The 144,179-nt window shown below is 44.8% G+C and overlaps 3 protein-coding genes across 3 annotated transcripts; all 3 read right to left on the bottom strand.

The window, feature by feature from the left end:
- Positions 1–37,619: 37,619 nt before the first annotated feature.
- Positions 37,620–63,985, bottom strand: LOC136945317 (MORN repeat-containing protein 1-like). Its single transcript, XM_067239079.1, has 14 exons — positions 63,979–63,985; positions 63,662–63,733; positions 63,398–63,496; positions 63,076–63,186; positions 62,882–62,972; positions 62,431–62,518; positions 59,325–59,421; positions 56,286–56,396; positions 56,026–56,149; positions 55,277–55,512; positions 47,280–47,383; positions 47,096–47,166; positions 39,793–39,863; positions 37,620–37,834 (listed from the first exon to the last, which is right to left on the bottom strand). Exons 1-14 carry the CDS (start codon positions 63,983–63,985, stop codon positions 37,692–37,694), a joined length of 1,425 nt encoding a protein of 474 aa, XP_067095180.1. The 3' UTR covers positions 37,620–37,691.
- Positions 63,986–64,690: 705 nt separating this feature from the next.
- Positions 64,691–69,508, bottom strand: si:ch211-251b21.1 (uncharacterized protein LOC571720 homolog). Its single transcript, XM_067240005.1, has 10 exons — positions 69,427–69,508; positions 69,012–69,078; positions 67,712–67,743; positions 67,358–67,537; positions 66,921–67,144; positions 66,647–66,744; positions 66,278–66,495; positions 65,708–65,927; positions 65,299–65,549; positions 64,691–65,105 (listed from the first exon to the last, which is right to left on the bottom strand). The coding sequence occupies exons 2-10, from the start codon at positions 69,067–69,069 to the stop codon at positions 65,007–65,009; spliced, it is 1,380 nt and encodes a 459-aa protein (XP_067096106.1). The 5' UTR covers positions 69,070–69,078; positions 69,427–69,508; the 3' UTR covers positions 64,691–65,006.
- Positions 69,509–71,698: 2,190 nt separating this feature from the next.
- plch2a (phospholipase C, eta 2a) lies at positions 71,699–103,524 on the bottom strand. Its single transcript, XM_067239077.1, has 23 exons — positions 103,236–103,524; positions 100,049–100,089; positions 98,702–98,888; positions 95,030–95,273; positions 93,446–93,575; positions 90,993–91,163; positions 89,211–89,304; positions 88,575–88,778; positions 88,308–88,428; positions 86,739–86,910; positions 85,090–85,197; positions 83,841–83,996; positions 82,770–82,868; positions 82,553–82,650; positions 82,351–82,439; positions 81,934–82,119; positions 81,703–81,810; positions 81,442–81,566; positions 81,241–81,325; positions 80,310–80,456; positions 80,099–80,178; positions 76,739–77,111; positions 71,699–74,295 (listed from the first exon to the last, which is right to left on the bottom strand). Exons 1-23 carry the CDS (start codon positions 103,522–103,524, stop codon positions 72,671–72,673), a joined length of 4,932 nt encoding a protein of 1,643 aa, XP_067095178.1. The 3' UTR covers positions 71,699–72,670.
- Positions 103,525–144,179: the final 40,655 nt, after the last annotated feature.

Genomic DNA, 144,179 nt, shown 5'->3' with positions numbered 1-144,179 from the left:
TCTTCATTCCTTGGAATACGAATAAAGTATGTCGAGAAATGAAAAATGTATTGAACTCTTGCAAACTTTCTCGGAGTTGCATTGCCACTGTAGGTAGTACATTTTAGCATGTACTCCTATTCCCCGTCTGTTAATACAGATTGACATCTACGATGATTGAGACGAGATAGAATACAGCTTTGTAAGGTGTTCGAAAGCTACTCAATTTGTATTGTGGAATATTTAAACCTTTCACCTTGTGAATTTTTTCAACCTGTCCTTAAGAGGGAAATATGGAAGTGACAGAGGTATGTAAGTTAAGATTTACACTTGGAATACATGGACCCATTCAGAGAAAAAAATCCACTTCTACATTGTGTGTGTACAGTGTGTGTCACCTCACACATTACCTGTGTTCAGTTGAGTGTAAATGAGGGGGATTGACGTGGCCTGAGAAGCTTTCAAGCACCCTTAGAATACATTGTACATCTTGGCTGTTTGTCAACAGCTTTGCCAGGTACCACTTCAAGCGAGACACTGGTGACTACTGGGTCTGGCTGCTTCTGAACAGGTACATGATATGCCATTAAAGGCAAAGAGGGATGCTCCCCCTCCTCATGAACTAAAATGGTGCTTCTGAAAGATTTATGAGCAAGACACAGGGTGTACAAAGTTCACCCAGCTGCTAAGCAAAAACAATGACTGAGGAGAGTGAATGACAGGGAGAATGATAGACAAAGCCAGAGAGTGAAAGAGGAGGCTTTCTCAGTAAGAGAGAGGAAGAGTGCAAGGGAGAGAGTGTGGATGAGAGAGAGAGAGAGAGAGAGGGATGGGGAACTGCAGAGAAAGAGAGAGGTTGTGAGCCAAAGTGTGTGGGATCCAGACATGGGTCAACAGTTTCTTGATGCATGCATATACAGATCAAGTGGGGGGTGATAACCCAGTTGTTGAGAAACATAGTTGAGAAGCCTGTGCTGAAATCTTGTCAATTCATTTGAGCTCTGTTTCCTTAGGTTGACACATGCTCATCAGACACTTTCCGCTTCAGTTAGCCTCCATGCCTCAGGCACAGGAGATACACTCCTGGGCTCCGGCACACACGTGTCATGGAAAGAAAAATGATTCGAACTTTGAAGATCTTGGTTTAAGATTATAAATCAACACACACACACACACCACACATACTCTCCAGGTGAAAACTTAGACCTGAGTGATAAACGTTCAATGTAGGGATGATAAAATGTCAGTTTAAGTCTACTGTCATCTTAAACAAGACAAATTTGGTATATAAAAACCTTGAGTTGGGAAAAGGACAATTATAAAAACCACTGGGTATTCCTGGCATTTATGCGCCCACATCATGTTTACAAAAAGTGTTTACAAAGGGCTCCCATGTATCCTCTCATGATCAGATCTATGCATACTAAATGCACGTGTGTGTGTCTTCATGTGTGTACACAGCTGTCACAGACACTGAACTGAAGGTGTACTGTTTGCGCTCCTCCTGATTAAACACACAGTGATAAAACTCTAATTTACCATAAGACACAATCAATACTTCTAAAACATTGTAATTTGACCATGGCAACCATTCTGTTTTTCATGTATCCATGAATAATCTTATGCTAACTAAATATTTACGAGTTCCTGAAATGTGGGCATTGCACCACTGCTATACAAACTACTATTGTCTGTCCTTGAGGAAAGTACTATAAAACATTAGAGGGATACCACCGAAAAGCCACAAACTTACTAATAAAGACTTAATTAATTAATAAAGACTTCATTAATCCCAGACATAGGGACTAGCATCACATTTTTGAATGAAAAAGTATTCCCTGTGATGCAAACAAAGCAGTTCAAGCAGTCCTTTAGTTTCAGGAGACAAGGAGGAAAGGGAGGACCGAGGAGACCATGTGACATCTAATAAGAAACCGCTAATTAGAAAAAGAACAGTGGTAAAGTACATAGACTCACATTAAAAACTTCACTGAAATAAACCAGACACTCTGTCAACCTCTATGCTCCTCTCTGCATGTCAGCCAGCAGTCATGCAGCTTGTAGGTGGGCACTCGAGCACAGCCAGAACACATTGAGATGAAGCGGGAGTGGAAACAGCTTGTGCAGCTAACACAATCCCCACACCCCCCCAAGTCGCATTAAGCAGCCAGCTAATGAAGTGGTGGGGGGTGTCTAATTGATGTGACTTTGCTCCAGTCCCCAGAGGGGACCAATCAGCCGAATGGGTGGGGCTTCAGTAGGGGAGCAAGGTCACAGTTCAGGGAGCAGCGAAAGGTGAGCTGGTTCCTGGAGCTGAAGACACTGCATGTAGGGCAGTAAACAATGAAATGAGGATAAGGTTAATGTGGATCACATTGGATTGAGGAAGGAGTGAAGAGATGAGGGCGAGATATAATGATGGTATAAAGATAGGCCCTAGCACAGAGGATGCGCTTGGAGAATAGAGGTGGACTTATGTGGAGGAAGGTTAAACCACTTTGTAGACCAGTTACTCCAAAGGTAATTTTTGTACAGTGCTTTAAATTCCGTGTATAGTACAGGCCAAAATGAAAATGGGCTGAAGTGAAAGGGATTGTAGAAACAACAGTGAAAGAAAGACACCAGAGGCAGAAAGACCGAAATTCCATGAAACGATAGAGAAGGTGTGTCTCAGAGAGGAGAATAAGAAAAGGCTGAAATTGCCCAAAGAGGATGACAAATGGAATTAAAGAGCAGAAACACAGTACTTTCGAGCTCAGTTTAAAATTGATGCACAACCCTAACAAGCAGAGATAATAGAGCGGATGGGGAAATTGCAGACACGGCTGTCTAGCATGCAAAGCCCTCTCAAGTCCTGTGAGTCACATACCCAGAAGCCCGGTCTCTATGCAGTAGCCTGCCTCTGTCCAATGAGAGGACAGCAACTCCTGAGCTACTATGAGCAAGGGGATGTATAGGAAAATGACAACAAAAACAACAAAAAGAAGCCTGATGCTTGGTGTGAATCATGTTCCTATCTGTGCTTTCTCTCATCCGCCAACTGAACCAATCATGTTTTTCCCAAACATGCAGATTCCACACACTCAAAACTTCAAGTAGACTCACAAAAAACCCTTAGGTGAATGAAGGAATTTCTTCATGATCACAAATTCTCATACATTATTACCCATCTGTGGTACACAGGCGATGACAAATGCAGATCTGGCAATGGTGTGTGTATGTTGTGTGTGTTTAAGCTTAGATCTGCACATTGGGATGATGTGTTCCTTTGGTGTGGTATCTGTCTCCACGCCAACACCAATGTCACACCAGGGCAACAGATGAGGTACTGTGTGGGGCTGGGCCTTCCTGTCTCTGTGGTAAACAAAGTCTATATATGAAAGTCTCTCTGACCTGCAGATCTAAGCTACATCAGATTTCTTTACCACCAGTCTCATTCTGTGTCATTACTGTACATTTTCATACTGTACACATTTTATGAACATTTGATTGTGTAGCACAGAGATGTTTTCCATTGAAAGATTTTCAGTCGCGCAATTTGTCTTCCTACATGCAAGGAAAGATTCACTCTAGATTTCCAACACTATTGTGCAACACTAATTTCAATATCTGTCACTCAAAACAAATAGCGTGGAAACAATCGCATTGCAACATAGTTGTCAGTGAACTCCTCCTGTATGGACAAAAGGTTGTGGACCTCAACAGCCACCACCTACACAGAAGCCTGAACTTGCTGTCTAAACTTCTGTTAGCCAGTGACCCTGTGCTAGTGGTAGATATCTGTGGCACAGGAGGGAAAATGTTCTATAGACACATACCATTGTAATATTTAGACACCAGACACTTAGCAACAAAACACATCTTTCTGAGCAGAGCAGACACCTTAACGGTGCACAGCTACATACAATATTTGATTCTGGACAGGTATGCAAAACAAGGGGTGGTGCTGTGTGCTTGTGCATTTCCCATGACCGCCACCATTCAGTCAGGGCCAGGTGCTGTCATTCCTCTGCCACATTAATCAGAGCAGAGCTCCAAGGTGCAGGCTGTGCTTGGGTAGATGTCTGGGCCTGTCACGGAGCCGCGAGCAGATCTGAATGAGAAGCACAGGATTAGGAACAGGAGTAGATTAGAGGGAGAGAGAAGAAGGGAGGGAGAGACACACACAGGTTAAGAGAGAAAAAGGAACGAGCAATGGTGGAGACATTACATTTACATGTAGTCATTTAGCAGACGCTCTTATCCAGAGCGACTTACAGTAAGTACAGGGACATTCTCCCCAAGGCAAGTAGGGTGAAGTGCCTTGCCCAAGGACACAACGTCATTTTGGCACGAACTGGCAACCTTCAGATTACTAGCCCGCTTCCCTAACCGCTCAGCCACCTGACTCCACATGAGACACTGCTTCAGAGAAATATAACAATGTTCCCTGATATACAGCATATAAAACAGCACAGGAGATCTATTTGTTTTACATTCTGCCTAGCCGGTCTCAAGCGTGTTCACAGTATTCAGACTGAAGCTCCCATTCATGAAAAAGCTTTCAGAGATATCCATCATCTGCACACCAACAGATAAAACCGTCAGTAGGACATGACCAGTCCAGCTCATCCCAGTATGCTTATGCATGTCACCTTTTATCAGACATAATTTCTAAACAAGAAATACCATTGCGGCACGGTATGACGCATGCGCAAAAACGGTCGACAGATTCAAAGAGAAATGTCTGCACTGTACAATACAATAAATTTACATAACAATATAATAACTTATTAACAATCCTGCCACTTAAAAAATGTTAAGCCAAGCGGATCAGTTATTTTGATCAGATTTGTATTTAAAGAACAAACCATTTAAGGGTACATAGGTATTCATTATGTTTCAGAACATAACAACGGGAGAAAGCGTGTCTTGTTGCAGTTGCAGATCGGCCATTGGTAGAAGTAAGGCTAGTAAAAAGACTTGGCTAACCCAAGAATTAAAAAATAAACACACAACCAAGAATTTTTGCATTAAGAATTGCATATTATTTTTGGGTGCACTTCATGATTCAAGGCTGAATGTTGCTGTGAAGAGTTTCTGACTCATCTATTGCTCTGCTTTTTGAATTAAATTGAACTGAATGAACGTGCTATTTCCCAAGGGAGCTGGCAATGTTTTGCATCTATTAGAGATGTGTCTGGACAGGCTGTCACTAGAGCCTTTGTGTCAAGATTGTTTGTCACACTGTAAGACAGTGAGTGACAGGGAGAGACACACCTCTCATGAATGGTTTGTCTTCAACAACATTGTGGTTTCCTTAATTTCCGCGGTTTCTCCATTTCACAATGCTAGTTGTTTATGTCAAGTTGATGAAACCTCATAATTCAGAAGAATGCGTGGTAAGCATGTCTACTGGAGTTCTACAAGCTGCAGGGCATCCCACTGAACTGTGGGTCAGACAGGACAGGACTAGGCCATTCTTGTGGTGCTCCACTACGGGCGAGACCGCTGTCCGCCGGGTGTATGGGCTGCCATCCTCGCTCGCTGGGCTCCTGTAGGGACAGATGGACGTGACGGGGATGGCTGCTCGTTTCTATCTCCACCCCCCCCAGGCCATGCCAGGAGCATCCATGGAAACTCCATGGCCAGACTCCCATTGAACTGTTGCAGCATCTGCGTCTGTCTCTTGATGAACAGAGCCGTCGCAATGCCAGGACGCAGCGTATGAAGGGTCGGTATTCACTCCAACTGTGACAGTCGGGGCCCCCCAGTCCCCAGTTACCTCCCCCTCCTTCTGGACCTCTTCCATCCCCCAGGCAACCAGCCTGTGATTCTTAGGGGGAGGGGTGTGGTACGAGGAGGGGGGACTGGCACCGCTCCAGACCATAGTGCTGGAGGAGGAGTGCTAGCTCTCTGTCTTGTTGCCTCACAGTTTCTTAAGAGGAGAGGAATAGAGACAGACTGTACAGCGGACAGTGCCTTATGTCACTTATGCCACGGTAGCAGAGCCCCATAAGCTCAGATGCTTCTATGGTGAATGAATAGGAAGCTTTGTTCCTTGTTATTAGTTAGTACAATTTATGTCAATGAAGGTCAGTTAAAGGACTGATGTCGGGGTTGATATATAGTGTGGGTAGCACCATAGCACTAACCTCTTTCAAATGATCCTTTCTCTTGAGCTTGATCACCCTTAAATGAGTGACCTCTCTTGTCCACCTTCTGCCCTACAGCCTATAGTATTTTCATATCACAACACATATCAAATGTCTGCAGAGATTGATCAGTAGGGTAAAGCTGTTGCATCAGTGATATCTAAAAAAAAAGAAGAACAAATTTGCCAAAGCCTTTAACAGAAGTCTTGTAAATGCGCTGGCAAAATGGCCGATCCACATTTTCTTTTATATCCTCCCATCTGTGTGTGATGGGGAGCTCCACCTACGTACTGCAGAAAAGAATGAGATGACATGCAGAGAGAACTAGGGAGGAGAGAGAGGCATCTGTTAGGTCCCATTGTGTAGATGATTGCTCCCAAAGAATCTTCCCTACGAACACTTAAGTCATTCCTATTTCTGATGGCACATGTACGGTCCACACTGAGAAAACAATCCCACATAATGACTCATGCAAGCCTTTTCACAGATAATAGTCCTGTACGGAAGATAAAAATACAAAATGATAATGACATAAATACTAAATGTCATTATGTCTTGAGGAGGTCAACCAGTGAATGTACAGTAAGACATCCACTTTGCTTAAAAATAAAAGGTGTCCACATTCATACAGTAGAAACAATAATAAGTGAAAAAACAAATCCCCATAATGGCGAAAATGCCTCTTCTCTTAAAATACGCACACATACACAGGTCATGACATGTCCCACAGCAGTCCATCCAGTTCTAACGGATACAATATCTTTCAAATCCAAAAATTTTCCCTCAGCATGTCTATGTGCTCAGAATGGTCTGTGATATCTTATATCAAATTTATGAGGGAGTGAGGATTATGCTCTGCTAGGCTCATGGGTAATGTTGAGACTGACATTTGCAGCTCACTGTGCCATATGGTGGCATTGATCAAGGGCAGATACTGGCAGCGCTCCCTTTCCTGTGGCACTGCTTCAGCCCATATGAATGTCATTCATGCTGCTTCTCTAGACCCCCCCAACCCATCGACAGGTCTCAGTGCCGCACTATATCACACGGCACACCAGGCCGGAGAGCAGTTTCTTATACATCTGTGTAATCTTAACTCAGTCTAATCTAAAGTGATGTGTGAGAGACAGGTCGATAAGTATCAGCAATATGAGAGCTCTGAGCAGCGTGAAAGCTTTTGAAGAAACACCATCACTGACAGGGTATGTAATATGGGTTCTCTACCACCCAAGTCATAGTGGAATATTTAGTCCTTCTTGTGAGGGCCCGATATCGTCTTGGCAGAATGGTGGTGTCTACTTCTCCTCAGAGAGAACTATTTGCGGGGAGGGGTGGGGGATGGGTGGTGGGATTACACCGATGGTGAGTCAGTCTGGACTGATTCCTGAACAGGTGCTGGAGCTGTAGGTAGCCTACCAGGTTCCTGCCCCAGACAGAGAGGTAACCAGCGGACACTTCTGAAGACAACTCATCAGTAAATCTAAAGGGGTTTATTGAGGAGTTAAAAGAAATCACCATCTCACCCATCACTCCACTCGTTTCGTGAACCATGCTTTTGAACTCACCTTTGATCAAAGCAGATTTTTGATTGAAATGATGATGGCTAAGGCCTCCTTTAGGCCCAGTAGCACAATAGCAATGCTATTTTAATTAGCCACTCTTTTACAAAAGAGGAGAAGGAAAAAAACTTCACCATATAATGATATTCTGTTCAATTCTACTCAGGTTTAATCTCAACACTGACCACTCTCTGGTCACTATCTGGTATCCTAGCACTCTTCTTGTATGTTCCAGGAACAAAGTCACATGCCCCTCCTCTTCCATCCCCAGCTCAAGAATAAGAAACCCCAAAACAGGAACCCACGTTCGTACATCATCAGGCAACATTCAACCAGTCAAACATTGCTCAAAAGTGGTATGCAACCACCACCCTCTATATGAACTAATGCAGTTCAAAAGACTGTTTCCCGGCCAAGAGAAGGAAGTATTTCCTGAAACGCAGCCTACATCTTACGTAAGTGGAATCAAAGAACAGAATGTACTACTGCTCTATCTCATATGAATGCAACCTAACCAGTGAAGACACAAGGAAACCACAGCCCAACTGGAAACTGAGGAGTGAGAATGAGCATGCTGGCTCTTTAGCCTGGATGACACAGAGGGGACGTGCACTCCCAAGATTCAACCGCCGCTGCCTTATCATAAAATACTTCCCCCAGAAACACCCTCTTTGATGAATCTAAGGACCTTATGTACTAGTGGACAGATCAAATGAAAGGAATCTTCAGACCAACTCCCGATGACAAACATTGCATCAAAGGAGGATTCTTTTTTAAGTCGGATTAGAATTGAGTTTTCGTTTACGCCAGTATTTCAATGTGACTCTCAGAAAGGTTAACTAGAAAAGGTGGTATATTTTATAGAATGCATTGCAGGCGGAACCAAAGGCACTTGGAGACCAGACATCCATCCCCCCAATCCTCATTCACTCACTCTCTCGCTCACACATCAAAACGCCCACGCACACACACTAAGGCTGTGGTGTGAGGAAGCAGAGCGAAGACGTGTTACCCCCCTCTGGCATGCTAAAGCCCACGCGGGGGCTGTGTGGAGGTGCCAGAGCTGCCCAGACAGGGGCCAGGGCAGCATATGGTGGGAATCTGCATCGAGCCATGCCAGACCTCTCTCCATGGAGTTCTGCCATCGCTATCTGCCTCCCTTCCTCCCTCCATCCTTCCCTCCTTTCCTCCCTCTGTCTGATGTGAACACAATCCATGTGCAACCATGTGCTGAAATACATATATAGACATGAATGGACACGTTCTGTGTGTGCCCAAGAAGACACACGGCAGGCCTGCAGACAAACACGCACACACACTTAGGCACATAAACTCAAGCACGCACGCACGCACGCGCACACACACTCACAGACTCTTAGACATGAACCAGGGGGAGCTGGACCATTACTGCAAAGCCATGCTGTGATGAGCCTCAGCAGGTTGCCACTCCATGAAGGATGGGCCGGGAAACAAACGACATCAGTCTGCACTGAACAAGCACTCATCAGTCTGCAGCGGGAGCAGGGAGATTAGCAGGGGGGGTCATCAAGGACTATTCAGAGAAGGGTCAATATCCCCAAACTCTCTCAATCAGAGACATACCTGCACTGTGCATGTAAACATGTACTCCTACACACAAACATGCACTTGTCGTGGAAACACATTTACACATAAGTGGGCTGTTTAGGTGTCAGAACGACATGGTAGGCTACAGTTTACCTGTGGATGGTTGGTAAGAGACTGGTTGTTTTGCTATTTTATGCTGTCAGATTTTATGTTCATGATTAAACTGTTTTTATATCAAAATGCAATACCCTACTGTAAGAAATGCGTGAATTTATATGTTTGAGTCTGGATCAAATGATTTACACATGTTCAAACAGGCAAATCCAAAGCTTACTTCTTTATCAAAGCCACAAGGAAATGAATAACCCAAATCCTGCTGACATCCCTTGTTTCACACAATGATGACGTGATGACAAGGTCCCTGGGCCCACAGTATTAGAAAGCGGAAAGCTTTTTGTCATCGCATGAGCAGTGGTCCATTGAGTTTGGCCCAGACTGGCGTCGAAGAGTTAGGCTAGGTCCTTGTGCTTTTAGAAGTGGCAAATGAACAATGCAAATTAAGATGTGTTGATCTCAGCAGGTGTCTGTTTCCTCTCTAGATATCCCAGGACTGGGTTGAAAAATGCATGAATGTACAGTATTCACGTTAAATTTTTACTGTTTTTATACTGTGTTTTAGCAAGTTCATGTGTGCAAGTGTGTGCATGTGTCTGTGCCAGTGTCACACTCAAGCTGTTAGGTGCATCGCCTCACAGGGACCTGATTGGCATTTAGGCAGAATATTCCCACAAGCCAATGTGTAATTAATTAGCCTGCTGTTCACAGCCTCAGCCAGTTCTCCCCCCCCCCTCCCTCTTTCCTGCCCACCCCCCGTCTACCAAAGTTAAGACTGGGATAATCAGATCCACTGGGTCCCTTTCTCCTTTCCCACCCCATCTCTGTCTTACTCTCCCCTCCTCTTCGTTTTGAGTTGCTAACATGTCTGTCGCGCATCCAGCCCTTCACTTCCTTATCAATGACATATTTGGCTGGCCCCGTAGAAGAGCACTCAGCTGATTTGCTATTCTCCTTCAGAAGATCAAATACAGAGCCCTAACTGTGATTAAGACAGAGGACCCGGCCCCTACTTAAGATGGTTGCCTGGATCATTACGGTTAGGAGTTAAGTGGTTAGATGAGGATGGAAATATACTGCCTCTGGAGAAGGAGTGTGTAGTATGGAAGGGACAGAGCTCCACAGGGACTAGCTCCCTGTCTCTCTCATTAACCTTATCATGTTACGCAGCAAAGGGAGGCCTGGGAGTCGGCTTTTTTCAAGGTGATGTCAGAGGATTGCTGACTACAAGTCCCAGGGTGCACGAGGGAGGAATTAGTCCAGTCTCACATGAAGGGTCTGACCCGGGCTTGTTCTTCAGGACAGATTAAAGCGAGTGAGCCTGAAGACTAGAGGGAGATAAAGGGCAAAGCTTCTTACACGGCTGTAATTTGAGGAGAAAAACCTACACCTGACACCTATGCTCTTGTAGTGCAGAAGAGCCATGCATTCTGAACATGGGTTGGGAGGATGGCTGTCCGACATTTAACTCCTCCTGGTCACTCCTTCTGACTGACATAGCCCTTTAATCTAAAGCCTACAGTATGTATGACATATACTACAAGTGTGTCCTCGATCCTGAATATTCACATTAACATTGTGGTGTCACTGCTGTGAGTTGTCTGTGTGTCTATGTCCAATACTGCACATTCACCACTCTCTGCCCTAGGCCAACTCTTTGAATATCTTATCACACAGTCGAGACAGATCATGGGTGTTAAGCTTTGATAAACATGCTAAATATGCAGGCTGATAAGAATTCCTCTCCCACAGCGCAGAGACAGACTGGTCTCCAGGAAGGAGGAAGGGCCTGGATCTCATTTGGAGCCACTGTACCAGTCTCCATGACAACTAGACAAGCGAGCATGTGGGAGTGGGGCTGAGCACAGTTCTCTAGGATGGTTGGCACCTGGCTTTTATTTTTCAAGATTGTTTTACTGATATGTTGCAGGCTCAACTTCACCCGGGTTGATTTTACATACCAAGAGACTAAATGTTTTCTTCGTAGCAGAACATCAATATTGTGTGATGGCACACTGGAGAACCAGCTAAACAGAGAGGGGTGGCAGATTTTGGGAAATCAACCAAAAGACGTCCATAGAGCATTTCCATGTTTATGTAACCAGCCTGTAACGTTGTGATAAGATATCTTTGTAATTAGGACCATGTAAAAAGTATATTAGTATCATGTGTCATTATCAGATAAATGAAAGGAGCCTGCACTACCGTATCCAGGGGTGTATCGAACAGTAAAAGCATGTAAATTGATGTTATCCTTTTTAGTTTGCTATGGGCAAGCGTCTGTCAGCCATGTCCGGAAAAAAAGACATGTAAAGTACTGGGTGTATGCACATGTGAACATGGGTGCACACAGGCACTTGAGGAAGTGGTACTATAATGCAGCTCCTGCCTGGCTGGTAAATAAACCCCCCTCCACACAGCACCTGCACTGTGTTTACTAACAGCAGACCTGTGGCTCTCCATTCCGCATGAATTATTTGCCCAGACAAAACACAAGGGCACTTCCAGACATCGCAAAGCCCTTCGTAACCTTTAACTCCATTTGCTGTTAAACTCTGAGTTACCTGCCCTGGCGGGAGACCCAGTGCTGGGCCTCATGTTGCCTGCTGTCCATCTTGGCTCAGTCCAGACGCCACAGAGAGAGTGGGCCTCTGTTCTGTGAGGAAATGGCTGTAGTTTAAGCCCCCCTCCTGCTCCCTTTTCCCTAAAATGAAGAGTGTAAAACTCCACACATGAAGGACCTAATTGCACCCAGACCCCCCTTAAAACCAGAATCAGTCCACCTTAATCATCCACTCTCCACAGAACATAAACAGTGTGGCTTGGGTTACACAGGCATATGATCGTAATGGAGGACAAGTAGCATCAGAGAGAGACACAAGTGGGTGAATTCTTTGTATTTAAGTCTACTTATGAAGAAAAGGTATTGAGGATAATCAATATATCATCTCTGATTTTGAGGTTAGCAGTTCAGACACCAAAGGGTGTCTGCGAGGCCTGGCCAAGTACAGTCAATTGGAGAAGTCTGGCTTTGACGCCTCACTTAACATTCCCCTCTATTTGCTGACCTTGAGTTACCCAATATTATTGACGTGAAATAGTGCAGCACCCTGAGGTCGAAAACACACGAAATTGTAGTCTTTGAAGGCAGCCCCCCCATGACCCCCAGGGGGATTGGAGGGGCATGTGCACGCTTCATGTGCACGCTTCATGTGCACGCTTCATGTGCTCTTTTTCCTTCTTATCCGAGGCAGTTCTGATTTCCAACTCCCTCCAAAAGGCCTCTTCAGAATGCGACAGCCCCAGCAGGAGAGATGAAAGTAGTGATTTTTTCCTCCCTCCATAATTCTAGCCTTTTTTGTCCACTATATGTCATTACAGGGAGCTGCATCTAGTTATTTGTGTCCTGTGGCCGGATACATGTGCACAGAGGGAACCAATTTGTGTGGGAGGTGGATCAGGACAGAGCCGGTACTGACTTCAGATCAGTGAGTGTGCAGGGACACCTGGGGCCTGACTGCCCTGGAGGATGTCAGTTTAGAGCTGCACAACACAACACATACTTTAACGAGCCTGAGAATGTTCTCCTGTCTGTGGAAATCTAGACAAGTAGTGAAATCTTAGCTACAAAAACAAATGACATATTTAAATAAATAATGCTATGCAGGGCTATTAATTAGTAAGCAGCAACTATCTGAGTCTAAACTTTCCATACTGGCCTGTACGAACCCAAAACAATCTTCCAAAAGTTCTACAGACTCTTATACATCCTTGTTTAAGAAATGTTAGTTTTTGGCTATGTAGAATGCAGACCTTATGCAGAAGAGTCATTGCATGAAACTATTATAATTTCCATCCATTTTATATCTGTGACAGAGAAGTGAGAGATGCTTGAGGGCAAAAAAAGAAAGGAAAACAGAGAGACAGAAGGAAAAAGGAGAGAGGGAGCAAGGTTACGGTAGTCATCAAAGCTCTCTCTGCCCACATTCAGTGGCCTTGTTTTCATTCCTTTTTATCTGTCTCTAACAAGTCAGTGCTCCAGAGTGCTGCACGGAAAAAAAAGGATACAAAATTATTTGTATGATTTTTCCTTTGTCAGTATAGTGTAGTGCCAGGCTGTTGCCAGACCATAACGATATGTTGGTTTAGGAGACATTTTTATCCAAAGCACTGTACAGCAGGAATTTGAATCTGTGACCGTCTGATCTGCAATCAAGTGCTTTAAAACTGAGTTGTACCCACCTCCCTGATAATGCAAAACCTTCCTTAAGACTTGTTCTACCAGCTCTTAACTTGGACATTTCCTTAACCGTGTTCTGTATGACAGTACTATTTCTATCCCTCAGTTGAGGAGCTTCATACATGGATGAATGCCTGAAGTGGAAGATGACTTTGTCAATAGTCTCATTGAGTAGTAATTCAACAATCAATCTAGGAACACTGACCAAAGATTTACACTGTAACACCCAGAAACAATCACCTTTTACTGGGCCAAAATGTATCTTCACATTACTTTTTAAATCTATATGAGGCCTGAAATTGACATCATAACATCCAAGATTGCTCTGGAAAAAGCTCTAGGCCATCTCGATTAAGGAAACAATGACTTGGTCACTCCAACAATGGACTTTGTTTAGAAGAAACTTCCCCCATCATACAGAATTTCATGTCTAAAATGATAAAAACAACCGAAATATCCTCCATTCTTTATTAATCAAATCCCAAAATGAGAATCCTATTGTTAGAAGCAGCTGAATAACCAAGCGGTGTGTTCTGTATTTGGCATATCCTGTCCCTGTCCCTGTTGGCTTGTCTTTCTGTCGACTCCTCTCCCTGAATAGATCAGCAGATAGGCCCCAAGACACTAGAGCATCCTGCCTGCACGGCAAGAATGTAAACAGCCCCTCATGTTATGTCTACCCGATCCGGCCTGATTTCATAACCCAATCTATGGCTGGCTATGTGTCATACTGTACACAGGCTCGATGGGAAACTGCCCTCTCCTCCAGTAAGGAGTCACATGCAGGAAGCAGAGGGCACAACTCTGGGAGGTGCTGTTCAAATGGAGGGCAGGAGATTATTTAAAAAAAACTTATTACTTTTGACATACTACCAAATGTAGGTCCACAGTGTTTCAAGGTGGTAATGGACGCCCACATGGGTAGACACACACTTTCAGCAAATCCTCAGTATGGGACTCCTCTGAGACCTAAAGTTTAGACAGCAGGAGTTTGGGGAGGGTAACTTTTCAATGAGAAAAAGCATCCCTGGGCAAGTGAATGACTCATTCTGCTTTACTCAAAGCTAATTTGACCCTGAGCTTTAAGACTTGAGTTCTTGGTCCATTTCTATAGGCAAATAAAGTTCTCCTTAAGACTTTATATGGGCACTTTCAATCAGTAAAGCTCACTTTTTACAGCATCTTTCATCTCCTAGCCCGTGGAGGTAATTATCAGTGTTGTCACGGCATTGTGATTCGCTAATGAAGCTTTCATCCCTAGCTTTATGTTACTGTCGGGGCTCTCTGCTATTCACCGACTTAATTAGAGCTAGCAGCGCTCCTCACTTCAAAACCCTCAATGAGAATGTGATCTGAGGCGGAGTAGAAGAGGAGCAGACAAGGGCCAGGTCCCAAAAGTCTTTGATGGATCCCTCGTCTTGTCTCGTACCCTCCTGCATCTTTCAGAGGACATGGTGTAGAAGCAACGGTGTGGGGATGTACACCGCGGATCTTCAGTTCTACACGCGAACAGTGAAGACTGAGTGCTGGTTAGCCAAACATGTCTCAAAAAATCCACTTGTCACAGTTAAGCTCTCACCACAGTGTGTACGGTGCCAAGCAGGGACACGTTTGTGCTTCCCGTACAAAGCGAGATGGATTGTTAAACCCCTGCTGGAGACCATGAACACAGTCACTTCCTCGTCTTAATCCTTCGTATGGCATGAATGAATCAATAAAACCTTATCAAGTTTCTGTCAGATCCTGCTCATCCCTCACTAACTGACTTTGGCCTCCATCTTGATGTGAGTCACTGTGAGTTCAGTGGCAGAACATGCTCGTGTCTAGGTCCATTGTGTAATCTACGGTGGCCATTTCATCAACCACAAAGTCCCAGACAATGATTCACCATGAGCTGTGTGAAATGCAACACATTGCAGTGGCAAATACCATGTGTAAGCCTTCACCTGCTGTTCTACACTTCAATAGAAATGTGTGCCTGTAAGTGTGTGAGCACGTGTGTGCATTTACTGTCGGTGTGTAAACTCGTATGTCTGTTAAATGTGTTGGTGTGATGCAGTACGGGGGTGAGTGCAACGTTTCTATTTGTATGAGTACATGTGAATGTGTGTTGTGAACACATTACAATACACTGAGACATACACATAGAGGACTTTTATGTGAAATGTTCATATTGAACATACAGTTGACTACATCTGTTGGTTTGTGCGTGTGTGTGTGTGAGAGCATGTGTTTCCACACTGCACCACAGTACCCAATGACCTCACCTATTGCAGTGTGCTGCCAGTGGTTGAAATACAACCCAGGGAATAGGGGAGAAATGAATACCATATTTTCCATCCTCCATAGAGCATTCACAGTGATCCACCCCTCCCTTATGAGCCCCATTTAGATAAATCTGATGCCCACTTGCCAAAAATGTGTTGCTGTAGAGGAGGAAATAGGGCCTGGGTGATTTAAACACTGCACCACGAGAACTCTCTGGACTGGAGAGTGGCTAGGCTCTCCTAGCTGGGAATGCTTCATGGCACACTCTGGACATAGGAGGGGTGGAAAGGACTGGACATTGTTTATGCATGAATCATATGGAGGAAATCTGCAGTTATCATTGCTCTCAGTGGAAGATGAGATGGATTCTTGGGCAGGAATAAGGGCAGGCAACATATACAGTATATGGTATACCCACTGTTAGAGTGTGTGTAAGTGTGTGTGTGTGTATGAAGGCTATAAAGAGAGTGAGTTGCAGATGTGAGATGTTATGTTGTACGTGTGTTTTCCATGTGTGCGCAGCCCCCTCTTAACCCACACACACAGGCACACACACAGGCACACAAACACACACACACACACACACAAACACACACGATGAGAGGAAGACAAAGGAGGAAGTCAGTTTTCCTCAGGTTGAGTCTGGCCCAAAAGTGTGTGTGTGTGTGTTCCTCATTATCTCCGTTCCAAGTATTGTCTCAGCCTCTCTGCCGAGCCGGTCTCTGGCTGTCTGCTGTTGCAAAACAAGGCCCTTTGTGTAACAAAGACCAGCTGAAACACAAACATGCCGGCAGCGTTCCCTTTCAACTCCTCCAAACTCAGCTCTATGGCAGTCCACCTCAGACTTCAGCTTGCTCCTCACTCTTCTCACTTCCCTGTCCTCGACCTCTAGCCTGGGGTCATGTGCAGGACCGGTCCCTAGCTCCTCTGCACTGGACTCCTGGAGAACTACGGAAAGACCGATTCTGATTCGGACAAGGGGGTAAGGTACTGACAAGATGGCAGGAGCTCTAAGAAGCACCGGGCTTCTACCTAGAGTATTGTATGTAATCCTATGTAAACTAGGGTCTAGGATGGAGGGGTTTCGGGACTGGACCACACACTTATTGTAAGATTTAACAACCTACATTTTGGTGTACATTATGGTGATTTTTCACTTGTTTGTTTGGGATATCTGTATTTGATGGTCTTTGGACCATATCCTCTGGCTGGTGTTGAGCTAGCACATCTTTCAGGCGTTGACCTAGCACAACGTGTTCAGTACATGGAATTTTTATTTTTTGGATTGATTGTACGGTACATTAGGTATGTCTGGATTCAATCCAGCTGTGTTTTTAGAACGTCTAGCTGGCAGACAGTCAGTAATAACTGATGCTTGAGTTGTAACATTGCTAAGCAGGTTAGACGGTAGTTACTGCATTTGGGTGTTTGGAATTTTCTTGCACATTATGTGGCCTTGATGTCCCAGACAGGCAGAAATACAGACAGACAGACAAGCACACACAGGACACACACACAATCTGCAGAGGCAGCCATGCGAGGCAGTGCAGGAATGTTTACTCAGCAGGTCCAGGTGTTCACCCCCTCCCCACACCACAGCCCCCGTCTCCACATCCACCAGTCTGCCCTGCTTATGCCATCATCATCATTACTGCCAGCCAGCCAGCCAGGATAACCTTGTCTGTCTCTCTGTCTCCCTGCCATGGGGAAGCCAAGTCATGTACAGAACAGATCATTCATCACACACCATAATAGAAACAGAAGGGTTCACAAACAGGGTCGGGTATGAACGTTGCCGCATTCGTCTTATCTCCCAAGGTCATCATCCGTACATCAGGTCCTATCCACTTATTAAAAGACGTATCCAGCCAACTCCTTCTTCACGCTGTACCAAAGCATCCGATGACTTTGAGATGAGAAGAGATATCCAAGTCTGGAGCTTGATTAATCTCACACTTCAAACTGCAACCGGTGGTGTGGCAGTCCACAGAGGCCCTGGTCTAGAGGCAGGGGTTGGCACTGATGCTACAGGCTGCCTGAGAGCGAGAGGTCTCGGTGTGGATGGAGAAGGTGAGGGAGAGGAGCGAAGTGAACCACTAAGCATGCAGTACAGTTAAGCCCCTGAGGGGAAAAGCATATTTAACTAAGGCTGCATGAGGAGTTCTGACACGGAACTTCTTTCATATTCACTGCCGGTCCACCCCTCCCCCGCCCTCCACACCCCCCTCCCTTCCTTCTTCAAAGTGCTATTTATGCAGAAACTGGTCGAGTTTCCCTGTCCTCCTCTCCTCCCCCGAGGCAATGTTTTTTTGGAACACGCCTTTTTTTTGTTACAAAAAAAGGAACGAAAACAGAGGCCTCTCTCCTCTGTCTTTTCCTCTTTCGTTCTGTCTGTCTTCTCATCTTCCCTCTCTCTGTCTATAGTCTTCCCTCCCACATTCTGTCTCTCTTATTCCCTGCTTCACTCTCTCTCAATTTCTGTCTGACTTCCTCCCACCCCCCTTCCTCTTTTTCTCCCTCTCTCCGTCTTCCTCCCACTCTCTCTGTGTCTTCCTCCCTCCCTCCCTCCGTCCCTCCCTCCCTCCCCTCCACCCCCCCCCCCCCCGCCCTCCTGGCTTCTCCTTCTCCTCTCTGTCTCTGCAGCTGCGATCCTCAGAGCTTTAAGCCCCACCCCCTCCCCTGTGTGCTGGAACGCTGTCCAACAATTTAACCGCAGCTCTGAAACAATCGAACATCTGTTTGGAGCCCGGCCCGGGTGCTGGCTTCCTGCTGCCAGTGCACCAGCCGCCACCGCCGCCGCCACGGAGTTAACCCCTCGTGTATCGGTCAGGATGCAGCTATACGCGCCGCAGTCCGCCACGCCAGCACACACACATGTACATACATAGAGTACGTACTACTCAGGCAGAATCCAAAAGTCTTTGCAGTGATAGGAATCTACAAGGTCAGCACTGTGTGTGTGTGTGTGTGTGTGTGTGTGTGTGTGTGTGTGTATGTATAAAAAGGCTGGGGTGTGGGTGGGATGTGTTTGGTGGTCCTAAACAAATGTTTATGAAGATATATAAAAAAAATGAATAGAGGGGCTAATAATATACCAAAATACAGTGTACAGTCTGAACTCCTAGAAACTTCAACATCTCATAAAAGGTAACCAAGATTAACATTTATTTACAGACATTCAGAATGAATGTGTCAAATATAACTCTGCAAAGCACCTACTGAAAGGTTATAATATACAATTATAACCATTACGTACAACACAATAATTTTATCTTGAATCTGTTACAGTTCTTCCAAAGACAGTAAGAATGTATTTGGAAATTAGGCTAGGGGGAGTCGAAGAAGTCTTAGCAGTTTGTTTGTTAGACTGTGTTCCTACTGAGACTCTGCAGCCAACACCTCGGGGCTATTATACAACATCCTAGAACTATGTACACACACTTGTTCACACACACACACACACACACACACACACACACACACACACACACACACACACACACACACACACACACACACACACACACACACACACACACACACACACACACACACACAGACACTAACACACACACCCACACACCCACAGGCCTTCACAGACTGGTTGTGAATGGGAGTTCAAGTTCACAGCTGCAGATGAAAGGAAAAAAGAGAGAAAGAGAGGAGGAGGGAAGAGGGTGCGGGTAGAAAGGTATGTGCCCAAAGCGATGACCCTCAGCACTGTAGCCCAAGGTCTTCTCCCAGCCCCAGCCTGCTCCTTCCCTTTCCCTCTCTCAGACAGGCAGACAGAGGGAGCCATGTCGGCCTGGAAGCAGCTGACCCAGTCAGGACACACTGAGGTCACAGCCTGGGGATGGCTGAACTGACCCTCTCACTCTACAGGTCTAGGGGGAGGATAGGGTCATATCCTTTACAGAGGTACGTCCTGGACTCACCCCCCCCCCCCCCTTCCCCCTCACCCCCACCCCCACCCCCTGGGCTTTAAAGGAATTTGTCATTAAGTTCACATGTATAGTACGCAGCCTTCCCTGAACATCCCTCTGGTGTTCAGAAAAGGCATCTTCATCATTGCAGGAAAACATGTTGGTTTCAGAATACAAGCCTGTCCCAACATGAGACGAAACAAAATGAGTCACCAGAAAAAAAAAAAACTTCTACGGAGACCTGAATGTGGGCCACCTAGACTTGACTTTACGCAACACAACCCACATCATGCACTGCAACATTCATTGACAAGTATCTGTGAATAGCTCTTCAGTTGGATGACAAGTGTGTTTGTGTTAATGTGTGTGTGTTAATGTGTGTATGTATGTGTGTGTGGGCAGGGGAAGGGGGTGAGCAGGAGCTCCTGTTGCATTTCCATGGTAAAATCTGTCTATGACTGTGTCGGTCTCTAGGGTTACTGAGAGGAAGTGTCAATTCCCTTGACATAACGCTTTCGTACCAAATGCAAATGTATATATGCAGACATACAGATTAGTTTTACTCTCAGGCTAATAGAGAGCAGATGAATGGATGTGGAAGGGGAATGTGTATGTGTGTGAGTGTGTTTCGGTACTTTTGGGTGTGGGGGTGCCCCATCGGCAGCAACAGGAGAGACTAAGTTGTAACATACATGAACACACACGTGCCCCCACACATTTAACTGTGTGTGTGTCTGCCTCCATTAGTGGTTTGGAATGTTAACAGGCTCCAGATGTGGGGAGGTGAGAGAGGGAAGCACGGTGCTTAATGGTGACTCAGTGGAATTCAACACAGGTCCTTTATTTTCATTCACATTTTAGTTCTTTTGTCTGACCCTCTTGTTTTTGTTCAACATTCCACCATTCGAATACGACATCCAACAGTACTGTGTACTAGTATTCTGTAATAGTACTCTGTGATAGCACTCTATAATGGTGCTTTGTTATAGTACTGTGTTAGTACTCTGTCATTATAGTCTGTGATAGTACTCTGTAATAGTAGTCAGAAATGAGTGGGGATCAGTGTAACACAATACTTGACAGTCTAGTGGTTCCAGATCAAGCGGCTCCAGAACAGTGTGTGTTTGTGTTCTCCATTCTGGTTAGGAAAGAAGGTTATATAAAATTTATAGAGAGAAAGTCTCCTTTGGCTCCACTCAGCAGTTTCTGCAGTGGACTACTAAACTGTTGAGCTGGTCTGTGCTGATCCGTCCTGTCCTACCCTGTTCTGTCCTACCCTGCTCTGTCCTGTCCTACCCTGCTCTGTCCTGTCCTACCCTGCTATGTCCTACCCTGCTCTGTCCTGTCCTACCCTGTTCTGTCCTGTCCTACCCTGCTCTCTCCTGTCCTACCCTGCTCTCTCCTGTCCTGTCCTACCCTGCTCTGTCCTACCCTGTTCTGTCCTGTCCTACCCTGTCCTGTCCTACCCTGCTCTGTCCTGTCCTACCCTGCTCTGTCCTACCCTGCTCTGTCCTGTCCTACCCTGTTCTGTCCTGTCCTACCCTGCTCTCTCCTGTCCTACCCTGCTCTCTCCTGTCCTGTCCTACCCTGCTCTGTCCTACCCTGTTCTGTCCTACCCTGCTCTGTCCTGTCCTACCCTGCTCTGTCCTGTCCTGTCCTACCCTGCTCTGTCCTACCCTACTCTGTCCTGTCCTACCCTGCTCTGTCCTGTCCTACCCTGTTCTGTGCTGTCCTACCCTGCTCTGTGCTGTTCTGTCCTGTGTTCTGTAATCCAATATAATTACCAGAAAACATTGAGTATTTTTTGGCCCTGGTTTGTCATATGAAACGCAAAATCCCACCTTGAGGTTGTTTGTATCTGGCTTTGCTTCCTACACAAATTAAAACCTAAAACATCCTAATGTACACACAGTGGGGGAATGGCCTAAAATAAACAACGACAGAACATGACACTATGTGTGTTGTCACTGACTTATTGCATTTGTACAAGTGAGACACATTCCGTTCTGCCTTTCTATCGCTACCAATCCTCAGAAGAAAAATGTCCGCCAATCGAAGCATTTGGGATTCCGTCTTTGGACCTGGAATGCAAAATATTTGCAAAATCCTCTTTCTTTCCTCCATATTTTCATGTTAGGATTGGGATGTCACAGCAGCGTGGGCTTGCCATGGCTCGTGGTTCTCTGGGCATGGCCGCTCGCCACGCTCCCCACATGTAGCCTCACAGGGTCTGGGCAGAACATGTTCCCCCTGATTCAAATGTCCCATATGAACACAGCCCAGATTGGAAACACATTTCTGGCAACCTGGTTTGTCTCACTGAGGGAGGGGAGAGCGGGAGGGAAAGCTGGAGGAGAGGTGGGAAGACTATCAGCAGACTCAGGTCTTTCCAAACAGTGGATTCAAAAAGAACAGGCCCCTGAACTTCCACCTCAACTGGACCAAAGTCCAGGAAATCACTTTATTATCACTTCTTAAGATTAACACACTTCAATGCTGTGCGACTTGAACAGAACACAGATAGCGAGACATTGAGGCGAAAGTACACAAACCACTTCCCCTATGTTTTTACTCAAGTATAACAGAAGCCAGTAACGAAATTACTGTCGGAATAGAACTCAGTATTAAAAAACTGACTTAGCCTACTAAAGCTCTGATTTATATTCACAATAGAGCCAGTAATATTAAACAGCCTAACTTGTAAATGGTCTGTTGTAAAGTAAGATCCAATCTATGGTGTAAGGGTGGAGACGCCTCCAAGCGGGTGTTAAAGATGGGCTATTTCACATATCAAACCAGGGAGGCAGCCATTACGTCATACAGTTTCAAGAATCACAAATAGGTGAAGTCTTTATTGATAACGGTATTTCTGCAGAATGACGGCCTGCAGTGAGGGAAGCTGCAATACCAACGGGTGACAGATTGACCAATAATACTGGTGACCCGAGGGTTAAACCAGTGCCATGTAGATGGACAGAGCCTTCGTTATTATGATTCAGATTTATACATTATAGTCAGTCAACGATTTACTTGCCAGACACATCTGGAGCTGGTTTTACCTTTACTACCCCCCCCCCCCTCGGTGCTGCCTCTGGGGTGTTGAGGGTTAGACCCCCTGCAGTAGAACACTGGTAAACTGGATCTGGCTTCTCCCCATTCTCAGCTGGGGAGATACTGGGGATTGAGACCAATGGACAATTAGAGAAAAGGGGAGTAAAGGGGAGCGAGAGAGAGCAAGATGGAGTGAGTGAGAGAGAGAGAGAGAGAGAGAGAGAGAGAGAGAGAGAGAGAGAGAGAGCAAGAGGGTGACAGAAAGCCAACGAGCCTCGGTTGTTTCCAGAAGCATCCACCTGATGGTTCACATCTCAGTTTATGTACAGAGGACATCAAGGCACCTTCAAAAACAGGTTTCCTGTACTTTTCTCTAAATGTAAAGCCTTCTGGGTTTATGCCTGTCTTTAACTCTCTGAAAGCTAACATGGAAACAATTAACAAGCCAGGACAACATTTTTGGCAACGCTCAGGAACCGCACAAGTTTGTTTACAGTGTTCGGCACAAACATGGAGAGTCCAATGATACACACTTAGAACTGTCAATAGCTCACAGATGTCCAAATACGATTAAAATTGGCTTTAACATTGGTGATTCTGGATAACATAAAGGTAAAGAATATGTGTTGCTGGGTCATTGTATTTAACCAATGACTGGAGGGGGAGTTTTAGTCCTGGCAAGCTAGTGAGCCTCCAACAGAGCTCCCATTCCCCCCCACAAACCAGCTTTGGTACACCCTGTCCAACACTAATCACTGGCAGGTGGCAGCGTACTTTAATCACCATCATTGTGCTCCATATACTTTGTATGTTTTAACTGAGAATAGGATCATGGGAAATATGCCTCATATAGTGTGTGTATCACTTTTAATTAAGGGTGGAAGTGAAACCATAGGAAGAGTCGACTCGGCTAAACATGAGCCTTCTACAGTAAGTAAGATGTGATTAGTGAGTAAAAATGTCAGCACCACCACATCACAAGCACACACAGCACCTCTTGCTGGACAGTGTCACAAGCACAGGCCTGTTCCAGAGCACATTGGGGGAACTTGGGAAACCGAGAAGATAGATGACAGATTTATCCCAACACAAACAAGCTATTAAATCCACACAGGTAGTCTCCGAAGATGTAAAACAAGTGGAGCTGCTCCCAAACTCATCAACGCAGATCTCTTCCTTCTCTCTCCGCTGTCTGTCTGTCGGCCATGCTTTAACGGCCGCATCCTCCTCTGTTCAGAGCACATCTATAAAACTGTAGATTCCCAGTCTTCTCCGGAGGGGGAAGCAAACTGCTTCCACATGTGCTTTTTCCATATCCCGCTGCTATTCTGGAATTTCGTTTATGTACATTGTCAAACTTCTCACAGTATGAGAATAAAGGAAGAAAAGCAATTAGGGGCCAGGGGAGTGGAGAGAGGAAAGTGGTGGTGGATTGGGGGGGGGGGATTAACCTCTTCGTCAGTGTGGTACCAGCAATTGAGGGGGGGGGGGAGGAAAGTGGTATATCCCAGATACAGAGTCTTGTTCCTGGGCCCGTTCACACGGGAAGAGGCTGCTGCATCCTGCTTCTGGAGCCCCCCCCCCCCCCCCTCACGGCAGCCACAGTGATAGCTCAGGGGCTCAACATCCCTCTGACGCTCGCTCGCTCCCCCCTCCATTTCCCCAGCCCACGCTCTTCCCAGTGCCCCGCACTCATACAGGGGTCCTGAGAACACACAGACACCCCTGGCATGAGGCGTCTCACGTCAACGCCTGTCCCCCCTGCAGTCTCCCACACCCCATCATCCCCACCCTCATCACATCTCAATCAATGACATGAACTGGCCAGTCGGAGTTTGTTTGTCCAAGCTATAAAAATACAATCATAAAATGACCCCTGCCTACACACAGATGCACAGACATCACAACCACAGATCTGTAGAGGCTTTGTTTTCATGGCACCATCAATATTTGTATGCTTAACATACTCAGAAAGTGTACTTAGGCATGCATAAATAAACCGGGATTCTATCCGAATTTTTGGATCCTTGTTTCAACACATTAAGGCCCGTGGCTATTTGTTGGTCAAATAATTCATGGCTCAAACACACTGGGTCTTGGTGTGTGCTGTAGTTCTAGCTAACTCTTCACTTGTGTGGTCGAGGCAGCGACGGGGATGAAGTGAAGCTGCTGTATACATGAATCATTCCGAGGTGAGTTTGTTTCCTTTTGGAATGAGATCCAGTACAGGGCACTTGTGGGAACATGTCACTGGGGTGGCTCAGTGAACTGAGCTTGCGCAATTACCAACCTTGGCATAGACAGGAATACTTGCACCATCTCTCCATGTTACCTCCTGGGCTTTATTTCAGCCAGCTTACAAATACGTGAAACTTATGCTCCAAACTGGACAGTAACACATCTGTCCTCACTTATACACACAGCTTGCCTCTGATAAAGAAAGTGTTTTGTCTGTCTCTTCATAAACGGAGTGACTAAGTTCAGTTGAGTTCTGGATTTTAATAAGTATTTATCAATCTGCAGATTGGGAGAGAAAACAAGTCTTCTGACCATAAATGACAACACAACACCAAGCTTAGGTCTCAACCAGGTCTCTCTCCGCTCCGAAAGCCGGAGGACCATCTTTTATAGGGCACAAGAATGTAAACATAGATTGTGACAGTCAGGCAGTAATGACGTTTCAACAGTCTCAGAGAAAGAGATTCACTGCTCCCAACACATGACAACTCTCACACTAGAAAATTCATAGTTGGAGCTCTCCTTGTAGTCATGACAAGGAACGTTTAGCCAGTACTTTCTCCTGACCCCGAACATCTATTAACCCTGACACAGACACAATATACTCTTATTAATAGCAAGCTTACATGAAAACGTACTAACTAGTATCCAATGACTAGTTCTATTGATTAGTGAATAATGTAAGCACACAGGAAATCCCAATTTCTTCCACACCTCCAAGCACAGGACAATGACCTTTGGTGTCACCTTTGGGGGACCTCTCAAGGTCCTAAAGGGTCTTTAATTAAGGTGTGAGAGGGGGGGGGGGGACTTGGGCTGTGTGTGTGTGTTGAGTTTGATGAGTACAAGGCTCCTTGTCTGCGATGCACACTGACTCCCTGACCCCCCCACCCTCCACCAGCACCACCCCAGGTCACACGCCGCACCAGAGAACATTCAATATATACACTTCCAAATTGTGTTCTCCTGGGGGCAGGAAGGCAGAGGAACCCCACGCCACATTGCCAATAGATTCCCTTCTGTGATTACAGACTAAACAGAAGTCTGACTGATAGACAGACAGACAACACACAGTCCAGTCAGGCTCGGTCCTCAGTGGGTGGAACGACGCCCTTCTGGTAGAGACAACAGGACAGTCCGGCCACAGGGTGCTCGGAGGAGAAGACCCTCCCGCACCCAAACAGTCGCCCTCCACAGACGGCGGGGCTGCAGCTGGAGGAGGGAGGGAGGGAACGGACGGAGCCGGGGAGACAGGACTGGAGGGAGTGGGAGTGGGAGAGAGGCCTCCAGATGTGAAGGCTGAGTGTGATCACGGCCCCGGATGCGTAAGCTGGAGAGGAAGAACAAAGAGAGGGTTCTGCACTCCCACCGCCCACCCAAACGGCCTTCTTTTCACCACCTTCCTCTTTTCTTTCAAATCAAGGCTGATGATGAGCAAAAGCCCAAACTTCCCCCTAAGCTATAATTAGCAACCCTCAATTTAACTCATCATGCTCACAGTGTGTGTGTGTGTTTTATGTGTTTAACCCTGACAGAGCTGTCATGTCAGTCCTTTGAGCCTGGGGAGGAAGTGAGCTCCTTCCAAACAGATGGGACTTCCAGGTCCTTCACACTGGCTTGCATATGCTTATTGCATGAGTGTGTCGGATTTCTTTAAGGTGAATGCCTATGTGTGTTAAAACACATATAATATGAGACCGCTGCATGTGAAAAGTTACTGGATTACTGTACGTGCTCGGTGCTCACAAGTGTAACCTACCATAACACACATCATACATTAAAAATCGAAGAATTTGATTGCTCATCCGATGGCTGTTCCCCAAATGTAGAATGTAGAACTAGTGGTAAAAGTGATTCAAATATTAAAGTTAGAGTAAAAAAAACTCAAGCTTTGCTTGACGTTAAACGCTAAAGAATGTTATAAAGAAACGACTATGGGAGGAAGGAAACATTGCTGGGAGCTATGCTTTGGCTCCTTTCAAACATGAGTACATTTGACGTAATGAAATTGACTTCTGACAAAACGAATCTCCAAATTGAACAAGACTTACAATTGCTTAAGTTAATTCTTTACTGTATAATGCCCTGAAGTAATTCTTCTTCAAATTGTACCATTATTTTTATAAAGAGCTTTCCCATGCTCCATTTGTCTGTTTAATACTGCACATCTGGTGAGTACATTCTCCTCTCTCCTTGTGAAAAACTATCTGTCATAGTGGCTTGAGGAAAGAGCAGAGAAGTGAGAGAGTGGAGGAAAGGGAGAGAACAGGGGAGAGAGCAGAGTAGAAGAGGAGAGAGCAGAGTAGGAGAGGAGAGTAGGAGAGAGCAGGGGAGAGAGCAGAGTAGGAGAGGAGAGAGCAGAGGAGAGAGCAGAGGAGAGTAGGAGAGAGCAGAGTAGGAGAGAGCAGAAGAGAGAGCAGAGAGCAGTTAGGAGAGAGCAGGGGAGAGAGCAGAGGAGAGAGCAGTTAGGAGAGAGCAGAGGAGAGAGACCCTGCAGCCTCTCGGGTGACTGCAGATCCAGCTTTACGAGTGATGGGAGGCTTGGACAGGTCTGCCAGAACCAACCCCAAGCCAGTGGAACACATTGTCATGGCAACATCACACAGAGGGTGTTTAGGCTACACTGGCCTGCGCAGTGAGGTAATGCCTGTGACGCAACTTCAGGGGAGGAAAAAGACAGACGAAAAAAGCTAAGTAGTGAGGAGAGTTATTGGTGGCAGCAGTGGGATGGGGCGCTAATGTTCGTCAGACGGGAGACAGCTAGCGCCAGGCAGGAAACAGGAACATGGGGGGATAATGGCATACCCACCTAGTAACGGGTACTCTAAATCACAGAGGGCCAAGGTTGCTGAGTGACAATCATGAGGTCACCAATACCGGGCCCTGATGCACCTAGCAAGACTCAAAACAAGGTTGTTATGCTACTTCCATCAAAATAACTGTGCCTGCTTACAATCACTAAGGCATTTTCTCAGCTGCAGAGCACATGTACTTTAGTTGGCCCTTCGGAGGCCTCACTCTCTGCTAATTTAGCATTCCCTCAGACAACCAGACAGCGGGAAAATTACTGCAATGCCTTCTTAGCAGAAAATAGAAATATGTTTCGTAACCCCAATCTCAAACATAGCACTACTACTTATGTTGTTTTTGACTGCTCTGTTTCAATTTGCCGTTCTTTTTTTCTTTCGGGCCGTCAAGAGTTTCTTCAATCATCTTGCCAGCAGAAGCGTGCGGCCAAGTCGAGCAGCAAAATTACCCACGAGAGCTTTTCCTATTCGTCTGTCTGGAGAACAGCCGCTTCGCTCTGGGTGTGCCCCTCTATTTTCTCCACTTGGGGACATGGCTGTAATTGCTTGTTTAAGGGTAATAACAAGGGGAGACTCTCTGTGGAGCCCCACGCCGCAAACGCCAGCCTCTAGGCAACCGCCACAACCGCAGTGCAGTGTGACGGGGATAGAGAGAGGAGGAACGAAGGAGAGGGAGAGAAAGGAAGAGGGGAGGGGGGTTTGAGAGAGGAAAAAAGGAAAGAGACAAGACTAGGTAGTAATTAAGAGCTTATTTTTCCTGCCGACTGAAGAGCATCTGTACTGTACAGCTCCCTCACCTGCTCATGGGGAATGTGTTTATCTGTGAGCGTGCGAGTCTGTGTGTGCATATGTGAACATGCATGTGTGTGTGTGTGTGCGCGTGTATGTATGTGAACGTACGTGTGTGTCTGTGTGTGCGGGTGTCTGATCATGAAAGGCTGGCCTCCACCGCCTCGTGTCTCCCAGCGGTTCCTTGACAGGGTGAGTGTGTGTTTAATGTAATTCAGGGACGGCAGCCAGAACGCAAAGCAGACCTGACAAAGGAGGGGGGGGGGGGAGAGGTAATTAAATTAGGGTGGCACACCGGCAACCTGGAGCCTAAACGAGACTCAGGGGATTTTGAGAGATACGAGGCATTCATTCTTTCCCTTCTCTCAGAAACATAGGCAAAGGCTGCTTACCCAGAAGGCTCAGCGGTTATCACCACAAAGCACAATGGGAAAAGGAATCATCATAACAACACATGATCACAATCACATTGAAATTCATACATACAGGCCTAGAAGTGCTTACAGTCAGAATAACTGACATGTGTGATTACCAGACAGCCAGGCATGGAGTAGAATATAGATGTGCTGGGTTTATGGGACTATAATGTGGTAGAAAAGCTACAGATCTAGTATGCAGCACACTACAAGACAATCGCCTCTCAAAATGATGCCTAATCCTCTATACTGACTTTTCAGGGAGAGAAACTCAAAAGACCACTGATCCAGCCCTTGTCTAAAAGTAGAAAAAGCACCAAACCAAAGTGCTGAAGAGTGCCGAAGAGCCTTCTACACTGATGGAAACACTGAACCAACTTCCCAGTGCAGAGCAGAAGGCATGCTGGTGTAGAACAGCCCAGATGGGGTTAAGCACGTACGGTTCTGCGGGGGTCAAGGTGCATTCTGGGGAGCCAGCTGGGCTTGGAGCAATGCCTCCACTGTAACAATGGTGGACGAAGCAACACGCAGGAATGGGAAAACTGGGAAGGAGATTTATAGGCCGCTTGTGATGGGAAGTTGGACTGATGTCAGAATTTTACCATCCATAAAGAGCAAGAATTAGAGGAGGTGGGAGTGGGGAGGAGGGGTGCCTGAACAGAGAAACTTATAAAACGAAGGGGGGGAGAGTAGGAAATAAAAGACAAAGCTGCATAAAAGACATATATTGCTTTACAGATCATATGGGATCGTCTGCGTTTTCACGGTTATAAGCCAGAGCAAGAGAAACAACTATTAAACCCACTTTAGATAGAACTCTGTAGCACTTTCAGGATCTTGGAAAGAGGTACATAAATGCAATGCATCATAATTATTATTTGTCATTGTAGTACAGTAGTATTAGTGGTAGATTGGTAGTTTAGTAGTAGTTGTATACTGCATTCAAACAGAGCGAGTCATAAAGATGTCTTCAAGTGTGTGTTACAACAGTCCATTGAAACCCTTTACATTGAGGCTACAGTAACTACCTGAAACGACATTAACATAACCTATACAGTTTTTACCAAAGGTAAAGTGGGGGTAAGTGAAGGTTGTAAACAGGCAGTTGAAGGTTGTGTTTCAATTGAAGGTTGGTGTCAATTTGACCAGTTGTACTTAAGCGTACAGGACGGCAGGTAGCAGCCCTGCTCAGCTCCATTCCAGAGGCCAGCACAACATCCATACTTAATAAATGAGCTGCTTAATTCCATCCAACTGTCACAGCACACTTGGGGTTTAAAGGGGAGGGTTCCTGGTCCCTGCATGCCACTAACTGTTGGGGGCCCCTTTGCCCCTGTGTCTATGTTAGGAAAACCTCTGCAGTGGGGGAGGGGGGGGGGGGGTTCTGGTAGGTGCATGGCCACTGGAGCAGGTGAGTGTCCTTGCTGTTTGGAGTCCTCTGGGATGCACCCCCTCATGGCCCTGCCTCACCCGCCCTACACAGCCAGGTCCTATTAATCCCATTATGCAAATCAGAGTGATAAATCACACCGGTCTTTTTCTCCTCTTCGTTCTGCTCTCTTCATTTGTCCACATTATTCACAATGTCGCCACACGTGGGTCTCCCTCGTATTCAATTAAGACAGAACAGAGAGGGGGGGGGGGGGCGGGAGGAGGAGGAAGCGGACTGTGCCAATGTTCACAGGGGATAGGACCTGCATCAGAGACCAAGGGGCTGTCAGGCGGGGGGTACTCAGCTGGCGATGCCACAGAGGCCTTGATAGATTGATATCCAGCCTGGCTGTGACCCGGACACGGGGCTGCAGGCGAGGGGGGCCTGACGGGTAGGGGGCACTGTGGCAATCGCCCCCCAGTGGGCATAGGGAGGGCGGGCTGGATGGGCTCGATTCAGACTTGGAACGTCCTCAAAGGCGTCTGTGCTGCAGACATCTGGAGATTAGTTACACCTGTGTTGTTAAAAGGGGTGGGGGGGAATTGGCAAGGGTGGCTCCAGCCATCCCTCTTCAGGAATACAATGCTCTATGGTGATGGTGGAGGTCTGCTATGGGCCTGTGGAGATTAGAAAGTGATCTTTTATTGGGCCGTGGAAAGGAGGGGGGGCGGGGGAGGGGGGCGAGTGTACTGTAGGTAAATGAATGGTTACATGACTGATGTTGACTGATGGTGTGTGTTTTTGTGAGAACAGCTGAAAGAGACTGAGGCACATGCAGGAGGTTTAAATCAAGGGGAAGTCATCCAGATAGGGGGAGGTTCCTGGGAAAGAAATATGCAAGTGGTCATGACCAGACATGATGTCAGTTTGCACACGTGCGTGTACAGCGCAAACAGATGCAATTGTACAAAACAAGTCTGTGTAGTCCCCCCAACCCTTCACATGGGCTTACGAGCCCAGTGTACAACATGCGCATAGCACAGGGATGAGACAATGAGCATTAGAGGCAAAAGTGCTTCAGTTCACTTTAACCAGACTTACATCACAGACTAAGGATGCATTCCACAGTCAACAACACGAGAAACCTCAGACCTAGGGTCGACAAACAATCAATAGGAGAGCTGAGGCAACTCCGTATTTCAGAGTACGTGTCAAGCATCTTTCCAGAACCATTCTGCACTCCGATCAATGAAGTCACTCAACATCAAGTCAAAAAAGAAAGGCAACACTCACAAACATACACAAACACACATCGAGGAGAGAAAGCTGACTTATTAATGGCGCGAGCACACAGCGGAGGGAGAAAGGAGTCGAGGGGAGTCTGCTTGTCTGGCTTCACAGACCTTCCAACCAGCGGCTGTTTACTGCCCCAGTAAGTGCAGCGGAAGTTAAAGCCAGTGGCTGGAGTGTAGGGGGGGAGAGATCAGGGAGAAGCATCATTGATTAGCAATCAGCAACTGTTGACAAACCCATTGAAATGCCTGTGTACTGGAACCAGGTCAATAGAAGAGATTTCTCATTTGTGTCTTTAAGCCAGTGTTGTCAATAGATCAGTTTGAGGATTTGCATTTCTTGTCTGGTGGTTTTCCTGTCAAGTGTGTAGACACCAACCTGGAGTCATTATTCTGTCTCAATCTGTACGATTAATCCACTTCACATCAATATCAGTATTTATGTTACCGACTACCACCTATTCTACATTAATGGGGTTCGATGTATACAAGGGAAAAAACATTTGTGATTAGCATTATCCTGTAATAGATCTGAAATGTCCACAGAGATCTTGTGCTTCATCAGAACCTAATACTTTTCTCATCAACATTCAAACTGTCCTTCAGCAGGTTAAACGGAACAGTAGAATGTGGATTAGATTAAAATCACAATTCCGTTAAAGCATTAACAAAGTTATCCATATATGCTTTGATGATATGGCGATTACAAAACGAATCCCCCAAAACAGAGCCCTAAATCCCTTCTGCTAGACAACACCACAACCATTTCATATGAATCCAGCGCACCACACCTACACAGGATGAATGGCTGTCCTCTAGTCCGACCCCATCTGTGCACAACCCTCTGAGCCAGCGATGATGAAGCAACACAATGAACTATGTAGACAGTGAAGTGATGCTCTCCCGCTTTCCTCCTCCCCAATACATTAGTCACTGGAGGCGGACACCACCCACCACCCCAGGCAAGCTGGTCAGGGGAAGACGGTCTGGCTGCCGTGAGTCATGTCATTCTGGGATGGGAGTCCATCAAGCTGCAGGAGAACCAGGTCTGATCCAGACTGCAGGATGATAACATATCCTGTCACGCAGCGAGGGGTGGGTCTGGTATGTGAAGCACGTCTGGCTGGATCTAATCACACACATACGCGCAGGCATAACCATTTGTATGATTGAACCCATAATACCGCGCACACACACATGTCCACATACACCGAACACACACACACAGACGCACACGTGATAGGAGCACGGCAGACTTCCCAGTGGACAGAGACATAAAATATAAAAAGGGCAAAAAGAGCTGCAGACTTGCACATTTGTTCATTTTCAGTAAGCTAGACTGCTTGGCTGACAGACAGACATGCACACAGGCAGCAAGGCAGTTCTCTGTTTTGAGTAAGCTAGCTAGAGACAGACAGACATAAACAGTTGAGAGAGAAGGAAGGAAGAGGGAGTGGTCCATCACTTGAGAGATAATGTGAGCACCTTGGAAAGGCTGGAATTACTTTGTTCTCTCTCTCTCTCTCTCTCTCTCTCTCTCTCTCTCCCCGCCTAGTCCTGCTCAAAGGGCAGCATGATGATGAGTTATTTTTCCGCAGCTTGGCCCAGCATGGTGCATTCAGCTCCCCAGATGGTCTTCTTGGTGATTCACTTAGCCGCCTTGTCTGTTGCTGGGCAGTGTGTGGGCCTACTGAAACATCACACTCTTCTCAGTCCAGCCTCATGTTGAAGACTAATGAGACGTCTGAACACATTTTATCAAGTCAATTCTCAGAAAAAGGTTTCCATCATCCAGTAGCCTGGTGATTCACCCATCGGAACGTTTCGAAGATTCTCAGAACTTCTAGACCATGAATTAGGGGCTCTTCACAGTCAAATAATTCCTAAGCTAACAAAGCCAGGAAAATACAGGGTTTTGCCACATCTGGGCATGGCTGGACACTGTTACTTTTTATGACGTTGCACTGTTATCCCGAGTAACACTATACTGTTGGGTTCACTTTTTACACCACTTTCTAGTTGCCATCCGAGCTAACATGTTGTCCAGCTAGCCACTGTTAAAAACACTGCGCTATGCTAGCACAGGGCTTGACAGGATCTCTCTACTAGCCAGGCTAACATGCTGTTTCCTGAGTCAGTGTGAGTTTGGCAGGCAGTGGCAGGCGCCTCCTGCCCTTTGGATGGAGGGCCAGTGGGGGGTGAGAGCACAGGCCTTGGCCCCGTGTCAACGCTGTACGATCCGGTGATAGGGGCGGCGGCGAGCCAGGAGATGACAGCATCTCATTGCTGCCGTCTCTGGGAGCCATAAATCTTCCCGGGCTCTGGATTTGTGCAGGCATGTTTCAGAGTACACCATTGTCTACAGAGCACCCCTCGGCCCCAGCTGTTCACCTCCTAAGAGGCCTCCCCGGTTTAACTCATTCGGTGGAAAAGGGAGTCTAGGACAAGGTTAATACATGTGACAAGCTGCTTACATTACTTAAGTTTTATTCATGTATGATGTGTTTGAACAGATAACAGGTTAAACCTATACGTCTTAAACTGTTTTAGTCTTTACTACTGGAGAACCTGTTTAAAAGGTAAAACATCCGTGATTTCTTTGTCATCATCCCTGTTTTGCATTTAGAGGGATTTTGGGTCCTTTGCATCACCGTACACACTTGACTGATTAGCGCATGCTGTTTCCATGGTGAAGCAGTAAACTGTCTGGTCAGGGTATTCCACCTGGTGGTGTTAACCTGCCTCCATACACCTCACATCCTCCCCTGAGAGCAGTTTCAATTAAACTTCTACACTTTGTCTTCTCTCACTGCAGCTGAAAGGTTTATGAGTCATAGCTGAGGATATGGAACCAGAGCTGCGAGGAACAGAGAAGGCAGTGCTTTGTTGTCAGGCAGAGGGGACCCACGGTGATGTGTTTCCAGGTAAAAGCGAGGACCTCAGCTCTATGACTAATGAATCCATTAGGGAATTTCGTGGTGGATTGCCTATGACTTTATTGCCTTGTTGTAATCAATACAAAACGCACACCAAATGTTTTTTTAATTGATCATGCCAGCCAGACTGGTTTTATTATTCATACCAAGAACATTTCCTCCTCTTTCAAGCAAATAAGGACACAGTGTAAGTAGGTTGGCATGTGAGTGTCTGGGGATTAGGACTGCCATGCTGGGAAGTACAGCCTGTCATAGTACTCACATAGTGGAGCCTTCACAAAGCATACAGCATCAATTGCATAAATTGGCTCCTACGTCTAGTAAATTGGTTTTCCATGTATTTCTAGCCTATGATTTTTAGTGTTTTCGAAAGGCAAAATAAGGCCACAGAGTGACTGCATTGGCCTTGGTTGCCATGTTTGGGGAGGTATGGGGCTTCATCATATACTGTAGTAGCCAGGCGCTGGGCTCTCCAAGAATGTACAGCATCCATTGTGAGAGTGGCTGTTAGGAGCTAGACTGGCCAGGCTGGCTGGGGGGTACAGCCCCCTACCACAGATGCCAGCCGCTGCCCACCCCATGCCCCCCCCCCCCCCCCCCCCCCCCCCCCCCTGGTGCTCAGGGCGGCTGTCTAGGACAGATTACGCTGGCAGTCTGCCATGGCTGTGCCAGACCCTCTCCCAGTGTTCCTGATCAACAGAGCACTCTTTGTGCTGAAATGACAAACCACAAAGTCAAGCCAACATCTGCAGGGTGAAAAGAGGTAGAAAGGGAAAACGACTTGGAGGGGGGCTGGGAGGGGGCTAGGAGGCTGCGAGGGGTCTGGGAGGGGGCTAGGAGGCTGCGAGGGGTCTGGGAGGGAGGGGAGACGAGTGAAAAATGATTTTACACTCAGCGGGTTGTAGTCAGTGGATCTCCTCAGAATGTGTGGATTATGTAGTACTGTGTAGTCCAACACGGTTTATAAGGGTGAGTGAATGTGCTACTAAGAGACCACTTCAAATAGATTGTGCAGGAACTGACGCAGACGTCTTTAGATTGGTAGTGTAACATATTAGACACTCCTGAGAGGATCAAGAGGAGATGTAGCAGAAGCTTATTACTACCAAGGAAGCCAGACCAGCCAATGACATACAGTCATAGGATTTTAAAGCATCATCAAACCATGCAGGAGCCTGTAGGGCTAATCCAAAATGTAATTATTTTACATTACAGCAAAACATAGCAAATTCAACACTGCCTCAAAAAGGCCAATAGTTCAACATTCAGCAGATCTTCAAAGTTCCAATTTTGTCAGCAAATTTGAATACTGTATACTCTAAATACAGTCTGTACCCACTCCACAGTATCCTTTATCATATCCCAATTATACACACTTATCCTAAACTCTGGCCAAGGACATAGCCAAGTATTGTAAAGCTTCATCCTTCAACCCTTCCTTGTGGTAATCACTTATGTGCAAAAAATTGGATAAGTGGAAGCAAAGTTTCCGGCCCATTACTTTTAACCATTCCTGAGATTTTATTATAACTTTAAAATAAACACAAATAGAGCTACCTGAAGCGTGATCACCTGTGTAGGTTGTATTTGAGAAAAAAACGAAAAACGAAAATAAATAAATGGATGACGACTCAATGGATGAAGCAGTTGAAACCCCAAAATGTTGTGCTTCATCCCAGGCTAACACTCATATAGTAGAGCTCCAGCACAATTACTAAACATTCTTTGTTTTATAAGAAGTGAGGTGCACACATGTTAGTTATTCATGTGTTTCACTGCACTATGTTATTAAACCTCTAAATCTAATTGAGTCCAATTTGGTTTCATTAGAGCATCTTTGCGTTAGTGAACCCCTGAAACGAAGCAGGCGTTAAAATGGAGGCTGTTGTTAACTTGCAGCCCGCTGCTGCCCTTGGAGAGGGACACGGGGGGGAATTCCAGCTAAAAGCTCATTTACAGATGTGATTTAAGAGTCTCAACTAGAACCTACTTTCACGTTAACGAGCTGCACATGGCAACATCCAGGACTGAAATCAAAATATAGAAACATACCTGCAGAACCGGGCTGTAAAAACTCTTCATTCTGAATCCACTGCACCAACAGTGCATAATGCTGTACAGAACCTGCCCCGGGCTTGCTATCTTCCTGTCAACAGGTAAACACAAGTCATGACTCAGGAAGATAGTACTGTAAAAAGCAGTAGCGGTCTATTTAATGAAGTTGAACATTTAAATTGGCAAAAGCAGGCATTAAGATTAGAGATAGATGATGGATTTTGAGATTTTAGGTGACGCATGATAATACCATTTCTGTTCCATAGAAACATTTCCCTGTTCTATCAAAACAACTGAAACATCGCAATTGCCCTGACGTAAATGTCTTTGACGCAAGCCACTACTTTGGCCAAATCACTGGTCTCCACAGCAGGGTGGGGGCTAGAATAGTATGACTTCATGAGTGAGGGGTGGGGGGGTGGGGTGTCGGTTGTCGGCTGTCTTAAAGAGCGTGCACCCTGATTTATCACATATTCAATATCAAACCTCTAGACGAGGGGAGCCTTGTTGGTGTAACATTCAGTCATGTCTTGGGAAAGGTCTCAACATTTCTTGAGGATAATAAAGCTTCAGGTCCAACACATGTGGAATGAATGAAAATAAACATGCTTAGACAGCCCTTAAATGACCTGCTTCCCTTGCAGCAGCAATGGTAACTTTCCAACAGCATACACGTTGCCCTACTGTCGGAAAGGAAAACAGTATACTCTCTCTGCACCATTTCATATTGAGTCCTTAATACTGACCTCAATCAAACAACAGTAAAAACAAAAAGCAAAAACAAAAAACAAACAAGAATGCCAATGTTTCATAACTTCATAGCTAAGAGAAAGAATACTCACTCCAAACTGTATTTTATAGTAAAATAAGGCTTCTCAGTGTTCAGACATTCTAAACAAGTCTTGAAAGCATGGTTCACATGTACTCCTCATACGGTGTTCATCACACATCTTCACTTGCTCCTGCTCTTGTCCGTTAGGCCCATCTTATTCTTGGACTTGGCCGGACACACTCGAAGCAGGGTGAAAGCTGGAGGCAACGTCTGGTCTAGGAACGGTGGGCTGGTGACTTCTTTCACCATTATTACATATTCACCTGGAAAAGGACAATGGATGATGAGTTACTAATGTGTCACATTTCATTCTGTCTGGAAGTCCATAGAGATAGGAACCATGCCATTACTGTTCCATGTTGGCAGTCGTTTCAGTGAAGCTGATCTGTCTTCTGGCCCTCTTATTGCTCCGTATTCAGTAGTACTGTTTGGGTTTGTCAACTCACAAATCACATAGTCAGTTCTGAGTGATCCTTAGAGGAGGCTCTAAACAGCAAATATTGACTGAGTCCACTGAACTCAGTGTAATTAGTGTGGTTGGATGGATAGATCTCGTATCTAATCAGTGAGATCCAACAGGATATATACTGCCTACTTGCCTAAGAACTTTACATCAACAAGGATTTCCTTGTCAGATCTCTCATTTGTGCTATTTTGTTCACGTAATTTTGTAACACACTAACTCAAAGATCTGATGGTTCGTGTGGGGTTAAGCAGGGTTAGCACATTCAGACCCCAGAACTAGAGTTAGGGCTTGGGTTTTAACATGGGTCATTTACTCATTTAACTGGTCAATTTCAAGTGGATAATCTCAACAGAAAGTAAGAGAGGAATAGAAAGAGAGAGGAATATATGGAGAGAGAGAGAGGAAGAGAGAGAGAGAGAGAGGAATATATGGAGAGAGAGCGCGAGAGAGAGGAATAGAGAGAAAGAGAGAGAGGAATATATGGAGAGAGAGAGAGAGAGAGAGAAAGAGAAAGAGAGAAAGAGAGAGAGAAAAAGAGAGAGAAAACGCCCCAGCTGACAGTTCCATCTCTCATGACATCACTGCCTCCAGTATGGTGCCCGTCCAGCGAGGCCTGACGGGGCAGCGAGACATCAGAGATTGACCCTGTATAGACGGCCGTCCTCAGCTGCCGGGGCCTGGCCACTGGTGTCTGCTCCCAGCTCAGGCAGCAGCAGGAGATCCTGTTACTGCGGAGCAGGCGCTCTCCCTCTGGTTGGCTGACGGGGGATATCACTTCATACTTCCATAGTATTATGGGATGGAGGAATTAGCCCAGTAAGCTTAAGGGGTACGGTATCTATACAGAGCGGCTTCCCCGAACTTAAGCCCCTCTTCCTGGGTGTACGGCTGCCACACCTGTCCCAGTTCTGACGCAAGAAATATCACTTTCACTGGCTGAATGACACGCAGAAGGAGAGAGTGTGATATGCGATACGGTTGGTCGTTTTGTAGAACCCTATAAACATGAATATAGTACGACAGCTTTTGTATGCATGTACTCTATGCATGCACATGTGCATGTAAATGCATCATTCTTTATATGCATGCCATACAACTGAAACTTAATCAAGCACTGAGCTTTGAGTTCCACCCTGTGCTTGATCTCTCCGTCTAAAATTATGTGTCATTAGGCAAGGGCCGGAAATATCACTTCAACAACAAACAAAACAAACAAAAAAGAAAACAACACAAGTGGTATTCAGCAGAGCTGAATATCACTGGTTCCAACAGAAGGAAGGTTAAATGACAGAGCAGCTGTCTGCCTTGCTGCTCCTTGTCATCCACAGCGTTCCCTGTCCCAGACCTAACCTCAGGGGAGGCCTCCTGCTGCTGCCACTGTTCCGCCAGGAAGCCTAACTCAGAAGACGCGGGGATAGGCTGACACATGCTGCCCAGTTGTCAGACCCAAAGTAATTCCATCTCTTTTCTCTATAGATTCACATGTATATACATGGCAATCTTAATGTAAACTGGATGGAGGGGAAGTAGAGAGGGTAATGGAATTGCTGGAAGCTCTTCCTTGTTATTCTAGGGTTTCTTCCTCTACTAAACCTTCCCAGTTTATGTTGTAGAGAGCTATATATCTCTGCAGCACGTAATTACCCGCTTTTTTATGTTTTCTAATTGTTTTTACATGTTAGTTGGACTGCTTGCTTTGGTCGAAGGATTTTTTCCACAAGCGGTTAACTGCCAGAAAGAGAGACGTGTGTTCACCTGGTCTCACAGTCCTGCTGTCTAGCGGGTTCACCTTGGTGTTGTTGGCCAAACGGGGCGCAGTGCCAGCCCTGCAGAGGGAAGTGGAAAGAGAGATTAAGGAAGAGAGTGGGAGATAGAGAGACCAACATGGAGACAAACAGAGATCAATCAATTGATTTGAAGAGTATTGCAAAAACAGACCATATAAAATAGTGCTTTCAAAAAGCAGCTTTTGTATGATCTATTGTCACAAGTTCTAGACTTGGTCAAATCTTTGCACTTAGGTAAAGTGGATATCCTCTGTTATGTTTTGGCGGGGACCAATCAATGCTGGGGTGATTGAAGCTGAGTGCTTTGGAAATTATGCTTTCGGGGGTATTAAGGTCTCGCTATCTCAACTCTTTCCATACATTCATGCATATGAATGTAGCCAAGGATCAAAGATCTCGAGACGGCCATAAGACAGGATTACTATGCGATGAGTTCAGTAATCTTATCAGTAAACTGCTTCTAATCCTTTTGAAAATGAAAGAAGATACCCTTCTGCCTTCTCCCCAGCAATGCACCCGCTATCAGGTGCTCAATCCTTGTTATGCTAAAATGGGAGATTGAAACGTTTCAACGCTGATGAGACATAAAAGAAATCATAACAGATCAAAACAGTTCCTAAAAGCTCAGAATTAGCTTTGAAAAGCAAACTATATTTGAATTCTTGAAGAGTAAAAGTGGGAGGTTTTGTGTTCAAGCTGGTTGAGGTTCGAGTCCAAAAAGAGACCTTTACAACAGTTCCAATAATGCATTTAACACACGTTTCCATCTCCAACGATAAGGGAAAGGGTCATTTGCTTCATTTATTTATTTGCCAAACAGTTTTTGAAAACCCAGAACCTGAAATAATGACATCATTACTTTGGAGAAATGCACCGAGACTAAACTGTCACTCCTGTGCACCCGTATGGATGATGACTGGAGCTGGTCCACTGATGGATCTGTCATCTCTTTTGCGTTTCAGAAAAACAAACTAAGACTGAAGCGCTTGCCTGCTGTGAGGGATGCAGTGAAATCTCAGGACAGGGCCCCAAGCCAGAATCCAACACAGAGTTAGGCTCTGCAGGCCTGATTTTCTGGACGGCTCAGTACAGGCGTGGACCTTGGGATTGGCCAGCAGTGATATCACTTGATTTTCTGATTGGTTCTCATTAGGAGTGCGGTTTAACTTTAAGGGCCGTTTGTTGTTTTTGGTTATTTTATTTTTTTTATGTGACTTGAGGGGTGTTTTTTTGTGGAACTTGACAATATAATACATAACCCAATTATTCAAAAGAACAACTGCCTTTAACAATCAGTCTAGATAATTCTTTGAATTCAAAAGAAAGACAAAAATGCCAAATGTTATTAAATTTTTACAGGGTCTGGCCAGTATCACAATTCAATTGTTCTCAGACATCGCAAATACAGCCTGGAAATGTATGTCAAAAAACGTACAGCCCAGCAGTAGTTAACTGTGTGCATGGTTTAACAACAGTGCCAAGAAGAAAACGTGTCTCTTTTGACAAAAACTAGTCTCTGTAGTGTTCTAGCTACTCTAGAGACAGCCAACACTAACCATCACAATATCTACATTGATTTCAATCAACTGCATCAATTAACTCAGTTCCTGCACATACCAGAAAACAGGGTTGGATCCAGGCACGTTATATAACATGCACACGTTAAAAGGGAACAGATTTAACATGGTTCAGATGCTAGGGTCAGCCGAGGTCCTTCATCTCCACACACAGTAAAGACTTCCCTTCTCTCTCCGCTTCAATATTTTATTTTTGTGTTTGTAACCTGAACTTGACAGCAATGCTGTGAAAGACTAAACCTTGGAGAGGAAGGAGTGAGAGAGGAGGAAGGCAGCGGGAGCATCTCTGAAGGTTGAAGGAAGAACCACAGAAGACAGAACTTTCCAAAGGCGAGCCATTATCTACAAAAAGTTATTTTGTAGAGCAGTGCATAAAAACAAAACACTCTAAACTATAATTTGGTAAACATTGTCAAACTGATGGTAATACTTTGCTGAATAGGGACATAATCTCCATACATTTCAGTTCTACATAAATGCCAGACAACTGATTTGAAGGTTTGGGGTTTATAATAGATTACGTGGGTTAGTCAGAGTGCTTGCAAGGGGTCTTTTTAGAAGGGGTCCTAGAATAACGATTGGTGAGCGGGGGTGTTTTGCTTTACAATCCCAGCCTGCACCACATTGTGAAGCCTTCACATAATAGGGGATTTCCTGTCACAAGGCTGTCTGATGCCATTAATTTGCTTTTCCTGCGACATTCTCTGCGGCTACCGTCTGTGGCATCATTGTGCCGGTGCAGCCTAGCAAAGACAGTCGTTCTCTATTCCGCCATGTCTCCCCTGAAGGACGGTCTTTTCATAAAACACTGGCACTGTAGGAGAGGCTTTTAAGAGACGAGAATGCTGAAGGGAAACTAAGGGTTTGAACCTGAGCTTTCAGACGCAGGAGGTCTTAAGAAAAATGTTCCCTGGTTGATTTCTGAAGAAACTACCCACAGATCTAGTACTGTGAGAAGAGAATGGAAATGGGGGGAATAAGTAAAGGGAGGGGGGGTGAAGGGAGAGAGTGGGGTAGCGCCCCCCGTCAGCCACCTAACGTTCCTGCAGCTGGAGAGCACATTCCAAGGATCCTGGAGGGGGGAGAGGGAGGGGTACAAAGGAGGCCCAGGAGATACAGTGGGCCCCCCACCGCTGGCTCCTTTCAGTGAATACACTAGATGATGGGGATTTCTATGAGAGTGTGGCCTCCTCTGTCTGAGATAGGCCCTGAAGGGAGAGGGGGATGAGAGACAGAGAGGGGGAGGGAGGAGGGTGAGAGAGAGATCCCTTTCTCTCTTCTTCTCCATACGTCTTATGGTGGTAGACGCCGAAGACAAGATTGAATGGAAAGTGAGAAAGGACAGTTCTAAAGTGAGAGAGGGGGGGGAGAAATAGAGGGAAGGAAAGAGGTAAAGAGAAACAGAAAGAAGGAGAGATGGAATAGAGAGAGGCCATGGCTGGGACAGCCTGGTGTGCAGAAAGGCCAGTTGTAAACAGGATACGGAGCGGTCTATTCAGAGGACAGAGAGGGGGGTGTCACTCATGGGGCTACCAAACAGCACGGGGTGGATGAACTTTAGATGCACCACTTCTCACAAACACAAAGTGACAGTATATACATTAGAGTGAGAGCCAAACCACACTGGCTTCTAGAGTTATATAGTCTAACTCTAAAAAAGGCATCAAATGTCAGGCCCACACATGAAATTACAACCTAAGAAGAAGAGAGGTCAGAAATGGAAAATGTCAAGTGGGCAGAGTCCATATAACCATACTGGGGCTGTTATGTAAACTCCGCCAAAGTCTGGGGTTTCCTCAGCTAGGTAGCAACGGTATTTCTTTGTCCACGCCTCCATAAAGTTCCAGGTATAACAAATTAACAATGCATCAATATGGATTCAAATGAAATCTGATTGCTCGTCAGAACTGTACTACACAGTGGCAGCAAACAACGCTGAAATCACTGGACAGCCGGTCTGCTACTTTCAGGAGAAGGAAAAAATAACTGAAAAAAGGAAAAAAAAACTATATACAGTACTTCCTGAATAAACTCTAATCAATATTTCAAAACACCTGACGCAGCGTTTCAAAACTGTAGCAGACTATAGCCTAGTGCATTTCCTTTCCATGTACATGAGTCATTGAGCCATATCTTTTAACAGTTACACAAGAACCGCTTTATTCTCCCCAAGAGCCCCAGATGAATATTTATGTCTATGGGAGGGAAACTTTTCTTCAACACCTCTCTCCCCTGATTTAGCGTTCGGTACCCTGGGTGTATAGACATAAGCCACAGCTCTCATTACCCCTGAGAGAAAGAATTCCAGGGCTCACTCTCACTCTCTTATGCAGACACAAACACACACACGTACTGCATCCACCACACGTAGGACACACACGCAAGCACAAACACACACACGTACTGCATCCACCACACGTAAGACACATACGCAAGCACAAACACACACACGAGAAACGTTTCAGAGTGATTTGGAGAGGGCTAAGTCCCCTTGCAGTGCTATACAATCCCGTCCATATGTTTGGCTGTGAGGTTTTCCCCCTCCTGCATTACGTCACAGCAGAGCTATTTGAGCAGAGCTAGGGGGATTAGGGAGTGAGCAGAGTAAAAACCCCTAGTAAACCTAAAGCGCATCCCCTCTCGCATCCAGCTGGTTTCAGTTTTGCCCCCCCCTGTGCACCTGCTTTTAGTTATTATCCCCAGCGCCGATGGGAACGAGGCTCTGGCTTTTCAAACTTCCAAGACCTATTCAGGAGGTAGGGGAGAATGGGCCACGGCTCTCAGCGTTTTGTTCGTATGTTCTACCTCTCAGTCGTACGGAGCCGTCCCACTCGTGCTATTGTGTGTTTTCCTATGCCTCAGTCGGAGTGTGTCAGGGGGATGCATGGCCCTGGCTTCACCCCGCAGCACTGCATGTTACGCTGGTTACAGACTGAGAACTCTTTGCACTAGGACACCTGGAGAAGTACCAGGCCACTGCTCAGCTACTGTGAAGATAACACCACAGCCGTTTTGGGGGTGAATATTGCTTCTTCACAAATAGCCAAAAAGTACTTCACAGACAACCCCAAAAGTCAGACTTCACCTATCTGGAAACATTAACTTTTGACACATTGACATACACATTTCTCTTCAGAATAGGAATAAATTCTACAAATCAATAGAGAGAATAATATTAACTTGCATATGCAAGTTAATTATTACATATACAGAATATGATATTTATTACTGCCATACCAACATAGTGAGCCATTTGTTTCAGCGTGTTCAAACCAGACACAACCAAACATAACAAAACAAGCAACATTTCACAAACTAAATAATTGTAAAGAAAAATAAATACGAAACATAAGAGTTAGCAAAAAATAGAATTCGATCAAAGTAGCCTCCCGGAACAATTTACAGCAGTTGATGTGAGGTGCTGATGAATGGAAGAGGAACTGTTCAGTACCTGAATGGTCTTACAGTAGTAAATGTCTCGAAGCCTTTTCCCTGAGGAGAGAGGTGTGAGGAGGAAGCTGGCAGGATGATCTGAGTTCTGAAGTATCTTAAACCCTACAGTAAACATGATTTAATTCAGCAAGTGTTCAGATAGTGTTTCAGAGTCTGGTACAACAGCACACCTGCTATACTGTATATTTCACAGAGGGGCTACACTGGGTCAAAAGGTTTCAGTGCTGTGTAATTTGGTGAGCCGCCACTGACAAGCAGCATGGTTGTTTTGAACCTTCAGACATCCCACTGTATGGTCTTGGATTCATTTCCATTCATTCTCTATTATGTCCGCCAAATCCTTCAATTTCAACTCAATCCTACAATGGAACAGCTTTTGTTCAGATAGAAGACCATTGTGATTTAAACAAGACATTTCAATAGTCGTATTTCTTGACATGAAGAGCAAAAAAACAGACAGCCATTTATCTCAATTCATTCAAGCCCTGAGCTGAAACGTACAAAAACAACAGGTGAAGAATGCATTGAGTTCACCCTACAAATCAATATCATTGGTGTGAGTCACTCAAAACCTTCTTGTCCCACAACAATGAGCGAGCAAAAGCGACGAACCTCCGTGTAGACCTCACACCGATAGGCATCTCCCCTTTGTGCTCTCTATTCTTTTTTATCTAATTCAAGTGTCAATTTTGGACCGGCCCCCCTGTCGAGTCTTTATGTGGCCATTGTTTAAGCCCAGTGAAGTGAGATCGCTCCTTCTTAATCATTGATCCAATTAATTTAGAAAACCTTTTACTTATCATCCCCAAAGAATGGAGGGCACTGAATGAAAAGTTGTTACAAAAGAAGTTACTTCATACCCACCAATGTCATTGATTGACACTGGAGCCAGACCTCATGCATGTCTCTATTGTGTGACATTATGGAATTTCACAAAAATAAAAAAAGGTGGCCTCACTGGCAGGGCCAAACATGTCAGGATTGTCAAATGAAAAACGCCAAGTGAAACGTTTTCGGTAATTGACAACCAACTCTAAAACCCCAATGGCCTTTTTACTGTTCGCTTCCCAAATAGTTCTTTATGGGCAATGCCTATTCTACTGTGGGTGTCATATTAGTGTACCTTTTTCAGTGGACACCTGGCATTTCTATGCTCCATTCTTTAGCCTTTCCACCAGGGAGACATTGAGTTTCACTACAGTCGGTCTCAAACTATCACCGACAGCAGGGGTCCACAAACCAAATGGACTAATAAAGGGGCTTGCAAAGCTTTTCCAGAACATAATTTAACCACTCAAGGGGCTTGTGCACTGTCCCCCAGGACACAACATATACTGTACAGTGAGCAAGGAAAAAAGAGTTCATGAACATGTGTTGGGCATTTTTCCTGGATATTCACAATTTGACTGGGCAGTGTACAGTAATTGCCTTCCTTAGGGGATAATTGCTGCAAGCACCGTAACCAAATCTATAAGGGCCATGTCTTTAAATTCTTCTAAAAGATTTACAAATTATTATCAAATTATTAATTATGTTTTAATAAATGATGTGGTATGTCTGAATATTAACATATCATAGCATTTTATATTCATTCCCTGGAGTTAAAAAAGTTTCTTAACTCCAGTTACAAACAAACTGGGATTCTGTCTGGCATAGCTTGCAATGAACGCAGATGGTAGTGATGCAGAGAAAGATGATATAACAAAGCATCGTTGGTGGGATGGAAGGCTTCAGTATATGTGTGGGTGTGTGCATCAGTCTGTCTTATTTGTGTGTATAGTGTTAATGATGAGCTCTCCTAGTCCTCTGGTCTCAGATCTCTCCCAAAGCTGGCTAATATAAATGGCTACCGGTAGCTCTCTATTTCATGCCCCTTCAGTCTTTTTGGGGAGACTGAGTGGAACAACAGACTCAATTCAGTGAAACAATTTAGCAGTAAGTGTGTAACCTGTTAGACAAACAGGTGATAGTGGAAGTATAATCAAGAATCTTTGTTAGTCTGTCGTAATTACCGCTGCATTCCTGTTTCAGTTCAAACAGGTCCACCTGTGTGCCACCAAATTTGCAACCAGCTTTGTTGCAATTTGTTGAAACAGGTTCATAAGAGGCAGATTATGATGTATGTTATGTATGTGTGACTAAACCTCATCTGACCACTTCTGATAGGAACTCATAGGTACCTAAGTATTTATCTTGAAACGGATATGTACAATGTTTGTGCATGTGTGTGTGTAGAGGTACCTGCTATCAGAGCTTTTATCCTGTGAGAGTCCCAGTTTATCTACACGGGTGGATAACTTTCTGACGTTTCTCTGTAAACCAGAACAAGGTAGAGGAGACAATCTTATCAATAGTAAAGGGACAACAAACTAGAGTATTGCAATAAAGTAAAGTATGATATAATGTATAAACATTTTCCACTGACCTTGTCCATCTCATCCAGTAGCTGATAGGGTATAAAATCAGGTGGGGGAAGTGCTAACATTACATCCTGGAATTTGGCTTGACCGTCCTTTACCCTCTGGTTGGCTGGAGAAGAAATAGAGTCCCCTTGCTGTTCAGGAAAATGCCCTGTGAATGGAGACCATTTTTTTTTTTTTAAAGAAGCAGGTACATGATAAAAACTAATTTCAACTGGCTTTCCAAGTGGCAGAAGTTGATGGTCTAAATTAAATGGTGGTTTTAGTTTACAGAGGTACAGTAATTTCTGCATTAATCCAACATGGCAAGGTTCAGTTCAAGTCATAAACTGAACAATTCAACCCTATTGCCAGATGAAGGCCACAGAATAAAACATCACCAAGCTTTTTTCCTAAAAAGAAAAATGGAACTCCTTCACCTATCCTTGGTTTAACCTGACAGATGCATTGCATGTTTCTCACTCCCTTTCATTTTCCTGTGTGGTCTCCTTGGTAACATGGGGGCATGGTGACTGTGTGTGGCACCATTTGAGGAAGCTCTAAGTGGATGAGTGCTGTTTCAGGCCTGGCTCTCACAGCACATTCTGGAGTCCAGCTCCTCATTTACTTAATGCACCCGCTGCTGAATTGCAATTACTTTACATACAGCTAGCTAGTGTGCTTACTGAGTGAAACTAGCAATAAAGCTACAGAGTGGAAGAACAGTATGTTCATTTTGAACCTGTTTAGCATGACATTGATAATCATTGGCTATATCTCAAAGAGAACAGCCAAGCTACCTCGAACAACTAGGCCCTAACCCTAACTAGGCTATCAGACAACTGAGCTGACCTTTGGTACAAACACTAACTCTGCTGTACTCTAGTCTAGGTCTACAGCTTGGTAGACAGATCATAACTGTAGACCCTTGGGTGTGAGTTTTAATTAGGAATACAAGGAGACTGATAGACAGGGAGCGAAAAATTGAAGGAGAGAGAAAGAGAGCGGCTGGAGAAAGGTTAAGGCTCTTCCTTCTGGGACCCGGTAGCAGCGTGAGAGAGCCGCCTCTCTCTCTCCAGCAGGTTGCTTGGATCGTTTGACCTCACAGCCCTGCGCACCCAGAGGCTAATTAGCTGTCTCCCTCTCTCCTGGTCCGACAGGCTGAGTCAGAGCTTACCTGCTAATCATCACCCAGAGACACCAGATAGAGGAAGTCAACAAAGGAGACAGGGAGAAGAGGAGTGTAAAGATAGAAAGATAGGAAGATAGAAAGATAGCCAGAAGTGCTTTGGGAGAAACAATTCTAATACAGCATCTGTTATTTGAGAGATAAGTAAATAATGCTTGTGAAATAGAGAGATTAATATAGAGAAAGGGAGAGATGCTGAGCTAGGGGCAGAAAGACAAAAGAGGCTATGGGAGACAGAACATTGAGGGAAAGAGAGAGGATAAGGCACCAGAGCTATGGACAAGAGAAAAGGGTGAAGGACTAAGTAAAGGAGGGACGTAATGCAATGAACAGACGGGAAGGAATGAATGAGACAGGTCAAGAGGCAGGGAACAGATATAGGGACAGGGAACAGATATAGGGAAGAACAGTGTCAAGGAGCAATAAACGATTTACAGAAGCAGCAGATGAGTACATTAGCGACTTTGATAAACTTCTCTGTTCAGAGATCAAGCCGAGGCAGTAGCTTTCATTATGCACCATTTCAAAATGCAAGTCAACTCAGGAGAGGAAGGCGCTCTCCTTAGAGGGAAAATGGATTGGCTTTATCGACCAACCAAGCCAGATTAAATTATTAAAAACAAGGTTTACAGTTCAATATTACTCATGCTGTATCACAAACTCAGAATACATACAGCCAAAATCGACAGATATAGCAAAGTGAAAAAAATCTAATTTTTCGCCCACCACCAATTTTCAGTTGTCACGCTCATGGCTTCTTTGATGTCTGCTAAGAGACAAACGAACACCCTGGATATTATATTCTTAGAGTGAATCATGTCTGCTACCGACTAAGCCCTAAAGAGAGGATCACAGAGTGTGGGCCTGATTTCTCAACATGAAAACAAACAAGGCTCATATTCAGCTTTTTTGTAAATATTTTATTCAAAACTGTTCTGCCCTGGCACAAAGTGCTTTGCACGTTGTTTCTTTAAAATGTATTTTGAAATGTATTAATATTCTACACATTCACTAGGTCTATGCATAGAAAAGAATGACATATTATCTGTAGACTCCCATTTCCAAAAGGTATTATGCATAAAATGATTCTCTTTCATTGTTAGCATGCCCAAATCCATGACATTACACCATGTGATGTACCAGTGTTCCGACTTTAACCGCTGGATGACAATCATGACCCAAAATACAACCACACAAAAGAAAATTGTCTATGCCTTTTTTTACTTTATGCTTCAATAGAAAAACACATTATCTATTGTTGAGAGAAAAATAGTATGATTTAGACTGGGGAAAAAGGAACCGTGTTCCATATCTCTTAAAGAGCAGTTTGTGCACTGCAGGTCAAGTAAACTAGGGTTCAACCACAATACAAATGTTTGGCAAATATCGAGCACATCTTTTAAGGTAATCAAGCAACATTTGTGAAGGATTGTGAGTTGTGATTTCATGCATAATGAACTCAGAACTAAATCATTCCAATGTGATGTAAAATTTCTTTTTTTAGATAGTGTACGCAATGGGTCAGCCAGGCAAGCAGCCCTTCTACGACAGTGCAGCGCTGTCATCACCCCTGTCAGTTCAGCGCTGGTCCCTTCCCCCTCTCTGTCTGGTTTCACACTCACAGTGCAGTCGTATCAACACCAGTAAAGCTTCAATCATTCTCCTGCCTCAGCACACTGACAGGCCGCTGCCGTCTGACTCCCCTTTCACAACACACTGGTGTCGAGGTTGTGCCGTCTGGCTGCTGCTGGTATATTATTCGAGGGAAAAGCCCAGCAGGTGTTGTGACTCCTTTGTTTCCAAAGTAAGCATAAGGTCTCGACCTAAACACCTATGTGTCATGTTCAATAACACAGAAATTCAACATGGCCGTCAGGCGAAAGGCTGAGAGCACCTAACCGAGTTGCCAAAGACTAACCTCAGGTTAAAGTACTGTACATTTCAGAATTACATTTCTAATTGAAGACGAGAGATAACATAATGTATGTATGAACAACCAAGTGGATAAGGGGTTTTAATGTGCAAACCATGGGCCATAAAACCTTAAACACCTGACACAGACAGGCAGCTACTGTATGGCCCCAGGTAATATTTAAGCAGCACAGCTCAATCAGGATGTGCCTGGGAGCCTCCCCATCTCACCCAGAACAAGGACACACCAATATTTAATCAAATTAGCAACATAACTGCTGCGTCTGCAAGGTTTCATTGTCCACTGCCTATGAAAGAGATGTAAAAGAGGAGGTGGGGAGGAAAGACAAGTGACAGGGGCAGCAAAGTGTCTTAAGTGGCAGAAAAGAAAAAAAAATCACAGCCCATTAATTTTCTAATTAAATGTTCCCTGCCCGCATGGATTTTGTCCTTAGTCATAAAGGGAGTAAGGAGGATGGTACGGATCCTGGTGTCAGACCCTCGAGGCCTCTTCTGCACTCCCTCAGGTCGGTGTTCCTGTGTGTCTCGTGGCTGCGCTACCCACACAATTAGCCTGCTGTAAGCTGCTCCTTACAGGGCAGAATATGTTCAAACCTGTCTGTCTGATTATAGTAATTGCTGTGTTTTTTCTCATTAAAGCTTACCTGTGGAATAGTGTAGGTGCAAAGTAGTCATCACAGTACGTGTGTAAGCACACTTCCTGCTTATGCTGTAGAATCGATTGGATTAACAATCAGAGACTTAGTGAGTGTAAACACTGGAAAGGAATATTGTGTTTGAAGCATTTTTGGGTTTTTTTTTTCCCATTCATACCTTTAACATTCTATATGACTTGTTATACAGCTCTGAGGCTTCATTACAGTTAGAACCACACAACAAACATCTCTATGCACTCTTTCTGCTACTTCATAAAAGCATCTGCCAAGTGGCATCATATTACCAGTATCATCCAGAATTACAGTATACAACCAAAAGTAATCTACTCTGTTTGCTCTTGTGTAATGTATTCTATATGTATCTGGAGTGGCGTGCAAATTGTGATGATTGTCTCTGGATGGTTCATTAAGTAGCAATAACGCGGAGCGTTATCCTTGAGCCATATGATATTCATAGCTGCTCATCTCACTTAACCCAACATCTGCTTAAGCCACTGCTGTCAGACACAATCATCTAACCAGCCAAATCATAGACTCATGGTTAACATACACAACTGTGATCTCCAGTTCACATCCAAGGTGGGGGAGCCTGCCATGCTACAGACTAAAACTCAGAGGATCCCTCCCATCTCCAAACATGCTTTCAAATGAACATCTACAGTATCAACGCTTAACAAGGCTGAGGAATTTGGAAGGACATTTAAATGCATGTCCTTCATCTGTTTCAGTCCACTTGGCCACCCATTAGATATACATCACTTTCAAGGCATGCTCCCTGAGCAAAGGCCCATTATTAAATCATCAAAAAGGATGGAAGGAGAGAGGGATGGATGGAGAGATGGAGGAGGTAGAGGTGAGATACATCCACCTATGGAGCCCTGGTAGAAATGACCTTGATTTATCCAGTCAGAATCACGTCTGCACCCCACACTCGTAAATCCAAGGCCAAAGCCTCCAGATAGTTTTGATGATCAATAAAACATAATTGGATTTTTCTCACATATTTGACCAGAAGTATTATAAAAGCAGATGGAAAACTGTAAATTTTCTCTTTTAATACCATTCAAAGGCACTTGCTGTAAATAAATCTTTGCTGAATGGCCCAGGCACAAGCCTTTATGTGTGCTGTACCCCCCCAAAATCTTTATAATCATATTATACTGATACCTACCTTGAATCTGGTTCTCCTTTACAATAAGTGAAACGTGCCCTTAGAAGAAAAAAAGCTGAAATCACTGGGGTATTTTGTCTTCATTCAACCCTGTGCATGACACATTTAAGTGTACAGCTATTATTAAATAAATATAAATAAATACAAAAGTGGGAATCACACTATACCCTGCCTATACTTCACCAATACCTCAAACTCAAGTCTGATGTTCAACAAGAGGAAACTCAGCCATGCTAAAAAGAGAAGTGAGAGAACACACTCCATTAAATCAATTAAGTGTGCTGCTACTGGAGTGTAGGGCAGGAGGATAATTACTTAGGGAGAGCCATCAGAGACTAATCTAATGATGATGCCCTTTGCTCTTCTTCCCCAGTCTTGATGAAGCAGCGCTCCTATGAGACTGTCTCTGCCTGCGAAACCACAGAAACCACAAACACAGGTAAGAGGTGGTATGATTGGAAGAGAGAAAGTGAGTGAGAGAGAACACGGTGGAGGGAAAGGGTGGAAGGAGAGAGGGAGCTTCAAGGGATGGAAGGAGTGAGAGAGGGATGTGGCGGAGGGCGGTCAAATGAGCCTGGGGGGGTCACATGCTTTCTCACCTAGCTTAACTGCAGCTAAATGAGCCAAGGAAATTAAGAAATTAACCAGGCAGTGTTAGGAAGCTAGTGCTCTGACCTTTCTATCTGTCTGTCTCTCTCTCTTGCACATGAACTTCTACCCTCTTCTGTCCGTCTCTCTCACTCCTAGTCCACTCCTATCTCTCGTCTGGCAGCATGAAAAATGCTGGATTATCCGCTGTGCATTTCCACCCGACTGAGAGAGCTTCCTTTGAACCTGCCTGGCTAAGGCTTCCTTGCCGACCTTCACAGGGAGTGAATGGATATGCGCTTAGGGAGGACGAGAGGGAGAGCGAGAGAACGTAGAAATTGATAGATTTCTTGCAGACCAATACAGAGACAGAAAAAAGCAGGATAGAGAGGAGGTACTCAAGCAGACGGTGATGAGCTATCGTGGATTTTTACAGACAGTTGCACTTGAACGCAGAGCTCACCACATGAGCTTGAACTAAGGCTCCATCAGCCATATTGATTTTCTTCTCGACCACCTCTAATCCTCATATCCTCTCCACTCACTCTTGAGCACAAAGCTCAAACTACAGACAGCACAAATAACAGTAACCAAATAAACCAAAGGTCTCTATTGTACATTACGTGCAAAGGTACATGGAGGTTGTGATGGTTGGTTTACCTGAGGAACACTCTGTGACGGTGGAGAACTCTGCCGTTCCGGACCAATCCATGCTGACTTCCTTTCCTATGCAGACACCTAGATAGTATGGTTGTGCACAATTTCTTGGAAATGCAACAGTCTGCCTGTCCATGTCAATTATCACTATCCAGTGCATCCCCCTTTACTCCTACAGTAACCACATATATACACACACACAACACACATATGCACAAACAAATCAAATCAAATGTATTTGTATAGCCCTTTTTACAGGCAAGCATGTCACAGAGGGCTTCACATACGCCCATAGAACTGCCCCTCAACCAACCTAAACCCTCAGGAAAGACAAGAAAAAACTCCCAGAAAAACTCCCAACAGGAGAAAAAATGGAAGAAACCTTAGGAGGAGCAATTCAGAGAGGGATCCCCTCCTCCAGAGACGGTTGGTGAGAGAGAGGAGCAGAACACAGGCTAAACATAGTCATACAGTGTCAATGGGTTTTGAAACACCAAAATCCATTGTTGAACTTTATAGATGTAGGACAGGACCGGGAGACTCGCGACCAGGTCCAGCGTTGGCCGACCGACGACCAACACAATAATTAACATTCCAGACAGCGGGAAGTCTTGGTCATTCATCTACATGCAAGCCTCAACTGTCTTTAATGGACACCAATATGAAACATTTATCACCCCTACTTCCTGCAAGAGGTAATTGTCTCCAGCATGCCAGCGGTTAACAATGAGCGAGCGAGGCGTGCTAGCCCTGGCCTAGGGCATCTCTCTCTCCTTCTCTGGGTGTGCAAGGAGGAGGAGACGGCGGAGCCGCTTTAAGGTTAAAGGGGCATTAACCTGCCAGCAGGTAAGTGGCATTTAGAGGAGATTAATGACATTGATCAAATGCCCGCCCGCCTGCACGCTCTGCCCTTCTCTAGACTCCCATGTCTGCCTCCTTCAGCTCTGCTGCCGTATGGACAGATGAGATGTGATTTGTAGCACAGACACTTTGCTTATTGAAACAGGGAGTATCCAACCGACTTGGATAGTCTCTAGGCATTTAAGGATGTCTAGCGCCAGTGTCTGGCAAAGCCGTTGAGTGATGTCTTGGTTAAGAAAGTAATAATGTACTAATTTAGCTGACGCTTTCATCTCAAGCAACGTACGGGGGGGGGGAACAACTTGATCTCCTGTCAAATGTTCTTCCACTGAGCTATACCTATCTCACTTTGTCTGTGATACATATTTTGCTGATTTTACACCTTTTTGTTCCAACCCCCACATCACTGTTTAGTATGACCCTTTAACAACAGCTCAACAAGCAATGGCAGCATCCTATTGCCTTGGAATCCTAAGTTAATTGAGACGTCTGCAGAGCCAGATAGTCTTGCAAGCCGCGCTACAAAACTTTGGAGTTCCCTAAGGAAAATCTCAAGTAAGCATACTGTATCACAGCAGCCAAACATGAAAGATCTCTTTACAGTCCCAGACGAGTAGAGCTGGGCTCTCCAGGCACGTTCGACTAAAGAAAACTAGGACTCTCTCTACAGTCTGACTGCCACCGGCTCTCATGGCAATGAGACTCTGGTCTCAACATTAACGCTTTAAAGAAGAGAGAGAAAGGCAGGATGGAGTAAGGAAAGAGAGGGAGCGATCATTGTGGAGGGACAGAATTTACGCAGAGTAAATAAACTGCATAGCTGTCAACAGGCATGTGTGTGCTGTGGCCTGCGCATATACTGGCATGTGTGTGTCTCTTTGCATTTGCACACCCTACAGGTGTGTGTGTGTGTGTGTGTGTGGATGTGTCTTTGTGATTAATGGTCAGGCCGCGACTATCTCTTCTCACCGTCCAGGTAGCTGTGTGGGACTGTGGCACCTCCCCCATGTGCCTGGCCGTCTGATCCACTTCCAAACTCCCACTCGCCCTCCGGGAGCGACGAGTCAGCCTGCGCCACCAATTTAGCCCCCGCCACCGCCAGCGGAGAGGGAGCTGCAGCCGTGGCGAGGGGGAATTCAGGGCCTCCAGAGTCCTGGCTTTCAAAGGCTCTCTCCATCAAAGGATAGCTGACAACCTGAAAGCCACTGAGAAAGGGGAAGAGAGAGGGAGACGCAGGCAGAGAGAGTGGGTGGGGGTGGACGGGGGAGTGGGAGTTAGGCAAAGAGAGAGAAAGGGTGGAGGAGACACAGAAGCAAGGGAAAGGGGGGCAGGGTGAGAGTGGAGGAGAGAGGGGGAATTCAGAAGAGGATGGCGTGTGTGGGAGAGGGTATGTTAGAGAAAAGGGGGGGGGGGGGGGACAAGAGGGAAAAAGAGAAAGGGCAACGCCAAAGTGAGAGAGAGAAAGAGAGAGAGTGAGTAACACTGCCACTTCAGTGTCATACTCCAAGCCCTTTCCCGACTTGCCAGAACACTTACAGACAGACAGTTCTTTCTATCCAGACTGCTTTCGTACAGTACAAAGCGAGCGCCCAACACAAGTTTCAAAGACAAGACAATAGCGTTGATGTGGGGTAACTCTGGCGAGAGGTGTGGAGAATCAGAGTGAGTTGCAACGTGTATGTACATATGTGGTGGCATTGTGGCGGGACGGGACCTACAAAGGTGTCTGGACAAGGGCTTCTCTAACGTCCTCGAACATCTTGAGCAGGCTGGCAGGAGCTGACGGAGAGACATCAGGGAGTCTGACACCGGCTGATATCTGGAGGACTCGGCCGTTTTCACCTGGGCATAGAGACAGTTAGTCAAAGGACTTCTACTACAATTACATTTTATCTTCAACAATTGAAACAGTTCAAAAGCTTTGTTCCATCACTATGCCCACGTGATCACATCCTCCGGTGTCCATTTTGTGTCTCACCTGTTGTTTTCTCCCCGTCCTTAGTCTGAAGTTGCACTTCCACTGAAAATGGAGACTCTTGGAAGACCTCCAAAACATCGCCTCCCTCTATGACAATATTGGATGCGCCACCTGTCGTATACAAACAGGTTTCAATGTCTAATCAAGGCTATTCAGTTTTCAACCACTGCTTCTTAAATAGAGCCTTTTCAGTTTCCACCCAACGGTTAATCCAAAAATACAGGCTCATTAAAACATTTGTAAGAGAGCTGCAGTAGACTGAAACAGGTGAAAACAATTATTATAGCAAAAGGAATGCCAACTCATCTTCCCCCTTCCTCTGTACTGTACGTCCTCAATGGGTTAGTTGATTAGCATACAACACCAGATACTGTGGCAGTGAGAGCCATGTTCCAGCCTTGTAAGGTATCTTCTCATGAATAGATCATTTGGTAGACATTAGCATGCATATCAGATGTCTTCTTTGACAAAACGGCTCAAGACCAGTCGTGTCATGTCATCTCATGTGAGGGTATCATGCCAGCATGTCATGTTAATTATGTAGCTGCCAATGAAAATATCCTAGACAAGAATCTCCATCTACATTTTGCACTACAAGGCGCATAGACTATAAATAGGACAACAGTATGACCTGAAAAATACTACTGCCTCAAATTGAACCTGACCATCTCGCTGTTCTATCCTGTTTGCAAACATGGTGTGAGTGGTGGGTAGTTTTAAGAGGAATAGCTAGCGTTCTTATATCACTGTGCTGGGTTCCAACCCACAGTGTTGTATTAGTGGACCATGCTGTTTAACTTGTTGACAACACAGTAGATTACAGCTTAACGGTCTTTCAGTGATTACAACTGCCAAGCACCGACACGAGCCGCATGTAGTAGTTTAGTATTCACTGGAGCAGAGCACAGGTGCACACATTAGTATCATCACTGGCAATGATCACCTATGAGTTGGAGGGTGTAAAACAATTGGGCAGAGATGAGGGGTAGATCAATACTGTGGGAGTGAAGGCTCCTTGCTGACAGGGGGCATTACTGTAAAGTGCCAACAGATGCCATGGCCGTCGGAATCCTAATACGGGCTATTTACACCCGTCAAGTCTGCGTTAGTCCAAATGAATCAGGCAGGGGTTCCACATCTTCCTCATCCCTCACAAGTGTACAGCTACAGTGATAGGCTACGTGCAATGTGCAAAAACATGTGCACCCAACACCCCCCACACGCACTTGACACGCCTCTAACGAGAACAATCCACATTCCCCTTTCTTCCCACAACAAGACCCCCATAAACAACATGTCAGGGAGATGTCAAGCCCGCCTAAAACTCAGATGAGGGGTGGGATGATCTCCTGAGGCAGCAATGCCCAATAGCCCTTCCTCAACTTCCACCATCCACCCTCCCCACCACCACACCTGTCAAGATGGCTCTTTCTATAGTATGCAACCTATATGTCAGTCCTATGGAATGTGTTAAAACAGTAGGCATACAGTATGATATCACCTTCTATCCTGCACCCCCTATCCCCATCCAGCTGCCACTAGGCATACTTTCATCCATCCCCAAGGACCATCAATAATGCAATATGAGGCCCCTACCAGACACACACACACACACTCTTCTCTCTTTCTGTCTCTCTCACTCCTCCCTGTGTGATTCATTCTTAGGCACTGTAAGGGGCCTCTCTATCTGAAGCCGTTATCATGGAGGCACTTCTACAGACATCAATAAATGACAGGCAGGGGGTCCTGGGGTCCCGGGGTCGCAGCACAGGGGCGCCCCCGGTGTCAGCGCCCCCACTGACAGAGGCTCTCACAGGAGGCCAGACAGCAAACAACCTGTCTCCAGTTAATATTTCACCGACCTCTGCCATTCAGTCTGTCAGAAATGAAAGAACGGGCTACATAGACATGTTAAAGGCTAGATTATAGATTAGATGCAGGTCTATACTTCAGAAACTGCAGTAACTAAGTACTAATTAGAATGGAGTCTAAGTATATTTTCTTTATTAACCCCTACATTCCATATATTAGGATTGCATTCCACTAAACCTGGTGTGGTTTGTTTCCCAATTCAAGAACACACAAACAGAATGGATTATTTTCTATTGCTTTGATGAGGCTGAGGGAATATATTCCATATATTAGGATTGCATTCCACTAAACCTGGTGTGGTTTGTTTCCCAATTCAAGAACACACAAACAGAATGGATTATTTTCTATTGCTTTGATGAGGCTGAGGGAACTTCAATGGAAGAACATTTATCAACCGATATTATCTGACTAAAGTTTTGGGTGCTTCCTAGATGGATCAGTTGCGAAACATCAAAACAGGCCAATGTTCCAATTCAGATTTCTTCTCCAAATATCACTAAACAAAAGAAGACATATAAAAGCTCCCTGGATGTTCTAGTTGAAAAAAGATTGCCTCGCAGTCTGGCAGTGTCATCGCCATGACAACAGCATCACTGAATTTTGTTTTGCCAAGGCAAAGAGGGATCATAATTCTATGTGGAAACCCAGCCAACATCACTTACTCTACCATGATAAGAAGAGAGCAAAGCTACACTCTAGTTTACTATGCTAGTTTGCTATGCTAGCTTGCTATGCTAGCTTGCTATGCTAACTTGCTATTCTAGCTTGCTATAGCAAACTAGCTAGTTACTAGCATAGCAAACTAGCATAGCAAGCGTGCATAGCAAGCTGGCATAGCAGGCTAGCACAGCAAGCTAGGATGGCAAACTAGCATAGCAAACTAGCATAGCAAACTACAGTGTACTAACAAGGTCCTCTGAGTGCCAGTCTGCGTTTTAGCCAAATCTTTGGTCACTGTTGTCATGGACAAGAAATGAACGGGTCTAGGCAATACAGCTGACACAACACTTGGCCAATGACTAAGAGGCAGAGGCATGAGCTATTGGCCATTACTGCCAATAGGCTGGCTAGTCAACAGCAGTGCCAAGGCAAGACATTGGCTGAAATGCAAAGTTACAGGAGACAAATTTGTTGTAAAATGTACACTAGTCCAGCACTCTGACTCACCCAGTGGTTTGCCATTGAGCCACACTCCCTCATAGATGACCCCAGAGCAGTGGATCAAGCTGCCCTGTCCGTTGAAGAGGTTGTTGCGCCACTGGCCCTGGTAAAACTCAGGATAAGTATCATTATGTTAAGTGAAAGAACCACACTATTCTGCCACATGAATGGTATAGCTACTTTTAACCTGTGTCAAAAGAGGAATCAGGTTCAACAACTGAGGTTTTGCCAGTCCACCATATAAAGCACGGGATTTTAAAGATGGGATTAGACATACTGTATATAATATGTATTTGTCTATAATATGCAATCTTTAAAAGCTAAGAAACTGCCTCTCTTATAGTATGAAGGAAGACTCTCATTTTATAACTGAGGGAGACCTGTCTTCTTGGAGGAGTGAATGCAATACGTTCACCAACGTGTCTTAGAGAGAGAAAGAGAGAGAGTGAGGGGAAGAGAGAGGGAGGGGGCATGAGTGTCAAAGTCAAACAAATTCAGGGGGATCAATGAGTAGACTTTGCCTAGCATATCCAAGGGAGCCCCAGTCTCAAAGCTCTCAAGCACTACTTCAAAGTGGTGACACGTCCATTAGAATTTCTAATTCTGATCGCATCGACAGGCCTAAGGCTAAGGCACAGGCAAAAATGCGCCAAGGAAATCTAGGCCAATGCTCTAAAATGAGAGAGAGAGAAAGAAAGAAAGAGTAAGCGACAGAGACAGAGAATTCTGGATTTGTCTTTTATCCCTTAAAGACACTCATGAGTCATGCTGATCTTGTTTCTCCTTTTTTTGCCGTGTTCTTCATGAAGTTGTGAGGTTTCACAGCACAGTAGCTTATTTTTAAAATATTTCAAATAAAGGGTTAAGTACTAAGATACTATATCATAGAACCATGACTGTCATCAAAACACAGTACATTACAGTAGGAATATATATATATGAATGAATGGAAAGTAAAACTGAAAATTGAACTGCTGATAAGGTAATAGCTGATTGTGATTAACATAAGCACATATGAAATTCAATTTCTTCCACACTAGCAATTGCTTAACAATGAAAAAACAGAACATATATTTTTACATATTCATTAGAAAGGAACAAACTGTTATGAAGACTGTATGAAATATATATATATTTTTTTAACTTTTTCTTTGGGCAATTTGTCCAAATAAGTCCAAACAATTTTTCAGACGGATAGACTTCCTCACAATTTTTTATTTTACATCTATAATAATCATTAAAATCTAACCTTTTAATTTTACAGGAAGGAGGGAATCTATTACTTATGGCTTAATCTGCTTAAGCAGTCCCTCCTCATGTGAGCAGTGGGTTTGGAAGTTTATGCTAGCTTTGTGCAGCTGTCAGGGGCTGCATGCTGGGGAATCGATACTTGTCTTTCCCTGGGCCTCAACCCCCTACCTCCCTGGCCACTCCTGTTCAAAATCAATGTGACCTGAAAGTGATTATCCAAGTTCAAGTTCAGGTCACGCTGAAGAGGAGTTTTCAGTGTCAATTTCTTGTACATTTCATAAATGGTCTGATTTCAATGACTGTAAATTGTGTGGTAGTATAAGCAGCTCACAAATGCCTACTGTATGTTTTTAATCAACTATTATACTATGATGTGGCTCTGCTGTGACAAGCTGGCCCAGTAACTGACTAACATGTAGTCACAGAGAGATACAACATTGTGTTCCCTGCAGTTATCTGCTGTTTTGATGGAGTATTTGATACTTTGCTTACTTTGTAACAGTCAGTAAGTATGCTGTGCTAACAAATACCTTTCACTGGTATTTGAATGAATCACTTCAGTGCACATACGTGGCAATTTTTTTTCATGGGGAATAGCATTCATGAGACAGGTAAAGTACTCTTCAGTTTCTTTGCAGATCAGAGCTGTCTGTGCGAGCTCTTGTGCTATGTTGAAGGGCTCAAGTGTTCAGTGGCATGGCTGCAATGAAAATCCATGCTATATACGCTGATTTTGATATAAAGGCAGAAGTAAACACTTAAAGATGCATTCCCCACTACTCACTAAACGTAGAATACAAATAATATTAGATAACGTTAGATAATACTTATACATGTATGCGATCACAAGTATACATTCTCAAATTCTACTTGTGCCCACTGTCCTCTACATTATGTATTCAGAATCCATATTTCTCATTCTCACCAGAAGAAGACACATTATGTTATATAAGGGGAGATCACTCCTTGCTTCAAGTGATTTAGATTTTTTTTTTTAAGTCTCAAAACAAACAAACAAAAACTTAAACACAGGCGTATAGGTCTTTGTACTATTTTTCAGTCTGATGTGGCCCTGAACAGAAATACAATGGTGACCTCATGTGGCACTACATTTGAATAACCTCATTGTCCATCAATGCAAACCTCAGATTATTTTGTGACTATTTTGAATTTACACCACTTTAAACCTACAATATAAAATTTATTATATTTTGAATAAATATTTTATATAAATATACGTTGGCGGCATTGCTTCAGGGAGGGTCAAACAGTAATCGCAAGGCAGCTCCGCTTCCGTCAGTGTGTGATTGTATGTGTGAATGGGTGAATGAGAAGCAAAAAATGTAAAGCCTTTTGGGTGCCGCTAAGGTAGAAAAGCACTATATGAATGTAGTCCATTTACCCTTAAATTATTGTTTAACTAAAAATCAGAGGTCTTTAAAGACAGAAGGTAGTTTACTGTACTGTCCTCCATACACCTGTCTGTCCCCTCTGCCCGCCTCACTACTATGGGGAGTAGAGCATTCAGCCGCTCTGCTCCCCGTCTCTGGAATTCACTACCACCCCACTCAGAAATATTGATTCATTCCCCCATTTGAAATTGGAACTCAAAAGCCATCTGTTTAAAACTGCATATTCCATTTAATGTCAATTACTCTGCCTTCTTCTGTTGTTTTTAATGTTGTTGTATTCTTTATTTTGCTGTTTTTAAATGTATTTTGTACCCTGTACGGTGTCCTTGAGTGCCGAGAAAGGCACCTTTAAATAAGTTATTATTATTACAGTACAGTTTATTAAACATTATTCTCAATGTTCATTCATCTCACAAATACTACAATTGAATAACTGTTGAATAACCTACCTCATACACTGAGCCTTCTCCAAACTGCATAACCCCATGGCCTTGTCTTTGGTCTTGCAGCCAACAACCTTCATATTGGTCTCCATTTCTGTATGTGTTTGAAAAGTCAATCTAACTGGATTTTAAAATAGTCGTTTTACACTTTAGCTCGAGTCCTAGAGAAGGCTTACATGTGTAATAACGTAAACTGATAAGTGGACAGCAGACCATTGGGAGTCAGGTGGCTGAGCGGTTAGGGAATAGGGCTAGTAATCTGAAGGTTGCCAGTTCGATTCCCGGACGTGTCAAATGATGTTGTGTCCTTGGGCAAGGCACTTCACCCTACTTGCCTCGGGGGAATGTCCCTGTACTTACTGTAAGTCGCTCTGGATAAGAGTGTCTGCTAAATGACTAAATGTAAAAATGTAAATTGCACATGAAAAATATCATTTAAAATCTGCCAGCTTTGTACCTGTACTGCATTTGTCCTTCACCATGCCTTTTGTTCTCATGAAATGATCCTTTGTACGTCTGTCTATATTGGTCTTCAAGGAACCCTTGACCTAAGAATGTAACGTGTGTCATTGAATTTAATACTGTCCTGTTGTCTGGAAGATGCTGAATGTCAAAGATGTGGCTATCTAGCATGAGGAATTGCTTCCCTACCATCTCGTAGTCCAGAAGAGAACTCCCCCTCATATCTCTCTCCGTTGGCTCTCTCCATGGCCCCGTATCCATGGAGCTCACCTCTGCTAAACTGCCCTGAGTAGGTATCACCTAAACAGACAAGCAATGCATTACTACTCAGGAAATTCAGATTTTTGGGGGGAAAGGTCTTGACATTTGTAATAGTTTTGTGTTCTTATGTTTGTGGTCTGTAGTGGGGGGGATTAAATGATCTAATTATCAATGTAATTAGAGGGGTCACAGGATGTGATGTGTTTGAGTGTAGTGTCCAGTCTGTCCATGCATACCTCTATCAGCCTACCTGTTTTTGCCCAGAATCTCTTCCCATTCCCCTCAATTTCCCCATGGGAAAAGTCGCCCTCATAGTAACTTCCATCCTTCATCAGGAGTTTTCCATGTCCTAGGTGAAATATTATGGCATTCTCTAAATGTAGCTACAGCAGGGCACATTACTAGTAGCTATATAGTCTGTTCTATTCTACACCTAACGCTTTTACATAAAATTGTTATGATACATAGGTATGTTTTCAACTACAGTAGCCTATCATGGAAAAGAACTACGCACCGTGCTTTTCTCCCATTTCCCATTGTCCCTCATAGCGAAAGAAGCTGTTGGGATACACATACATTCCAAAACCTGGTGGTGTGGTGGGGAAACTCAGTACTGTAACTCTCATCAACAACGTCAGACACATTGACTGGACATAGGTTGAGCATAACTAAGAACAGTTAAGTAATTAGCAAATAACTTAGCTGTATACTACTCAGTCAGTAATCCTTAGCATTCAATAAATCAATATACGATAAATAAATTACCGTTTCGTAACAGGTTTTTTGCTTCTCCCACATAGCGAGGGTTTCTTTTTTGGTTTTTGACGTTACCAGCCATCTTGCTTTGTGCGTCCTTGGTAACAAGATAGCAACAACAACGGTGCACCAGTGGCAGTGCGCACCTAGTTCTTCCCCAGGAACATGTAAAGGACCTAAACCAGCCCGGGGCCCTTTACAGTTTCACGGACCTGCATTGTTTTACTCCCCTGCTGTTCTTCGTTGGGCTATTTGGAGAACCGATTACCTAATGTACAACAACTTAAAGCATATTATCTTAACAGTTACAAGTTTTTCTCTTTCAGTCAGTTGGTCTTTCGTCAACTTGCAAAGCCTAGCTATTGACGTTTCGGTCATGATGAATTTAAGGCAAAATGTCATTTTAAAATTATTATGAATTTAAATAATTTGAAACTTTTGAAAAATGACTCAACCGATCAAATGCGCGCATTTTCCCTCTCACGCACTCAGTCACAACACTTGCCTGGCTGCAAAAGTACATTGCGATTGACGTCAGCAGCTCGACTATGCTGGCAGCATTTTCAGCAAATCATGTTTGGTTTATTGCAGCAGCAGTAGTATGGTTTCGACAAGACAAACCCATAGTTGGTCACGAATGTTTGTTCTTGAACAGATCTTACAAAAGGTTAAAGGCAGTCAGTTATAGTGTCGAGACAAACTTTTTGTAAACAAGATCAATTGTTGTGTCCACTGTTGGACTCTGCTGTGGGGAATACACACTCGTTTTCTACAAATAAAGAAGCAGTTGGGACATCCAGTATTTATTTGGTAGAGACACGTGGTTAAAGTAAAACAAAACACAAACAGTTAGCTATAACGTCTTGAGTTAGTGGGAAACGATTGCAATGGCAGAATTGCAATGTTAGCCTACAAAAAGCTAAACACATGTTCAAACAGTCAGAATGTAAATATCACTGCAATAGCATTTTAAGCTTTTAAATACAATTATATCTAAAAGCAGTGACTGTGGTGCTCTAACTCCGTAGCTTCTTGTGGAAGATACCTTTGACTACTTATCAAACCATCAAACTCACTATCTTATCAACTCGTACACATTTCCTCTAAGCTTTGTTTTTGTCTGAGGCTTCTGGGCTCGTGCTCTCGCCACTGCTTCCAAAACGCCGACTCAGTTCCACGGCCAACACTGAGCAACACGATTTCTGTTTAGAGAAGAGAGGAGATAAAGAAGAAACAGAATCACCAAAAACAACCCTTTATTAAAACCTAAGAATATATGACCTTCCTCAAGTCTAATATCAGATGGTAAAATATTAAAGTTCACTGCCAGTTTTGCTGCCAGGCATCTTCCCTATAGGCTACCAGAGCAGCCAGTCATCTACCAGCCAGCCTTACCTTGTTGTCCTTGGCCTGGCTGCGAGCCTTGCTGGCCAGCTCCAACAGTGCCATCAGAAGCCCTAGCCCCAGCCCCAGCCCCAGCAGCAGGAAGAGGCCCCGAAGGCTGTGGGGCTGCAAGGGGCCCGAGTCGTGGGCCCCCTCCGCTCCAATACAGCTACTGGGCCACCACTTGTCCCGCAGGTAGGTCAGCTCACCTGACTCGCTCAGCTGTAGGATGGCTACGGTCAGATTCTTTACCAGTGGGAAACCTTGTGTGTGTGTGTGTGTGTGTGTGTGTTAGGGAGAGAGGGGGAGAGAGAGAGAATTCCACATTCCTTAAACAAAACATGTAAAATCCTGTCAGATATTGCATATTGTGTAGGCGTGAGTTGGTACATCTTAGAGCAGACATTAGATAATTGCTCACCAAGGGGTGCTGCGATGCTGTACCCTCGCATGGCAATGACATCTTGGGCTCGAGTCAGTTTGCAGTAACGACCCACGGCCAGGTCCAGAGACACTGCCTCACCAATAAAGGCGTAGTTTCCTTCCTGTGCACGACGGACACCCTCCTCCATGCTCGGAACGTAACTCTTCCAGCGCTCCATGTGCTGGTAGATACGCCGGTAAGTGGGATTTTTTGAATTCTAGAAAGAAGGCAAAGTAATACACAAATAGTCACAAAACTGTATTATAATGATGCTCATGAGTCCCAGGTGCAGCTCGGTCAGATATCAATCATATCTGTGGAAACATTGGTATGGGTGCCTTTTAAGACTCTCATGAATGAGTATATGAGTATGTTTGTATGTGTTTATGTATCAGTTTTTTTTTTTTTTTTTCTTTATGGTGTATGTCTTGCTATTGGGCCTAGAGCCTGTAATAAAGTTTAATAATAATAATAATAATAATAATACATCACAAAAACATGAATGACAGTTAAACAGTATTTAAAAAAAACATGCACACGTTTTGCATTGTTTTAGAGTATACTTGCCTTAAAGAAAGACATTGTGGAACCACCATTAACTGTTCCATACTCAATGACATCCTGGTTGGCCAGGTCCTCAAAGCTGTTTATGGTAATGTGCTTGGTGTCAGAGTTCAGCATGGAGTTGAAGTTTGCAAAGTAGCAGGCTAGGAGCAGTACTGCAAACACCCACCAGGCGGCACTAATGACACGTCCTGACAGGGATTTAGGGTGAGGGCCAGCACCTGAGAGTAAGCAGTCAGTTAAAATCCTTAAAAAAAACTGACATACAAATGAAAGTAAAAAATGTACCTGTTTCATCTCCAAATAGCATAGATCTGTGGAAAGTGTCATAGGAAATCAGTTTGTAAGCAGTTTTCCTCACAGCTCCATTACCTTGCAGGGCGAGGGCTCCAGTGATATACCAGAAGCTGTGCAGCAGGGTGAAACTATTCTCATCGGTCTCCGGCTCTGCCCACTCGCAGGGACTTATTCTGGAAGAAAAGAAACATGTCAACCCAGCCCGATCCTACGTCACTGTATTTTATGCACAAAAGTTTAACAAACCTCTAGTCAGTAGTTTGTTGTATTGTTTTCATCATAGTATAATCATCTGTGGGCAAATGTGTCACCCACATTTAGACAGAAAATAAAAAAACAGGGATCTCACCTGGCCACCAAGAAGATGCAGAGGCCAGTCAGTAGGAAGGCGATGAGCATCCCCACCCACATGTCAGACGAGAAGGGCGTCAGGAAGCTGAAGTTGCTCTCCTCGGATGCCAGGTCCTTTCTCAAGAGGAAGCTGATTCCAGTCTGCATAAAAGGGGTGGTCATCTCCACCACCTGTTCCCTCGTTGCCGTAAGGGTTAGTGGTGCTACAGCCAGGTCTGCCTCCTGACATGTCCATGCGCACACATGCACGCGCACGCACACACACATACAGGTACAGCACATACAGTATATTAATATGTGATCAATTAAAATACAACTAACCATTGCATATGCACAAGGAAAGCAATAACATGGCGACTAAAAGGGCACACACACATCTATCAAACACATTGTAATTCTGTCAGCTCATCTGTAGTGTCTGTTGGGCCCACTCACCCCTCTGGTCACCTCCCCGATCAGGCCTGTCCAGTTCCCGCTCTCAGTTAATGTCCCGTACCTTCCATCCTTCACCAACTGTATGTTGTACTTGAAGCCCAGTTTTTTTGCCAGCTCCGAAATCAGATCGATACAGTAACCCTCCAGTTCTGAGTCTCTAGACATGGTGTATGGGTCTTGCTGGAATTACATAAAGTGCTTTGAAATTAAAGGCATATTTGGAGAAATGTACAAAAGCAACTTTTTCTGTTTGGTAAAAACAGTACACATTTGTATTGGTATCCTATACAGTAACCAGAACCATTTGCATGATACCATTAGCTCTGACTAATGAGTATTTGTGTAGTGCAGTACCTTTATAGTGGTGACAGTTAATTCCTTGGGCTCTGGAATGGAACAAAGAACACATTCATTTAATACATTAAATTGTATCAACTGTTATCAAACGTTGTCCTCATGTAAGTTAATTGGACTGAACATAAGCCTCTCGTTGCTTTGGTTAATGTGCCATGTCTGGTTGAAAACCCCAGCAGAGGTTCTAGTGGGCTAATGAAGCATGTCCATACAACGTGTTCTTCCCAACTACAGAAACAACACCATTAGCTTGCTTAGAGAGGACAATGACCGTCTTGTGCTCCTGTCTTCAGGGATTGCTCTCTGTCTTTGATGGAGGGCTCCATCAAGGGGCCATTTCATTGTATGGGATTGCAGTGGGACACTAGAACAACCAAAAAAACTTGCCCCCCCTCCTGAATTTCTTCATAACAATCAATCCGCTTTTTCCTTTTTGTCGTCTGTGACCAATGCCATTTCAGCGTGTCCACTTGGGAACTAACATGCCCTGCCAGGGTCAGGGGATAGGGGAGGGGCAGAGCGGAGGAGCCAGGGGGGTACCACTTCTTCTTAATCGTTCCACATTTTTGGAGGGGGGTATGGAGCCATCGGGCAGCTCAGTATCATATAGAGTTGGTGACATCCTGTCAACCTCCTTCAGAGAACATGGCAAGACCTACAAGCTACGGAGATGACTGTCATTTCACGGCCCATTCCAACCCTGAGTCATTGACTACTCTGGTCAATTGATTTATCACAGTCTTTTGTGGTGTCGTGGCAGGAATCCTCTCAGACAGCCTGTGAGAAAACAGGCTGCTGCCACTTCAGATGAGGGACCCCAAGGCTTTGATAGCTCTCCAGTATTCCTGTTCAGTCCAGCTATCAGTGGGGGAGAGTCAGATGTCAGGACACTTGGACTGTTCTGGAGCTCCCTCCTGTAGACCCAGCTTGAGCATGCTGAGGGGAAGTTGGAGGACTTTCAAACAGAGAGCCTTGAGGCTGGTTTACATCAAGGCAAAGTTGGGTTGGGAGCAAGAACAGACTCTTCAAATAGCTTGAAAAGAGAGCTATTGCTGGCCCCAGTCTCCTAGTGCCAGGAATTTCTACATGTATTCAGTCTTCGACAATTTTAAGTCATTGTGATTGTTCACCAAAGCGAGATTATGAAAGACATCATAGGGTCATGAGATTTTTTTTGTTGATTTTACTGCGGCAGATATCGTCACAGTACATTTTTAAGAATTGTAATTTTAAAACATATCAAATGTCAAGTATTTCCTGCTAAAACGACTACTGCTAATATGATAAATGATTAGCTTACCTGCTGTGCCTGTGAGCAATGCTGTTGCGCACAGGAGCAGTGCTGTTAATGCTCTCATACTGACAACCTGAGAATGTAACCCACAGCACAACAATAGAACCACACAATAGGTGAAAAATACAAGCAATGGCTTGAAGTATAAGTGCATCTTCTGTACACTGAATTTGTCTCCATATTGGCTTGTAAAGTTGCTCTTAAAAAAAAAACATTCTACAATACTAAATACTGTGCCTTTACTTAAATACAATTTCTGTCAGAACAAAGTAAACAAATCAGGATTACAACCAGCAAAATGACAATATGAACAAAAATGTGTTGTTTGTATGTCCTCTGTAATTTTCAGTTTACTACTTCCAAACATATATATTTTTGTACATATATATAGTTATTTGAAGTAATGTAGTGATATCCTTACCTCAGGTTTTTGAAAGCTGATGTAGTAACTAAACAGAACGGCTAGTGTTATGGTGGAGTGTGGAACAATGTCAAAAACAAGAGTTTCCCAAAACGAATACAACCAAAGTGGGTCAGGCTTGAGCTTAAGGGGGGGCATTTATAATGGGGTGCATGTTGAGGAGGAGGTGGGAACTACAAGGAAATGTGGGTGTTGTCCAGGGGAGGAGTGTTTAGTTGTTTGGTCTGTGTCCTCACAGGGCCAGGGTTTGAGTCCAGATATCTTTGCTGTTTCTATGCTGCTTAATGGCCACTTCTAAATACCTTAATACATGTAATCAATAAAATGCATAGGAATAATAATATGCGTTTATTTGAAAAGGGACAGTGTACATTAATAAACATGTAAAAATGTAAATGCAACGGAATTAGCTAGATTAGCTCGTTTTCATAGGAGCTACCACTTCATAGTCATGAGGCCTGTAAAACTGATTTTAATTGGGATTTTTAACTATGATTAGCAAACAGATGTGGCAGTAATCCACACAATACGTTTTTTGTTGCAGAATGTAACTCTCCCAAAATATATTGTTAAGCCAATGAAATGGTTAGACAAAGCCCCAGAGTCAGGGCATGGGAGGCTGCCTCAGCAGCAGCTTTCCAACCCTGACGAATCTTTTGGGATTCCTCAGGAATTGGAAGCAGAGGGCGGAGACATGTGGTCACAGGGAAAACAAGTAAAGTATTCTTGTAGTCTTTCAAAGGGGGTTGACTCACAAAATAATAGTGGTGTAAAGAACTGACTAGAAACTTGAAACTTGTTGACGAGCATGAAAACATAATGCAGTATGTATTACTATTAACACCTGACAATTTTTTTATTTTATGTGGTTAATCATGGGCCACACAGAACAAGACACTACTGCATAATTGAAAATACTTGTAATCTATTGTATGAATTTTTTTTTAAATCATGTTCAAAAGCAAGGAGTTGAACTCATTCAGGTTTAAGTTATTCAAGTAAAACCCAAAAATTGCACTTCTCGAAAAGTATGTTCAATTCATTTTTGTGTCTGTTCTTGAACAGAACTCCCTAAATCTCAATTTTGTCCAAATTCAAATAAGTGGTTAGGGGGTTGTGTGTGGGGGTATGGGAGGAGGGGGTCACTTTGAAACAACAACTCTCACTTCTTTCAGAGTGCTCAACAGGCTGAAGATCGTCTGGGAAGGGGGGGGGGGGGGGGTCAACTGTGCCAAACAGCCTAGATAAATACAGTTTTAAGAGAGTTGGGAGTGCTCTGGGAATCCTAATGAAGCTGTCTTTTGTGTGTGTTTCACAGCGGGGCCCTGTCCGTGTGGCTAACAGGAGCATGTCGCGCCTCAGAAGCCTCCCAGTAATAATGGCATGGGCCCGCCAACTGACAGCAGCTCGCCAGAGGTGGTCGTCACCTTGGCAACTACAGCAGGCTTATGAGCGACAAGTCAGTAAGCAGTGAAAGGGTTTAGTTAATGCTGTACATACTAATAATTTAAACAATCCTTTTCTAAGATTTGGTTTACTACAGCATGTAGACCATGGATGAGGACATCCCATACCCCTGCTGTAGGCTACTTGGAAAGCATTTTAGTTAAATATACTTTGGCTTTCTTGAAAAAACTGGGGACTGAAGATAAATGTTTTTTTGTTTAAACAACTGTCTGGCATGAAGTATAACTGGTCTGCCCATAATCGTTCTGCAAATGTTTTGCCTCACAGGAGTCTGGCGAACAGCCATTGAGGATTAGAAAGGTTAGGTGTAAGCAGCCCTATGTTGGGTTCAAGCCAGTAAAGCAGTCTGGACAAGCATAGCCTGAACTCTTTTGTTATTGGGCTCTTTTGTTAACTGACTGCCCATCTGTTCTGAACACGGTTACAAAATATTGCAAATGACATATAGTAATAACATACGAGATACAACCTCATGGTACTATACAGTAAAGAGATTTATTCAGCTCATTATTACATGGTTTTATATTTAAATATTGTTCCTAAAATGCTGCAAAGAACTGGCATGGCAGTGCAAACAGTACAGTACAAATAAACGTGCTTTGATACCACCATGTTGAAGGAATTTAGACATGATGCTGTTGTGGCCAAACATTCCATTAATCAGTCTTAAACTGTGCAGATAAACTGACATATTTCCATTTAAAAAGTAATTGTAAAATAAAATCGATCTTTAGGACAAAAACAATGCATAAAATACATGCAGTCAAAATCAAAATTGGTAAAACGGATGCAAAATAAACAACACTACTACAGCATAAAATATCTGTGGACATGCCATGGAGATGGACAGTTAGCAACAATGTTGGCAGCACAGTCAAATCACCATTTAGTCACTGTACGCAGAAGATAAAAAAGTAAAAAATAAAATGAAATAATAAAAGACCTTTTATTCCGTAAAATATTGATTTCCTACTATCCTTAGAGACAAACACATAGCATGGTATTTTGCTTGCATCCATTTGTTTAAAAATCCATCTAGGTTATCTTCAGTATAATACATTGTCATTGTAAAAAAAAATATTGCTAGCACATAGCTCAGCTACTGGGTATATAATGTATCAACATATACAGTGTATTTAATCTCAGTTTAGAAGTACAGTATGCTATCACATTTAAAGATTAAAACAAGAAAACAGGGTTGGAATGGGTCATTTTAAAACCTAGTCCACTATTGGCCCTCTATTGCTGCTGCAGGATATTGTCATGTTAGAGTGAAAACTTGGACATGGAGGACATCTCTATAAACTTAGACAGGCATAAAGAAAGTCTTGCAAATTGTTTTCGAAATATATTCTGTCAATATTTAACATCTGGTGCAAGCAAACTGGCTGCAATGTAGAGACCACTTCTCTAAGATCTCTTTGTCTCTATTAGACTATGTGTTGTTTGGTTCTAGTACCGTGACCAGTTATGAGTTAAATGCTTCGAAGAATGAATTATGAATAATGGATACAACAGTGATAAAATAATCCAGATTTATACTGTGATTCTCATAGCAATGAACACAAAACCTTATCTATATGGTGATCTCGGCTTCATTTAAATGTCTCTGGAAGATTAGAATTATTCAGTGCTTTAACAACAAATTGGTAAGACAGATCCTGTCAAGATAAACAGATTCCCAGTTCTTAACAAAAATTACAATTTCCACTTGTGGAACATTGGATGGATTTCCTCAGTTAAACTCTGAGGCCTTTCACGTTCAGTTCCAACAAGTTCAGAGCTTAAGCCTAAAAAAGACTTCGTTGTTGTTGGGGTTGGGATCGGGGTCAGTTTGGGACTGTCTGCTGGGGGGCCCTGGGGGGGTAAGCTGGCTCAGCAGGTCCAGACCAGCACAGGGGCTCCTGGCAACACAGCATGCCCCCTCAGGGTTTCCCCGTTCCTCGATGGGGCTGCCACTGACGCTGCCAGCACCAGCTGTGGCCTGGGCGAGTCTCTGGAGCCTCTGCCTCTCCTGAGCCTGCTTGGCCCTGTTGGCGATGTAGCGCACCCTGCTCTGGCTCCGGGACGACATCCTCCTCAGAGGCGCCTCCTCCGCCTCCTGGGGCAGTGGCTGGGGCCAAAAGTCGCGAGCTGTCAAGGGCTCCACATCAGTCAGCATCCGCAGCTGCTCCGTCAGGTCGCCGGGGGGCCTGGGCTTCTGCGGACTCCCTCTCCGGAGCTGGTCCCTGGAGGGCCTGACGATGAAGCTACGGCTGATGCTACGGTATTTGCTGTCAAAGTTGCAGGCGATGTCATCTGAGGTCAAGTCTCCTAGGCTCTTGGACATGGAAGCCCCGGTGTCGACGGAGCTGCTGGCAGCAGTGGTAGGCACAGAGGGCCTCCTGACTGTGGAGGCGGCGGAGGACGACTGCTTCAGCCCCTCCATGTAGAGCCTGCTCCAGGTGTGCCTCCTCTGGGTGAGTCTGCTGGGGGACTCTGTCGGCGCCTCTCTGGGTGTTCCTAGGGGTCGGGGCTGGAGCTCGTCCTCCAGTTCCCCTTGCCGGAGGTTGGGGTTGGACTTTGATTTGCTGACTCCTGGCGTGGCATAGGAGGTGATGACTGAGTGAGGGTGGTTGGCCCAGGGTGAGCTGGTCCCACTGCCTGAAGGTCCGCCCCCAGCGCTGCTCAAACAGGTGAGACTCTTCCTGGCCAGGTTGGGGAGGGACAGGTCGATCACCGTGTCGTTGGAGGAGATGCTGGACGAGGAGGACACACTGTCTCGATGGCTGCCTGGCTCTAGCTTGCTCCAAAGTCGGTCGTTCAGGGTGGCATCAGTGCACACTTCCGGCACTGTTGACTGGCACTGCCCTGTCCCTGGCGCCACTCGCACATGTCCTTGACTTTTGGTCCTGCGGACGGGTGTATTTGAGGAAGGGGGGCCAAACAGTGCTCTCAAGGCCTGGACTTTGGGAGGGTTGGGGACTAAAGAGTGTTTAGCGGAAGGGACAGCAGAGGACGGCTCCATCTTACACTCAGTATTTTGGTCAGCATGTGGTGCGTCAACTTGAAGGCATTGTTCCTGGTGGGGCACAGTGCCGTTGCTGACCCAGGGGTCTTTATTGGAGTGGGAGGTGGGTGGTTTCGAGTCTGGTGCCTCGCATGAAGGGAGTGGAGTTACAGGGGGCGAGGAGGCCCTGTGAAGGAAAGGGGGCCTGCTGTTGTTCCCCCTCTCGTTGACAGGACTCTCTCCCTGGTTGTTGGGAACAATGGTTATTGCTGTGGATGGTGGGGAGCGACAGTGGGATGACGTGTGGTCTGCTAGAGAGGGGGCAGAGCGAGTGAAGCGTCCATCAGCAGCCTCCTCTGTGATTGGTGTGAGCAGTGGAAGGGGAGGGAGTGGTCTCTGCACGGTGGAATGGTCTGTGGAGAGGAAAAGCACAACAGAGACAAACATCAGCGTGTGTATGACTGAGAACCAATTATCGATCATGGTTAAGTAAGATGACCTGCATAAACTTAGTACCCTAACATTATGCATGCCTTCTGATGCTAAAACTGACCAAACCTGGAATTGAGTATACCACCCAAAAAACAGCCCTAAAGCAACCTAAAAAAAATATAGATATGGTCTATGTTCATTCACACAAAACAAAACCATGTACCAAGATATTCCACCTACAAGACACAAAATCCATATTCCTAGAGTCTAAATAGTCATGCTTTAAGTCACAGTGGCGTGTGTGATTCATGGCACAATTATGACGATGCCATTCTCTACCACAGATGAGGTAATGAACACATTGAGGTGCACCTGAAGATCAGCAGGGCATGAAGGCCAGAGGAGAGAGAGGGAGGTGAAACAGGCATTCAGGGAGGGGGAAAATAGTGAGGCTTCATTCAAGGGTTCTCTTTACCTGGATTTGGTCATCCCCTCAATTCTGCACTAGGAACAGAGAGAGCGTGCAAGGGGGACAGAAGGAAAAAGGACTTTAGCACAAACAGGGAGGGATTAGAGAGAGAGGAGAGAAGAGCACTAAAGCTGGAAGACATACAAAATTAGATGTCAGAGAAACTGGAAGCACACAAAGGAAAGAAAATTCAACATTCAAATTCTAAAGGAAAAACGTTATATCACACCTAGTGTTAGCAGAGAGATAGAGAGAGTAAACAATGAACTAGTCATTAGTTTGTGAAGTGACCACTGACGAGGGCCATAGTACAGCTTCAAAAGTTTAATTTCTGGGAGCAGAGAACCTATGACAGCTGCATGCAGCTGATGACAAGCATAAATATAACTATATAACTCTTCCCACATCGCCTGTACTGTAAATACATTGTTACACAACATTGTGTGGGAAAAGCTAAGGGACTATTAAACTGGTGTCCCCAAGTTGGCTTCTCCACGAATGTGTGTTCGGTTCCTCCAGGATGTGGGCTGGTAGCTGTGGTTAGTAATATATATGCACAGTAATAACCCTGTGAATTCATTGTTGCATAACTAATTACACCCTATTGCTGCTTCTTTCTCTTTACTTACCAGTTTTGTCATCTGTCAGGTGGGTCAGGTATGTCAGAAGGACAAATAAGCAAACACACTTATTACATACCAGCTAATTATTAATGCTTCTGTAAGCACTGTTACTTTTTCAATGAGTAGTGACACTATCCCGTGTCTAGTTGCTAGCAACTAGGAATTGTATTCTACTAGGGTAAGATTTGATTGGTGTTTGGAGGGAACTAGGGTCTAGATTAGGTTAAAGAACTAGCAAGAAACAAAAATTGTGGAAGGGGTAAGGAGGACATCACAGGTCAACAGTCAGGAAGCTAATACCAGGGGTGTGCTCTGAGGACGTGGGGGATAAAGGTCTTCACTGCTAGGCCCTGCTACTGGCCCACTATGACACAGCAGGGAAACACAGACGGGGTGGACTTGGCTAAGGAGTCGACACCCGTTCTACCTTACCAGCAAAGAACATGGGGGATTTGCTGCGCAGTTCGTCCATTTTCAGGGCAAAGAGGGCGTTCATCTCCCGCTGCAGGGTGCCTACGGCGCGCTTGCGGCTATCGAGGACGGCGCGGGACGGCAGAGCAGGTGGCAGCTCCAGGCTGCTAAGGCTGCCCAGGCTGTCACAGCTGCTGGCGTCGCTCAGCGACAGCTCGCCCCCCGCGGTGCCCCCCGCTGTGCCCCCCGCGGTGCCCCTGGTGAAGGGGTTGGCCACCGTGCTGAGGCCACAGGCCGTGCCATAGTTTGGTGGTGGCGGGCGCTGCCAACGCAGGCTGCTCCTACACTCAGGCAAGAGGGTTGTTGCCGGGGAGACAGAGGAGTTATTATGGCGGCGGGGCATACTGCAGGAGCGGGCGCTCCTCACATTAGGGTCGGGGCGGGGCCGGCTAGGCTGGGTGTCAAGAGTTTGCCTGGCTTTGGCTTTGGATCTGGGGAATGGGATAGGCCGGATCAAAGCCTGGGGCTTGATTAGGGGCTGGGCGTCTGCTTGGGACTTGGTCTGAGGCAGGGATTCAAGCTCTGGCTGGGAAGCCATGGTCTGAGGCTTGGGCAGAGGCTCAGGCTGAACCTGCCTTAAAGCTGTGGGGGAGCGGGAAGTTCTCTCTTGCTTCTCCTTACCCCCCAGTCTGTCTGCTTGCCTTTCTTCCGCCCTGGACCTCCTCTCCACCTCAGGGCTCTCCTTAGACCCGATCACACACTTGATGCAGTTGGAAGAGACCCCCATCCTGCCTGTGCTATTGATGGCCACACGGGCAAACACCCCAGGCTTCTCGTCCAGGGGGTCCTGGAATCGCAGGCGGTTTGCCCGTTTTAGTGGCTCACTCATGGCGCCTCGCAGGAAGCGTGGGGGGATCTTACCTTTGCCCTCCTCAGGGTGGAAGGCCCCATTGGTGCTGTGGTCCCAGGGGCCCGGGCCTTGGTGCTGGCCGCGCGCTGTGCTGGACGCGTCGCTGTGATTGGGCGGCGGGGGGTGGGAGGAGGTGGCGTCCCGCTCCTCGGACTCCCGGTCCTCGCTGGCGCCCTCTGAACTGTAGTCTTTGGTGTCGATGGCGATCTCCGGGAAGCCCTTCTTGACCTTGGGCTGTCCCTTGGTGGGGGCGCTGGCTGTGCGGCGAAGGAGGTGGACACCAAATGGGTGCTTACGGCTGTGCTGTGCAACAGCATGGCTGTCTAGGGAAGACTGCTTTGGGTTTCTGTGAAACAGCCCTTTTATGCCGCTGACCACCTTGGCCTGCAAACAGAGAGTAAAACACACATATTAAACTGGTACAACACACACAGATAAACCCTAACTGTTTATGCTATTGCTATTTAAATTACCCAGTAAAGAAATACTGAGATACAATACAGAGTCTTAAGCCGAGTATGACCAGGAGTGACTTGGTTGTCACTACTGCATTACTGTATTAGTAAAATGACAAATGAGGGAGGGTACTTGATTATTAATCAAAGACATGCTTCGATATTCAGGACAGATACCGGATGCAATACAAACTACATACACCATTGAAAATATCTGTCCATGCAATATTCAGCCAGAAAGGTGGTACATTTAGTCATTTAGCAGACACTTTTATCCAAAGCGACTTACAAGAAAGAGGTATGGTATGACCAGTAATCATACTATTTTGTTTTAAATACCAAAAGGTTAGATGACATCATATTCTATCAGTGTTTCTTTGATAGAATGTCACCTGTCATAATAATTGATAGATTCCCAATGGAAACCCTTAATAAAAACAGCTGGAAAAAATTGGTTAAGTATGATTCTGTGAAATTACTCTTGCAGAGGTTAGCAATCCATGCGCTTCTGCTAGCACATGCTCCTTCACTGCATCTGCTGAGGGTTAGGTCATCGAGTCGTTCATCGTAAAATAGACAAACTCTTCAGACCATCTAAAACTATTTGTTAATTTGCTATGCAACTGTGTGACTTAGTTCAAAGTAGCAAAAATTATTATACGTCTAATTAAATTTCCATGATTGTCAAGGACAGCTTTCAATCACTGAGATGGAATAAAACGGAAGTGTACTGTTCACAAACTATGAAGAACACATGATTCCTAATTGTGACACCACAGCACAGTGAGAGGGTGCGGCCTGTGTCCATCCAGAATGTAGGACTTGGTGTGGAGGGTGAAAGGTCACAATGGACGTGAGCATGGCAAGGAACACTGACACAGAGATAAGGTGACAAAAAGAATGATGAGACTTAACTTCACAGTCACTCATACGAGTGACAGTGGGAAATCTGTTGCACTTCTTCCACCAATACACAACCTGATCACTACCAGTAAGTATTCTGTTTTGATGTCCGTAGCTTGATCTAAATAACTGTGTTTCTGGGATGGGGGAGAGTACCACAGGGGGATAATACCATTTACTTAACCTTTCCCACCGGGTTATTGCAAGATCAAATCTCTCTAAGGAACCTGACACACATCAACCTGTGCCATAAGCGAACTGTCTATGGATATTTAACACTTGCCTTGCTTCAGCACATGATGTACAGTGACCCAATATCATGTCAGAAACCATGTGGAAGGTCCATGTGGTGGAACAAACAGTACTGACTGACTCAGATATGATACTCTACCAGGAACATAAATAGCTGTAAGCTGTACAGCTATGAGTAAAAACTCATAGGAAGAGAATCGGCCACGCCAGCTTTAGCCAAGGAGAAAACACTGCATGTCTTAACATCTAACATGAATAGTTATAAAACAAGACAAATACATTCAGAGACAAAACGTACTGTTTGCACTTAGTGCTTCACACTAAAGAAGTTCCTGACTGTACTGTAGAAAGCCATTTAAATGATGACAATGACAGAAATCTATTATCTACAACAGTTTTGCAGACGCAAACGAAATATCATGAACGGTAACAAGAAAGGAAACAGATCCGATAGTCCTCCAACACTCTGGAACTGAATACCCCTGCAGTGCACCACAATGACTATCTCACTCCCGAGGATGGGAATAGATGAGTCTTTAGCCAGCATCACTTTCTACTCTCACTCCCGTCTTTCTCTTGTAGTTTTCTATCTCTGCCTCTTTCTCTCTCTTATTTCCCACAACTCCAGATACAGGTTAGTGACATTGGATCTACTTTCGGTCAATGACAATGCGGGCGAGTAAAGCTGTTCACAGTCATGTTTGCAACTCATGTGGGACATGAGTTGGCCTTTCTGAATGTTTGCGATTGGCTCGAGGAGGGGAGGTGGAGTCACTGGTGTGGGGGCGGGAAGAAGAGTTGGGCACATGCAAGATGCTGATTGGGTCTCACTACACCTGAGTTCTGAGTGGCACCTTCAGGGCTCCTAATAATTTCCTGCCACTAACTGCAGCGTTTGGACAAAGAGGGGTCCACTGAAATCACAAATAAACAGGGAGGGAGGGAGAGGGAGAGTAAGCAAAAGGGTGAGAGAGAAAGAGAGTTAGGAAGAGAGAGAAAGGGAGAGAACAGAAAATGCACAAATAGCAAAGTCACTGACGACAAAGACACAAATATTTAAAGAAGACCAGAGATGAATAATAGTGGTTATTTACAGTATGGTGGTCTGGCGTAAAATGGCTTTTATATAAAATATGCATTGAGATAAACTGAAATAATAGAGTTTGAGGTGTAAATAGTTTAATTGCCATGTGTCCAGATGGGTCCAGATGTTTATCCTGTATCACAACAATTCAGGACATGACCCTGACCTCAATGCTACGGTTTAGGTATTAATGGCTGTATAGGGACAAATAAATAACAAGGCAATGTGAAAAATAGTTTTCTGGATATTTTAAATTCCAGCAGTCCCAACACAGAGGAAACACAGATGGGACAACAGGCAGGGCTACACTTGCTGTCTACCTACTACAGATTAATGATCACAATTATGGAGTCTTCTTGTTGAATGATTCACGGATTCAAGGAAGACTAATAGACCTTATTGATTTTTCAATCATTCTGTCGAATGTGAACTGCTTCAGCTCTCACGTCTCCATTTATGTCGACACTTAATGTGTCAGCTTCCCTCGCGGGTAGAGATTAAATCTTAATTTCTAAGAACGTGTTCAAACTGGATGAAGTCATTTGAACGTAATAGACTTTTTAATGGTACGTATCTTATCCATTGAGAATGATTGCAGATAACACATAAAAAAACAGGGGTACCCATACACCTGGCAGCCCCGGCGCTATGCGTGCTCCTCCTTTTTGAGTACCTACCTTACCCGTGATGTCATTCACAGCTACGTGAACAAAGACGGAAGCCTCCTCCATACCTTCCAGATATACATGGCGGTAACCTTTAATAATAATAAAAAACAACCACAAAAACACGGCATCATAAATCATCACTGGAACGAGACCACGTTTCTCGAGAAACCAACGCTGAGACACGCACGAAGACTAGGAAGGGTCCGGCTCATTCCACTACCTGGTAACATGCTGTTGAAGGCGAGGGTGCGCTGGCCGATGAAGTCCTGGCCAATGGGGTCGTGGTCCCACACAAGAAAGCGGACCAGGGCCAGCTCTGCCATGTGGAGGGTGAAGACCAGCGTCTCCTCCCACATAGGGTTAAACCCTGGACGGAGGAGGAGGAACGGGGGTGGTAGGGGAGGCAGGGAGGAAAAGAACCAAAAAAGGACCGGGGGGGTAAAGGGTGGAGGCAGAAAAAGGAAGGGGCAGAGGAAAGCCAGGGAGGCGAGAAGATGACTCAAATACAGACGGGAGAGAAGGTTATGGGAGGGGGGTCGGGGAGAGAAGGGGGAGAGAGGAGGAGATGGGACAGGGAAAATGGAAGTTGGAGTTGGACAGAGTAAAGCAGAGAGAAAGCGGGGAGGTAAAGAAGGAGAGTGAGAGGTGGGGAAGAGGCAGATAGGGAGAGCAGAAAGCAAGAGAGGATAAACAGAGAGGGAGGGAGAGGTGAGTGAGACAGCTGGCTCAGCAGACATGAATAATTCAGACTGTGTGTGTGTGTGTGTGTGTGTGTGTGTGTGTGTGTGTGCGCCTGCATGGGCTTCCAGAGACAAGACTGTCCACGCACAACTGTGGTGCCATGCTCATTCATAATACATCACACACACACACACAGATTCAAAGCACACGTATCCTTGCCTAGCCACATACAACTCATGGATCCTCATGTCCATATCACACAGAACAGCACACCACAAGGGCAAAATACCAAGCAGTCACCCAGTAACTAATACAAAAAATCAAGATAATGTATTCATGTAGCAGGCACTTTTATCCAAAGCGACATACAGTATAGGGCTGATTTGAACTTGTACTCTTCCCCGGATGACCAACCAGTTCATAACGTTGCAGGGCCCACATTCATATTATACTGCATCAGCTTTGCTTACCATTGTCGTCCACCACCCTCGTCTGCTCCTTGCAGCAGTCCACTGGCAGACCAATGATCTCCACCTCAACAAAGGGGTCGATAATCTGAGAGAAGAAAAGACAGCAACATCTGCATTTAACACCCCCGCAGGACTCTGGTAGAGGTCAACCCTTTAGTGTGCAGAACTGTGTGTGTGTGTGTGTGTGAGTGTTTGTGTTACCTCTCCCCTGTCTCCCATCATGGAGTCTTTGGGTTTGGGCAACTGCTGACCACTGATGATCTTCAGCACCAGCTGTTTCTTCATCTGGCCTGGCAGTGGGTCCTCCATCATAGGGTTAAAGGCACCTATGGGGGTAAACACAGGACCAGGAAGACTTAAAGTAGCATCGCTGTAGGAGTAGTCAGAATAACAAAGATGTCTGGCTTCCCACACTTCCAGCTAGGCTAATGGAATCAGTAGCGCAAGTCTGAGGTGGCTCACCTTCACACATGCACGCAGGCTTGAGCATGTAGCCACAGTTCCCGTTGCTGTAGAACTTGGCTCGGTTCAGCTGGAGAACGCGCCCCTCAGACTGGTAGTTCAACGCAACTGAGAGAAAGAGAGAAAGGTACCCCTCTGTTTACTTTCTCACCCACCTGAGGATCATCTCTGATGAGGACAGTCAGGTGGGTGGTCACCCTCCCTCCGTGGCTGGCCGTGTGAATCCCTTACCCAGGTGGCACCCGGCGTTCCAGAAGGGCTGGGGGTTGAAGTTGGATGAGTCCACACGGTAGGAGGAGGGGTAGATTCGGGAGAGCTGGCGCTGGTTGAAGTGGGTGAAGCCAGCCGGTTTCTGCTGCATGATCTGGTGGGCCTTGGTCTCGCTGAGGGACGACACCTGCCAACTGCAGCTGGCTGCTGTTCATGAGTACATGTTCAAGAACAAAATGTCTTCAATCCTCTAAAATAAGAGCTACAGAACTATGTACTCTGTGAGGAATGAAGAGGCCAACATCTGAACATCGTCATAAGGACTTGCTGGTGATGCTGGGAGGAAGGAAAGTCCCTATGGGCCAATAAGGAACTGTATGTGGGGGAGGGGAAAGAGAAACTGAGACGGGGGGGGGCAAGCAAGAGAGACATGCTCACCTTGTGTCTCGATGTCACAAACCCCCACTGACTTGGTGTACTTCACCAGGTCTGAGAGGGCTCTGGACAGCTTCATGGTCTTTTTCTTCCTGCAGGACCAACCAGATGAGAGGGGTGAGAACACACATTAGGCTGGGCCAGACAGGCTGGGCCAGACAGGCTGTCTGTGGGGACGGTGATGGCTCAGTAGCTGCTGGGGTACCTGCTGTGGTGGAGAGGGGCTTTGGAAGAACTGCTGGTGCTCTCCTGGTCTGTGTCGGTGTCCTCAAAGCTGGACGTCTTCTTGAGCTTGGTCTTTTTCTGCAGGGGGTCAGACAGCAGCAGTCATGCCTTGGCCAATGGCAGTGAGAAAACGAAGGGAGAGCAAGGGAGAAGGGAGGGATGGGCAGCGTGTGGGCAGAGGTGCACTAGGAGCTGACCTTGCGTTTGGAGAAGCTGCCCATGAAGGACCTGCCCAGGCGCTTGTTGGTGCTGGTGTTGGCCTCGTCTCCTGTGTCGGTCCCGTCCTCACCTTTGTCCTGCAGAGCAATCACATCACAACTCAGAACTTCCTGTCCTGGCATAAGGATACACATTTCTCTCAGAACATGTTTTACATGACAAAATGTACACACACAAGAGACAAAAGTCAGCTGTGATGACGTTTATTTGATTTATGTTGTCATTGCTGACAGACTAATTAGCCTCGTAATAGTATTTGTAGAGAAAGTGATTAGTGGACGGTGAAAGGAAAAACTTCATTAGTATACACTAATACACATTCCAAAACGCCAGTCTCCCTTCTCTGCAGAGTCTACGCATTAGTCTATTGCACAAACTAGCCCCCCTCCCCCGCATTCGTCTATCGCACAAACAAGCCTAAGACAGTATTGCTTAACTTTCCGCTTACTGACCTAACGTCTAAGAAATGTGACTGTTTGACCCTGGTTGTTTTTCCCATGCCTCAGGGAAGTTCCTTTTTCTTGTCTTCAGCTCTGTCTCTAGTGTTGAACATCTGTATTATGTTCTGCAGCCTGTTTCCTTTTTGCTTCCTTGCATATTGTGGAGTTCCTCTTTTGATAGACAAACAATTGAACTGATTATGTAACTGTCTGGAACTAATGTTTAAAAGAGTGCTCAGATAAGATCAGAGAGCCCTTCTATTCCAGACATCCTTTTGGTACTGTTTTACAGTACCAAAAGATACTCCTCCTCCTTGCTGCAAGAATAAACAGATAAAGACAAATTCTTCTGACCTCACTTTTAATGATAAAATTCCACCACAATACATTTGCCAATATGAAACGTCTTTCAGATAACTCTTAACTATTAAATTTGGGCATTGGGCTAACACATGTGGCTATGGCATGAAAACCGATCAATGGCATCTAAGTAGTGGGCATTTATTGTTCTGGAGCGTGTATTGTAGTCTGATGGGCATGTATTGTAGACTTGCTGGCTATACTACTGAATGAGAGTGCAGTCTCAGTGGGTTTTAGCCATGGCTTTACCTTCAGGGGCCCCTTCTCAGGGGCCTTCCCTGAGGGGGGCAGGGCAGCTATGGTGAAGCTGTCAGGGTCTTCTCTGTCTCGGATCTTAGACTCCTTCATCAGGTTGTCCAGCTTCTTTTTGGCCAGGTTTTCCACCTGCTTCCTGTTGACTGATGTCTTGGAGGATTCCACAGAGGAACAACGGGTGTACAGGGAGAGAGAGAGGGGAAATAACACACATAAGTACACAGTGTGACAGAAGCAGGTCAACTATCTATGGGAGTAAGACAACAAGCTCAAAATAACATCTCAGCAGAAAAGAAAAACAAGAACGTTGTCCAATTATGGCCTCAGTGACCAGGACAAAAAGGCCATGCAATATCCTATTATCCAGCAGGACTTACAGCACAGACAGCATGGAGAAAATCAGATGTATGTCTATGCATTACACCTCATGAATGATTCATCCATTGATTACGCATGAGTTTGATAGAACAATGGTCTTCCATCGTCGCTCGTCTCTGACCACTAGATGGAGCCGTTCATCCATAAACAAACTCAGATGGCTGTTCGACGCTCACGCATGCAACATCATGACATAAGAGTAGGACTAATGTCAGGCTGCATTAATGTGACAGCTAAGGTTAGAAAAAACTAGAACATCTTCTGTAACACATCTTGTTAGTATACTGCTGAGTCTTAGACAATGGAACTGTCCCAGCCCTGACTGCATGACCTTCCACCAAAGCTCCTGGCCGGAGTTCATGTTCAAGAGACAAGGCGTCCATTTAAAACACACAGTGCATGACAGAATACCGTGTTGTACAGTACCTTCCACTTTGGAATGAGCAAGAAACATTGAAAGGAGGAGAAGGCAGGAGAAGACAAGGCGAGGAGAGAGGGTGAGGGATAGAGAGACAGGAGAAAGAAGATTGATGTGAGGTAAACGGAGGAAACAGGGCTTCACAGCAGAAAGGAGAGAGAGACAGCAGGGAGGCCCCTGAAGGATGGAGATACACTCATACTTGAGACATCGTTCATCTAAGACAGTCTCTTATGCATTCACTGGCTGTCACACGCATACAGCACAAACACGGACACACACACACACACACACACACACACACACACAAACACACCCATGGCATATTGTAGTGCATCTCCAATCAAACATACATCCAACAATATATCAAATGGATTACAACAGCATAGATTAGAATAGAGGTGCGTATGACGAGACAAAGGAGGGAAAGGATGAAGAAAGTCCTACATCTCCATTCATCAGTTTACAGTCGTCCTCCATCTCGTCCGCGCTGTCCTCGTCCGACACGTCGCCCTCCTCAGCGTCCTCGTCGATGTTGGAAGGGAGCTTCTTCCCCTGGGTGAGACACAGAGCTGTTAACCTCCTCCCCACCGGAGTCAACGACAATAACGAGATGTCAGCACCGGGGCAGAACAGTGGAAGCCAGCGGACAGCCTGGTTCAGACGGAATCAAATGGAAAACGCCCCCCAATATTGCAGTTGCCGTATCAACATACTTAAATATGTATGGATACACTGTACTGCCTTTCTGTGTCGGAAAGCCAGTAGATAGGTCCCACAGTAATGTGTTTGTGGTGAATTTACTAATCCTATTTGTGGTCTCTGGTGTATGTCTGGTCTTGTAAACATCCTGCGATTCAAGGACTGTTTGGCCCCATGGTATCAGAATGCCTGATTTGCCCCTGGTTTCTCCATAAGTAAATGGAGAGGCCCTGACTGTAGAATAACCAGGCACCAGGGACTTCTGTGCGCCAAAGGCAATCTGAAGGATGACAGAGGAAGGCTACACTAGAAATACACTCATCGGTAGGTAAGTGGACGGCTTTAAAAAGGGCATGAGGGATGGTTATGGAGGCACTTTAAAAGATGTAACAATGATGAATGAAAGGGTGCAGAAATCCAGGGATCGATGCGGAGGTAAAGGATGGGGCCATGGTGCTCGCCGCCACAGCCGTAGATTTCCCCCGGATATAACAAGAGAGGAGGTGAGTTTGATTCTCCGCAATCATCGTCAATTGTAGTGACGGGGAGAGTGAAGCCCCATGCTGCTGGTGGTGATTGGCTGACGGCAACAGCCACAGAAAAGTCCCGGCATGGGACACATGGTTCTGGTGCAGGTCGATCAGGCAGCGTTCAGAGTTGTAGAAAGGTTTTGTAAGTGTTGCCGTGGGGATATGGAAGATGCTGTGTTGTGCACCACACAAGAGGCTCCAACAGATAGCATGTGAACTGTGGACACACACACACACTCATACGGGGACCAGATCCTAGCATGGCATCCTCTCTATAACTAAATCAACTGGTGTATAAACAAATAAAAACAATGATAAATCAAAACAGCCCCTGAGTTCTGGTTCATAGATGCCACTAAGTCCCTGGTAACTCATTCACAGTTACCATTTCAGAGCAGGACAAAGAGCACTTAAGTCTGAGAAATATTTGCTAACTATTAAACTACAGTATATCAGCAACTTTGGAGAGAATGAATAAAGTAGCTTGTGGGTCCCACTGTCATGCAGTGCAGTGTTCACTGACCCGTGCTGCTGTAGCTGCCTGATGTGGACCAATTAGTCCAAAACAGCCCGTGGCCAAGAGTCAAGTCATCAATAGGAGCTGCACACACTCCAGACTGGAATTAGAACCATCTCCACTTCAACAGTTCAGGAAGCCCCCCTCATCACATTCTACTCTACACCCTACCTCTGTGTGCAACTACATCAGAGGAGCATAGTGTCTGTCACCGGATGAAACACTTTGTCACAAACCATTTAGGTTCAAAACCCAATGTCTGAAAATAATGGCATCCCCAATTTCCAGATTTTTGTGTGGGCCGGTTTTCAAAATCATCCAGACAAACAGGAAGCCATGCTCATTACCTTGACCAGGATCTTGCCCCTGAGGGTGTGGGGGGAGGGCAGGCGGCCGGACTCGTCTGCCTTGATGCTGGAGAGGTCCAGCTTGTCCCCCAGAACCTCCACCAGGCACTGGGCCATCTTCTTCTGCTGTGGAACACTGCAGTGGTTCTCTATGGAGAGGATGACTGGGAACCTGTGGATACACAGCACAGACCATCCCAACCGTCAGAAACACAAGGTCTGCTTACTGGAAGGTAGCAAATAGTGAGTGGAAGGACACAGAATGAAGCAAAGTTTTAATTTCAGAATAAAAATCCTTCGGAAAAACAATAGTTCCTCTTTCTCTGCTCCAGTGTTCTATGGACTGGAGACGGTGAAGCCTCAAACAAAGGGTTGCTGATCAACAGACATTCCAATCATGTTACCTCCAACCCAACGGAAGGCCTTTTAGAAAATGTTCCAGAAAACATCCTTTGATGCTGAATACACTCCTTCACCCCTCCATTTCTTGCAATTATCTGCAGACTGTATTGCACGAAATATCGCTCTTAACACACACAAAGGCTCACAGTCGCCCACAAATACACGCAAAAGCCGATGTTCCGCCAATGCTTCATTTTACATGTGAGATTGAGTCTATAAATAGCAGTTCTTTGCAGCAAACTCCAGATTGTGTGCATCTTGATAGCATTGTCACCTTTAGTGGAGCGCCTTCCCAGTGAGGAAGTGTATTTGTGTGAAATATGTTGCACATGTGTGGGAGTGTGTGTGTATGTGTGGGAGTGTGTGTACTCATGCATGTGTAGGTCATGTGAAAACAGTCCAGTGAACCTTCCACCTCCCAGGTCGGAGAGAGGACGTTTCTTTACATCTACTTCCACACAAAGCACATTCTGAAACAGGCTTATAACCTGTCCCCATGACGTATGTCACACTGATACACACGACTGAAAATCACACTGTATGACCCACTTGCAAAAGTATGGATGATGGATGATGGATGATGGATGATGGATGCCACTCATAAGTGGCATCCAGTAGAATATCCACCACACTTAAAACAGGGAATCTAATGTCTAGTTGAATACATTGCTAAATAAATAAAGTAGAAATAGTCCCAAAAAGTCTTGAGACCGTTAAGGGGACTATGATCTATTGGGCTTTTATGGCAGAAATACAGAAAACATTTGTTGGAAAAGCACCCTCTGCAAATGTTAAACATTTTGATGATATACGGACGCTTTCCACATCTAGGATATTGGGAGGGCTGCTATGATGCACCAGTAGCATTCACATGATTATTCCCATCAAACTCATGACCATTAAACACCATCCAGGATGAAATAGAATCCCAAGCCTCATTCTCTCTGATCTCATGGGTTTAAAATGATTCCGTCTTCTTTTAAGAGGACCATAATACAAAATGACAGGGCACCTCAACCTAATTTGCAATATGTCATAAAAGCACCTTCTGTGATTTTTTTTTCTTTCCCTGTCCTTTTTCCATAGACGAGTTGGAATCTATAAACCTTGAAGCTGGAGTAGAATGCGGTTTGGGGAAAATGTGATGATTCTTTTCTATCCACTTACTCGTTTTTCACGAAGGCGTATTTGTTGATGGTCTCGATGACGTCCTTAAACAGAATCTTGGAAGTGAGGGTGTAGCCGTGGTGAACAATCGGCTCTCCATCCTGTCCATCCCAGCAGTCCACTGTGGAGGGGGAATGAGGCAGGCAGACCGGAGCACCATGAGATGAAGCTCTCTGTGTGTGTGTGTGTGTGTGTGTGTGTGTGTGTGTGTGTGTGTGTGTGTGTGTGTGTGTGTGTGTGTGTGTGTGTGCGTGCGCAGTGCCAGACCTTCCACGCAGCGGCAGCCGGCCTGCAGCACCCAGGCGTACATGTCCACCCTGGACTGGGACATGAGCTGGTCTCCCATCAGGTAGGTGTTGTGGGAGGAAGCGATGAAGTAGCTACACAGAGGCTGAGTCATGTCCTGGTTCACCTCGTAGTGATCCGGGTTGAAGATGTCCCCGGCAGGACTGCGCATGTAGTTGGTGAAACCTGAGGAAGGAGACAGACTCTAGCCTCAATCTTTCACTTTCACAAGTTAAAAGTTTAGCAGTGATATTGTGAACCATAGCATCACTGCAATTGCATGAAATAGGGGTTAACTTCATACAGAGATAAATATGGCCAACACCATGTATACTGTAGTAGCCATTTTAAAAGTAGAAAGAGATTTGATGTTGAATAGAAAAACTTTTGTAAAAGAGACACAGAATGCCTTAAGAAGTTGAATGAGTATAGATAATATCCATGACCAGATATTGTATTCAGCAGAGTGCAATACATGGTTCAGGGCATCAGCCAAAAATCTATTATGTTATCTATAAATTACATTATACAAAGATGAACTAGGTAAGATATTTTCCTGATCCCTGCAATAGTTGTGACCAATAAGGAACATAGGTAAGGTCCAAAAAGAGTGCTTACCATCAATACCCAGAACCCCCTGTTTCTGGTTCTCAGAGCAAGGCTCAAATTTGTTCACAATCTCAAGACAATGGTCTTTGGTCACCTTGGTCATCTAGGAATGACAGAAAACACAAGAGATCAATTACAAAAACATACAGTACATTCCCCATGAGATTAATCCCCCCCAAGAAAAAACAACTACACCGAGTTGTTTGGCGCAGTTCAAGCAGCCCTAAACCAATTAGGGAGCTTCCTCACAGGCTAGTTCTGTTCCCATCCCTGCACTGGAATCCGCTTGTCTCCTGGACAGCTGGCTTTTTAAACCGGATCATTGGTCGATCAGATTCCCATCTATGTCAATCATCGTCAGTGGATGCTGTTTTGGTGGGGAGGAGAGGGTAGGGGGGCAGGTTTCCCAGTACTGGACCCATACTGGCTCACTCTGTGAAGGCTTAGCCCTGGGAGACTGCTAGGCTTTGGCTAAGTAGCTTGGTGTACTTAATGGGTGGAGACAGTGTTTTGGACACAAAAAGCTGGCAAAATACTAATTCTACTCTCTTTTATGACACTTTCCCCTGGTCACTTTCAGAAGCTGGCCGGACTTTCCACTACTTTACGACGTCCGTCTTGCCACAATTGTGGTACCTTATCATAGGCTTAGCCTTTTAGTGGTAGGGGTTAAATATTGCTAAGAGTACATAATGTTCTGCTTGAGTTGAGACATTTTTATTATCATGGTCTGAGCAAATAAAAGTTATTTTTGGTTAAGGTTAAGTAGACCCGAACAATCCTAACTTGAAAAGGCAGTAAAGTGATGGTAAGAGACACTGAGCCTTATGATAGCAGCAGTCAACTCAGCGGCCTCTTGGCATCACCTTGCAAACACCACGATGTGGGAGTTAGTATCAATTTTGCATTGCCGATGAAACGCTTACAACAATTAGAGAAAATACACCCTCTGAAACAGGCTGACAGTAACTGTCTCCAAAACAGAGAACTTTTCGTTTCAGTTACGTATATTTCAGTGCAAAGTGCATTCCAGTATTTTTTTTAAGAAGCTGAGGCTTTCATTACTTTGGTGTTCTTACAGTAAACCATTATACCAGCGCCCACATTTTATTCCAGAGTGGTTAGAAATTCATTTGAAGTGGTGGTGCTAATTTGACAAGCCACGTTGGGGCCCCTGTGTCTGCATTTATCCACGGCTATTAAGCTTTCCTTAAGGCACCCACGGTCAATCTATTAGAGGCTTGTCTGACACAATGTGCAATGCCTAACGAGACACTCCTTCTGGGAGATTCATTTTAATTTGGGTACTAGAGTATACTGGGTCTGGAGTCAGCAAAAAACTTCAGGAACTTGCCAAAACAGGGGTATTAGGAATTGATTTGCTTAGCGTTCAATATTCAGCAGTGGAGCTCAAGGGTTTGATGACTGGGGCATTATCTGTTACAACGCATTATAACAAGATTGTAGTTCAGTGAATGGAGGGTCTTACGAAAGGCGAATCAGTCCTGTGAAGGGCTGTGAATCAGTCCTGTGAAGAATGATTTTCATTCACAAGTCAAGAGGATATTGTAAAAGCACTGTAAGGTGCTATAAGCTTTTTACTGCAACTCGAGAAATGCACAGTAACCTGACAGGTGGCTGGGAGAATAATTAAATGAGAAGAAAGTTGTCACTGAGAAGACATGCTGCAACAGTGCATAGGGAGGCCACGTGGTTTGTACATGTACAATGTATGCAGGTGTGTCATTTCTGTGTGTGTGTGTGTGTGTGTGTGACGGTGTGCATGCGTACCTTCTGCTCCAGCTCCAGGAAGCGGGCCAGGTCGGAGGTGTCCAGGTGGTCTTTGTGGTTGCTGTAGGTGAGCATGAGCAGGTACAGGTCCCTCCGTGTGGACATCATCTTGTAGAAGGAGCAGAACTCCTCAAAGTCCAGCGTGCCCTGGTTGTCATCGGTGTCTGCCTCCTGGAAGAACCAACAAGGACAGCTCACCTCATAGCACAAAAGGGACACAATATCTAAGGAGCAGCACCAGAACTATATTCATGACTCATGCACTACACTTAAGGTGGCAGTTAGTTTAAACAGGCCAAAAAGCAAACAAAAATAGAGACTTTAATTACAAGGTAATATAGGCCAATATTGAAAGTTGTATTTAATATTATTAATTTATTTGTAAACAAGAGAGATTGGCCGAGCTGATCAGCAGGGCAGCGGTAAATACTGTAGCCCTCAGTGGGTCATAGATGGCTGTCTGCTCTACGAGCAGCTCCATATGTCAGGCCTCGCTTGCAGCGGCAGCAGACTGCAGAGGGATGACGTGGGTGAGGGTGGGAGGTCGGCCCCGGAGCGGAACACACGCGTGTGGCGCTCACAAACACTCTCTCACGCACAGACAGTTAAACTGCCAGTTCTCACGCCGTGCCAGATCCTGAACAAGGCTGACGCATGTATACTCACACCAATACACACAGAGGCAAGACACACTCTTCACCACCCGGGACTGATCATGGCTCTGGCACAGTGGAAATGACACTTGTTCCTCAGTATGACTATACTGTAGTGCATGAAGGACGTTGTGATACAAGTGACAAACACAGACACTTACGGCCGAACGATATGACTCACTTTTCCCAAAAGCTTTGACAGAACTTCCACTGAACAAAACTGTACCAGACGACAATGTCGAAAGATATAAAAATCGTATGTACCGCACTAGGACGTTCAAATAACCACAGTCGTCTCTTGCTTACAGTTTGTCTCGACCAAACGGGGAACAGGCCCATGTTACAGAGGATATGGATGCTAACGTGGAGCGGAAGACAGCCCAGAGAGACGCCGCTTTCGGAAACCAAACGAAAATATGAATCTATTCTAATATGAATCATTCCCTCCCTACTGTATTTATTATGTGAGGAGTCCAGGCCCTGGAGACATGTGCACACGGTGCTCTGTTTTAGCTGTGTGGTTAATATGAATGAATTCCTCACTTTGCTCCTCCATTGCCTCTCCTTCCGGTCTCTGGCACTTTTTAGCTGGATAAATCATTGAGCAGTTCTTCTTGAGAGGCCCTTGGTAAGCTCGGGACAGACCTCTGGCTAGTACAGTCAACGGACCGGAAAAAGAGTGCAGCATCCGATGCACTGCTAACGCATACGTACCTCGCCTCTCAAGCCCCGAGCAAGCTCTCTGAAGGAAAGTCTATCTCTGAGGGACCCGAGACCACATCGCTTTGGGTTCCTGTGTTACACTTGGCTACATAGCCATTGAAAGGTTCCAGTTCAAGGGTGTTTTATAAGGAACTGGAAACCCGTTTCTTCAGCTTACTACCTTCTGAGTGAAACACCAGGATCTAATGTGGCCCAACAAATGATATTAAGTCATGAATATCAACAACACAAAACATGAATGAGAGTCCACTGCTCTGTTCTATCCACGTAGTGTACATAAGAGGCAGGTCCCCTAATGTTGACACTTGATAATGTTCTCCCACTGGGAAGCATCCCAAGTCCAACACAAGTCCAACATGAGTGTTTAAGCAGTTTACCACCAACCATGTAAACACACACATACACACATTCAAATTGGTCTCTGGTGTGTTTCCAGTGTATTGCACCAGAGGCCATCTGTGGCCCTGCAGCACCATATGGGTGACTCCCTCCACAGGATGCCAAGCTTACTGAAGGTCTGAGGAAAAGCTAGCAGAGCTAACATACTCCTACACCAGCATTAACAGGCCCTCTGCATGCACCAAGTCACCTGAGAACCATTCAAAACCGATGGTAGAAAACCAAAATTAACATTCTTTGTTGAACCCAATTAGTCATGACACATTCCTCTAGTACTGACTTCAACTCAGCTTTAGAAGAGGTCAAGGTCTTGTAATATTCAGTATTTTGTTCTCGGAAGTTTTTGTGATTCAGGGAATTAAGTTATGAAAGTCATGAAAAATTTAATTAATACTTTTGGTGAGAATAGCCGAATGAGAATAGCCGAATCACAATTTGTTGTGGCTGAATTGGTTCTTACAGCAACTAACAAACATATGTAGCTAAGGTAGTCAGCAATGTTAATACTTTTTCCAGTGTGTGTGTGTGTGTGTGTGTAAGGGGGCACGCGGAGTGTGTACGAGCGTCCACTCCTCCTTTAAGAGAAACGACACCGCAGCAACATTCCCTGGCGTCAACATTCCCCCATGTAGGAACGTCGTCCATGTGGAGCGCCGGAGGGTGTGGGGACCTGCGTACCTTGAACATCTGCTTGACCCTCTGCCGGGGCAGGTTGACGTTGAGCTTGTGGAGGAGCTGCAGCACCTCGCTGATGCTCAGGCTGCCGTCGCCGTTCTTATCCGCCTCCGTGAACGTCTGCTTCAGCCACGTGGCTCCGCACGCACGCTAAGGACCAATAGGAGACTTGGAGGGGCCGCCCGTGCACCACTGACTGTCCACACCGTCGATGGTTCTTCCTGGTTCCCCCCCTCCTCTCCCCCCCCCCCCCCGCATGGGAGGTTTGGCTCATGCCCTGCGCTAAGACCTGATCGTGTTCATGCCCAAATGGAGCTGTCACACTTTCTACATCAGAGCTGCTCTTTCAGCATCCCTGCATGTTGGTTGTGTGTAGGTCTTTTCATACAATGGAGCTTCAATGAATAGTCATCCCACGGTCTCAGGGAATCCAGATGGATACAGATATGGGTGTCAACCATCATACAGCATAAATTGTAAATTAAGCACAATTAAACACTGCAGCCTTCTTTTAAGACAATGGGATTCCCTTGGAAACAACACAATATCCATTGATGTTTAGCACAGCCCCAGCTTCCTGGCAGAGTCTAATATTAGATGGATGCGTCTGCCTGTGTTTGTGACCATGTGACTCAAGATGTGATGGGAACTTTTGACAGCTTTGCTTGCCCTCCTTTCATCATTCCATCAGCTTTACTGGTTTGCCTGAGCAGCAGGGAGTTGTGTGTGTGTGCGAATGCACATTTCCTGTGTGTATATGTGTGAGAAAAGAACCAGTGAGTTCCTGTGTAGAAGTCTACAAGCACATGAGAAAAATGGGCATGTGCGCTGTTGAACTCAGTAAAGTAGCTGGGTGTATGAGCGAACACGCATCACATTCACACATTATACACACATATGGGTGCTTCAAACGTTTACAATGTCCACCCCCAGACCGGATCTTCCCCGCCTCCCCTCGCACCCAGCCTGCACCAACCCCAGCAGCCCTCCCTCCCCTCGCACCCAGCCTGCACCAACCCCAGCAGCCCTCCCTCCCCTCGCACCCAGCCTGCACCAACCCCAGCAGCCCTCCCTCCCCTCGCACCCAGCCTGCACCAACCCCAGCAGCCCTCCATCCCCTCGCACCCAGCCTGCACCAACCCCAGCAGCCCTCCCTCCCCTCGCATCCAGCCTGCACCAACCCCAGCAGCCCTCCCTCCCCTCGCACCTAGCCTGCACCAACCCCAGCAGCCCTCCATCCCCTCGCACCCAGCCTGCACCAACCCCAGCAGCCCTCCATCCCCTCGCACCCAGCCTGCACCAACCCCAGCAGCCCTCCCTCCCCTCGCATCCAGCCTGCACCAACCCCAGCAGCCCTCCCTCCCCTCGCACCCAGCCTGCACCAACCCCAGCAGCCCTCCCTCCCCTCGCACCCAGCCTGCACCAACCCCAGCAGCCCTCCCTCCCCTCGCACCCAGCCTGCACCAACCCCAGCAGCCCTCCCTCCCCTCGCACCCAGCCTGCACCAACCCCAGCAGCCCTCCCTCCCCTCGCACCCAGCCTGCACCAACCCCAGCAGCCCTCCCTCCCCTCGCAGGTGAAGGATATTGGTCGCGTGTGCGCTGCCTCTTGGCCAGACTGTCCTCGTCGCTGATGCCCGCCATCAGGTACTTGAGGCCGGTGATCCAGGTGCGGGCCTCCTCCCCTGTGCTGGACACCAGGTCGAGGGACTCCATGTGCTCGCCGTAGTACAGGCTGAAGCAGCAGTTGGGGTCGAAGCTGCCCTCGGAATAGCGCTGGAAGATCTCCGACTGCTTGCCCTCGCACACCTCCCGGATGGAGTCGATGGAGACTGGAGGGAGGAAATAGAGGGTTAAAAAGTATTGAGTTCGACTTCCTCTCAGGAGTTTTGAGAGAGGGTGGGAAGGCGGTCAGAGGGTGTAATAAGGAGAGGAAGGGATGAGAAGCAGTTATTTCCTAGAAAGATTAAATGAGGTCACTGATCATTATTGTCACACTGACATTGAAACGCAAATTGGTATTTGCGTATATTGGAGAATCAGGAACTGATTCTAACTAATCAAAACTAAGATGAGAAGGAAGAAACTCACTTAAGGAAGCAAATACCATTTAAATAAGTTATCCTTGGATACATTTCACTTAATTCCACTGAATTAGAAGTTTTGCCCACTTTTGATATAACGAGTTTTACATAAACAACAGTGGTTAAATAGTCCTGGCAACATATGTTGAAGCTTAACTTGGAAGTCTTAATTATGAGTTCAGGCACTGCGATACAGCAGAAACTAAATTAACTTCCATTCGACAAACGAGTATGCCCAAAGAGCTTCGCTATTAAGACGAAACACTTACAGGACGGTAATGACATTTTACAGGAAGAGATTGCCTTCGAGTCATTCATTAACATTTAGCTTGGTTTGGGATGGGAACAGACGGAGAAAGTAATGGGATTTCCACTTATGTCTCTGTGGCCAGTTTGCGTTATAGCACTCCCCCTCAATGTGTCACATGTGCACAATCAAATACTAATGTCCTGGCTATAACAATGTACATTCATGTGACATGGCTCTCACACAAAGAGCCTGAGAACACCATCATACTGGATCAGAACCTTTACTACCAAGGATAAAGAGCACACTCACTGATGGATTACTTGTGATCAATGTGTGTGTGTGTGTGTGTGTGTGTGTGTGTGTGAGTGTGTGAGAGACTTCTTAACCTCACCAGCCTCTCAGAGGCCATATGGTCTCCCAGTTAAGGGCAGACTCAGTTCAATGCACAGAGCGTACCTAACTGAGACACACACTCAAACATGCACCTGCAGGGAAGAGCAGCTGTTCATCTTTACAGTCACACAGAGATGAAATGAGTCATGTCCATACACACACACAATAACCCTTATACCTAATGCATTGTGCATACACACTCTCATTTGAATCAGCTCACATGAAACAAGTTCCACAGAAATAGAAGAATGCATGGATCTCTCTCTCTCTCTGTCACACACGCACGCACACACACACACACACACACACACACACACACACACACACACACTCACACACACACACACACACACACACACACAGTATGCATTTCATCTCACTTTACCTGGATGAATGTGAAAATGAAACCTACTTAAATGAACAATGTCAACACCCACTCGGCTGGATGTCAAAGGTTGTGCCCAGCCACTGAATAACCCATGATGCGGTGTGCGTGGTGGTGTGGTGTGCTGCGCTCGCACCTCAGTGGGAATGTGTCCATAGACCAGGTCCAATCATAAATAATGCAGGAGGACACATTATTCACCACAGGCTCTGTAACCTCAAGCTACTGGGAGGGTTAAAGAAGCCTGATTAGAAATGCCTGGCCGTTCCATGTGGTGCTTGTCCTTCTTTAATGTTTTTTATATATAATACTGTATGTGGAGACTCACCAGTTCAAGATCTCCTAGTCTGGCCATTCTTGAGCTGTTTGTCCTCAAGTCAAATCATTTGACTAGCTTTGGGCTGACACAAAATTCATGATGATAAAAGTAATAGGGGAAGCTTGGATAAAAAGAGAGATTTGAATGTGTGGAATCCAGAGTCTGGGTCATCAGGTCAGCCTTGGCTCAGCTAGCCAATCACCAGTCTGCTCTTTGGCAGAACAAGTGTGGTTATGTCAGGTTTCACTCAAACCTAGGCCACTACCGCATGCTGAAGAGGGAGGGATGTGTCAGATCGTGTATGTGTCTCTGAGTGCGTAAGTGTCTCTGAGTGTGTAAGTGTCTCTGACTGTGCGGTGTCTGTGCCGAATCATGTATCACTGGTCGGCCACGTTAAAGCTGATGAATAATTGAGGCCACTTATAAAGCGTATTAAGTCTGAGTGAGGCACAGAGTAGGGCTGGGCGGTATGGCCTAAAATGTTTATCACGGTATAATTCGTAAGCACTGACGGTATCGGTATTTATCACGATATATTAGTTATTCTTTAACTGTCATGACAATGCAATCCGCACTGCATCGGATAATCTACCGCACTCGGACGGATTTGGATTGGGTAACTCCGGTGTGTCACTGTCACATGGGTTGAATTTTCAAAATTTTGCAGCGTTTAATTGCCACGTTCAACAGTAGCCTACATTTATGGGATCTCCAAAAAATTGTTAAATATTTGTAGTGAGTTAGCTCTAGCTATAAACAATTATTACATGGATGAATACTCTATTCTGTTGACCTATAATAAACATTTCACAATTCTAACCAACCTGCCATTGGATTTGTCAAATGCATTCTGGTAGATTCATTTTCGCGCACATGCATGGCTTTCAGATGGTGAAAGAGATTGCTAGTGTTTCCACCTTTGGCTGGCACAATTCGATGACACAATTCACAGAGTAGGCTACTGTTTGTTGGTCGATGTCGGATAACTTGAAATCCAAACGACAGAAGAGGCTCCATTTTTTTTACCAAATCTTCTTTGTCCGCCAAATCAACCCCTTGTTTGCTTACACTTGCCAACAAAAGCAGTTTACTCATATGAATGTCAGAGACACAGTACTGAGGGAGAGGCCAGAGACACAGTACTGAGGGAGAGGCCAGAGACATAGTACTGAGGGAGAGGCCAGAGACACAGTACTGATGGAGGCCAGAGACACAGTACTGATGGAGGCCAGAGACACAGTACTGAGGGAGAGGCCAGAGACACAGTACTGAGGGAGAGGCCAGAGACACAGTACTGAGGGAGAGGCCAGAGACACAGTACTGAGGAAGAGGCCAGAGACACAGTACTGAGGGAGAGGCCAGAGACACAGTACTGAGGAAGAGGCCAGAGACACAGTACTGAGGGAGAGGCCAGAGACACAGTACTGATGGAGAGGTCAGAGACACAGTACTGATGGAGGCCAGAGACACAGTACTGATGGAGGCCAGAGACACAGTACTGAGGAAGAGGCCAGAGACACAGTGCTGAGGGAGAGGTCAGAGACACAGTACTGAGGGAGAGGCCAGAGACACAGTACTGAGGAAGAGGCCAGAGACACAGTACTGAGGGAGAGGCCAGAGACACAGTACTGAGGGAGAGGCCAGAGACACAGTACTGAAGGAGAGGTCAGCTATACATGTTGAAACAAACTTTACCCTTATTCTCAACAAAATAAAAGCCTTCACTTAAAATGTATACAAGACGTTGTGCTACAATGACTGTGCATGTATTTGTGTGCGTACGAGTGTGTGTGTGTGTGTGTGTGTGTGTGCGAGCACAGAGGACTCACTCTTGGCCTTCTCGTTCTTGCGGGACGGCCGCCAGCGGATGCAGGACTTGTGCTCGTCCAGGTAGAAGAAGCGCACCAGCCCCTTGGAGCCGCCGCGGAGCTTCACCATCTGCGTCCCCGTCTGCATGGAGCTCATGCATTTCTCCACTGGAGACAAGGAGAGATAGGCACACACATTTACAGATGGCTGTACAATGACTTATTGATGTGTGTGTGTTTTACAGTGTGTGTGTGTTTTACAGTGTGTGTGTGTTTTACAGCGTGTGTGTGAGAGAACGATGGTTTATTAGGGATTATCTGTCCGAGGTTGGTGTGGCGTACGCACGTGTTGCTTTGCATTTGAGCAGAAGTCAGTGTGTGGGTGTGTTTGTGTACACACATCTTGATCTGTGTTGTGCTTGTGTATGAGAGTGTTGATCCGCGGGTGTGTTCTTAACAACCATCTGGGTTCCATTCTGGAGCTTCTACAATGAACATTTATTTTCCCGCATGCACAGTGCAGTTCACAAACGCAGAAATGCATTGGACATGGCTGTCACATCCCAGTGAGCTTCACTTGGCAGAGGACAGGCTGAGGCCAGTTCTTCACAAGAGTCTCTCTAACAAGACTACTACATCAGTTTGTTGAAGGGGAAATACATTCAAATCAATAAAACATGGACCATGAGTATTGTTAGATGCCAGAATCCATTTTGTTTGTTCAGATGTCAATGTTGAACCGCAATTCTATAAAGGGACCAACACCCAACCCATTTGAAGATGGAAGTGGTTGGCTGTAAACAAAAAGACTCTCCATTTAATGAAAAGTACTAAAATACTGTCTGGGATTCAGTCAGACACTGAGTGGGATACTATATTTGGGTGTCTCTTCGACATCTTTGCTCAAGTAGTCCAGCAAATGGTGTCCATATTTAGCTGCTGTTCTTCTACAGTATCTCACCCTGAGCTGGCTGCTACATCATCACACCACATTATCTTAGTAGCTGGGAGACATCTGTCACCAACTATAACATTTATTGAACCGCAAATACAAAAATCTGACTAACATTTAAAGTAGTTGTTATTTTTCTTATTACTTCCAATTAGAGTTGCTTACAATAAAGATGGATAACCCTTCTGACACAAACTAGTATCAACTGTAAGTAGTACAGACAGACAATGATGGACTGGTTTAATTGGCCATTGATTGGGCTTTTCTGTGTTCCTATTGGGTGGCTGGGACAACAGGCCCCAAGGTGCTGGCTAATGTAGTTCAATCCCAAACTGTTGTGGTCGATTTTATATGCAGTTCTGCCAAATAGGAAGGCTAGAACCATTTAATGCTACAAACAGTCATTTTTCTCTTACCTTCCCTGGAAAGTGAAACAGTCCTGTTCTACCCACGTGAGCTGGAAGAAGATCAAGCACGCTACAGATAATCTGTTAGCAGAATGGAGGCCCACTTTCCTGTGGTCCATCTACTTGAGGCATGTTGAATGTGAGCAGGTCTAATGTGAGTAAATTCCTGTGTTGTTTATGACTACACTCTGCTGGTTGAAATCAGATAGCCTATATTTTTACTTGACTAAACATGACTTTCTACAAAAGAACGTACACTGTAGCTGTAGTAAACATGTTTCTACATCCTTCAGCAGCTGCTGCTGCTATTGAACCATCAAACGAGGACAATCTTTTTTATTGGCTCAACAACACTGAATAGTCTATTCTTACATCAAATAAATACAGCACTGCCATGCAGAAATAAAAGACTATGATGAGTTGTGCAGTTCTCAACATTTCATAACTCAGACAGCAGACAATGTCAATGAAATCTGTGCGAGGCCGAGAGCGGATTTCTATTGACGTGGCATTTGACCTGTCTGTTACCTTGGCACTCACCCAGAGACAGCCTGGCAGAGAGACACTCACACTCCAACCTGATCGATACCACACCCTAAACCACACAGCCTGCAGGCTACCAACTCATCAACACATGCAAACACACACACATGAATGCACATTGTTAAAAGCAGACCACTGTGCAGATGCACTACAGTCAGGCAAAAGGACAACCCACCCCTGGCCACACCAGGCAGTGAAACAAACACACCCACTTAGACACACGTTCCAATTCACATTAACAGTAAGGCCTCAATAATTGAGAGATGCTCTTCCCCATTCCCCAAACGGCCATCACAGTTACACTTCAATTTAATAAGGCAGGCAGGGAGGGAAGCAGACAGGGAGTGAGGCAGACAAGGAGGCAGGGAGGCAGGGAGGGAGGGAAACAGGGGTGGCCTCCTTGCAGCCCTTCAGGAAGTCTCCAGCCAAGGCTAACATCTGCTACTCCACACTGGAAACCCAACCCCAGCTCCACCCTCCCCTCTGAGCCTCCCCTCATGTCAGCCCTAACCAGGAACACGAGGGAGCAGCACACAGGTGGCGTGGACTGGATGTGTGGGAGCTTTTAGCGTGTAAAGCCACGCAAGGTGGCTTTAAACCTTGTGCTGCCTTCGGGTCACATGACTCAAAGGTTCATAACGAACGATCGTTGTGTTGACCCAATTTTACCCAATACAAAAACAAATACAAATAATTTTCTTTTAACCTTTGCAATGTGGGGGGTCTGAGACAGCCCAACGGTTAAAAGAAAATGCTTCACTTTGTTTTTGTATTCTGTAAAGTTGTCGCAATACGACGGTGGATCACAAAGACTGATGAGTCAGAATAACCCGAAGATAACACAAGGATTAAACTATTGTGTGTGTGTGTGCACTGTACAGTATGAGTGAGTGGGTGAGTGTACAGTAAGTGGAGGACTCTGCTTCACCTCTCTCTCTTGGTATCCTTTGAGTTTGAGATGGAAAACCAAATCTATAACGTGGACATTCTCGCAGATAGCCAATGCTTTGCAAAGATGTATGAAGTCTAAAATGAGGACAAGTCCTCCAGAGGTCTGGCATGTCCACATGCAGCTGTAACTGGAGCCACACAGGCCATGTACAGCACATCCCTTATACATTATTCACTGAGACACTGCATAATACAGGCACCCACTGAAGACAACATTTCAGTCTCACAGTTTGCCCCACTTTCCCACAGCACAGTGGAAACTTTTAAAGGAGGCACTGGACACTACATACAAAAGTTTAACAAGACTACCACGCACCGGGATACATTTTTAAGGGAGAGAGGGAGAAAGAGAGAAAGAGTGAAAGAGAGAGTGTGTGAAAGAGGGTGAGACAGTGAACGAGAGTGCTGGCCACTCCAAACTTTCTACCGGGTTCGGGTTGGTTACCATAGAAACACTGTTGGGGTTAAAGGATGTGAAGATATAAAGCTGAAGCCCAGACTGGAGAAGAAAATAAACACCTGGGCGCTTCTACCGTAGCTACTAATGTACACTGACCAACATATGAGGAAAACATGCAACTAAACATAAGGAATATTTATGCATAATATTGCAAACTGATTGTCAGTAAGGAAACACTGGCACACTGAGCAGGTCAACATGCGTCAGCCAGACATCAGGGTTCAGGATCTCTGCAGGTTGGATTGTTGTGAGTATGGGGCAGGAGGATCAAACTGAGTATCAGAGGGGGAAATCCCTACAGGAATCAAGTTTGCATCTGATTGGATCAAGTGGTTTATTTGTTTTACCATAATTAATCCAGGTGAGCTACTGGGAACCAAATGTAATTTTTGACCAACTAAAGACACACTAAAAAGTCTAAAAAAAGAAACCTAATCAAAGTAATTTAATTGAGAGGCAGCAATTACTGATGGCATTAGTCCAGCCTAGTTCATTTCCTGACCTAGTTACACTGATGGTACGTGTAAGCGATTGCAGCATTGTGACGACCTACATTGTTAACAAGGTATTTGTAAAGTATAAAAAATGGCGCTGGTCCCCACAGCTGCCATGCTGGTTCATAAAGGGGGAGAAGACGTGAGGGTCTGGGGGTCAGCCCAAACAGCTGAGGATGACGTGAGTCAAGATAGGGGTCAGACCTAATACCCTTCACTGGGCAACCTGCACCAGTGGCAGGCAGGTGTAACCAAGGTGATGACCTCGTCATCTGTCGTCCCAGTGGGAGTGCAATCTGGGGGAAAAGTGGGCCAGGAGAGCCTTGGCTCCGGAGGGCGGAGTCAGACAGCTCCCCTCCCTCTTGCTCCGTCAGGGCACTAGGTTAAGCTCAAGGGGATTGTCTGGACTCCATATGTCTCTCTCTCTTTTTGGCGCGTGCACACACACACACACAAACAGGCATCTTAGTCACAAAGGTGTATTTTAGACGTAACTGAAGAAAAAGGTGCAAAACCAGTAAAGCCACTGAGGAGGCCACTCTGGTGCGGCTAGTGGCGCTGTGCTCCTGCGACACACACCAGACATGACGCAATAACAATCCACAATAGTCAGCATCAATCTAGTACATGTCTGATGACATGACACAACCCACAACACCAATCTACAGCTATACTACGAATTCTACACTTGACAACATCCGGCATGGTCGCCAACCAGCCATCAACTTCCATGAAGCCCTACGCTTACCCATGAATCCCAGTCTCCATCTGGAGAAGGCAAACATGCTGCTTCCTATCCGGAAGAACTCCTCCACCAGACGAGAGAGGGAGGCCCGTGGCAGGCTCTTACACAGCAACTTCTCTTTCTCTTCCACTCTCCTCATCAATCTGGGGCTCGCACCCTTGGCTGCTGCTGCCGTCCTCCCCTTGGCCCCAGGGCGGGGTCTGTCCCGCGTGGAGCCAGCGCCGGACAGGCACGTCAGCGCTGAGGTCACAGGCCCCGTGGAGAAGTGGCCGCTCACCACTGCAGAACTCATGCTGGAGGGAGATCACAGTTGTACTCTTCTAAAACTGAGAACAAATATGGGCTTCCAACCTCAATTTTGGACTGTTCTTGACTAGATGCTAGGTTTGAGACTTTTCGGCTGGTAGAGATGTTGCCAGTGAAATGAGGTCATTTAAACGGTTCACTCGAGGTCCAAAAAGAGCAAGAAAGCATTTTTCGATTGTTGTGCCTGTTTTCTGTAGTGTCTCAATATGTGGCTCTCAGTGTCTTCTTGTTTTTTTCAATTCTTAGCAATCACAATTCTTGCTGACAGTTGATTTCCTGAGCTTTCTCTCAAACAGATCAGAGACTGCAATCTTTACTTTGACCGAAATAAAAAAGGTAAAAAATGAAATCCAAATGACATCAACCGATTGTCAATAACGCTGCTTCCCTCACACAGCAGAAAATCTGTCAATGGTTGCTTTCTTCAATACGTCTCCATCTTAGACAACGGAAAGGTGCGCCAGCATTTTTGAGTGCCAGGATTCACACAATTCCATTATCTCTCCTTTCTGCAGTTCTTTGTTCAGCTGGAGTTCTCTTGTGGCAATCCAAAGGGCTGTCCTTAAGGATGGTGAGAGAGCCAGGAGACACAGTGGAGTGAACGGTAGCCAAGGGATCCTATGCACAAACTATGCAACATGTTGTGGGCGTCAATCCTAATCTCTGGGACTCAGTAATCCGGGTCTGAGGGATTTACTTAATGTGTGAAATGAGAATGAGGGACAGCAAGAGAGGGAGAAGGACAGGCAGATATCCCCAAAAGAGCTGTAAACCAGTCTTGTTCTTTTACAAACCAGTTCATAAATCTATTTAATCTCTGCAAGAGTCACCTGAGGCCTACCTGTAAATATCAAAGTGACGACAATCACACACAACTGAGCACACTAGAATACCCCAGACTATAAGAAAATGACTTCAGACCCTGCTAAAGCAAGCAAAATAAAATTTAAGGGAAAACTAACCCTCCAAAAAACTCCTTCCACCTTTCAATAAGGTGAAATAAAGGACGTGTCCTTTATGGACCCTCCTTCGTTCTCATTATATGTTGGCATATTGAAGAGAAGTTTAAAGTGGAATGCTTGATATGAGTTTGTGTACCCTTACAAAAAATAAATATATTAAAGTATACTATAAGTATACTAAAATATGGATAGTACACTTTTAGTTCACTTTTGATATACTTTTAAGAAGTGTGCTTAGAAAATAGTTCACTTTTGATATACTTTTAAGAAGTATACTTAGAAAATAGTTCACTTTTGATATACTTTTAAGTATGCTTTGAAAATAGTTCACTTTTGTAAGAAGTATACTTAGAAAATAGTTCACCTTTGATATACTTTTAAGTATGCTTTGAAAATAGTTCACTTTTGTAATAAGTATACTTAGAAAATAGTTCACTTTTGATATACTTTTAAATATGCTTTGAAAATAGTTCACTTTTGATGTACTTTTAAGTATGTTTTGCAAATAGTTCACTTTTGATATACTTTTAACAAGTATGCTTAGAAACAGAAAATGGTATACATTTCTTCTGGAGTAGGATGTACGTTATTATACAGCAAAAACAGTCAAAATAATTTTAAAGTACATTACAGGTTAAATTTTTTGGATCCATCTCATTCTAATTATTCATGTCTATGAAAATCTATTATGCATTGCACATTGAATCTTTTTTGGTACTGAAGCTGTAACCTTAATTACTGCCAAAACATTCTGAAGCCCGATAATCTTATACTAATAATTATCAATTGGAGTATTAATGGAAAAAAAGAAAAAGCTACATGAGAAAGAAGCAGACAGAAGGGTTGCATTATGAATTTGAAGGTTATACTGTCAAACTGACTGAAGAACGAAATAACGACGTGAAAAAATGAAGATAGCGTGGGCTCATTGGCTGGTCAATTCCCATAATGCAAGGCGGTGAATAGTGTTAAAATTTGCTGATAAGTTTGCCGTTTGTTCGAAATACAAATGTAACTTCATGAATTTCGTTTTTTTAAATGTGTCTGCTTAGAATGTAGTGTTTTGTTGCGTGGCACTTTCAGTTCATGAAGTATACTTCCTAAAGAGCCTCAAAGTGCACTACACAGGTTACTTTAGAGTATTCCAAGGTATACTTTAAAGTACTTTGGGAAGTATACTTTATGAACTGAAAGTAGGTTACTTTAGAGTATTCCAAGGTATACTTTTAAGTACTTTAGGAAGTATACTTGATGAACTGAAAGTGCACTACACAGGCTATTTTACAGTATTCAAAAGTAAACCTTGAAATACACTATAAGTGTAATTTAAAGTGTACTAAGTGACCTAAAAAGTGGGCCAATTCAGTTTACTTAGTACAAATATAGTATATAAATAAGTACACTGCTAGTATACTTTAAGTAACATGATAATAGTATACTTTTTATACTAAGTATACTTACAAAATAAACTTGAAGATCACTTCTTTTTTGTAAAGGTAGGCCAACAGTATATTCGAGTAATTTAGATGAGTTTGGCCAAAGCGATTGTATATGAATAGTTTGTCCTAGAAGTGTTGTTTGTCAGTTTTTGATCGTTGGATTGTAAATTTTGGAAGAAAGCCTATTTATTTAAATATTTCAGATTTTGTTTGGCTAATAGTTCAAGTATATGAAGAAGGAAAAGTTAACTGACGCCTAAAATTTTTTTTTTTACTCACCTTGGCCTGCATGTTCGGAAAGCCTTCTGTTCCATGCTGACTTGCCAGGCCATTTTGAAAAGCAATGTGTGGAAAATAAGTGCACATCAAATTTATTGTAGCGTCTTCTGAATTTGGATAAAGTCGCAGTAATATTAAATCTGAATGACGTGTTATTATTAAACGAAGGAAAGGATTTGTCTTGAAAAGACATAACATTGCAACTATTCCATGAACAAACTTGAAATCGACTTCTTTCCGCCATGTTTGTTATTGTGTCTAATACAACTAACACCTGACGTAAGCTACCAGTGCAATAAAGGCTACGTCATCCAACGTTGTTTCATGTGTTTTCACGGGTAGTCTACTCAACCTAGTCCGAGAGACTAATAGTCCAGCTACGTAACTCGCCTGGAGCCAAATTAGACATTAGTCTACTCCAAACATTTGTGTTCAGCAATTCTTTGAGGACAGAAAATAAACCTTCAATTTAATTCAAAATATTGATCAGTATTAGTGGTCGGTGGTCGCTTGAATTACCCAATCACCGGATCACTGCGACGAAACAAGGATATAGGCCTATTCTGAATGCGCATTACAACCACCTGCTTTGTAAGTTAAATAGTGAGACCCCAAAATACATAAACATAGCTGTGTGAGCTAATAGCGTAATGCAGTCCAATTGTCGTTTCAAAATCGAAAGTTTTCTTCCTTGACCGTTGTAAGGTTTCCATGAATGATAATCCAACTGAATTGTGGTACGACATTTTAAAATAGAAATAGTAGTAGTTTTGCTTCAATCAAAGGATATTTAAGGAATAGGAAGAAAGAAACAAGAGTTGAAGTGGCGCCCTTAAAGCAGTTCAGCACCATGGCTAGCACCATGCACAGCCCGCACACACACGTGCAAACACACGCTCGCATACCCACGTATTAAAGAGAACGGTACTGTGAAAAGACCTCACACACGAGTACATTTAGTCATTTAGCAGACGCTCTTATCCAGAGCGACTTACAGTAAGTACAGGAACATTCCCCCGAGGCAAGTAGGGTGAAGTGCCTTGCCCTAGGACACAAAGTCATTTGCACGGCTGGGATTTGAACCGGCAACCTTATGATTAATAGCCTGATTCCCTTACCGCTCAGCCATCTGACTCCCAGTAGGGAGTAGGGACTAGAGGGAACTCTAGTTTCGCTGCTACACCATGCAATATCAGCTGGGGTTATCCCATTCCGGGAACAAAGAGTGTTTCACACCCATAAAACACGGGTCAAATGGTGTACACAACCCACCCACAGCGTGGCGAGACAGGAAAATAAGTAGTTCTCACAGTGGGATCTAGACACTTCCTGGTTTTCTCATGTTAAATAATACATTATTCATCTGTTCCCTTCCAGCTAGCCAATGCTACATTTGAACGTCCTTTACATGAGGCCCATTAGTATCTCCACTTGGATAGGAATTGAGTGAAACATATCATAGGAATATATTGTTTACTAATTACTCTGCCTTTCCACACTCAACCCTAAATGCCACAATGTAACTCTCTACTATCTCAAAAGCACTGCGGTCAGTCGTTCTGCTCAGTTTACACCCTGTGGTCAGTGTCACCCAAAACAAGCCCAGACCCAACATGGACTGCAAGCAAAAATCAATTCCTAGACTATTAGTTTGAACTGTAACAATACAGTATAGTGAGGTGCTGAGTCAGTCAAGCGCAGGATGGAGTGACAAGGCAACATTGATTAGACTATGTCCTCCTGAGATATGATGAAACATGCCTATCCATCTTCATTCTGACAGAACACTTCATTGTGTGAAAGTTTATATTGTTATGCTGAATTGTTAAAATGTCTGGCTTTAGGCATGTAGTAATGTAGGAAGGGTTTCTTTATTGAAAGTGTAAAAGTTGCTGACATTTCCAGAAGGCAGGATAAACACCCGGAGGTACATTCTAAGTAGGGTCAGCCATAGGCAGTTTCACATCTCAAGTTTAATGGGAATTCTCTGGTTTAAAAAAACTAAAGTCTAGACAGATCTCAGTGTAAGTGGCCCAGGGAGAGATGGATCTGGAGTGGTTTGGACCTCATGCTGTTAATGTCTATTATTAACTACAGGATGTTACCTCAGTTGCTCTCTGGGTAAGCATGGGCCCAGGACATGTTGAGGCCAGATAGTATGGCCCACCCATGTCTGATGCAGACAAACCTGTGTTTTCGTATACATGGTATTACTTGAATATATCTGTATCAAGTTGGAAGTTAGTTAATTCAGTTTGGAAATGTGATCAAACTAAAACAAAGTGTGTGTGTGTGTTTGTGTGTGTGTGTGTGTGGGGGGGGGGGGGTCTGAAAACAGCTAGTTTCCCATAAAACAACCTCATTATGAAGTGATCAAATATAAACTAAGACCCCCCAGGGGCTTGACTGTGGTTCCCCCCACCTTCTTTTTTTGTAGCAGACAGGACATCATATTTAGTTCATCAGCTGTGCTGTGGATTCATCCGACAAGTCATAATAGCATTGTAGGACTGACACAACACACACATTCCACCCACACTACCAAGCTACAGATTAGGACTTGGACCTGCCAGATAAATCCACAAGCTAAACTATAATAGGTTAGGTTGATTCAAAACAAGAAGAGCTGTTCAGCCCACACTGTGGAGAAAAAAAATATATCCAGATTTGATGATCCTAATCAGACTTTATTATGATTGTGTCTTGACAGGTTCCTTGTGACACGTGTCAGAACATGCCTCCAGGATGCATGTAATGCTGTGGGAGACCATCTTATCTCCCGCTCTCCTGCCATCTTCTCTCTCTTTCTTATACATTTATTGCAGCATTTCTTCCTACAAGCTCACTGCCACCCAGCTAGAGAGTTAGTATAAGACTCAAGAACACTCGTCTGGTGCAATGCAGCTCTAAAAACTCTAAATGTTGTGGACAAGCCAAGGGAGTAGTGACATTCTGTTACTGCTTATCTGCTTATCTCCTGTTGTTGTATTGTACAGAAGCACTGCTAAGAAAGTAGCGTGTTGTTTAACAGGTGACAAAACTCATTGAGGAAGTAAAACTAGCTCTGAACAAATGAACAGAAACTCTCGGTTTAGAAACCGACAGGGTTTGGTTTCCTAATTAGTCATTCTGACAAGAGACAGATGTCAGTGCATGACATGACTGCCCCAGACTTGGACAGAATCTTCCATTCACTCTAACGATCCCATGTGCCATCTAAATGTAGAACCGCAATGTCAAATCAGGAGATAGACAATACGGAAAGTTACATTTGAGAAATAAGGTGTATTTTTTTTAACGGTTCAAAATAATCTCCAGTGGTCGACATTGAGCCTACAAGGGCACGGACCCTGGTGTAGAGTTACCATGCCAACTGAGGGGATTGGTGTCTAGCAGATGGCATAGTAGCACAGAGGATGTGGGTGCCTGCTGCTCCGCCTTCCAGGGGATCAGCGACGGGGTGTGCGCACGTGAGTTGGTGTGTGAGCGTGGGACTGAAGCTTATCTGGGGCTGAGACCCCACAAACCCCCTCGCTCACACACACTTCAGAGCATACGCATACTGTCACCTTCAAATCCTAACCCTAATCCCGTAGACTCCCCTGAGTGCTAAAGCACACACGTACATTAGTACACAATTTCACCTCAAAATCCCACCCCGATCCCTGTGTCCCCCGTCAATCTAGTGTAAATCACCTGACAGTCTAGCTACACTGCAGTTCTGAATACAGCGCAGAGGCAACAAACTGGCAACAGTCCACATGCGACAAATCCATGAAGCATAAATGGAAATAAAATGAAAGAGGGCCACATGTCATGTCATACCAAAACTGCATTTGACCTCACGAAGGACACACTACTCCTACACCGACACGTTCTAACGGAGCGGCTTGTACTCAGGACGAGTAAGTGGACCCCTGTTGAGAAGTCATCCAGGCTTTCTCACAGGGCGCCATCTGAGAGATGTGGGTAGTGGAGTGAGGGGAGCTGAGGAGGCCGTCTCGCCGCACCATCTGGTCTAAAGGTTAACAGGAGAGGAACGGAGCAGTCGACATGAGAGAAGGGGAGGGCACCGTGCTTGTGGCATCACCGTGGAAATACTGAAGGGCAAGATAGGGATGCGTCAAAGTAGAAGCATGGTTGAAGAATTACTGTCACTAGGAAATAGAAATAATTTCTCTTCTCAATCATTTAAACAAAGTAAAGTAACTACTACAGCATTACTAATATTCATTTCTCTGTCTCTCAGGCTACCTTCATCCCTCTTTTCTCAAACCTGTGCACTTGTGTGTTCTGTAAACACAGTCATTACTCACATTATTTCCTCTTGAGGACGTGGAGCTCTCGCTTAAAAATAAACCAAACTCATCCCTATTCAATGGATGCCCATTATTCTGTTCTGTAACAATGAATAAATCATTTTCTATGATGGGGTGATTTAAAGTGGTCGCTTACATGAGCTCACAACCTGAATAAGCACGATCTACAACCAAAAATAGGATTCCTTCTCTTCCTTTCTATAACCACTGAACATTCGAACGTATATGAATAATGATAAAGCATGCGACCATGCTTCCTCCCTCTAGCAAGACGAGTTACAAAACACTTGACACTCGTTTTTCTATTATTTGTTATCTCCCTTGACCCCTTGCGGTCTGAAAGCTGGCTTCAGCTACACTGCTAATGCTGCACTCCATGGCAGCTGCATAGTGGGATATGGTCCAGGCTTGCACCATTGCCACCCCATCAAAGACAGCTGTTGCAGTGCTGGTCTCAATGGCTATTACATTTACATTTAGTCATTTTAACAGACACTCTTATCCAGAGCGACAAGTACAGGGACATTACCCCGAGACAAGTAGGGTGAAGCGCCTTGTCCAATGACACAACGTCATTTTGCACGGCCGGGAATCGAACCAGCAACCTTCTGATTACTAGCCCGATTCTCTAACCACTCAGCCACCTGACTCCACTATTACAGTTTTGCTTGTAAGAAAGGGTAATAACCGGGGCTACAAAAACATTGGCATTGGTAAGTGGTTAGCCTGTCATTGCCTGTGAATGAAGCAGAAAAGTTGTATCAAGCTTTCACTTTGATGGCCATAAGGCAATGTTTTCTGACCTATAAGGCAAGTCAAGTACTTTTCTTACGTTAGTCCTTGTTGAGTCTTGCTTGCTTGGTTGCTGATCATAATGTGGCCATGGATACAGGCATCATTAAGTATAATTTAGCATCATTACCAGTATTGAAAGCCAACTGCTGTGGGCTTACTTCCAGGTTTCACACATGGACTCTCAATCTGTGGTTGGACGCTTCAGCCAGCCAGCTACTGTATTGTCTCCTCATTACACGGTCCATTTTATTCCAATCCATGGACACACATTTGGTTCTCCACAAATCTATAGCGCAAAAACAATTTCATTGAATAACTAACATCCCTGCTCCAGAATAAACATGAGCAATCAAGGCTCAGGTAATACTGAGTGATAGATTCAATACAGGGCGGTAGATTGTTCTACACAGGCTCAATAGGCAGTAGCTATTTGCTTGATGTTTTGACTAACATTGACAGATGACCAGCAGCTCAGTCATCCATGGAGGTGCAATCACTGAAGTACTTTTACTATAGACACAAGCATCTGTCTCATTTGGAGAAACTGCAGGGATTCAAAACACCTGACCAAGTTCAGACCTGTGATATACATGATGGGGCTCCAATTGTGTGGACATCTGAACTAGAACAGTATATCTGAGGATTGTTATTATTCATAGTAAGATATAGTAGTGTCCTTTTGGAGAAAGAAGAGCAAGAAGAGTAGTCCTATTGAATTGAACAGGGGGAATAAATGCCGCTTCAGATCAGTAAGATCTGAGAGAAGAGAGGAGACACTGTTGGGATGGTTTAATTTTCTTCAGACACCAGAGAAGGTTATCTTATTGAAATCCATGGTGGGGACATCTATAGTGGTTACATGCCAACAAACAGAGCAGGCACGAGGAATGGCTGTCATCATCTCGAGTGGCACAGTACAATAACAAGGAGAAGCAATGGAAGAAAAGAGTAGGCAGCAATGACAGCTTGAGCACAAACCTCACTATCTCCATAGAATATAAACTGATCTACCGAGAAAAGTTTCAGATACAGGGCTTCTAGTTGTCCTCTAGATTTGATACTGTAGGAGACTGAGACTGAGGAGTCAGTCATCTATGAGTTTATAAAAAGCCTTATCAAGGGGCTGATACCATTCGAATCTAGTAATGTCTAAATCAATTTGCAATTTCATCTGTAACAGGAGTTGCTGCTGAAAGCAGGTTTCAAAATGGAGAAAAAGCTGATAGTTAGTGTTACAAATTGATTTATTACTTTATTTAAGACTGGGATGAGCTTGCTGGGGAAATTACAAACTAACAAAACCATTTCTTTATAGGGATATTGGCAAAATAATAAAGCATCATACTGTATCATCATAATTCAATTCTGTCAGACAACAATCAGATTTTAGTAAATGAGACTAATAGTCTAATCTGATGCACAGCAGTATAGAGAATATGTCTGCCAAGGGAAAATCTGCCATACTCAGAACTCCCACGAGTGCTTATCTGCTGTAGGTGTATTGAACCAGGATCACTGCACTCGAAATCCATCAAGGAGATTTGGAAAGGACCACAGTGTGCAATGGTTAATCCTATTGTGGCCCCCTCACTGTCATACCTGCCAGAAACACTCATTTGAACACACACATACACACACACATGGATAACCAACACAGTCTCAAACGCCTATTTTTCTTTTTTCCCTACGTGAGCGAGTATTGACCACGTGGAAGCCCTTCTTCCCATCCACTAGCAGCAAGTTCCAGATTAAGTGTGTGTGGGCAGCCCTTAAGAACCTTTCTTATTAGCGAGATAAGGTGCCTGGTAACCCCTCCTACACATCATCACCACCATCATCATTACTTCGAGTAGCACAGCAGTCAATAGTGGATGGCTACACCGTAGGAAGTAGTTCTCTGATGCTGGGGTTGATAAACAACAAGGGGCGGCTTTGGTCCAGGACTTAAAGACAGTTTTCTATAGATGAGTACTGAATGAAGGATTCTTGTTTCATCATCAATGTTCAGAGATTTCTGAAGGGTCCGTTAAAAGGCTTGATGCTTGCAGTAATGTCCCTGTGATGTCGCCAAAAGTCAGAGTCTAAGGCCAGCTCGGGAGAGAACAATGCACGAGAAGGCAGACTGTGTGGTCTTCAAGGGTTAATGGTGATTGAATCCATGTCCTACCTGATAGAGAGCACTCCAACATGTTGAATTCATCCAGAATGAACACCGCTGTAGAAACCCCCGCATGGATCACACGACAGACAGTAAAACTCCACAACACGTCCTCCACTTATCCCACTGTTAACTCATATCTGCAGGTGACAAGCTTCACAAAGTCTTAATAATAGCCATACACTATTGGCTTTTTGTCATCCCTCACACATTCCTCCCTCTCTGCAAGACCCCAGTGTTCTTGGCATGCGCTGAAAGTGCTGTGTGAAGCTGCTAAGACGTCTCGTTCTCGGCCGAGGCATTCTTCTCACATCTCTGCTAATGAAACACTGGGGTGCAGGGCTTACAGATCTATTTCGGCCAGAATGCCAGGCTCAGTGTGACTGACACGTATCAGAAGGGCTGCATGGATGATGGCTAAGTTTCTATCTTCTTGCCACAGACATTACAGTAGACCTACAACCCGGAATGTAGTATGTGTAATACCAATTGAGTGCTTATTGGTGCATGCTATAAGCTGAGCTAGACGGGCTGGTTGTCATGATATGGTTCTCCAGTGGTGTGTGTGCGTGCCCATGCATAAGTGTGTGAAAGTGCGTCTGCAGGCAGAATGATGAGCATGTGTTCAGACTACACAGCACAAACCCTTTCACCTCATACTTGGGCAAATTATCATTGTGGAAGAAGAGAGAAGAGGAAGGTGCAAAACAAGATGAACCAAATGTCCCTAGAAACCACTCTAGCCATGGCGACCAGTGACACACACTGCCGTGGAAAGCATGTGTGTGTTTGTGTGTTTGTGTGCGCATGAGCACGTCACGTGAGGGTGCAGCTGTGTGCACATGCACACATGTATGATCAACACTGTGGTGGCATCTGTTGCTAAATGTGAGAGAAACTGTAGATAACAATGCATAGATTATTGAAAAACACAATGATAAGAAGGGCATCTCTATCATCACTATCTACAGGATAGGAGACAGAGAAAATATCAAACAAGAGAAAAACTGGAAATAACTTGACGGGGGACCTCACAATGCCTTTTGACCCAAGTTCTAATGTGACATTTTCACAATGCCTTCACAGCACACTCTCACATTCACACACACAAACACATGCACACACTCATACACACACACATCCCCCCTCTGGGCTTCATACTGAATGTGTGTTACAGTAATTGTCACGCAAGAGTAGTTTCATAGAGAGGTGCCATTGGAGGAATTTGGCTTGGACCATTGTTTTGTTTTCATGTGTTCTAAATATGGACACAAACAAATATATAAGACATATTTTCCATTTGACTCAGATTGGACTTGCGTTGGTGCCACCTTTCCTCAGTGGAGGACAAACATGTCCAGTTAGACTAATTTCTCAGTAATATCTGAGTACAATTGACAATTATCCCAGCAAATGGAAAATATGGATAAATAAGTCCTATAATTTCAATAACTCATTCTACTGAGTTGAAGTTGCTGCATTGTAAGAAGCACTTGCGAACTATACAATGACAATCGTGGTGGTCCACTTCTTCTCCAGGGCGTGTGTCGACCTCCCAGACCTGTTGTTTTTACCTCTTTTGGGGGGTCCAAGTCTTAATTAGGGAGGTCAGACCCCTCCAAACCCGTACTTCGCACCCTTTTTAGAAGCATGTTTGATTGTAAATGAAGCTTTTATCTGTGTGCCAAACTCCTGTCTGCTCAAACACAACTCCTGTCTGCTCCATGCCAAGGCTACCTCAACATCTCTCCTCACCCTTCATATTTCAAAAAGTCACATTCAGGTCAATCCACATGTGTTCTTTTCAATAATTTGCCACTTGTGTAAGGATGGGGACTCTTTAGGAAGTCACCCAAGCTAAAAGCCCGTGTGTCTCCTCTCATTCGAACATGACCTGTCGAGGACTCAGGAGGACTGGTGGAGCGTAAGGGAAGTGGATGCTTTTAATCTGAATAAAAAAGGATGAAATAATGGTCCGGTGCTGTTGCAGTAAATATGCTGTCCAGTGATGCTGGCCAACTTTCCTTTCAGATATGGAGGGAGTAAGCATTAGAGGCATCAGCAGAGAGAGGGTGTCTATATGTGTGTATGTGTGTATTTGTTTTAGTATGTGTGTGTGTGTGTGTGTGAGTGAGTTCATGTGTTGTGTCTTTGGGATTTGCAAAGAAGAAACAACAAACAGACAATCGAATATCTACAGTAGATGACATTTGATGACTCACAGGTACTACGAAATCATATCGCAGTCACGTCAATGTTTCTGAATGAGGTGGATTTGAAATAGCCAAGAATGGCTGTGGGTGTGGAATTGAAATATTATACGTGCCTCTGTCCCAAAAACTAATTTATCATAACTGTCAAAATATCATCCACCGACCCAGCTACATCACCCAGTTTGATGAATTACATTCCTGCCTTTGAGAATTCTCTTGATTGACAGGAATGAATAGAGGTACCTGAACCACTTGATTTTCATCAGTCTACTATACGACCATTTAAACAAACTGCAAAGAGGCTAGTTTCCTCTGCCAAATGCTTGGTTTGGGATTGTGCCAAACATAGTGAGAAGGGAAGGCGTTGGGACTATGGTCACATCAGATGCGAACATTTCCTAAACAATCCAAAAAGCCAGTCAATATTCCTGATCAAGGCTGATCAAACCAAGAGGGAGGTCTAGATTAGACCAGAAGGTCAGCACTTTATGGGTTGACCATAAAGAGGTGGCCTGAGTGGCTAGTCTCTAGTGGCTACCTCTTATAGACTATGTGACACTCCTAAACAAGCCCTCAGGGTCCTTATGGTGTAAATACACTGTATTTTCATGATCTACTGGGTATTGCTCGGATAACCTACTTTTTTGATACTATATTTATTGTGAATGTGAAACAATGAACAGAAATCTGCTTTTACTCAGTACTGCTACCATAATAATGCTGCTTTGAAAGATTTAAAACAGGCTACTGTCCCAATTAAAAGGTCAAACAGAGACACCATAACATTTGCTGTCCAATGCTCTAATTGCAAGGCACAGCACCATTGGCATTAGCTCCCATTGTGTAGTAGCGAGGATGGCTGATTAGGGCTCCATTGTGGGGGCATGGTGTGCCTCTGTTGGCTGATGCCGTAGTGACTTTACCCCTTTGTGTTAAGGTGAACAGACTCTAACAAGTAGCTCTATGGTTACCAGGGCAAGGCAGAGCGGAGGAAGCTGGGGGAGGGGGAGCTCAAATCAGAAAGGAACGATGGGGAGTTGTCCGTTTTTTTAATTTATTCCCTCCATACCCCCTTCCACTCTTCTTAATGTGTGCATCCCACTCCCTCCTCTTGTGCCTGAAGCGAAGGTGACTTGTACAGGGAGTCAGGTGGCTGAGCGGTGAGGGAGTCGGGCTAGTAATCCGAAGGTTCCCAGTTCGATTCCCGGTCATGCCAACTGACGTTGTGTCCTTGGGCAAGGCACTTCATCCTACTTGCCTCAGGGTAATGTCCCTGTACTTACTGTAAGTCGCTCTGGATAAGAGCGTCTGCTAAATGACTAAATGTAGTGTAAATGTACTCTTACAGGAGCTCCGTAGAGCAGTTCTACCGTGGTGGTGGTTTTTAAAGAGCAGTAGAGTTGAGAAGAGAGCTATGACAACAAATAATCAATTGCGAGATCCACAAAAGATATTACGAAAGTCATTGATCCCCAGTATTGGGATGAACATGCTCCACTCTCGGGAACATTCAGGCTGGCCTCTGTTTACACTCTCTATTCACACACAGGGCTGTAGTGGATAGTATCAGAGAGTCTCCCAGCGGAAGCTGAAGCTCTGTTAAGGAGAGATTATATCAAATCAATATGGAATGCACCTGCTATTTTCAGCAGGAACCCTTTAAAAGATTCATCCAGCTCACCAAACAGATCGCATGCAAACAAATATTCATGAGAACATACGACTGCACGCACAAAGACAGGGAGGAGTATTTCTGTCTGCCAAAAGACAAGATCAAGTGTGCAGAAGCACGCTGCTGAACAACGGAGTCGGGAGAGAGGGAAGAAATCTGTGGATTCTGATTAAATTATGAGAGAAGAGGAAGCTAGAGAATAAGAAGAGAGAGAGATAGAGAAAGGGTTCGTTCAGGCTCAAATAACCACACGCAACTTCTCATCCCATGTTGGCCTACTTCACCTGAGAATGGGAGAATTGTGGAAGGCTCTCCTTACCTTTTTCAGGGCTGAGACTTCGGATATTGGCGGAATCTTCCATACTGTATCTCCCAAAGAGAAGCCTCCATGTGCTGCTAGAATCAGGATGCAGGGGCTGGGTGTTCCCGCTCCACCATGAGGGTGGCTGCTTTTAGGCAGGAGGACGGGGGGAAGCCTCCAACCACGAGTGTCATCTCCGAAGTGTCAAGACCGAGGAACTTACCTACTCTCACTCTCTTTCTCTGTCTTACCGTCTGTCTACTTCTATCTATCTCTTGCTTTTTTCTCTCGACTGTGCTGGTTCCCCTCCTATCTTGTTCACACTAGCTCACACACATCGCCCTCTCTCTCTCCCTCTCTCTCCCTCTCTCTCTCTCTCTCTCTCGCTCTCTGAGGGGAGCTGGCAGGCTGCTGCTAAGACGGTGGTGTGGTATGGTGTGGTACAGCTCTATACCGCTCTGGCCAGGGGGAGCGAGGAGCGCCTGGAGAGCCTAGGGAGCGTGCTCAGTGCATTCAGCCACTCACAGCCCTCTTGTGCCAGAGAGCACTCGCTCGGCAGAGATCACCTGGGAGAGGATGAGCTATTAGAGCGAGAGAGAGGGAGGGAGAGAGAGAGAGGCAGGGAGAAACGGAGAGGGGGAGGGGGAAGCAGAGTGAAATGGACAAAAGGGGAAGAAAGATTGGGTCTGGAAACACGTGGAAAGCAAGAGAGAGAGAGAAAGACAGAAGGAGGGGATGAAGAGAGACAAGATGAAGAAAGAGCGAGATGAAGACACTGAGGGGGGAGTGGAAGAGACAAAGAAAGGGAAGCGCAAGGTGGCTGTGATTTGCCGAGCGAGTTCTGGCACACATGTATTATTCAACACAGAGCTGCTGAGAGGACAAGCCCAGTGTGGATGGGTGCATCCCAGCAGCAGTGTGGAGTGGGAGTGGGAGAGAGGGAGGCTGGGAATAGATAGAGCAGAAAAGAAGGAAGGGGGCCACTCTCCTGAGCTTTGATCTGAGTGCAGTGGAAGGGCAGGGCTACACTGTACCTGTTCACCTCTGGTTGGCCGGTATAGGGAGGAGGAGAGGGGGGGGGGCGAGATGAGAAGGTCTGATCCAGATGTGACATGACAACATTTGTGACGGGAATCACTCGTATGAAAACTCAATCTGTCATGTAGAATGACATGTTAACGCTTAGTGACATACACACAGCACATTAGATGCCTAACGAGGCAGTATTCAAGTATTTAAACCCAGGATGTCGAGTGAATCCATCGATAAAATGTGTTTCCTCTTCTAAGCGGCTTACAGTCTATTAAGTCTGACCATCTGAACTGTGGTCGTTACAATGGATAGAAGATTATTCTTCCTGTCCATTGTCCAAGATAACTGTACGTGGCTGTCAGAAACAATAATGATCCAGAAAGACTTCCAGCATATTTCTGGTGACCAAATGACAGAAAGCTATTTTACTTGAGCTCTGTAAAAGGCTCTGTGCCATTACAAATCTGACTGTCATCTGTCATAATTGATTTGATTTGTCTTAGACTGCTGCTACACAACCAGAACAAACCACAGATGTTTTGAGGGGAGTCACTCTGTACAGATTCTACTGTGAAATGACAACACATTCGAACATGTTTCATATTTTAGTTCAACAATAATGGATTCCAGGTAGCAGGTAGTTTGGTAAGCACTTCCTTTTAAAATCCCCCCAGACAATAAATAAATGTCCACTCACTGACAACTGATCGCAAAGCCCTTTCACAATTAATAATAATGTATTACATAATAATAATAACAATATCTTTTTTGGGGGGGCTTTTCATAAACTATAACTTTCCACATAAAATGTTTGTGGTAAGGGCAGATGCACATTTCCTCAATTCACTTGTTTCTACAAAGGCGGGTGTTTTCAGCCGGTGTTTTCAGAATGTCACATTTTATCAATGGCTTTTTAACTCACCATTGTATCAAAACGTGTGATCCAGAAAAGGCCAACATACCGTACATTCTCCTCCAGCCAGAGGTCCTGTGTAGGTTGTCGTGCTACAACGCTTACTGCTCGAGTGAACAACATGGTACAGAAACTGTCCAATCAGCCGCTCAGTGTGTTTGTCTGTGGAGGTGGGCTGTGTGTGTGTATATGTGTGTGTGTGGTGGGGGTTTGGGGGGGGGGGGGTTCTACAGGGACAGACAGCAGGCAGCCAACGGCTGAGTGAGTAGAGACTACTGGAATGGTCCATGAGGGATGGTCTAATGGCTTCTTAACATGGGGACTGAGAGACCACTAGTATGGTTCATGAGCCTGGGGTGTATGGAAAGTGGTTCCTTTCAATATAGAAATGATATACAGTAGTTCAAAATCATATAACCCTGTAAGACCCCTTGTTGGAAAATTACAACGTCACCTTTAGCTCTTTAATTGCTAATTTCCTTTTTTTGAAAGACCAAATGTATCCAATGGCTTTGCAAGGCAAGACAATAGGACCCATTGGGTATGTAAATGTGGTCGTTCAAAAGAAATCTTATTTGCAAATGTGTTTTTTGGAGAGCTAAAGGTGATGTTGAAATTTTAAATCGGTTCTTACAGGGATAAAGGGGTAGTAGGGAGTACTTTAATGAAGGCATGCATAAAGCTACATGTGATAAACAACCAACCCAGCATAGCTTGTGATGCAGACAGATAGGTCTCTATATACGACAAGGGACAGCTGTACAGTACCAGCTGGGTTCAGAGCTGGGTCAGTGGTGCTGTGGAGGTGTTTTTTCCTCTGAAGCCCTAATGAGTGGCCATGCTTCAACACTTGCGCGTGGCGTCAGAGGTAACTGTGTACCACTGACGGGTCAGCGACCTGTGAGGTGACTCCAGGCGCACCGATGCGCCTCGACACCCACGACACGCCGGAGTGATTATGTGGCTGTTGGAGACCTTCACCTCGGTGTGTGCTCTGTTTCCTCTGGGAAGATCAATTTGAAATTCTGATTCGGAGGAAATAATTCATGCTCTGAAATTCTGCATGTATAAGCACTGAAAAACACCCAGGCAGGCACGGTGGTCTCATTTTGGAGTGTAATGCGGAACGATTTACGTCCGTACACAACTCCTTGAGGTGTAAATGTCAAACTCTGAAACGCCATCAGTCAAGTGAGCACATTAGCATGGGGTGCATTGCATATCTGACGAGTGACCACACAACACAGCATGCACGCAGGAACACAGCTGCCAGCTGACTAATGCTGCATCTCAGTCAAACCACAGAAGCCCACAGCACAGACTCCACTCCAGATCATGGGAGATTCATATCACATCCTTTGAACTCCTGTTTAAGATGAATCATTCAAGGGGTTTGGACTCCTGGTGACCTGTACGGTTATGAAGAAGACGTGAAATCTTGTGTTCGAACAAGATAGCCAGGAGAATATCCCTGTGACTTCTTCATATTCAAATCCCGGGTCCCCAGGGTCTGCTCAGGAAGAGACTTGACAGGTTATCTCCAGAATCATTACACTGTCGTGCTTTCGTGTAATCTGATTGGAACAAGAATGGTCGATACCTCCCTCAGACCTAGGGATAAAAGCTGAACCCACAGAGGCTGCCCTCGACTGATAAGAAGCTGCAGCCCGGCTAACACAGCTCTGATAATATTTTAAGTTCACAATGAGTGTGTTTGTATCGATAAACACACTGTGGATGGCTCTGAAAGCTCCAGTTTTCGCTGTGTCGAAGCACCACAATGACTGAAAGGAGGAAGGGAGGTCAGGCTTTTGTGTGGGGAGAAAACACTCTCCCGAAACCAACGTCAACACATGTCCCTTAATTATTTTTATGACAAAGGACTTTAGAATTGGCTGTGGTCACGTATGTTCTGTTATTAGCTATGGTGTGGAGCAGGGCTGCTCTCTGGAAGGAGAGATAACGAGCCAGCACCGGGGAGTAGAAGGTCCAGCTGTGGCCACTGTGTCTTCTGATCCGATCTGGGGAACTATAGGAGCTGTTTGGTCCAAGGTCAGATGGAAAAAGGAAAAGGCCATTTGCTTTGTCCTTGATCCCCATCCTCAGTCCGTCCACACCAGGGCTGGTCAGGGCTGGATTCAGCGGAGGCAGGGTCATCTGAACAGATCATGAACCTCACTTCTACAGACTGGCGAGGGAATTTGCTTGCTGACACGTGTACACACAGACACACACACACACACACCTGTACATTAATTTCTGACATCCTTCCGGGATCGATAACACTTTCATTTTAAAGCCATAAACTCTTATTGATTTGTTGAACAAAAAGCGGTATAAGCTGAAATGGCTAGAACAAGGCTGCTTTCCACAAGCTAGTTCCACAACATTCTTATCTATATCTTCTGTTTCAGGTTTTCTTACTCTTAAATGTTTACTGGTTGTGCGTCAGGGATAGTTTTTCTGACAAAACAGTGAAGAACTTGCTCTTAATAGAATAGGACTCGTATCGTACGCTTCAACATGAAACTGAATGAGGATGAAGCTGTCAAAAACACGCTATGAATGAGGTAACTACAATTTGACAGTCCCTTTTCGCAGCTAATATATTTTGATAGACAAGGAGACATTTTGCCATCTGGTCTACACATATGTGCAGTTTAACATTCTCCTCATAATATACTCTCTATCATTGTAAGAGAGCAACACAAGCACATCTGTGGACAGCTCAGTGTGGTGAAGAACTGTGTGATATACTGTACGGATATTATCACAAACATTCATACAAGCCATTCACCAAGGCCATTATCTAAAGCGTCCTCGACAGAATGGGCGACTATAACCAAGCAAACTGACTTTGAGCCTTACAACACAGACTCGAAGAAACTCCCCAGCAGACCATGATAAAGTAATGAGCACACTATATTCCCTGTATTTATTTCACGACTTTAAACCTCTATGCAACAACAAACGCATACTAAATGAACATTTATATTCCTGCAAAAAAACTACAAAAAATACATGACAACCCATAGGGCATCCCAATCATTTCAACCTGACATGGCGACATGGCCTTGGAATGCAATCTATGCTCCTATCCACATATGAAGGGAATCCTATCTCCAGAGAGAGATACTCTGAGCTAACTGCTCCACTGGCTCCATTAGCATAGTCTAAGATGATCTGTCGTCAGAATACCAAATATTCCCATAAAAAGCTGTCTCAATATGCAGTGCCCTCTAGTGTATGTAACACCTAACAAATCATCAGTCAAAATTGTTCGAGGTGCATTCATTGTAACATGTTCCAACGTCGTAGATAATGGGGATCCTGGGTTTGTACAATGCGCAAGATTGTGCTGTACTGTGGATGTCTCCAGTTGTGTGTGTGCCTGTGCCTGTGTGTGTGCTTGTGTGTGTGCCTGTGTTTGTGTGTGTGCTTGTGTGTGTGCCTGTGCTTGCGAGGGGGCATTGCACTTGATACAATAAGTCTTGGACCATGTTTATTGATGGGAAGAGGCTTATGTGATATCCCTGACACAAACACACACATAAACAGTGAGTGGGTACACATCCATAAATCTCTCCAAAAAGCCTCTGTGAGGATTGAAGTATGTGTCATGTATGGTCCACTCTGGAGAAGAGCTGCAGCAGAAGGCAGGAAGAAGGATTTTAGAGGATGATACCACACACACACACAGGCACAAATAAATGTTTTTTTTTTACAGAAGTGTCTTCTTGGTGAGGCCATTTACTTAGTCTCCACCTCTCTGTCTCACAGTCTCTTTAGCCCTGCTGGAATCTGCTTGATCCTTTTCTGTTTCTTTCTCTGGTCTCATCTCTCTTTCTCTATCCCCTTTTCCCCCCACTTCCATCTTTCTCTTTCTCTACCTCTCTCTTCACCCACCGTCTCCCACTCTCTTTTTATCACTTCTCCCATGTGTGGACACAGGCGGATCTGTGGCTCAATTAGGTCTAAGCTCCAGTAACCTTGGATTGCTTAGTAGCTTGTTCCTAACTAAGCCATTCCTCCGGAGATATGATGCTGCAGCAAGCACCTATGAAGAAATCAGATCCACCGTGTGGGAGGAAACCCGTGACCAAAAATCACCACAGGGGAACCAAAACAGAGGTGTTCTCTCCCTCTGAGGCACGCGCGTGTGTAACCCAGACCTTACGTAAGGGGCTTGGGGGACAGACCCCGCCAACCGACTGTCGGTGCACAACGCACGACTCCATCCATCCGTGTGATTGAATCCAAACGTAATTCTTGGGGAAGTAATGAATCTATTCTCTTTAGGGAAACGTTTATGTAATCCTCCACCAATGAAAGTATTTCATGTTCCCCTCCCTCAGTCATTGGCATGGAGTAGCTCATACCGTACGCAAGTGTGTGTGAGCGAGCACGTGTATGTGCGTTTGAGTGTGTGAGCGTCCAACTAACACTAAACTGACCAAACGGGAATTGTGGACACCTCGAACTGTGCACGTTTCCACAGTCTGAAACTGTGTATATTCCACAGATTGATAAATGAGACCAGATAATATCTGGCTGTCACAACCCAGTAGCCAGGGGCTAATGTATCATCTTCCATTTGGCTTCAAACGGAAATGAATGAAAACAGAAGACAAATCTGTAACTGTCTGTTGTGTTCATGTAGTGTCTTCATTTACCAGGTCATTCTTTCATGTCACTCTAGTAAATACCTCATGTTTGTAGATTTCTGCAGAGTAAAAAAGAAAACCTTGACCTACTTTACGGCACAGAAAACCACTTCCATACTTGCAAGTTTCTTGATGACAGATTTGTGTCAGTCCCTGTAGAGGAATCCTGGTGAGTTAATTGTGTTGTGTCTTTGATTCGGGCTGGTCTTTTGAGGTGGTGCAATGAGACTGGTGGACCAAAGGCACCAGAGGGGATGCAGGGACTGCTGGGGTAGTATTCAGGTCAGATCAGGGAGGGTCACAAGACATTTAACATAATGAAGAGTTGGGGCATTGAATTGTCCTTTAGATGTTAGTTTTAGGGTCAGAGTGACCTGTGGGTTTAAAGGCATACTTTACTTCAAAGGTTTCCAACAATTATGCCAATTAAGTAAATACATTGACACAAATTGTTGTCCCCTCTCTGAATACATGTCCACTTGGTGGTCCATTTGTAAACAACACAGCAAATTTTCCGTCTTCTGGAAACATGAGAGTTTGTAAACCTTGCATGAGGGGGGCCAAACCCAGGTTTCAACCTCCTCGCTGTGCAGTGCATAATTACGACATTAGCCACAACAGTGGGTATTCCAAGTGACCCAGAAATTAGCCTGGAACGCCTGATTTTCTCTGATGGTAATAGTTATTCATTATGTGTGTGTTTGTGTTGGTGTGTGTGGATGCTGGTGTGTGTGTGGGTATGTGTTGGTGTGTATGTGAGAGAAATTCAATAAGAGAAAGATTTTGTGCGTACACGTCATACTGTGTAAAAACTGCAATCGTGTGGGATGAAGGGAACACATACTGGACTGTGTGTGTGTGTGTGTGTGTGTGTGTGTGTGTGTGTGTGTGAGAGTGTAAGTTCTAACAGCCCCCTCCCTCTGCTCAGTCAGTGTTGGTCCTGCTAAGGAGGTGCGGTCTAATTGGGACTCAGGGGAGGGACAGATGCACATCTGCACTTGCCCATCAGTCCATTCTTCCTGCTAAACAAAGGAGGCTGTGGGAGGGGGGGGGGTTGGGGGTTCTGTTGCCTAGCACCATGGATTCCACCCCAGTTCTGTCAAGGATAGTGTGTGTACTGAAAATGGCTTTAGGAATGCATTCCACCCCACATCTGTGTGTCTTTTTGTGTGAGAGTGTGTGCGTATATGTAAGCGCATAGGTCTAGATATTCATGTGTTTGTGTGTGTGCTACTGTGTTTCCGGGGGCACACACTTGCATGTGAGGTGAGACTGACAGTGGTTTTTGGTGGCTCACAAGGTTTCTCAAGTAACCAAGTGGCTCCCAGGGAAATCCATTGTTTAGAGATGGAGTTCCTGGCTGTAGCCTCCAGGTCTTCATGGAGCTCCTCCTCCCTATCATCCCTGCATCGCTGAGGAGTCCCGGAGATGGATCCTCATCTTGTTACCCCGGACACAGAAGCAGGGACTAAAACTAGAAATCCCTCAGGTGGAAACCGTGCTATGTCCTTGGCTGCAGCAGAGCAGGGAATGTCTGGACATACTTTTGCAGACTCTGAAATTGGTTGTCACTGAGGTCTAATAATTCTCAAGGTTGGTCAAGAAACCAATCTCTGCTAATATCACACACCATTGTGTTCTAATACAGGAAGACAAGAGTGCAAGACTATAGCACTGACAGAGAAACATGTATGTGTTAAGACAGAGTTAATGAATGAGGTGCACACTGTAGCACACAGAGCTAATAATAGCCCAATGGTGTGCAGCCTCAAGCAGAATGGATACAATTCCATTTAAAAGTCACCTATGAGTGCACAAACAACCTCAAGCATGCACATACACTTCCATGGTATACACTTGAATGACCTGCGTCGTTCACTCATAAATTGTTTAATGTTGCTATTATGTCTGAGACTATTAGATCAGTCCCATATTTATTATATGCTTACCACGGAAAATGAAAATGTATGACTACCTTAAACATACTGCGTGCTGTGATGTCCATTTCACACTCCCACTCTGACCAGTGACTTAACTGTTGTTGAAATGTTGAAATAAGACCTACAGTGATACACTGAGTGAGGATAGCAGGGTTTAAATGCTCATTAAGGGTAATTAAATTGATCCCATCCTCATCCAAGTTGCCTAGTGCAGTATAGTAGAGATTCAGATTCAGTGTAGTCATCACACTGAGATAATGGCTTGTTGGCATCCACTGGCTGGAGCTGCCTCACATACAGGGCCACTTAAAGAGAAATTGCTCAGTCGTGCTAAAGCAGGGGAATGAACACTACTGGGTGTACAGTGTGAAACCTGTTAGCATCCAGCCTGTCAGCACTCTGTCCAGCTAAAGTCAATCTGAGCTTGCCTGGAATGCTAGCCAATACCCATTTAGTCCAATAAGCCTGTTCTATCTAGGTTGGAAGTGTTGAGGTCATATTGTATGCTTGATGGGTGGAGGGGTTATTAGTCTGTGTGTGCAGGTATTGCACAGTGTGTGTGCCAGCATTGGTGGAAGGGTAGGGAGGGAGGAGCTGATCTGGTCACTGATAAGATGGATCATGGTTTGAATGATATCATGCTGCTCAATAGGTACTTCATTTGCTGTCTTTTGGCTACTGTCAGAGTGAACAGATTTCACAATAGGTTGCAAAAGGCTCTGACTAATTAATCATTAGGGTGCTTGTGCATGCAAAGCAGAAAAACCAAGAGAAACTCAGAAACAGAAAAGATGTGTCGACATCAACGTTTTAAGAGTGAGTGTGCACTCAAACTCTTTTTAAAAGGACAAAGATTGTATTTGTAATCTATTTCATACAATCATTTCCCTGATTAAACATGAATGAAGTGGACAGAATGATTCACGTTATTCACCTTCTGGTTCTCTAAAAACTGCTTAATTATCTGATTTAATTATTTAGTTTTTTGAGACTCTATTACTCATCTATCCACAAACCAATTCCTTTGATCCCTAAACCAACAAAAATCAAAAAAATATTATATAATTACACAGCCACATCAGAATTGTGTAACAAAAAGTAATCCATAATATATGTCCATTTTGCAGAACATCTTTGAGTTACTTTGCTATGATTGCTTGAGTCAATTTCCCCTTGTAGAAGAATTTAACTGACCACATTCTTTGTTATTTGAATACAAATTCAACGTATTTGCAATAGATTTTCTTCACCAGCGATTAGTCTGTGAATTATGCCTTCCGACTGACTAGAGTAGACTGAAGAGCATCTGTCTTTTTGAGCAATATATTCACACGTGTGGTTTTAGGCAGATCAAAGAACATTCCAGTGGCACTGACACACAATGCACACACAATGCACACACAATGCACACACAATGCACACACAATGCACACACAATGCACACACAATGCACACAAACACACATAGACATGCCCACACACACTTCCTTAAATAAAAGGAGACATCACAAGTTGGGGACTTTGAAGGCCCATCAGACACACAGAGAACACAAAGTTAATGAAGAATGTTGACCTCCCACCCTTGATAAGCCAGTATTAGACTAGAAAAGTAAAAAGAAAAATCACTGCTTCTCGGCAACTGAAATATATTCCTTTTTTCCAGGCTTCTCTAACCCAGCTGCCCCAGTTGGAGGAGAAACCATCCTCTCTGTAATGCAATGGATACAGAACAGTACACTGAACTAGAAATAAACAAAAACAGAGCTTAAAGGCAAAAGTTGCAAAATTTAGCACAAGCCGAAGGGTCAATTGAAGTTCCATCATTTTGAGAGAAAACCTCTAGTCTTTGAAACTTAAGCTTAAACACACTTGTCCTTAAACACAAAAGGGCAATATAATTACAGTGTTCATTCACAGAAAATACAAGTCAATACATGGCAATTCATGTGGTGGACAATGAAACTCCCAACATTATTGTTAGAAACATACCACTATGGCCCATGACCCCGTTAGAAAGTTTATCTAAACATGCTTGATCCCTGATACCCGACTATGTTTGACTGGAGTAACTGGCTGGGTTAATGCATGCAATTAAAGACTATTGGAGATCTTTAAACCTCTCAATGAATCACAAGAGTTAATATTCTCCAGCTACTCCTCGAGGATATGGATTCACTGAACATGTGCAAGGATACGTTCACTGGGAAACAGTACTGGGCTGCATAGAACTGGTGAAAAATTGAGAAAATTGGTGTATGTATGTATGTATGTATGTATGTATGTATGTATGTATGTATGTATGTATGTATGTATGTATGTATGTATGTATGTATGGTGTGTGTGTCTCTCTTTCTGTATGTGTGTGTACTGTTTGTTGTATCATTACCTCTGTACTGACACTTGGCTGTCAATGCAGAAATGGAAATTGTTGAACTTAAAACTTCCCACTATTACAGATCCAAGAGACTACAGGAGGACACAAACAAGCTGCCTTCTTCTGATGGCAACAGTTCTGAATGAATAATGGACATCCAAACCAAACGAACGAGTGCAAGCTTCCCTGTCAGAATCACACATTAAGAAGAGAGAGTGAAAGTGAGATGTTTTACTTGATGGATTGCTGTCTCCTGCTGTTATGTCATTTCCTGTGGCACAATGTCTGCCAGCAAACTAAATGTTCTTGTTTATCACAGGATAAGCAGATAACTGATTTGCATGTGTAGCAGCAAAGTGACTGGCAAGATGTGTGCAGTAAAAAATCTATTAGAATTTGACTCAATGGAGATTGGAGTCAATGAGATGAAAGTTGTTTGTGGAACAGTTCAAAAAAGGTTAGACCCCCATAATAAGCTAGGCCCCACAATGCTGAATAAAGACCAGCATCTGGGAAAGAAAGGTTGACATTCTATCTTATACACATCCTCGTTCTTTTTCTCCATGTCCCTCCTTCAGATAGCCCTGTCACAGAAACTACGCTGGGATTTCAATTACCTCTGCACGGCCCGCTCTGTTAAATGACCTAAACAGCTGACTACGCCTGGCCAACAGGGCTGATAACTTGGGATTACTCATCAAAAAAAGGAGAAGACTGACAGGAAGGGAAGTGCAAATGAGAATCAATCACATGGAGCCATAGAGCTGGAGAAGACAGGAACAGAACAATCAGAGTGGAAGCCGAGGATACGATTCCCTCAGATGTTTCACTTTATTTAAGAACTCCAGTTGTGGCACTGGCAATGAGGTCTGTGGATTGGAGTTCCCTTGTCCAATCAGTGTCAGGATCCCTTCCTCTAAGTTACTCTCCAACTCAACTATGAGAGGGAGAAACTGGAGTTGCTGATAATGATACTCCTTTGGCATTATTCACAAAAGTCTTGGTCAAAGGGCACATCATCAGAGTGCCAGCAGTAGCTTACCTTGAAAACAGCTACTGAGGGTGAACCTGTCAGAAATGTATCCCTGGGTTTGTATGTTAGAAGCGACATCAAATAAATTCAAAGGCAACTTCAGGTCAGTTGTACGATGGACAAAGAAGTTCAACATGAGTTCAAGTGTGTTTAGTCTGACCACAGCTGTTGTTACATATAAGCGCAGCTAGTTCAGGCAGGGCAATCAGGCAGCGCGTGTCATCCATTTATCAGGGACGTAAGGCGTCTTACTCCACCTTCCTTCCTCCGCCCACTACCACACCCATGTAGCAGCACATATTCATTGGGCCACGTCCGATAAGGCATCTTTGAAAGACGCGCGGATACGCACACACTCACCCCGGTTGTTGTATGATCAGTGCTGCTGCCGCCCTCCACCATCCCCTTCTCCCCCGTACTGTCTGTATGTCTTTGCATCAGTGGGAATATATTTCTATTGCTCCCTGCCTCATATGTCATGTATGTATGTGTTGCATCGAGGAGGCAGGGAGTGCTTCCCTTAGATCATCCACTCCGCCAAAGTCAAATCTACATGTCCATGTCATGTAACAATAAATGCTCAAATCTAATACGTGATTGTCTTGACTGAACTAAGGCTCAGTTTATCTTCTTCCGATGGTCTGCTGATGTTCTCAGATTGTGAAGTCAGATCATTTGGGGAAGTGTATGCTATTGTGTGTCTAAGACATCCTCTTTGAGGACTAGTCATGTTCAATTCAGTAAAAACGAATGAAATAGTCGAAATCATGTAGCAGCCTGCAGACTTTAGTGGTCCTGCTCCTGAGTGAAGCGACGAGACAGTGTTCACTGCTGTGGTACAACAAAGGAAGTGCAAGACCTGTGATATGAATGTCAGTGTTACATTAAATACTGTTGAGGGATCAAGCGTATAACACAGATGTCAGAGGTTTGATGCTTCTCAGATTGAACGCCAACTGTTGTTTGGAACTCTGCATCAATAATGAAGTGGCTCAGAGGCAGCTGCTTTACAGGATCTCCTTTTGATGGCTTATCCTGGAATAAAGCCCACCACAACATAACAGCTGAAGGCTACTATACCCATTTGAGTTTGCCATTGGGAGGATATGAGATGGGAAGCGTCAGCAGTATAAACATATTATTACAAATGCAGATTCCGTGGTTACCTAAGTTCCAACATTGTTTTATGGAAAAGTTGCAAAACTTTGAGATTTAACAAGACAATCAACCCATAACAAAGTACATTTGGACTTCTGGAGTCCTTGATTGATTGCTCCATAATGTAACTAAGACAGCTCTGTCAATACAATTCAATACTACCATCCTTTGAGGACTTGTATAGTGCATTTGGCCAATTACTTTACCATTTAAATAAGAGGAAGAGACAAAGTCTATACAGTGTAAAAAAAGAATGATAGATTTGTCAATAACCAAGCAGAAAAGTGCAACTGTGGCCAAAATCGAAACAAGGTGACATATGTATCTATCAACACTCATCAATTCCTCTCCACACTTGCTTCCGTGCTGACATTGTTACTGTACCTTTTACAGTGTGAGAGAAATAATGTTTCGGAATTGAAAAGATCCATTATAATGGACAGTCAAAGCTAACTAAGAAAAGCATTGTTTTTGTCTCCTAATGCATGCTTGGAAGATATCTTCTTACCAATTCCTCTAATCCACAGCTATCCACAAGCTGGCATGTGATGTGAATAAATAAAATGTCTTATTTATGCTAAAAAGACATTCTGATAATCTTGATCTTCCTCATTTTAAATACTTCTGAATCTAGAGGTCCTAGAATATCCACCCCACATTACACCTTATCAATTATATTTAGCTATTTCTGCCATAGCTGACTTCTGTACTAAATATGTCACTGCCTCGCACCCCCAGTTCATCCAAATAAGACGTGTAAGTGATAATAGAAGAGGTGATAGAGGAGGTCATTACAGAGGAAAGTGAAGATGTACAAACATGCAAGGCTTCTTTTCATGTTCATATTCTTCCTACATCCATGTCAATACTTATTTACAGACTTGAACTGATTCCATTTGATCCTCTTAAAATGATGAGTAATGATGAGTAATGAGAAAAGAAAAGCTATAGAAAACAGGAGGGACCTCAAGCTGGTTCTCCATGAAAAGCTACCTGTTTTATTGGACTTCCCTCCAAGGCTAAGAGAAATATTGATTTCCATGGGCGGGAGTCGATGTAGTACACTGCTCAGTATATGTTTCCTTCACAAAGTAAAATATTTTGTGGTTAAAGAAGTCAGTGTGAATTCAGCACTCCATACTATTGACCGTGGTTGTCCTCCATGATTGTCCTCCATGGAGCTATGTTCTTTTAACAAGGAGACTAAATATAATGAAAGGCACACACACACAAGCACACATCCTTTCTTTTTGATATTGCAATTGCGACTTTCAAGGTGTCCTTGAAATAGACTCTCAGTCACTAGACTGAGAGTTACCCCAGTGGGTGTAGGAAGACATTGGCCATGGAAATGCCATATATGTAACGTCAAAAACTTTTATCATTGCATCTGAATGAGAGTTAGGTCAAGGAAAGAGTAAAACAGATAAATGTGAGTTTAAACTAGTTTATGACAGAGCAGTCAAGAACTGAACCATTCTACTGAAGACTTCAGGCCTTTAATCAGAAACACATTTGCCTTGGCCGTGAGGAGGACAGTGAATGTACAGCATGAGATACTGTCCATACAGCAGAAGGTCCAACCCGCACAGGCCAAAAGGAAAGAAAGGATGATGAAAAAGAGAAGAGGAATAAACAAGGAGGGAGGGGACATGATGACGAGGGGACAGTTGTAGGACAGAGGGGCGGGTTACAGGAGGCTGATATCTATCCAGACTGTCTAAACATGAGGTGTGTGCTAATAAGTGCATTTATACACACGGACACTAGCATACACACACACTCAAAATAAACCATGAATACTTTTAAATCACATGAAATTATTATACCAATGTACCTATGTACAAATGTGCAGCATATTAGACACACACACACATTTCCACCCTGCCCACTGTATGACCTCCAGGCACAATTAGAGCAGCAGTCTGCAGACAGCAGGCTGGTGTTATCATTTCTCTTCGCACACGTAAAAGAATGGGGCCAAGTGAAATTACAGCATCCTAACCTACTCTAACACAGCTTTTCCTACATTGGCCTAATGTAGTCTAACTGTCAAGGTTAGACTTGACCTTGACCTAGTGAGTCAGGTGGCTGAGCGGTTAGGGAATCGGGCTCGTAATCCGAAGGTTGCTAGTTCGATTCCCGGCCGTTCCAAATGACGTTGTGTCCTTGGGCAAGGCACTTCACCCTACTTGCCTCGGGGGGAATGTCCCTGTACTTACTGTAAGTAAGTACTGTAAGTCTCTGGATAAGAGCGTCTGCTAAATGACTAAAGGTAAATGTAGACTAAACAGCAGATCACAGAGACAGGGGATGCATGTACTGTAGTTAGAAGCTTTACTGAGGACAGCAAATCACATCAACGAACTGGCAGAGAGTGCAAGGCAAGGCAGGTAATGTACGCAAGCACAAATATAATTATCTATGCAGGGCAGGTTGGTTAAACCCAGACCGGAACAAGCAGGCAACAGAGAGACAGGGAGTGTCAGAGGTCAAGAGGAGGTACCAGCTGAATCCCTGACATTAACCGAGTGTAGTCGAATTCAGCAAAACCTGATACGATGTCTAGTGTTTTTACATATTTGGGCTATTTTCTAGGCATCTGCTTCACCCACATAATACTGCTCTAATAAGTAGTACGCTCTTCTGTATTCCTTCTTGGCTGTCTGTTGTTTTTAATTAGCTAATGGATGACATTGATTTGAGAAGACGCAAGTCTGCCATGAAGATTGAACTACTCTGTCCAAACCCAAAATGTCCTTGACTGTTGCTCTAGAGAACTTGTGACAAATCATGCCACACCCATCTCTTGGAGCCAGCAGATAAGTGTAGTCCAGACTTCATGCCCTGTCCTAATTCAATTCTATGGAGGAATAAACTAAAGTCGATGTGTACACAAGCCAGAGATAAACCAAATGCTTACTGCCAGCTGAATACATCACCAGAGTTTACTTCAGTACGCGGGTGTGTTCCTCCAGGACAAACATAATTTTAAGGGAAATTGAGAAATAAAAAAATATTAGTAGAAGTAGAATATACCCCAATCGTTGGCACTAAGCAAAACGTCCTGACTACTGTATATTGCACATGTACATTAAATGCAGTAGGCCCGGTTACAGCTTATTGACTATGAGAAGGAGGGAGGGAGATATTTGTTTATATATATATATAAATAAAGAGAGAGAGAGAGGGGGGGAGAGAAAGAGAGAGAGACTATGTAAGTTGAGAAGATGCTTTATAGGAGTACTACACCCACACACACACACACACATTCGAAACAGGAACATCATGTGTTCCAATTGAACACCAATAAATATGCTGTTTGACAGAGGAAAGCACCCTCCTCCCCTCTCAGGTTTCACAGACTGACTCGTGGGAATGTTTCCCTGGGCTCAGGATACACACACTGCTAACAAACAAGCCAATCTTATTCAGCTTTCTCTCTATAATTCATATTGATCCCCTCATCAAAAACACACATACACGCACAAGCAAGCAGGTACACACACTCCCAAACACAAGCACGCATGCACACACACACAGACACATGTACCCTCTCCATCTGACAATCCCTCATTAAAGTTGGATGACATTACCCAATAGACAGGGATGGAGGCAGAGGGGAGCCCCAGGCAGGACCCAGAGTCTGTCTCATCTCACAGCTTCCTGCTTTCCTCTGACATCTCTCCTATCTGCTTTACTCTCTCAGAACACTTTTTGTTTTACTTTTCCCTTCTCCTCTGTCGCCTGAAGTTGACCTACTGTTTCTCGTCCCCTCTTCTCTAATCTTTTTCCACCTTTTTTCTACCTATCTTCTTCTGTTTCCCTTCCCTTAGTTCCATCTCCAGTGTTTCTCTCCTCTACGCCTTTCCATCTTATATATCCCACATAACCATTCTGCTCTACTTTCATCTTTGCCCTCCCCTCTCCTCCCTTCTCCATATTCTGCTCCTTATTATAATATTATTCATACAATGTTAAGCCCATGAGTTTATGAATGCATTAAGATCATTAGTGCAAGATATGCGCGTGCAAGGTCTTTCAAGTCCTTTGTAACATCCTGAATGTGTGCCAGCCAAGCAAAAATAGACCCATCTCAGCCCACAGAGGAGATGGAGATGGGGGGGGGGGGGGGGGGAACTGAACACACAACAGCGTTCTGAACTGTGCTTAGGCAGGAAACCGTTTTCGATCCCCATGGTATCCAACAGGAACAAACAGCAAAGCTAGAAACACTGGGAGCAAAGAGATGAATTTACCCAAACATACACATGCAAGCACAACACTAAAAGTAAAGCCACAAAACACACACCTACATAATAGAGCTGTGGCCTTAATATCACTCCATCGTTGTATCGCTGAAGGGGCTTTCTCACAACACTCAAGCAGTCTCTCACACTCTATCTCTCTCTCTTTCACTCACACATACACACACATATGATATCATTCTGTCATACACAGCAGTAAAAACAAATACACACACAAACACACACACACATTCTGCCCTTAGGTGCAATTATGCTCGATAGCCTCTCTCTGGGAGTCAAATACCAACACAGACACAAAGCATTAGCACAACATCACAGGAACATCGGCGTACAGGGAATTCACTTGGAACATACTCATTGTAATGGTGGCAAATGTGCGTTAGAGGCAGAAACAGATCTCTATGGCCAAGGAGTGGGGGGATGTGTGTAAGATTGAATAAAGCTCAACAAAGAACTATAAACCTTGAGAACACAGATGTTTTCTTTCTGAGTTTCCCCAAACATCATGTTTAACTCATTCTGTAAAGGTGGAACGGAGATTGCATTTTAATAAACTTGATGTCAGGATGCCCTCATAATCGACTACTAAAGATGACAAGATGTCTGTGGTAACCTTTGCAGAAAGCCCCTGACAACCAATGATAAATGACCCCGTAAAGCAATGACTTGTGCAGTGGTATGGCTTTTAATTGCACTGTAATTGGATGATGGGATTGAAAACATGCTGTTCATGCGTGTAAAAAACAGCATGCAACTATTGCACTTGCACTTAATTAAATTTGTTAAATGTTTCAAATGTGAATAATATATCAGTATTGGTGTTGGGGTTTTTAAACAGTTGTTACTTGCTAAAAAATATTACATTAGCAACACATTAATTTTTGACATAACAATAGGTAGAGAGCCATTTTCACTGGGCTTCTAACCCTCATTTTAAGTGTATTTGTGGCTTATAAGTGCAAATATTTCATCACATGGAGGTTGCAGCTGCTCTTAGATAATTTATCAAAACAAAGAAATGTCAAACTTGTAGATGGCACAGAGGACATTTGTTTAAAACCACAGTAATTTGCTCACCAAAGCTAAGGGACCAATTATTTCTTAACCCTTGTTGAATTACGTATTAGCTCTACTTGTAATGAACGCTCAGAATATTTGTTTGAAACTTAAGCTGTTGAAAGTCTCCATTAATTGAACCCAATGCAACGTTCTTTTATATGGAAGAGCTTTCTTAGGAAAATAGCTGTGTTGCAGAGTCCCAACCCCAAAAGATTGCTTTTGTAAAACAATTGCATGTTGTGGTCATGACAACGGTCAAGGTCCTCTTGTTATAGTAAACTCCAAATACCAGTAAATATGACGAGAGGGTCATCACAAACATGATACAACAAGTATCAGTGTGACACAGAAGTGATTTTCTATATTGTTATTAAAGGTTGGAAATATGACACAAAGATGTCTTTCAATTTCCAATGTTCCAGGACTCAGAGGTTTGGGTAGTGCTATGCTTCTGGCTCAATAGGCATATCCCGAGAAACCTGGAACAGAGTTAATAGAAAAAAAAGAGAAAAAGAAGGACTTAAGATATTAAATCAGAAGATTGCCAGGAGCATTTTTTTCTGAGGATATATTTCAAAGCAAAACAATTTCTCTGCGGTTGGTTGCCGGTAAATTGGCGTGTCGTCACAGTTATTGATCTGTTGATTCCTATCATGCTTGGGCTGGATGGAGACCAGGCGTTTTGCTGCCTGGGCGCCTCAGAGGAAACGAGAGAGTTCCTCTCCGATGATCTGTTCATTTACTCTCCTGTGCCGGCCACTACAGGAACACTCTTACAAGGAGATGAAGGCTCGACTGATTAGATAAGACCTTAATTATTCACCTCTCTCCTGAGAATTACTTTTGTCTCTCGTTTTGCATTTTGTGTCAAGCAAACAACATCTATGAGGTTGTGCTGTGTTGGATGTGAAGAGCAGAAATAATATCCATCATGTTTTGGATTTCCAACAGGGAAGTAATTTAATAAAAAAATAAAAATCATCACAGATGCAAAAGGAGATCAAAGCCAGGAGGTGCAGTCCACAGACAGAACATCTGACAAGACCTTGATCTAGATGTGCTGTAATCCAGTGCATCATGTGAACCATCTTTCGGTTCCTGTGGCGTTGTGCGACAGAGATGATGGCAGGGTAAACAGGACAGACCCTCTGATCACGGTGACTGGAGCTAAATGGGGGCCATGCAACCTTACAGCAAAGAGGGGGAACGGGGGAAGGGTGGTGAGCGAGATTAAAAGTGAAAAGAGCATTTCTGTCAGGTGGGCCGTATCTCAACATGGCACTATTTGACCCTGTGCCAGTTTGAAAAAGGCCCACTGCCCTGCTCCACCGCATGCTCACACACACTGACTACCTGCCTGATCCTGGCTGCACACTCTGTCCACGTCCTCCATCACTCCGTGCTGCGCTGCCCCTGACTGCTTGTCACTGGACTGTCCTTGGCTGAGCTTTGCTAGTTTTATTTCATTTAGCGTCTCGGGCCATCAAAGGGGGCCGTGGCATTTGACGGCGCCACCGCTCGGCTGACCTTTCCTGGTAGGAGGGATGGTGGGTCAGAGTCGGTACAAAAGCACAGGAGAGAGGGGGACAAATCAGCGAGGCGACACCCATGTTGAAAGGTCAGGTGGGAGATGGAGCCTGGGTGGGCCGGTCTGGGGTGGAAGAGGGAGAAACACTAGACTGAGAGCTGCAACTATAACAGTGATCTTGCGGATGATTTGTGGTGTGTTTGTATGTGTGTGTGTGTGTGTGTTTGGGGGGGGGGGGGGGGGGGGTGGGTTTGTTTGGACGTGCCTGCCTGTGTGAGCTGAACAGTGCTGAAGCTTACTGCAGTCATTAATAAATGATTGAATGAACTGAGCTCCCCACACTTGACCATAATTGGTAGAGCTTCTGTACTCCTTACAGTGTACTGATCTGTGATTGGTCAACTTTCTCCCCCTTTTCCTTTGCAGAGATCATCCTTCCCATCTCTCCAGGTGTCCTGGGGGAGCTGAGGAGAGGCTAGGGTTTCCCAATTAGCCCACTGGCTGTTCTCAGACAAGAAAATCCCATGAATTCCTTTGGAGTTTTAGACTAACTAGTCTGTTTATTCTCGAGTAAACAGACAAGACGGGGTGAAAAGCTGGCCGTGGCAGATTCCCAAGCCCGCCGCCCTCTCAAGACCCTCACAATTAAAGCTGTCAGCACATGCATCTATGGCTGCCACACCGTCTGTCTTCCTGGGTTAGAAGGAATGCGTTTGACGCAGTCCCGCACACTGTACAGCAGACATCAAGACTTGGAAATGAACAAGAGAGAAAAAGAGAGGACGGGATTTGCTCTCCCGTAGTGAGGGAACATTCTACTGGCCGTGTCAGTGAATTCGTGTCTGCAAGGTTGTAACCTGCATTTGAACATTTTTGTCGTGCAATACCAATGATGGTTGGATTCCCCAAAACATAAACATATACACTGATTGTTTAGGTAGTTTGTCTACTTCAGCACACCATTCAGTAAGTCCAACCTTTCATACAGTCATTTTATTCATGTATCCTTCAAAACATCTGAACTTTTCTAAGAGGTCCATGTTGAGCACTCTAACTAGACAGTTAATTTGTGTCGTTTGGCATCACCGTGCAGCTTCCCTCCAGTTAAACATAACCCTCCGTGTTTCACTTTGAACTACGAGGGGGAAACATCTCCAGCAAAAAAAAGGCTTATTAAAATTCCGTGAGTACCGTAGCTGTGGGCACCTCCTTCCTCACTCCACATCTGGTGACTGTGTGAGTACCGTAGCTGTGGGCACCTCCTTCCTCTCTCCACATCGGGTGACTGTGTGAGTACCGTGGCACCTCCTTCCCCTTTCCACATCGGGTGACTGTGTGAGTACCGTGGCTGTGGGCACCTCCTTCCTCTCTCCACATCGGGTGACTGTGTGAGTACCGTAGCTGTGGGCACCTCCTTCCTCTCTCCACATCGGGTGACTGTGTGAGTACCGTAGCTGTGGGCACCTCCTTCCTCTCTCCACATCGGGTGACTGTGTGAGTACCGTAGCTGTGGGCACCTCCTTCCTCTCTCCACATCGGGTGACTGTGTGAGTACTGTAGCTGTGGGCACCTCCTTCCTCTCTCCACATCAGGTGACTCTGTGAGTACCGTGGCACCTCCTTCCTCTCTCCACATCTGGGTGCTCTCCCGTCATTCCACCACACGTGTACCAAGTGAAACAGAGGCGTTTATGGCGTTAAAATCTTAATGATGACAGACGGAGAGGGAGAAGAGAACTGTTATGAATGTAATCGGTCTCCGTTTGGTCTATGCTGATGGGGTAGAGCTGGAAGGTGTGCCATTAACCCTGCAGATACAATTACCACGCCTGACTGTGGTTCATCCACATAATATATGGAGCAACCAAAAACTTGTTTATGTTTGGGGTTGCATAAATGATATTGCAGTCTGGGAGGAATATTTCGTTAGCTTAAGCAAACTGATGTTGCACGATTAGAGTTGAGTGCCTTGGATCAGATTTCAGTTTCTAATGATCTTGTTTAAGCATGCACAGAAATAGTCATACTCTAGCTTTCTTTCATTATCTGAAGCACAATTAAGAGTTATTTGCATACTGCTTGTACTGATTTCACTACAACAGGGTTTTACCCTTTGATCTTTGAGTAACCTGGGAAAGCATTTCTGTTATATGCACACACACCTTCAATCTGTGGTAATCCTTTATTACCTGTTCAAACATGTGTTCTGTAAGTGTGTGTGTGTGTGTGTGTGTGTGCGTGTGTACGTGTATCCATGTGTGTGCTTACACCTGTGAGTATGTTTCGTGGACCTGTTTCATCGTGGAAATATCCTAGTTCTGCAACAACCTAATTGGCAACACAAAATGCCATTCCACTAGCATCAATGGAGAGAAGAACTCTCCTTAGATCTACACTTTGTTCTCGGAGGTGAGACTGGAGCCTTCAGAATAAGGAAGGCTAGAGTACATCAGAACCGGGCTGACTGACAGAGCAGAGGTACAGAATCTAAATGATACAGCTTCCTCCTCCGTGAAAGTCACTGTCAGCACATTGTCTGATGTGTTCACATCCACTAGGACATCAAACCAGCGAAGATCACCTCTCCGTCACACGCCCTCTACCTGTCTCTCCTCCACAAACCATCACTGGGACAATTAAGACATTTTGTCTAGTCTCACTTCACTCCACTTCAGAGTACAACGTGTGGATCTGAAGAGAGATCCTCTCCTCCCTTGATACTAGTGGGACAGCATTTTGTGGTGCCAATTAGGTTGTAGCAAAACGGTGAAGCATCCACAGTGAAAGGGTGGGCTGGGATGTGATGTGGAATGTTTAACTGGTCTAGATTTGCCACTAAACGGTTTAGAGTGCATCAGCCCTTCCTCTCTCTCTCTCTCTCTCTCTCTCTCTCTCTCTCTCTCACTCTCTCTCTCTCTACCTCTTCCCTTTTCACCCCGAAAATAACAGCAGGAGTGGGCATGGATTGAATTGAACAGATGAATACCATTATCCCCATATATTTTCACAGTCAAATCTGTCCCTGTTTCATATCACATGATCGCACCGCAGGGTTGGGTGTTGTGGTCCCAATCCAAAACTGTTGTACCGGTTCTGAAATAATCGTTTGGTTTAAAAATATCCCCCTTAAAAAGACTGGCCAGCATACCGCACTGCAGGTGTCTGCATGTGGGTCACTGCTGGGAACTAGAACACTACAAAGACCAGCTAGGTTCCTCCCCACTGACCAGACGCTCTCATCTGCCTCTCTCCCTCGGTCAATACCAAGTGACAATTTGACAGTAATCCATGTCCATGTCCTGAGGCTATCTTTCCTGGCTCTGCATTGAAATAGTCTCAGGTGTGTGCGTGCGTCGTGGCTGTGTGTGTTCCTCAAAAGGTGAGAAAGGGGACACCGTAGGTCTTATACATTCCCTCAGCTAGGATCTGGGAGCTGTCTGCTGGCAGTGGTGCTGAAAGTAACAAAGGCACCAGCAGGTCTGCGCAAACAGCACGTCTTCTAAAGACGCTGGCTGTTTGTGGCAGGACTTATTCTGTCCTCTTGATTCATTTCCTTCAGGGTGCAAACTGTTCACTATGCACACCAAGTTAGACTCTTTCAGGTTAAACTGGTCGTCTTCTAACAGAATAATGTTTGTCTCAAGTAACTGTGATGATCCACAAGGTAACCTTGGAAACCACAAAGCCTTCATAGAATTCTCAGAGAAATGTGTAGGACAGACACAAACAGTGTCAATCACTTGAGTTCGTCCAATCAGATGGAACGAAAGAGCTTTACCTGTCCTGGGTGGGTCTGCCTTGCAGCACTCTCCTGCTCAGGAGCATTCTCTCTGAATAACCAAGTAATGCACAATAATGCTATCATATTTAGAATGTAATTATAGACGCAGTCTCTGTGCCTGCCCACATGATTATTCCCTGTGAGCATACACACACAGAAGCACAATACGACCCACACACACAGGCACAAGTGCACACTCACACATGCACACACATACAATGTTACTAAGATGGGCTGTGTAGCCGAAAACTACCTTCATCAAGACACATTCACAGGGCGACAATACCGTTATGCAGGTGATTGAAGCAACCAAAATGGAGGGCTTTTTTTTTTTTTTACAAAACCAACCAATCATGCTTAACACAAAGTGAAGCTATGAGCCATAAAAATACCATTCGTTACCATTCATTAAAATTCTAAAGGTTTTCAATTACATCCAGCAGTCAGACATTTCTCTCATGTTCCAAAAAGGCAGGACCTAATTTGGGTCTACAGTTCCTCCTTCTCTTCCTGCTCTGCTCAGAACATTGTTCTAAATGTGGGCAAGGAAGCAATGCAGTCTTCTCAGCTGGATACATATTCTCAACACTTTTCCAGTTTTATCAAATGAGCTACTCTCTTTCCGGTGTCGCTTTTCTTTGCTATCACTGTGAAGAGTGACAGAGGAACTGTTATCTGGCGCCACGGGCAACATAACACACACAGCTCTTTGAGCATGACAGAATTCCCCCTCTTGCCCGCTCATCTCTCCCCTCATCCCCCCTTTCTCTTTCTCTCTCGTTCACACCTTATCAGCATCCTCATTGTCTGTCTAAAGTTCCCCAGTGTTCTGTTGGGGCCTAGTGTTCTGTTGGAGGTCTGTCTGGAGGTCCAGATGTGCTGGGGTTACTGGAACCATCCGTGCGGGAAGGACGGAGCGCTTTGCCTCTGAGTGGATCTGCCTTGATCTTGTCTTCTCAGCACCCCTCTCACTTTCAACATTTGTCTCTTTCTGACTCTCTCGCTCTTTATCTGACATCTGTAGGGCATCTTAATCATTTTATTATCGTCCTCCGCTCTATCCATAAATCCGCTTGAGTAAAGGCAAGAACAGAAAGGGATGTACCACCTTTCACAGTTCCCTTCTACTGGATCTGGTTCTTTTTTCTTGTCTGTCTGTTATTCTGTCTTTGTCTCTCTGTGTTGGATAGACACACACACACACATGCACTTTCAGGGACACAAGTAAATATGGACAAACAAACACACAAATGTGCACACTGGCTGTACGTTCCAGCTTTCACAAGCAAACTGACCTAAAACAGAATAGCATGTTCTGTAAAAAAAAGAATCTCTAGAATGCGAGCCCTGGCCGTGCGCTGCCTACTGTGATGTAAGGAGGGTTAGGTGTAATAAACATCCCACTCATTCACTCACGCACCAGCTCATACAGCGCAGGTACAAATCAGGACCTTGGATACACCCCTGATCTGATCAGAAGAGCTCAAGAGATTAAAATAATAAAGATGACAAACTGCAACACAGGTGCCAGCAGTGCACCTTTCAACTCTCCACAACAGCATAGAACCAACACTGGACGCCACAGGAAGAAACTACAGCAATCAGTCATTGATCTAAACATCTTTCAGCTGTCAATGATGCAAAATAGGAGAGAAGGTGAGACAATCAGAGAGAAGAAAGAGGGGAAAAGGGAGAATCTTAAAGTACATACTGTATCTTTGTGGCACCACCGCCAGCTCCATGCTGTAGCTGAGTCTTGAGGAACACTGAAAGGTGTAGCATGAACGAGGGAAGAAAAAGATAAGAGAGAGAGAGAGCGAGAGAGAGAGAGCGAGAGAGAGAGAGAGAGAGGAGAGAGAGGTGGAGACAGAGGCAGTTCCCGCCAGCAGACACGCGATGCGCGGCACACTGAGGGGAGCGTCTGTCTCAGAGCACACTCCTCACTATCCCAGCAGCCCCACACAGCAGATGTGTTTGTGTGTATATGTGTGTGCGCATGTGCGTGTGTCTGTGTGTGTGTGTGTTTGTGTGTGTTAGTTTAACTGAATGGATGGGGAGGTGTGGATCTACGATTTGTGAGACTAGTCTTATTGAACTAGAAAGAGGGAGTAGATGGAAAAATGAAGAGAGAGAGAGAGAGCGAGAGAGAGAGAGAGAGAATGAGAGAGAAGGAGAGAGAGAGAATGAGAGAGAAGGAGAGAGAGAGAATGAGAGAGCATCTTAAAGCAAATGCAAGACTGAGGGGGTAGGGAAGGAGAAAGAAAATGAATGTTTACATTTGAGAGGGTTATTAGCTTAGGCCTGGTGGTATCACACTTTAGGGAGCTGAGCTCAGCTCCTTTATTGCACATGCACTTGTTCCCAATAAACTGATGGACTGGGGCCATTGGATTTGTGCATGTGTGTGTGTGTGTGTGTGTACACGTCAACGAGGTGGCTAAGATACCAGCAGGTAGTTCATAATTGTGTCTCTCTACACAGGGGGTATCAGCAAGGTTTAGGCCCTAGGATCGTCAAGATTTATAGTCTCCAATCACTGCTAAGCTTCCTGTTTCAACAAGTCGGTAATTACATTACCTATCACCGTGAAACTCATCTCTTGAATATTTCTCATATATTACTAAGTGTATTTTCCAATCTAGGTCATTATTAAAAAATAATCAAGCTATCTATTTAAAATGTGAACTCCACACTGCAGGTTGAAACATTGAGTGCTGATGTTGGTGTAGATGGGCGGATGGTAACACTTGCCATC

The sequence above is a fragment of the Osmerus mordax genome, chromosome 7 (assembly GCF_038355195.1).
Source record: "Osmerus mordax isolate fOsmMor3 chromosome 7, fOsmMor3.pri, whole genome shotgun sequence".
Lineage (NCBI taxonomy): Eukaryota > Metazoa > Chordata > Actinopteri > Osmeriformes > Osmeridae > Osmerus > Osmerus mordax.
This window is presented reverse-complemented; position numbering and strand designations above follow the sequence as displayed.

What these genes read in the sequence shown, in the direction of transcription:
- LOC136945317 (XM_067239079.1), bottom strand. An exon ending in GGAAATGGGAGAAAAGCACG is followed by an intron (nt 63,497 to 63,661) that starts GTGCGTAGTTCT and finishes TATTTCACCTAG; the next exon opens with GACATGGAAAACTCCTGATG. An exon ending in GCCCTTGTCCAGACACCTTT is followed by an intron (nt 55,513 to 56,025) that starts GTAGGTCCCGTC and finishes CCCCTTTCTCAG; the next exon opens with TGGCTTTCAGGTTGTCAGCT.
- si:ch211-251b21.1 (XM_067240005.1), bottom strand. Translation starts at nt 69,069, where the DNA reads ATGAGAGCATTAACAGCACTGCTCCTGTGCGCAACAGCATTGCTCACA. An exon ending in TCGGGGAGGTGACCAGAGGG is followed by an intron (nt 67,145 to 67,357) that starts GTGAGTGGGCCC and finishes TGGACATGTCAG; the next exon opens with GAGGCAGACCTGGCTGTAGC. An exon ending in TGCATCTTCTTGGTGGCCAG is followed by an intron (nt 66,745 to 66,920) that starts GTGAGATCCCTG and finishes CTTTTCTTCCAG; the next exon opens with AATAAGTCCCTGCGAGTGGG.
- plch2a (XM_067239077.1), bottom strand. Translation starts at nt 103,524, where the DNA reads ATGAGTTCTGCAGTGGTGAGCGGCCACTTCTCCACGGGGCCTGTGACC. An exon ending in ATGGAGACTGGGATTCATGG is followed by an intron (nt 100,090 to 103,235) that starts GTAAGCGTAGGG and finishes ATCTTCTTCCAG; the next exon opens with CTCACGTGGGTAGAACAGGA. An exon ending in GCAGCTTCTCCAAACGCAAG is followed by an intron (nt 82,651 to 82,769) that starts GTCAGCTCCTAG and finishes GACCCCCTGCAG; the next exon opens with AAAAAGACCAAGCTCAAGAA.